This window comes from Esox lucius, chromosome 13 (assembly GCF_011004845.1).
Source record: "Esox lucius isolate fEsoLuc1 chromosome 13, fEsoLuc1.pri, whole genome shotgun sequence".
NCBI lineage: Eukaryota > Metazoa > Chordata > Actinopteri > Esociformes > Esocidae > Esox > Esox lucius.
The window spans coordinates 25,929,971-26,071,661 of record NC_047581.1 but is presented as its reverse complement, the minus strand read 5'-3'; the positions used below and the strand labels follow the sequence as shown (position 1 = coordinate 26,071,661).

Here is a 141,691-nt window from a genome sequence, read left to right as displayed (position 1 = left end):
TTAGTCACATCTTGAATTACGCTATGCCTTTGACTACTGACAGATCTTTACCAGATGTTGGGGAGACATTCAATAGAAACCACTGTAAGCTTTTCTAAGCAATGAGGAGCCAATGATGTATATACCGCAGCAGTAATGAATAATCTGGTGTCATTTTGGATGGAATGTCTAGACAAGGGGGCCATTGTGTGGGAACATAAGGCCTCTCTGCTAACGTAAGAATATCTACTATCCAACAGAGAACAGACATTCTCTCAGACATGTAGTTTTGTCAAGAAGACAGTGAGGCACGCCGGACACAGCTAAAACCCTAAAACCCAGTGGCTCTGAGATCAGTCAAGTTCATCCGTGAAATTAGCCATAATGTCTCCTAAAAGTTACATGTTCTTTCATGTTAATGCTGTAAGATATCAGATAGTTTTGGAATTCTGCATTACAGAACATCAGCTGTCAAACAACATTTTATTTCCTAGTATAGGGTGCCCCCAAGTGGAGAAACAAATGAAAACCCTTTCAATGATACCTGACCAGTCAGTACAGAAAATAATCAGAAATAAAAACAAAAATCAAAAAGTCAGTAGAAACCCGAATCTTTTTATATGACTAAGTAATAACAACATCTTATAGAAAGTAACAATAGAGGGTAGTTTTGATGGCCATACAGTACATTTGATGTATTCCCTTGGACTAATGTAAATCGTTCTAAAGAAACAGGCTAATCAATGAAACAAAATATATAGTGTTGCACACATTTCGGTATGCATAATAGTGTTGAGTGTTGTTCACATAGAATCAAACAAGGTTTCACCACTTATTTGGTTTACCAATGAAAGTCACATGGTCGGGGGCTCATGCAAGCCCATTGTGGTGATTCAGTTTTATGCTGTTTCCCTTTTACATCATGTGCAGCTCAGTATGATCATCAGATGAATGTCTATGGAGGGATGTGGAAAGAACTGAAAACATTTGCATCAAATAAGTTAACATAAAATGTTCCATTAGCAGGACATAAAAAATACACTATAATAATTGCAAAATATATATTATATATATATATATAATATATATATATATATATATAAGGATTTAACATAATTCAGGCTAGACTATTATAAGAATAATCATGTATATTATAGAAACATTTCTTTAATAATCAACACAACTACATGCAAAATGCAGTGTGAAATATGAGAATATAACAATCGTCTTGTCTACTGGCAAGATCAAATATATTATTTATGTACAAACAAGAGAAGACACATTTTCAAATGGACTACTGAAGGCGTGTTAACTGCAATTGAACAGTGTTTAATCTCATAAGATTTGAGGCAATTGAGGAAAGTTTGCACTGACACATACATTCTAGATTTGCCTACAAACAATTTAAAATGAGCCCAGACGTGCTTTTAAACCATCTCAACACACAATATAATGTTAATAAATAAAATCTCTCCATAAATAAACAGATATATTCTATTAGTATGTAACTATATTTCACTCAGGATACATCAACAGCATAACCTGAATATGTAGGTAAATGATATGGATGTCAATAAATATGCAATATAAATCATGAATATCTTTTCTCAATCATAAAAATCATATGCTTATAAGAAAACAATTAAAAATACATTATTGGTCTATAATGTAAACCCGGACTTAACATGAATCGTCATTGAAACAGCTCATGCACGGAGGTTTCAATATTTCCAGACTGGTTTGAAAGCATTCTGGGTTAATTTGCTTTGTAGATACAATGCAAATCTAATTGAAAGATATCGACGACTTCTCCATTCAACAGAGGGATCCCAAACAGACCATCTCCCAAGTATAAGGAACTTCATCTACATGGTATGTTGAGGGCTATGTCATGTAGACTTTTGACCATACCAAATATAATACAGTAATGGGTATTTGGAGTATGCAAATGCTCTTTTTCACACCACTGAAACCTATTTGGACCCATACAGTACACAGGACAGCACATCCACAGTTAAATGGCTCACTGATCATAATTAACCTGTGACGCAGGCACTTATAGTAAAATAAAAACTATCTTACAGATTTTACTGGCTTCAATAAACAGCCCAACAGTTGAAGTTTATCCTTAAATACCCTAAATTTTTGTGATTTGTAAACAGTCCTTTTATGTCATCACAATTACAGTATTCCTATCTCAAGCTATAACGCCTGAGTGATGACAAACTCTGTCACTACTACTCAGGTTTGGCTAACTACCCTGTTGCAAAATACAGTGTATCTTCCACAGATCCAACATGTCATCAAATATAGCAACTCAGCTAAGAAGGACAAAAGAAAATGTGTTAACAAACAACATTGATTAAAAACCCAAATACTGCACTTGGAATTCATGGAATTCAAGAAATGTCTACCACTACGAACACAGGACATTGATTACAGGCACACCACACCTTGACAAACGTCAAATGACTTCAAATTCCAACTCTTAAATACACTGCAAAGTATGAGCAAAGCTGACCATTTAAAACTAAGGTAATGGGTATTCATTGTTGTTGGTGCAACTCCACGTCAGTCAATGCAAAAGCTGCAGTTACACAAACGCCTGGCACTTACAGAAAGGGCTTAAGCATCTGCAATGCTTCATATATTGACCACAACTTTGTCATCATCCAACAACGCTCAAGTGCTAGAGGTCAGTGGTAAAGGTATTAGCATAGTAGAATCAATACAACAGCAAATGTCTATCCCACTAACTCACAGGAAATCTGAAACAACACTTCAATCTTCCATTGAACAAAAAAAGTACTCACAAAAAGATTATGTGATTGTTTGTTTGGTAATAAAGACATCAAGCTTAATGTTGGCCAACACAACATAGTGCTGTGAACAAGAGACTCCTCAACCAGGCTTGAAACTACATACGATCAAAATATCTAGGATACATCAGAAATGGCACCCTATCTGCGGTGTAATACACTATTTTAACATACTTTCAGGAACATGAAATCAGGAACACACAGGAAATAGGGCGCCATTTAGAACAGTCCCCTGGGCCTGGGAGTTGAACCCATACAACTTGGTTACATAAGCAGCTGGGATGGAAAGCTTGGGCAGTGAGCGCATTTCACCTAGAGGCCAGTGAGATCTACTATAGCTTTGATGAATATCGTATCATCTCGTATGTACGAGTTCTTGGAGTCCAGTTTTGGGAGTGGGCAGAAGAGAGGGCAGCCGCTAGCGATGTTCATGTCACTGACGGGCCTCTGGAAGGAGGAGGAAGAGATGTCGGGGCGGAAGGCGTCGATGATGTGCTCTCGATTATTCTGATCCAGCAGCATCAAGGTAACCTGAACACAAGGCAGATCACAACAACGTCTAGGCCTACTGTACCGTATGTCAAACCAAAAGGGAAACCATTCATTTGCAATGAGCAATGGTTTATTTGGTTTTTTTAAGGACAGTATACATGTTGCACAGAACAGAAATGCACTACACTACTCATGCATTTCACTATGGTAGACAAAAACCAGAAATAAAGATAGCAGAAGGAAACATGTCTACTCTTGAGGATGCTGCTTTCCCATGTGGCCATTTAAAATACACAAAAACCTCTGTCATCCCAGCCATTATGGTGGAGCTCAGGGCTGAGTACTAGCATTTACTCATTCATCATTTTAGATCGCAGCACTATCTGGCCATGACAAAGAAAATCTGTAACTGTAATCTTCCCTGACGTTAAAATGAACTCCTCAATTCCATTCTGACGCATTTTAGTCACAAACCATAACTGTAAAATGTGGTTACACTTGTTACTCATTTCTGATGTGTATTCAAATAAACAAATCTATACTGACAATGTAATTACAATCTTAAAACAATTAAATGTGTTAGGGTAGCAGATAAAAAAAATGCATTGTGTGTTTTAAAAACAAAAATAGATTTTTTTTTTAATAATCCAAGAGGTCCCCAGAGGAAGAAGGACATGCTTTGCCTTTCCTTGGTTCAACATTTGAGAATGGCTGCAGTAGATTCTACTTCTCACAATAGTACTTACTCTCACACACACACACACACACACACACACACAGACAGACAGACAGACGTATCAGGGGTGAGTCTTACCTTCTGGTTAAAGGGCCACTTGAGTAGTGCATCACTGTGTCCCCTCATCACCACGAAGAACAAAGACAGGTGAGTGCCACGCCCTGCACCGTCCCCATTCAGATAAATCCGTAGACACATCTTGTAGCCATATTTGCTGGTGTAAAATGCTGCAAAATGTATATATGATTAGTAAGTTAGCATTGTCTTCTGAAGGCAGGCCCATAATGTCTAAAACATTATTGAACAATTACTATGTACAGTAACAGACTTCCATTTACATGATTAGATATTAGGCCCATTGTTCCATACTGTTGACACTGATGTCTCAATTACATATAAATAGCTGATAAAAAAGGCACTACCAGGAGAGAACATAGCTGGGGCTCTGCCAGCAATGGCATCCTGTCTCTTCTTTGTGAAATCAGAGATTTTCCAAACGAAGATGCCGTCAAACGTAGCTGCAGACATCTCCTTCATCTTCCCCTCCATCTCCACGATGGACAGGTCTCTCAGGCCTACGGTTCGTTCCAGCTGACGCACCTACAGCAACAAAGACAGCTCAATCTTCATCAGTCTCCCTATGTTCAAATAATCAATGTTTGTAAAATAAGTGTTTTTTACATAAAAATAAACATATATTAGTACTGTGCTAAAGTCTCAAGTCATCCGATAACATTTTTTAAAGACAATTATTACAGAAATATTGAAAAGTTTAAATAACTATGTGGCCTCCCTTAGAATGCAAAACATAAGCAATTCGCTTTGGTAGACTTGTTGTGTAATCTTTCCAAGCTTCCTGTCCTAAATTCTTATCATTTTCTAAGGTATCCCAAAAATCTTGTTGTACAATTGCTGTACAGTTTTTCTCCCTAATTTGTATATGAAATGTTTTATCGCTTTATCGCAGCAATTCCCAATGGACTCTGGATAGCATCAGAATGGAATTTGGAAATGTATGACAACGACAGGAAAGACCAAGTAATGACTGTTTACAGGAGACCTGCATTCGGTTACAACAATCCAATATGACTCTTGTGCCTTGCAGAGGAAAAAGCCATGAAACAGGTTCCTGGCAATCGTACACTTTAAGTAAGCTAGCACCAAAACTGCATGTTTCCATAAACATCGTAATGAGTATGACTTTTTCATTAGGGATATGGCCTGCAGACCAGTAAGTGAGACAGGCTGTCCTAGAACCCACCCCTTTAGTCAAATGAACAGTCATTGGTCTACTAAATCATCCCAGTGTGGTGAAAAAGAGAGGCTGTATCTCAGGACAGTAGCCTGGATTCAGGAAGGCAAGCTCGCAGGTGTGGATACTAGTAGATAGGGACTGGAGATGTCCTCCTTCTCACCTTGTTGTTGAGAATCTCCACCTTGTCCTGGTCCAGGCGATGCTGCCGGTTGTAGGCCTCCATGGTGGTGCAGGAGCGCTCCAACTCTCGGTTGAGGACACAAACAATGTTCTCAAAGGTGCTCACCTTCAGCTCTAGTTCCTGGCACCGCCGGCTCAGCTCTGCCACCTTAGTCTTCTCACTGTGGAGCTGCAGCTCCAGAGCAGCACCCATCGCGCTGGGCAGGGGGGTGAAGGAGGTGGTCAGGGCGGGGAGGGCCGGAGTGGGAAGGGCTGGAGCACAGGCTCCCTGCACCGGGGCCCCCACACCCAGAGTCAGCTGTCCCAGCTTCAGCTCCAGCTCTCTCAAGGCTCGGTGCAGTTCGTGGATCTTGTGACCTGCGAGTTCCAGGTTCTGGGGCTGCAAGCTCTCCAGGCTCACCTTGATGCCCATGATGAAATGTAAGAGCAGATTTAAGTGTTCGTAGGAACATGCACGCTCATGGTCATGGATCTTCTCCTTCTCCACCTTGGGCAAAGTTGTTGCATACAAACACACAAACACAGTTTGGTTAAAGCCAACACATTCATAAGCAGCTCATTTGAAGTAATCCACTCTAAATCCCACTTTAATTTCACCCAGTAAAAAGGAAGGTGGTGTCAATGAAGTCCACTTACAGACGTGTCACAGCCAACAACATGAAATCTGCAAGGTGCTCTGAATTTACTGCAGAACTTGATGTGATCCACATACTGAAGGGAGAGAACCAAACTGTGTGAATCCACCTACAACCACTTTTACTGGAACAATAAAACATTATTCATTAATAAATCAAACAATGAATCAATGAAGTCAACAACATGTGTGCGTCCTTGCCTTTTCTCTGGGAATCTTTTTCTTTGCACAGCCTTCACAAATCAAAGGGTACTTTGGACAGATCTCATCATGCGCCTAGAAAACCAAATGTATTTGTCATGCAAGCTACACTGCAAAACAGTACCTTGCAAATGTTCATAATGCAACCAAATTACTTTCCAGTAAGAACAGGGATTTACCTTGATGTTTTTGAAATGGAAAGGTTCTTTGCAGTATTTGCAGTTAAGTGTCCTCTCAGGACATTCTCGTTCGCTGTGGCGTTCAAGCTCATTGGACCTCATGAGTTCTTTACAGGAGGGACAGAGAATTATAGTGAAATCACATTTTCCCTCATGGTTCACCTGAAAATCACAAGAAAGCATACTTCAAAAAACAAACACTGACATAATCAGAGTACTTCATGACATAACAAAATGTGACATTAAATTGTGTAGCAGCATACACTACACTATGTACACAAAATGAATACATTATTTGGTATAAAAAAAAAGGTTAAAAACAAATGATTCTTCCATACTTCATATTCTTTGATATTGCCTGTCCAAGTGCACCCTTCATTTGGACATACAGCTGCCAAGGCTTCCACCTCTCTCCTTGCTGCATTGTCAGGAAAAGCCTTGAAGGTAAAGGAAGGTTGTGTTAGACTATTTCGTTTTATTAAAGGACAGACTCATGACATACTTTTTCTCTATAGATTGGAACAGCAAACCAGAGTGCCTTAAATATATATATTATTTTTTTTATACTTATTTTGTGGTATTCAATTCCCAATTAAAGCCCCGCTTTATTTGCAGTGACTCCCTGTGAACCAGGGACTGTCAATGTTGAGAAACGTGTCCTCCAAAAGCGGATTTGAACCCTGGTCTCGCAAAGATGCCACACTGCAAGGCAGTGATTTACCACTGTGTATGCCTTACAGATTTTAAACAATTCAACTCGTCAGTAAGATGCATACACTGGTTGTTCAGGAAATGAGACTGCATAATCAAAGGACAATATTCTTTCAGTCTAAGATGACTATTTAAATTATATTCAGTACTGAGTTAGACGATGCAGACATCAATCGATTACCTAGTCATTTTACTTGTCCCTTCAATATCTAGTACCCCTGTTATGTTCTTTAAATTTGTTCCAAACTGTTTTTTACTAAACATTTGATGTAACAGTTCACTTTTGATTTAGCTAGGAACTACTTACACCGCCTTCTCTGAGAATAGATGTGGGGTCCTCAAACAAGTCTTCTTTAATGCAAGCACTGCATTTCTGTGGTCCAGAACTTAAAAGACAGAAAATATGTAACCCAGCCATTTATCTTTTCCACTATTCCACCATCAAAGATTAAAAAAAAAATTAAAAAGCATTTAAATACAGATGTGAAAAAGTAAGTTCACCCCTGGATTTATTTTTTATTGTTACATATTAAGACATGTGGATATATATTCTTCAATTCAAAACGATTGACACATAAAAGTATCCAAATTTAAAAGCTGTGTTACATTTTTCAGTGTGGAAGAAGGTAAGTACACTCCTAGAAAGTCGGTGCTGCTCCCGTTAGCTGAAATAACTTCATGTAGCTGTTTCTTGTAACTGTCAGTCAGTCTGTTAATTGACTCAACCTTTCCAAACCCTCTTTCTTCTTTTTGAAACATTCTGTTGTAGCTTTGTGTGTTTTAGATTGTCTTGTTGGAAGATCCAGCCACGGTTCAGATTCAGTTTTTTTGACAAATGTACTGCATTCACCTCAAAACATTTCTGGTACAATATGTAATTCATGGTTGACTCAATGGTGGCAAGTTTGTCAGGCCCTGAGGCAGCACAGCAGCCCCAAACAAAAATGCCACCGGCTCCATGTTTAATGGTTGGTATGAGCTTTTTCTATTTTAAGGCAGTTTTTCATTTTATTTTTTGGCATTGCAGCCAAACAACTTCAACTTTGATTCATCTGACCAGAGCATATTCTACCAGTAGGTTTGGTTTTTACCCATGTTAAATTGAACCCACCCATTTTACCATCTAATGACTTTCTAAGAACGTCTACCTGTTCCAGTGCACCTGATTCAAATTTTTGCCATGTTATTAGATTAGATTCAACTTTGTCATTGAACAGTACAGGTACAGTACAACAAAATGCAGTTTGCATCTAACTAGAGCTGCAAACTGCATTTTGTTGTATTGCACTTGTATTTACAGTATGTCAGGGTACACAGAAGTGTACTAACCTTTTCCACATAAAGAAAACTGCATTTCTGTTCATTTTAATTGCACAAATGTTTAAAATTTTTGTTAGTCGCTTGTTTTGTTAAATTGGGTTACCTTTCTCAATTAATGTTGAAATGTACAGGTGCATCTCAAAAAATCTGAATATCGTAAAAAGGTTTTTGTTTCAATCTTGATTAAGGCTTCAATCAAAAATCCAGCTTCAATCAAAAATAAAGTCTCTCAAAATATTAGAATAAACAATTTACAATACAGATATGTCAACCTGAGAAGAGCTCTAATCAGCTAATTAACTCCCTGAGCCTTCAATCTCTCAGTCTGGTTCAGTACACACAACAACAATCATGGGAAAGATAGCTGACTTGACAGTTGGCCAGAAGACACTCATTTATACCCTCCACGAGAAGGGTAAGCCACAGAAGGTCATTGCTGAAAGGGCTGGTTGTTCACAGAGTGCTGTATCCAAGCATATTCATGGAAAGTTGACTGAAAGGAAAGGGTGCACAAGCAACAGGGGTGACCACAGCCTTGAGAGGATTGTCAAGCAAAGCCAATTCAAGAACTTGGGGGAGCTTCACAAGGACTGGACTGAGGCTGGAGTCAGTGCATCAAGAGCCACCACACACACACATGTCCATGAAATGGGCAACAAAGTGTCGCACTCCTAGTGTCAAGCCACTCCTGAACCAGAGAAAAAGAACTGGACCAGTGGTCCTAAGTCTTTTCTTCAGAAGAAAGTACATTTTGCATTTCATTTGGAAATCAAGATCCTAGAGTCTGGAGGAAGAGTGGAGAGGCACATAATCCAAGTAGCTTGAACTCCAGTGTGAAGTTCCCACAGTGATGATAAGGGGTGCCTTGTCATCCGCTGGTGTTGGTCCACTGTGTTATATCAAGTTCAAAGTCAACGCAGCTGTCTACCAGGAGATTTTAGAGCACTTCATGCTTCCATCTGCTGACAAGCTTTATGGAGATGCCGATTTCCTTTTCCAGCAGGACTTGGCACCTGCCCACAGTGCCAAAACAACTGGTAACTGCTGCCCATGTTATTACTGTGGTTGATTGGCCAGCCAAACTCACCTGACCTGAACTATGGGGTACTGTCAAGAGGAAAATGAGATACACCAGACCCAACAACACAGATGAGATGAAGGCCGCTATCAAAGCACCCTGGGCATCCATAACACCTCAGCAGTGCCACAGGCTGATTACCTCCATGCCACGTCACATTGATGCAGTAATTTGTGCAAAAGGAGCCCTGATCAAGAATTTAGTGCATAAATTAACACAGGAAACCATTGCAGGTATTTTAAGTTAATTAGCTGATTAGAGCTCTTCTCAGGTCAACATTTCTGTATTATAGTTTTTTTCTAATATTTTGAGAAACTGGATTTTCGATGTCCATGAGCTATAAGCGGTATTCATCAAGATTGAAATAAAAAAGACTTGCCATTTTTCACTTTGTGTAATGAATCTAGAATATATGGTGTCACTTTTTGATTTGAATTACAGAAAGAAATGTACTTTTCCACAATATTCCACAAACAAAATAGATACACCTTTAGCTCAAATATCCATGTGTCCAAATAATAAAAACAATTACTGTAACTGTTGTCACACCAAAATAATCTCAATTAGCCAGTTGCAAGATGAAAGTAGAAATACAAATTATTTAGTTTATGCTAAATAAATGTAATTGAATAATATTAACACAAATGATTCTGCACTGTCTGACATATTCATAGATTTAGTGAGCTTCCAACGGAAGATCATCGATTGTGTTTGGAAAAAAAAAAACAGACATTGTTGCAGAGCTACAACTAGGTGACAGTACTAAAATCTGGGCATAACTATTTAATTACTGACTTAAACGTCTGGCATGCCTTGCAACATGTTGACATGCAGTAGGGCTGAGCGATATTGCCCAAAATAACTTTTTTACTTAAAAGACTAAACATTTTAAACACACAAGTAAAATAAGTTTTTTCTTTATTAATATACAAAAGAATAAAACATATAGTTTATTCTTGCCTCAAGTGCCCAAATTATACTGTTTTGGAAGGTTTTACCAATATAGCTGATATTTATTGTGATCTATAATGTAAAGGATTTCAATACAACAATAATGCTCAAACATATCTGTAGTGGTGAAAAATAATGAGATTTAAAAACGTATTGGCGTTACTTTAACGTATAGCAACTTCGTTGACACTGCTTTCTTAGCAAAATGCTTGCAGTGATATTGCCATCAAATACAGGTTTTAAACCGGGATTTTCCAATGTATAGACGGAAACCATATACTTGGCAAAAAAGCATGTCACTGCACATGTTCTCTTTAATTATAAATCAGGTGGATTGATTGTTGTGTGTGTAATTTTTATAAACCTGTTTCCGGTTCTGTTTCTTAATAAATTATTGCTTTGGATTTTACCTGAGACTTTTTTTTGTATACCTAACACTACATTGTGGGCAATGAGTAAAAGGTGAGACACCTAATTGATGAAAATACTTCTTTACTGGTACACACAATGTACAAACAAATCAATGGAATAGGTTCGTCGTGCCATTACCTGCCTCTTGACAGTTATGTACAGGGCAATTGTTTGGTCAAATGTTGACCTCTTAAAACGAACCCACCACCATATAATGGAGCAAATATTGGTGCTTTTTCTGGAGATAATTTAGTCTACGTTTCACCACTGAAGCATTTGAGATAATCTACCGCGTTAGGCTCCTTCATGGTAACTTAGACTGTTTAGGATTGTGATCTGTATACATTTTACATGCGCTCACGCTGTGACCGAAGAGCTCTGTGCTAGGAAATGAACTGAAAGACACTGAGATGCAGTGCTGTTGTCAGTTAAGTAAACCGCACGCAAAACAAATTAAAATAATATTTATGGATTACAAAGGCCTACACATTTAACATATCGAGCTAAAAAAATACATTCGAATCACCCAGCCCTACTGTCAACTCGTTCATGCGTGCATGCTTGTTATAAGCAAGTGTGGCTAGCTAGACTAGCTACAGTAGGTACAGCTAACGTAGCGTTTGTAAAACACTGAGCCTGAGCACTAGCATGACACTCACCTAACAATTTTGTTGAAACAAAACGAACAAAAACGATGGCCACATTGGGCTTGTAGAGGCCTTCTCAATATTTTCAAACAAGAATTACACAAGTGTTTGTCTTCGAGGTTGTTGGCTAAAATTTTCTTAGGTAACCCTGGTTTGTTGCCTTCCAGTGAAGATGGTGAAGATGACTCTTGAGCAGCCATTTCTCGCTGAACATGTAAGAAAATAACTCAACCGCTGGTGGCGCATGGAGCACAGCAAGCGTAGTAACTCTAGATGGGGTCCAACATACCCACAGATGGATATTAAGAGAACGCATTCCTGTGAACGCACGGGCTTGCTACCGAGCAGGAGAGAGAATGCATTCTACATATTCCCGATTATAGCAACCGTAAGTACTTGGACACCACAAGGAGTTGGGACTTCACTCTGGGAGGCAGATCAGCCCTAAGGTAGAAATTAATGTGATTGGTTGACGTTGGAGATCGCGGAGTTTACGTTCCAACTCTAATATCGCTGTCCCTGTCTCTTTTGTTTCCATCAGGTGTGGAGAGTTGCTGCATATGACGTGTAGCACCCGCCAATCCTGAGCAGCTCACCAATGAAGTCTTTCAGTTTGTGTGTGGTTAGTTTAGCTTACCATTAGTTGAAAGAGAAAAACAAGAAACCAGGCAAGCCTAGTTCAGCCGGACCTAAATAGAGAGTGTTGATCATGGCTGCCCTCTCAAGATTCTAACCTAGGTCGTCCACGTGGAAGTCTGTGTCTTTAACCACAACACCATAGAGCTGACCATTTGCCGGGTGTTAGTATAGCATATTGACATTAAATAATGTTGTCATACATTAACATCACGTCAAGTTTAAATATTTCGTTAGATACCATTAACCATAGTGTCATTGTGGGCAATGAGTAAATGGTCAGACACTTAATTGATGTAAATACTTATTTACTGGTACACACAACAGACATCCCAAGGCTCCCGGGAGTCTCCCGCATATTGTTAGCGGCTCCCTGATGCCCGCAAATGAGTTAAAATATCTCGGAATTTAGAACGAGTAATCAAGGGCGTGCATGCGAGACAGAGACTGTGCTGTCTCCCTGAAATGACTTTTTGCAGGTTGGGATGTCTGACACAATGTAAAAACAAATCAATGGTAGCAATTAATTTATCCAATTCATCAGTTGAAATACATTTTAATTGTCCTGCCTTGGGCAGTCATGTGGGTGTTCCTGATATATCTCTGAAGCACAAATACACATGCTTTGCAGAAAACAGGCTGCCATCACGATCATCACAGCATCAATCTACATGTTCGAAGACACCTCCACTTGCATAGCATCCTTCCGAAGGCTTGTTTCAACAACCACACTTCCACAGCTGATGTTGGAGTTCTGCAGCTGGTCTACTTCAGTAAGAGCTCCCTTGTCAAACTTAGATGGGAAGGCCTGTCCAATGTAGGCAGTGTCTCCCAACAATCTACTTACCCATCTTCTCCTGCCATGTTGTGAAGAAGTTGGAGACTGAGCTGGGAGCATAAAATCCAGATAGTCAAACACAAGTTGGAGGCCCTCAACATCCTGGCATCATGAACCCTGCCTGGTGGTCCAGCAAAAATGTCAATGAATCGCCCCCTCTCTTGTCTACAATCCCCTGAAGGAGGACAGAGTAGGACTTTCTATTCATGTAGTTCCCTCTTATGGGGGGCCTCTGCATCCTGATGTGGCATCCATCAATTGCACCACTGAGGCCACAGACGCGGTGGAACTCCATGGCAGACACTGCTTTCTCACAATAATTTGGCCAGGAGATGAAGGTTGGTCCCACTGTGCAAATTATGTTAAGCAGTTCTAGTATGATCCTGTGTGCCGATGACTGCGACAAGTCAAACTTGTCTGACATCTCCCTAAAGCTGTTCTGGTTGGCCATGTACCACAGGAACATCAAAACCTTTGTCACAGGGACTGGTGGTGGGCCTTGACTGTGTTCCTTCTGTAGTCCATTCTCCTGCAACGTCATCAGAAGATATTAAAACTGTGGCTTGGTGACAGCCGACTCTTAAAAATACTCGCTCAAAATTTCCTAAAAATTGTGTGCATGGCTATCATTTACGTTTGAGCACTCTGAAAACGTGTCTTGCTCAGTCGGTTGAAATTTTAGTATTTTGAGATACATTAATGAATTAAACATTACTGAACATGCTATGTAATAAGAAAATGTTTCAGTGTTTATAGATCTGATCCAGACATCTGTTGAAAAAATATATGAAGGTCCTATTGGGGATTCTATTACATTCGTTTTATTTTATGCTAAACTACAGACACATGTTTAACTATTAGTGAATAATTTCACTTTGTGTTCAGCCAGATCTTCTCTATACACAACACGTAACACAACACGTATAGACGTATTTCACTCAATGACATTGGAGAAATGAACATTTAAATATATAATGAATCTCTATGGAGATATTAATGCTGCTACACTTAAAGCTACATTACAGGCTCAATTCCATGCTGAGCGTGGATGACTACACTTTCGCACACCATTTCCGACTGACCGCAGTGTATGACTGTGATGGTGCTAAAGTGCAGCATATACAACATTAAATATATTTAATGTGTATTGGTAAGTTAAGTTTATAGCCTACATTATACTGAGTTCTAAATGAAGTGGCGTGAAAATATTTCTGGGAGTGAGATATGGTTGAAGATTAGATTCAAATGTATTGTACAACGAATTGCTGTTAGCATCTAATCAGAAGTGCAAATGGAAGAGGGCAGACAATTTACAAGTATTAAGTATATGTATATTACAAGTGGAATGTATAGATGTGCAATGAAGGCAAATACAGTACAAATGGAATACTATATTGCAATTATTTAAGGCAAACCGATGGCACAAAATGTACAAGTATTAAGTATAGTGTTCTCTATGGTTACAATTGGGATACAAAGTTGTGCGGGTACACATTTTATTTATAGATTGCATTCTAAATGTGCAGATCTAAATGTAAAGACCAAGTAATTAAATCTTGTCAGAGTGCTCGGTACTAAAGATGGCAGACAACAATTTTTTTGTTTAGACAGAACGAAAATAGGACCAAATCAAACGCAATCATTGCGTAGGTGGTCCCCGGGAATTGAAATCAAATAAAAAGACCGTTTTCCATTGTGCCCTCTATCCTTCTTCATGGGAAACACGGTATCACCAGGAAGCAAGCTGTCCAGAGATATACACCACTGGAATGTGTAGTTAGCATGTTTCACGTGAATCCGTATTGGGATTTAGTAATAACCATGTCACTTTTGCTACATTGAAGAATAATTTGACTGACGGTGGGTATTTTTATTTTGGCACTGATCAGTGTTAGCCAATGTTACCGCTGACAAGGAAGAAAACGTTATTCAGCTACTTGTGGTGATGCTAATGGTCCTTTTTTATGCGATGTTCAAAACAACTCGGAAAATAGCAAAACGTGATGTTCCGGTCTGAATGTCGGAGCTGAGGAATATAGCCACATTTTCCAATCGGAAATTTAGTTGTTTGACCCTTCCTAACGACGTTTTTCATGTGCACTTTTCCCTTTCCCCCCATAAGTTCGGAGAATTGGTATTTCGACTTCCGAGTTATGAACGCAGCTTTACTGACGTTAGCTAGCCAGCCTCAGTAAAATAAACTGTATTTACCCGGCGTTCTAAGCAATAACGCTGTCGTAAGTAACTAAAACAAAACTAAAACGTGTCCAGGTAGCTAACTAATTACATTAGTGTTGCCACGAAAGCAACAGTAAAATGAGCTTGTGACCCTGTTCAGATTCATCATACAATCGCAAAACATCGATGACATTGTTAGCTAGCTGGCCAACTAGTTGACGTTAGCTAGGTATCTAGCTAACAAACTAAAATAGTTCATCAAAACAGAAATCAGACTGTAAACTAGACAAGCAATGCGCTAGCCCTTCCAATGTCTTGTCTGCCTGCGGTGCTGCTACTGGATGTTTAGATACAACATTTTTGCATTTCCTACAGCTGATGATGCCCAATACATATCTAGAAGTAGTACACTACTACTGTTACAGTCTGTTAATACTGAACTGACAATCTTTGAGAAATCTATACTCTTGCTTGACTAGCCAGTTACGCTATGCACGCTATTGCTTGATTTGGCAATTGAAAATGCAATAATGACACACAGTTTGATGTAGGTTAATCTAGTCACATTCAAGGATATAAACAGAAGTCCATACTTATTTAAAATGTGGTCCTCATGCTTTGCTGTAACATCGGAATTGTGAAGAATCACTCAACTGCAGTACATGGCTAACGTAGAAAATTATTAAGTGTTTTGGTTTTTATTTTGCAGTTGATGATGGCAACCCAAGACAATATGAGAGAAGACACTACTGAAAAAGCTTATTTTGGCCCCTGAGAGAATATCTGGAATTTCTTTGAAAGTCCAGTCATACGCAGAAAATAAACGTTTAAAGTATATTCCTGAAAGGCCGTTGCGCTGCTTCTGTGTAACATAATTTTGGAGTTAGAGTTTAGGCCTAGTTGTGTTGATCAGACTACAGATTATTACATTTAAATTGGCGTATCAGAAACTGACCCAATTTTGGGGGGAAATCTTTTAAGGACAGGTTCATTAGATCAGCTTCCTGTTAAGATGTTTTCAGCTTTGAAGAAGTTAGTTGGTTCTGAACCAATCCAGCCAAGGGACAAGAACATCCCTGCTGGCATGCAGTCCATGAACCAAAGTTTACAGAGACGCTTTGCAAAAGGAGTCCAATACAACAGTAAGTAATGCATATTGTGATAACGACATGCTGTGTAGTAAAACGTAGGCCATGCAGATATTGGGATAGGCTAGTCATTTTAATTTTTAAAATAATTCTCCCAAGTGAAAATAGTCATCCGCGGAGACAGAAATACTGGCAAGAGCACTCTGTGGCACCGACTGCAAGGAAAGAAATTCACAGATGAGTACATACCCACTCAGGAGATCCAGGCAACCAGCATCCATTGGAACTATAAAAGTAAGACATTTGGACTCCTATGATTTACGAAACTATGACTGTAGATTTAGTCCTATGATGTATTTATTTTTCATTTGGGCTAAATCATCAGTGGAAATAAAAGGCCTACACCCCCTTATTACAAATGCAGCTTTTCTTCACATAACGGCTGAAGTCAAATCATGTCATTAAAAAAATGAAACGCTGTCGATTCCTTGGTTGCATGCGTGTGCCCGCCATTTATAATGGTAGTTGTAACTGTTCAGCACTAACCAATACGATTTAAAATCGTGTAACCCAATATTAATTGAAGTGTTCCTTATTTCCCCTAAATAAGATCCACTTTTACTTTAGGATGTTCTTCAAAGGTTTCCTGTTTGCATACTTAAAAGGTTCAGATCAGGGGTGGGATAGGATGTTTTTTTTGAAGGCATTGCATTCTATAATGAAACACTGTAGACCAGTAACAAGTGGGTCCAAAGTTGTACCTCCCAGACATTGAAAGATCAGAATATCTCTGAAATGGATGTCAGGCCAAGGTGAAAACGAATTAGGGAGGTTACCAAGAGCCAACGGAAACATTAAAGAAGCTGCAGACATTTCTGGCAATTTCATATTGTACATTTCTCCTTTAGAATTCTGAGGGTTAGGATGACAAAGCCAAAGCCATTTCTTACAAAAAGGGTCTCCAAGCTTGTATACATTTTTGCTATAAGATACATTTCCATCTTCCAATAACATGTGGGTGAAATGTGTTGTCTGTGACCTTTTTGGCCATAATTCCTAAATATATATTTTTGCCAAGCCGACAGTGCTCACTGTCCCAGGTGAACAGTCCTTATAGCATTGGAGCTGTAGCGTTATTCTGTGGGGCTGCTTCTCTTCAGCATGTGCCGGGGTTCTGGTCAGGATGGGGGACAACGTCGATCTCTAAATATCAATACACCTTTGTTCAAATCCTGAATTTCCCCTTAAACTCAACTAATCCCAAGCGCACGGTCAAAATCAACACAGAATGGCTTGTGATAATGAAGATCAATGTTCTGGAATAGCCCAGTCAGAGGCTGAACCCCATCCTAATGAAAATTGGAGAGCAGAGCGAAGGAGGGTTGAGCGAAGGAGATCCCATTTGACAGCGCTTGAACTGTTCTGCAAAGTGTGATAAAATTTGCAAAATCTAGGTGTGTTAGATGGATCGAAACTGAACATTGAAACTTACAGTAGTAAGTAAAGCAAAATGTGCTGCCATAAATTATTAGTTGTGGGTTAAGGCATTGGCCATGTATACACAACATATGCATTTTCAATAAGGATGTGTAGACCTTTTATATCCATTCTATCTCATTCTGCAAACGTGTTTTCAGTGTATGCTTATTACATTTTCCTTTTCTGCTTCTGCAACTGTAATTTTCTTCAGTTGAACATGGCACATATAAAGGTAAATAATATCCAGGTAGGTAAGAAATATTATTGTGTAGTTAGCTGAATCAATAGCTTTGCCTACAGGTGTCCTGTGTCAATACTGGGTTGCTGAAAACACTTCATCCAAGATAGTCTCTCTTATTTTCTCCAACAGTTTCCCTCCTCAGACCATGTGATTAATAAATATGCCTGGGGTGATTGAATTCCCTCTAGTTCCTCATGTGCTAAGAGCCTTGGAACACACACTAATGGTTGTAGTTTAAGTATGCATGTGTCTAAAATCTCTATCTTTCAGCCACTGATGACGTGGTCAAGGTGGAGGTGTGGGACGTGGTGGATAAAGGTGAGTGTGATTACTTTAGATCTGTGTGTGAAACTCGAATGAGTCATTCAGTTGATATCTACTGCTGTGTTAGGCCTGCTCACGCATTTTGTATGATCCCATTGTCCATCTGGTCTGTTACAATTTAAGTTTTCCTCTAAGTATATTAATGTTGTTGTTCTTGCTTTTCTCCTGCACTCGCCTCAGGCCAAAAATACCCTCTCCCAGAGGGTGTAGGTGAGAGTTGCTTCATGTAGTTGGCCAGTCACCTGTGTGCAGTGGTTTTGTCCCTCTTGTGCTTCTGTATTATTTGAATGCACACACAGTGAATGTGGGTCTTGGCTTGGTTTGCAGTGTGGCTGATATAAACCCATTGCTGATTGCATGTTATTTATTAAAAAAAAAATAATAACTGTGAGCTTTAACCTGAAGCAGCTGGTATAAAGGTTTAACATTTATTAACATTTACGTTTAATTTTGAAAGAAGAGTGTTGAGGATTAATTTGCCAATAAGAACAGAACAAGAGCAATAACAACCCCGTTGACAATTCGCTACCCATAGATTTGAACAGGGCTGTTGTCCAGGTGACTTTATTTATATGGCATGGCTTTCTCATTGACAGCAGTAGTTTACATTCTGTCCAGTTTTATGTTCACAGTTTCAGATTCTTGTCATTCTGCTTTTCTACAGGCAGAAGTAGAAAGAGAGGAGAAACTTTGAAGGTGGAAAATGAACCTCAGGAGGTGATTATCGTCATGTGATGAAAATGTCTAAGAGTGCTATGGTTCTCTCCTCCTTTATTAGGGTCATCTGAGGAGTCTCCATATGGAAGCTATTTTGTATATCGTCCCATCATTTGTGAATAAAGGTTGGATTTTTATCAGACTCATTAATGTTGTAATAAACAGTGTTTAATTTTGCAGTCTGATGAGGTGGCCTTGGATGCAGAGTTCCTTGACGTCTACAAGAATTGCAATGGTGTGATCATGATGTTTGACATCACCAAGCAATGGTAAGAGGCCACATCTCGGTGTTTTGATTGCAAAGTTGTTTTGGTTTGTTTTTATGTTAAAGAGAACTAAAAGCTGTTGGCAGCAACTTTCAGTAAGCCCTAGGTTGGCTAGAAATCAATTAGCCTGCAGTGGTCTGTTGGCTTCTGAGCTTAGCTTCAAAGGCCGAACGATGTGAACAGATAACCATTGTATTCACTTTCAACTCAGCCAAGTATGGGGGGGGGAGACATATTTGTAATTCCTCAGACATGGGAACAGTATGTTCATGGTTTAATCTCATGTCACTGCAGGACATTCAACTACATCCTGAGAGAGCTGCCCAAGGTACCCACCCACGTTCCAGTGTGTGTCCTGGGTAACCACAGGGACATGGGCGACCACCGTGTTATTCTACCCGACGACATCCGCCAGGTCATAGCTAATCTCGAAAGGTAGGTAGCTGAACTCTGTAGGATTGCAAAGTTTTGTTAACTTTTCCAAAATGCTGTTGTTTTCATGAAGTCCCATTTGCGGAAAAAGCACAAAACCTGGAATCCGCTACCCAAGATGTTTGTCAGAAGTAGTCAGAAGCTGATTTATTTGTTCATGTACTTGACTGATGGTTTCTTGCAGGCCAATGGGTTCCTCTTATATTCACTACGCTGAAGCATCAATGAAGAATGGATTTGGCTTGAAATATTTACACAGATTTTTCAACATTCCTTTCCTGCAACTTCAGGTGAGTTCTAACTTAGACTACAGTGTAAAGCTTTGCTATGGTCATAGCCATTTTAAGAACTTAATGGAGGTAGGAAAATCAATTGTGAAGTACCACAGGCTGAGCAATGCACACATCCTGGCAGTGTTTTTCATAAGAACGTCAGTGATTTTAGTGCAGTGGATCATGGTCGGTCATTCCCAGCCGCCCCTTTTCATCTCCGCAGAGGGAGACACTGTTGCGGCAGCTGGAGACCAACCAGTTGGACATGGACGCCACTCTGGAGGAACTCAACGTGCAGCAGGAGACTGAGGATCAAAACTACGAAATGTGAAGTTCATTTTCTGTGGTATCCGTTTGTGTTGCGTGTGCAGTGATTAGATTTTTCTCTCCAGTTTTAGTATACCGGTGTGTTTTGATCATTACTAACAACGAGAAGCTCCTTTGTGCAGATTCTTGGAGAACATGGAGGCGCGCAGTAAAGGCTACGGATCTCCAGGTCCAGCCAACGGCCAGAGCCCCTCCTCCGGCTCCCAGTCCCCTGTTGTACCTCCAAGTGGTGCCTCTACTGGCAGCTCTAGCCCCGGCACCCCTCAGCAGCCAGTCGTCTCTACCCAGGCCCCTGGCGTTGATTCGCCCTCCCCGTCTCCGCCTCCTGCCCTGCCCGCTGCGACGGTTCCCCCGGCGGCCGAGCCTCAGTCCCCCACTCTGACCCGCACCCAGAGTCCTGAGCGTCGCGGGTCGTCACCTCCCCCGGCACCTGCCCAGGCCCCTCCGCCCCAGAAACGTGGCCTGTTCTCTCGCCTGTTCGTCTCTTCCCCTGTCCCAGAGGTCCCTGCCGCCATTCTAGGTGAGTGGGTTAGGTGCTTCCGGGTTCTGCCACTCTGTGGAAGACAGGAGACACAGTGCTTTGTAGTGGTTCATACTAGCGGGGCGGTCGTTCTGTTGTCTCTGACTGTAAGGCTGTTGATTTCCTGATGATATGTGGTGAACCAACATTGTTAATCAACTCCGGCAGGTCGTGGTGTGTCTCCACTGCTGCTTGTTGGCCGAGGGTTTCCTCTTGCTGTATTTAAGGAGCACGACAGGGCTTGGTACTGGAACCTCATGTGAATAAATAGTGCTAGAATCTTCCACGTGGGAGCCTTGATACTCGCCATAACCACCCATTGTTTTGTGTGTGTGCGTACCCATAGATAACAAATGCATACTTCTATACATAAACTTGACCCAGCCAAATAAAAGCAGTAAAGCACACGTCTTTGATGCTGTGTCGAACAAGAACAGTTGATCTACTGTTGCATCCGTCCTGTAATTCCACATGGTGTCACTACGTAAATCACTGTGTCTTGCTTGCTGCGTGAACAGTATGTAGCGGACTCGAGGAGAATATGCTGAAAGTGCAGGTACACTACAAGAGTTGTGTTGCCTCACCATCAACACCTTGACAATGTGTCCTTCTAGATACTTCTCCAGAAACCCCCAAAAAATGAGTTTTAACTTGCACGTGTCAGTTTGATGTGACGCAATACGAGTTGTAGAACAGCTGTCCTTTATTATAGTAGTGTAAGAGCTGTCCTTTATTTTGACGGCGCCACTCAACTGATCAATGGCATCACTGGAGGCTGGGTGGCTCTTGTGTAGCTTTTGCCTTTAGTTATGCTGGGTGGTTTTCATGTGTTCCTCATCAAAACCTTCATGCTGAAATTAGTTAGGCTTTTATACTGTACAATATCAGTCCTGTTATGTTAAGGACTAAGGATGCTTCCTAAAATGCACTCTATTCCCTATGTAGCACACTACTTCTGACCAGGATCAAACACACAGGCATTTAGTTTGCCATTTGGCCGCATCAAAGTCTCTTCTGATCACTGTCCCTGTCTGCAGAGCCAGAGCCTGTCCCCGTGTGTCCTGGCCATGTGCAGACTGTTGATGACTTTGTGCCAGATGAGGGCCTGGATAAAAGCTTTCTGGAGGAGAGCCTCCCCTCTAAAGTCAAGGACCCTCAACCCATACCTGCATCTGCTATGGATAGTGACAGGTAAGAAGTGCTAGGATGTGGGTTCTTACTTCCGTAGATGAGAATGTGTAAGAGCTGCCTTTTGGGACATATTTCGAAGTAAGTTTATTTCCTTTATAGTTGGAAACCCTGTTGTAATAGCAGAGTACACAGTGCCACCTGGAGCTGGCCATCTATGTGGAGACTATCAGATGGCTCTCTGCACAATACTTCCATTGCAAAGGAGAGGATTTTAGACTTCCAGAAAACCTGTCGATGGTAGAATTAGATTTATTCAGCATTTTCTAGAATATCATCTGAAGTTTTCGAAGTTTCTTCTATGCGCGGTGATCTGATTACCATACATTATGTTCAGAGTATACTATTGTGTTGTCCATCTTTACCAATGATGTGTTCATGTAACACAATGATGTGTTCATGTAACACAATGATGTGTTCATGTAACACAATGATGTGTTCATGTAACACAATGATGTGTTCATGTAACACAATGATGTGTTCATGTAACACAATGATGTGTTCATGTAACACAATGATGTGTTCATGTAACACAATGATGTGTTCATGTAACACAATGATGTGTTCATGTAACACAATGATGTGTTCATGTAACACAATGATGTGTTCATGTAACACAATGATGTGTTCATGTAACACAATGATGTGTTCATGTAACACAATGATGTGTTCATGTAACACAATGATGTGTTCATGTAACACAATGATGTGTGGATCGGTGCAAGACCATCTTCCAGCCCATTAACTTTCAGAAAACAAACCTTTTTTGTTTACTCGTAATTAAAAGTGCCAAAATAAATCCGCTATAGCATTATAATGATTATTAATAATAATAATTATAATCGTATCTTTTACAGTGATGGAGAGGATGGAGGGAACCCTATGGTGGCCAGTTATCAGGATGAACTGGACCCAGGTGACAAAGAGGCCCCGCTGCCCCAGCCCAGCGCCCAAGACCTCCTTGCCAGTAAAGACCACACCCTGTCCAGCGACGAGGAGGATGCACGGCCCCCAGCAGCACCACCTGCTTTCACTCAGGACGACCAACTCAACTGTGACGGCGAATCATCGCTGAAAAGGTAAGCCTTTTATACGTACACATATCTGTTCATGTACTGGGAGCCCTGAGAGAGGAAACCCTCAGAGTTTTTCTGGCCCCAGACTATAAAACTGTGTTTCAGCTATATTTTAAGTGACATTTTTTTGTTCATGTATTTTAGATTGGACACTGAGTCCATATTGCCTTTAGCCCCTGCTGCCCAGCTCCCCCAGGAGGCAGAGCCCATCTCCCTCACCTTGACCCCAGCACCTACAGTCACTATGGAGCGACCAAGCCCCCAGCCAGACCTGCCCCGGAATCAAAGGGGGATCCCTGGGGTGGAGGACTCTGACTCTGACCCGGACGCCCCCGTGGCTAAACAGATGCTCTCCTTTGTCATGGATGACCCTGACTTTGAGTCTGAGGAAGAGGCAGTCATCCAGAAAATAACCAAGGTAAGTGAATCAGTACAGATTGTTTCATGTTGTATTATTAGGCTAAGTAGTTGCTGTCCTGTTTACATTACTTTTCTGGTAAAAAGAATCCTGGTGAATGTGATTCGCTGTGTATGCACTGTTTATTGGACTCATTTTTGCTCTGCATCCACCAACAGGAGGTTTTCCCAGTCAGGAATGAGGTACTGTCAGATCTGGAGCTGTCAGATAATGACATCACTCCAAACGTGTTGATCCCTGTGTCTCTAAAGGCCATGCCGGTCCAGAAGTCCTCTTTTAAGAGCAACAATGAGACTGACTTGTTTGGCCTGGGCTTCATGGAGGAGGCTACCCGAGTTAAGGACAGCACTGAACACCTAGAAGGCAAATCCACTACCACAAATCTATAAAGAGCAGGCTCTCATTTATTATTGCATATTATATTAAAAAAATTTGAAATGGAAATGTTGATAAACATTGTTAATGGACAAGTGATTATGGGGTTTGTCTTTCTGTCAGTTTTCTTCCATTTGAGGTCTAGTAAATATGACCAAGTAACAGGGCAGTACCAAAGGGTATTATACATTTTAAGCATTAAATTGCATTGTACATATTGCTCATATAATATGACCTGCTTTTCAGAAAAAGAAAGTAAGCACTCCTCAAAAGAAAAGAAGAAAAAGAAGAAGAAAAGCAAAGAGGTAAGCGACAAAGTATTTTTCACTGCAGTTTTATCAAATGAATATTATTCAGCATGATAGACAAATGTTTGGGGGGCATTAGAACATTCTGCTTTTAATAAACAAATTCTGATTTTCTAAGGAAGAGGATAAAAGCAGTAAAAAGAAGCATAAAAGGGACAAGAAAAAGGAGAAAGATGAGACCGGAACAGGCGATGACAAAGAAAAGAAAAAGAAAAAATCTCGGAGCAAGAAAAGCGAGGACGTGGATGAATTGGAGGACTTCCTGGCGGGCGGGGCGGGTTCAGCAACTAGAGAGGGCGGAGACTATGAAGAACTGTAAAACCACGGGCAACTGCGGAATCAAAGCTGCTGTTATTGTTGAAATGACATGGCGCCTCGAACACACGTGCACCACCCGCAAGCCATAGCCACTGTCCATGTCCACACAAAACCAGGCCAAAACCTAGACTCCGCAGTGGATGGCTGGCTGTTGCATTGATATTGAAGTCACACATGACCTTCGAGAAAGGTGACAACCTAGAATCAGAAAGGATAAAGATGCCAACTGGAGTGTGACGCAAACTATGGGACCACTGCCGGGTAGGATTATGCTTAGTTGAGTCACCAAGGAGGAATTTTACCTTTTTAATTTACAGACTTAACTTAAAATGTTCGCTTAGAATTTTCTTTGAAGTTTTAAAGCTTGCCCTCATGTGAACCACTCCAAATGGGTCAGTCAGGGTGAATGTGATGGAATGTCCTCTACCTGGTGTAATTGTTTGAGAGCATGTTCCTGTAAAGTGATGATTGACAGTATAGTTATGTAGTGGTGAGTATACATTGTAGGTGGTCATATTTCATGTAGTGAAGATTGTCCAGTTTGATCCACTGATTTTTGTTTCTCTGACACAGCTGTGGGATGGCTTTTGTCTCAATCTGAAGACTAAAGTGCTATATATCAGTCCGTTGGATAATACACTCTCCACAGTGGAACGCCCCCCCCCATTTTGCAGCTACACTGACCGTAGTTTTAGTTTGTCTATTTCAAATGCCACCGTAGACCATATTCTCTTTGTTGGGCAGTACTTTGGGCATGAACTTTGGGCATGAACAAAAATTATGCCTCTTTCTCAATTTGAAAACAGTCAACGGGTGTGCCTCTGTTGGTCCATTGATGACTTTGATAAGTGACTCCCTTTTGTCAGATTATGCTATATGCTAGCTCTAGGAAATATTGAAAAGAATTTACCCAAAGTCTATGTTTTTTAAAGGAAGTTGTACACCAAATATCTAAGTTTGGAATCAGTTATTCTTGCTTTAAGTGTTCTTTACTGTAAGTCAAGACTACAGTGCATCAGAACTGACAGGATGATTTTTAGAAATGTCTGGTGCCTTCTATAGGTGAAATGTAATGTTATGTTACTCCACAACATATCATTTACTGAGTACTTTATGCTCCGTCCGTACCACAACATCACATACTATGGAAATGTTTGCTTTAATAGAGAGCTGCTCCTTGGAGATAAGAATCTCGCATTAAAATAATTAGCCACTTAAACAAGTAATAAGGTAACATCAGTAATAAGTTACTACATCATTTGTCAAGTTATTTATAATTGCAAATTTTTTTTTTTGTTTGTTTTAACCAGACGTCTTAAAATGTCTGTCTGTGCTTCAGATTACCACTTAAAATGAACTTCTCTGCAATAGCTGTTTTCTTTAAGATATTTTAATGGTATCCTACTGACATTGAATGATGCTGTTTGTCAACAGTAGTGCTTGTTTAATGCTATTTATGTTTTCTTATTGTCATGTTCATGATGAGGAAATACAGTTGGTTTTGATTCATATGTAATGCCTAGTTGTTAGACTGAAACTGCCTGCTCCACATTTTGTGACATATTCAATGTTTTTGTGTTATTCAGCAGGTCGAGTGGTTTCATCACAAAACATTTAGATGCATTGCTGCAGATCAAACTAGAGCAATTCCAATATGTTTACATTGAAAAAACTACCATTCTATTCTGTGATAATGACAGTCAGCCATTATGTTTTATCAAGAGCAGCAGGAATTCATATCGGACAAGGAAATAAATACCAGTGATATTCATGAATAAGGTACACAAAGTGTGTTTATTTCTGCACTGTTACAAGGTATGTTTATTACCTCACGTGACGAGATACATTCAGGTATGCTACTTTTGCTTGTCCCTTTAGACTGAACGGGCTGATATCAAATTGAAACGTAAAACTATGCATTAATCGTAAATGCTGTACGACTAGCTGCATTGTGTGTCCTGTCATTCAGTGGGTGGTTTACTGAGCAAACAATGCTAAGAGCACAGTTCCGTCTGGAGCAATGAGTCCTACGAAGTACAATAAAATGATGTATAGAAAGTTACAATTATACTTATTTTCATCCCACGAAATGTTTCTGTATCTTCACTGTGAACCTGTGTTTGGTTTCTCTAATAAATGCAAACTTATTTCTTCGTAGGTGGCATCTACTTTTTACAGAAAATAATTAAGACAATCACTAAACGGTGTAACACTTTACCGCCAGGGAGCAGAATCACCTTCTGAAGAATATAACACTACTTTGGGTGGTGATGTCAAAGCATGTGTGAGGGATATGTGGATTTGTAAGATGGCTGCATTAGCGGCTAATTAGTATTTTAATACATTAAGTACAGGAGCAGATATTGATGAGTCACTGTGTGAGAGAGGTTCCCATAATGCTGATTCAGATTAAGCCTACACGAAGCCCTGACTAGTTTAAAGGGGGTTTAAAATCCAATGTAAATAATGACTGGTGGATAAACATTTTCTGTGTTTGAATGTTTCATTAGTGTTATGACATACTGTGATTGTTATTTAGAATATGGTTAACATAGAAATGTTCTACATTGCTTTAGAATAACTGTAAAAGCACGTTATGGCAGTTTAGCAGGTAATGGATCTGATCCGTAATGTGGTGTAAGCAATGTCCTAAAACCTTGGCGTTAATCTCTGCGAGTTGACTTAAACGCAAACTGCTTTTGCTGTAAGTCTGCTGACTTCCACAAGGTGGGAGCAAATAAGATATGTCTCCTTCAATTTTGTGCATTATTTTAAAGAATTAAAATTATAAACAACTCAAAGTAAAATAGGGAACTCACACTCCAGACACAAAACATACTCCAGAACCCTCTTTTCCAGCCTTTAAAGAAAAAGGTTTAATTAAATTGACAGTAGTGTAGCGTACAGATCAGTGCAGATGTTTTGCCTAAGGTCTTTCTGGTAGAGCGTGTCAAAGCAATAACTCTTGGGTTCATGTTCTTGTTGAATTTACATAAAGTATGAGAAACAATGTTCTTGCTTTCTCTTTATATTTTAATATTACCATATGTGATTTACCAAGCAAGTTATCATTGCGAGTGTTTTGTTCAACGATCAATGGTCTTTGAACATCAGTCTTCATGTGTCATTAATTTCCCCCTTAAATGTCCGGTATTGATGTATTTCTCTGGAAACCACACTTTTCTGAGCCATTGGCTCATTGTTGTTACTGTTAATAGTAACATTTCAGGTAATTTTGCTGTCGATTTCCTGAATGCTATCTGACATTGGCTGCTAAAGTGTGACGCAGTGTACCTAAAACCCCTTTCCGAGCAGGCCTTCTTGCAGTAGGTTCTATTCTTAACCCTTCTGCAATGTACATTTGTGTTTTCTAGCTTGTAGGTAAAAGTGAGACGGTCTCTAAAATTGGAGTCGCCTCCTCTGCAGCATTTAACCCTAACAACTTGTATTAGCCCATCTGTATAAACTGTAGGGAGAACAAGTATCCAGAAAATCACATTGTATGATTTTTAAATAATTAATTTGCATTTTATTGCATGACATAAGTATCTGATACATCAGAAAAGCAGAACTTCTCTCTCTCGCTCTCTCTCTCTCTCTATATATAGAGAGAGAGAGAGCGAGAGAGAAAATAACTTTCTGACATTCTGTAAAATGTCCTCGATTCTTGCAATTCTTGTTTTTTCTTGGGTTGAGGTTGCAACATGGCTCTCACATTCTCATTATCTGGTTTCAGGCCATTCGCCGTTTGCCTTTGACCCATGTACCTTATCTCTGTCATTGTGATTTTTTAATGTTCAGTTTCATACTGTACTCAGTAGTAGCTAGATATGTGCCCCAGACCTTTCTGGGATATTTTGGGGTTTGACTCCATTGACAATGCTATTAACTCAGTTCAATTATTTCTGCTAAACTTAAAAATTATAATTCTTGCTTTTTCTGTAGTTCTTGGCTTTGAGGGCAATTGCCCGGTGCAGCTGTAGGGTCTAACTTTTGAATGATGTCGTCCTGGCATATATCCTAGACTAGAAACGGATCCTCAAAGTCTTTGTCTTTAACTATAACATCAATATGTTCTCTCCGGTATGCCTACTATAAAAAAAAATTGACCTGCCTAAGAATTATTTTGAATGTCTTCAAATTTTTTTCTCAGTCTGAGTGAGTTAGGTCTAGGGTTGCTCTGAGGATGTAACAATGGATTCAGCACCAGTATCACGCGTGAATCCTACATCTTCATTGTTATTTTTAGATCCATTTCTATTTATTATTGTCCATATCTCAACGGTTTAAATGTTTACATTTATCTGTATTTCAACTGTTTGCTACTGTCCTCATCCTCACTCTGCTCAACTGCATGCATTTTCCTTGCAGTGCTGGCTCAGTTATCGGCACATCTTGGCAAATTCAAATGTTACATAACTTAATTTGCTTCTCTCTATCACTGCATGCATGATTGTAGCACATTGCTCTTTTCAATGATTCCAAAATAGATTTACCATCTAAAAAAAGTCCAGGTTAGCTTAATAGAAATTCACTTCAATGAAGAACCCAATATTAAATATCTACTGTACTGCAAATATGTTTCGGTCAAAGGCTTTCTCCTCATCAATAGATAAAACCGTAATCCTCATATTAGATAGCCTTGTGAAAATCGTATATGAAAAAGACATGTAAGAAACCAGAACATGTTTAATTCAGTGATGAAGCCAGTCTGATCCAAAGGACACTTATTTGCCAACTAACAAGCTCAGCCTGTTTTATTATTTGTGTTGAGGAGAGAAATCAGTCTGTATGAAACTAATTATTCCTGATCTCTGCCGATCTCATCTATAATTGTGATGATAACACTGTCATCCAGAGTAGATGGCAGTGCAACATATTTTCTGGCATTAACATTGCTTAATGGTTTGTAGAATTCACAGGGGAATAAATGGGAATTAGGGTTTTTAGTATTTCTCAGAAAAAATCTCCACATTCAAAAAGTCAGTCTTTATTCAGGAAAGGAATATTAACATCCTCCAGAAATGAATGCATGTGTAAATGCTTGGTATCTGCTTTCGATTTCAACTTTTATGTGATATGGTGATTAAAGTTTTTTTACTTTAAACTATTTACCCATTGCCATTACCCATTACACATTTTTCTGATTAAAAAGTTTATTACTTGTCCCAAATTGTTTAATAAATTAAAAGTATGAATTGTGCTGCAAATGGAATCTATCATTTAAATTTTCACTTCTCTATTTTGAAAATGGCTGACAGCTTCAGCTTCAAGATTGAAACAAACCATTTCAAAAATAAATCTGCTGTATTTTTTGACTTGACTCGTTCAATTAATGAATATCAGTTCAGTAGAAACTACTATCACTTTGTAAACTATATTTATGTTGGCATTAATGCATTTGCTTTGGTCACTGAAGTCCGTCCTTAGTCACATCAAAACAGCAAATAAATAGAAAAAAGGCTGTGGTCAGAATAATTTCAGTATAATGTTCAAAACATAAAGTGTGCTTACAGAGATGGGGTTTTCAGTGTATGCTGTAGATGTATACTACATAGTAAGATTGTGAAAGTCAGGAAATGGCTAACCACAGATCTAACAGAGATACCTAATAGAGATAAATACCTGTGGTTAGCCATTTAAGTTCAGTTGCTTTAATAGAAGTAAAGATGCCTTTGCACTGTAATTATTTTGAAATAGCAAATATAAGGTATAGAAATTTAGAAAAGTTATGGAAGTATAGAAAGCTGTTTTAATCATTTATTTAATCAACTTGTATCAAACAAGAAAATAAATAAATGCATGTGATATACATTAAGCATTGATTTCTGCAATATTATAAGGGATGGTATGTTCATAAAGGTATGTGACAATAGACTTCTGGATTATATTACTTGTACTTTTACACTGAATACATTGATATCAAACTGAAACCAAAAACTATGCATTAATCATAAATACTCCATGATCAGCTACATTGAATGTCTTTTGTTAAAAAGGTGGTTCATTAAGCACAAATAATTCTAAAACCGCAGTTCAAATTGTAGTATGAGAGTTATGATGTATAATAAAATTATGTATAATAGAAAGGTACATTGAAGATCTTAAACTGTATAGGATTAGGGTGCAATTGAAAGACACTTTGGCAGTTTGCATATGCAAACAATAATTATCATTATCATTCCAGCTCAGTTATCTGTTGCATGTCTTCATTCTGTGAATAATTTTGTGTCAGACCTGAGGTCACTGCATCGTTCATGTACAGGATGTCATGCTTCTGAGGTAGAAATATAAGGCATATGTTAGTTAGACCTACTGGAAAACAAAAATTGCTATTCTGATTTAAGAATTCAATTTTTTATTGGCATATAGATACTTTACCTTGTCTTGTTGTTTTCCTGTTGTTTAGAGAGAACGCGTTTGTTACTAAAAGTATTACAGAGCAGTGTTTGTCAATAATAGATCAGCCATTTTGGATACGTTGCAGCTCATTGCATGCACAGAGATCATAAACACTCACTGTAAAAGTAACAGAAGATGGTGGCCATGGGGAGCAAAGGCATCAGAATCCAACGAAGAATGTCCCAAACGAAACTGTCTAAGGTTGAGTACAGAAAATGAAGAATATTAATTAAGTCGAAAGTTCTCTATGCAGAGAAATCTGAGGACCATTACATCAAAGCACATGCCCTGGTAAAGCAGACCTTGTGATGTCGGATTGAAACATGACTGTCTACATTTCAGGATTGTGTCTTCTTTACTCATTGTTACATTGACATCTGGTAATATCGGCTCACAATCTAGGACAAGCATCACATACTGCTGTAGAAGTACTCCTCAGACAGTTTGATGATGGTATCGTTGACAGCCAGCACACCGCACCAGTATATTCCATCTCCCTGGGCCAGGCTCAGAACATTCACAGTGAAGGAGTCAGCATCCTGGGTCACCTCTAGCCTGCCTGCATCCAGAAACTGGCTCTGTTTGCTGAAGCTGAAGCCTGTACAGCACAGTGTGGAGGTTTGCTTACACCACACCCTGGGGAGGCCCTCATGCTTTTGACCATACGGACACGTCAGTTTCTGCACGCCATCACATGTACCTGGAGATTTTAATTATTTATTGAAAATCAGAGAATAATTGTAAAAAAAACTGCACTGTACTATTACCTTCTTTTTTTTTTTTTTTTACATCTTATCTGAAATAACACCCCCTGCTCAAAACACCTTCCCACAGCGATGTATCAAATGCAAAGCTTGCATCTGTGGCTCTGCTCATATAGTTTAATAAAGTACAGTATAAAATGTGTTCCTTATAGGGTGATGTAGCGGAGGATAACATTGTTCATTCAGTAATCTGAAACGAATTATGCTGAAAACGTATAACTTTCTCTTCTGTTTTGAAAGTAGCTTTAACATTGTTACAAAACCTTTCAAAGATAAAATGTATAAATATCAATTTAGTCAAATAAGTAATCACTTTGTAAACCATATTCATACTGATATCTCATTTAGCTTTCGTAACTGAAATTGGTCACATCAGAAATATTTAAGTGCTAAATAAATGCATAAAAATCTCAGAAGACCCGTTTGAATGCATATTTGGATCTTACCTGAAATCAAAAACAAGACAATGGTCAATATAATCATTTTTGATGTTCAACGTTAAGAACACGAAGTAGACTACCACAGAGAAGAAAATATATTTTCCCTACAGTATATATCCGTGTCTGAAATGTGGTGTCAGGAAATGGCTAACCACATATTCAAAAGTGTCACTTTAGTTTAATTTTTGTGAATTGTTGATTTGATCACAGCAAATCATGTAATTACAAAATAATAAATACATAGCATATTTTACTATATGACATTTTTTGTTATTTAACATTATTTGTTATGAAGGTTTGATGAGAAATGTAACCAGGAAAAAGGGTAAACACACCTGCTCTTACGAGAAGTGCCACGACATCTTTGATGACCACGGAGCTTTAGCACACCTGCCAAACGTCTAATTCAAAAGACAACTCGCTACATAGGGCAATGCCTACTTACCTACCTTGGGGCATTGGGATAGTTAAACCAGAGAATAGAGTGCCAAGTTATTGCCCTTCCACACCACTTCCAGTATCTAGTTTCCCATTCAGGGATATAAAAAGTATTCATGAGTCATGTTAAATAATAAATTAAATAAGAATACATATAATTATCTAATACAGGTAATTAACGTTAAAAAAAAGAATGAAATGTAGAATGCAAAAAATATGACAGCCCGCTATAGTTGAAAGTACCAAGACTGACAGGCACTATCATTCAAAAAGATGCTGTCCAATCCACCAGTTTATTAATTATATTCAGTGTTTTTCTCAAGGCATGCTCTTCGTACTTTTATTTTGATAGCTCCGGCGTTAATTTTGGAACGTCTTGCCAGTTTCCCTAACTTCTATTGGTTGTGTGCTTATCCAATGAAAAATAGTGTTGGTTTCCCCTCACTGCAGTAACCCATGTGTGACTACCGGTGAGTACTAGCAAAGCAGCAACATGGTAAGTTATTTAAATGTCTATGCATTTAGCTTCTGTTTCTGTAAATACGTTTAAGAATTAAACAAAAATTTACTGACTAACTGTCTAGTTAAACGTGGGTGATTTTTCCAGGTTATTGTAATATCGTTCTAGCTGGTTAGTGTCGTTAGCTAACTCAGGTGCTATCTATTTAGCTAGCTAGTTAAACGCCACCTATGAGTATTGATCTTGGTTAAGGCTACTGATGTTTAATGAGTCTCACTGAGAACTTTAGCTTTGATCCCCACTAAGGAATTGTCGCCTAATGTCGACAAGTACATTTCTAATCTATAAAATTCTTTACTTATTTGGGAACAAATCTAGGAGAGCCGCTGTGTTGATTTTATGTTCTAATTTTCTTTGCGCTAACTTAGCTGATATCTACAGTACTCAGTGTAGTTATTGGGTGTTGTGGTTGTCCCACTTATCTCTTTTGAATGCACTGACTGTAAATGACTGAAATTTAAATGTAAACATGTGATTTGTTCTTAGACCCATGCAATCTTCCTAGGAAAGCAATTTATAGGCTATATGTACATGTATTCTGATATTTTGCTAGCCAGCCTGTAATTCTTCATGGTGTTTTTGTGTCTAATGATTGTAGCTTCGTCGAGAGATGAGACTGCGACGGGAGTACCTGTACAGGAAGGCCCAAGAAGACAGAGTGAGGACGATTGAGGAGAAGAAACAGAAGCTGAAATCTGCTCTTGATGGTGAGGGAAGGAATACATGAAAAATATTGACTGCATGTTGGGTGAACAATTAGAACTACTAGTTGGTTCCGTGTTTGTTTTTCTACATTTTCACTGTTGTTTTTGTCCTCGCCACAGACAATCGTCTCATTCCTACTGAGGTGCGCAGAGAAGCTGTGCAGTTACAGAAATTACTGGAGTATGACGATGAGGGAGCAGAAGGTTTGTTCTGCATATTCCTAATAATTTATATTAGCCATTTCAAGGTTCAGCACTACTGAAATGACATAAGCATCTTTTTACCAACTGCCAATGGCAAAGTTGGCCTACCCATTGTTGTCAATTAATATTAGCAAACAGTGACTTATTCTGTATATGCAGGTGTCAGCTCTCACATGGATGATGAGTATAAATGGGCTGGAGTGGAGGATCCAAAAGTAATGGTTACAACTTCAAGAGACCCCAGCTCTCGACTCAAGATGTTTGTCAAGGTATGTCCATATATATTGCAATTCCTGTTCAATGTCTATACTCTGCCCCACCTGTAACAAAGAGCCAATTATTACTGGGAAGATTGTACCAAACTATTAAGTAATCCAAACAAAGTACAATAAATCTAGTGTTGTACACAATTTGGATGATTTGTGCTTAGTAGTTGTGGCTTACTTTTAGACTGAGGCTTTTACCATTTATTTGATTGGTTAATTGTTTAGTTGGTCATTCAAACAATACTTTGAACCTTGTTTGAGGTATGCCTGTTTTTTATGGCCATATTGTCTGACAATACCAAAGCATTTGGTCAAGATAGAAGAGAATATCAGTGCAACATTGTAGAGGGAAGTCCCTCATGGAAAATTTGCTGGCCCCTGAAAAAGGAAACTAGGACTGAAGTTAACCATTCAATGACCTGAAACACACAGTGAAAGTAGTGGAGTGGTTAAGGAATTAACAGGTTAAGTTCTCTTAGTGGCCTAGTCAGAGCCTAGACAATAGCCATGTGCCATGACATGAAGATTGCTGTCCCAAAATATTTTGACAGAGCTTGAATGGTAAAATATTGCTGTGTGCAAAGATGGTAGAGACCTACTGCTGTAATTCCTGACAACAGTTCTACTACCTGATATTATTTCAGGAGAGTGGAGACATCTATACAATTATATTTCACAAATAATATAAATATTTTAATAATCACCTACTTCCCTTTAAGAGTGGATAGTATGCTGTGTAATGTGGAATTTGTATGTATGATCTGAGCCACTGACAAAATGTGAAAGTTCAAGAAGGTGTATAATATCTCTTCACACTGTAAATACTTATTACTAGATTTCTTTGAAAGTTACTGAAATTCCCTAAAAGATGCCTATTTAGAACCTAAATAGTATTTGAATGCAGGTCTGGTTATTTTTGACAGGAAGTGAAGTTGATCATCCCAGGATCTCAGCGTATGAACAGGGGAGGTTATGAAATCAATGCTCTGGTGCAGGCCTGTAAAGCCAACAATGTTACAGACCTTGTCATCATTCATGAAACCAGAGGACAGCCAGGTGAGGTCATCTAGGCCTATAAACTATATTTGCATGCTTGCCATTATTGACCTTTTGTCCTCAACTATCAGATCTGGCTGTGTGATTCATATTACAAATGTGAGATCTCATTGCACGATACCTACCCTTTACTTATGGAAATGCAGTTTACTTAGAATATAGTTGAATCTGTCTTTTTTTCTTGCTAATAAAAATGGAGTAAAACGTTTAATTGAGGGACTAATCCACTGCTTGTGTGAACTGTATAGATGGGTTGGTGGTGTGTCACCTTCCTTTTGGACCTACTGCCTACTTCACCCTCTACAATGTGGTAATGAGACATGACGTGCCGGACATTGGCACCATGTCTGAGGCCTTTCCACACCTCATCTTTCACAACTTCTCCTCACGACTGGGCCAGAGGGTGAGAGACCTGGTTGTTTTCATTTCAAGATATTTATTCAGAATTCTTGTAAATTCTAAACTTTCTGACACTAAGCAAATTTCTCTAAATTAGGTTTCCAATATCCTCAAGTATTTGTTCCCAGTACCTAAAGAGGACAGTAAACGAGTTATCACATTTGGCAACCAGGAGGATTTTATATCTTTCAGGTAAGCAGAGAGCTGTATTGAACAAGCGATGTTACCTAGGGCAGATTTGTTGACTAGACTGTCCAGTGGTGGAATGTAGTAAAACATTTTGTTTATTACCTATTTTCATTGCAGACATCACACTTACAAGAAAACTGACCACAAAAACATTGAGTTGTCTGAAGTTGGACCTAGATTTGAAATGAAATGTAAGTATGAAGTTTTACTTTTATCATTTTTTTCAATATTCTTTTTTTATTATTATTTATCATTTAGTTATACAATTAATTGAAGCTTTATCGTTTCCTGTCGCACACCCAATCCTATATATTTTGGCATCTGTATATGTCTGTATATATCTATATTTAGTTTAACAACTGGTTTTCTCTCTGTAGTATACATGATCAAGCTTGGTACCCTGGAGAATGAAGCTACAGCGGACATTGAATGGCGCCACCACGCCTACACAAACACTGCCAAAAAGAGGAAATTTCTCAGTCTAGAGTAGCCACATCTCTGTGCAACTCTCATCGACCGGTCATGTTAAAAGCAGCCTGACCACATAGCCTAATGCTGTGTTTTCAGGTTTGCACACAATTTTTTAGACTTGTATTTCTTGGAAATATGGTGTAAGACATGGGTAATTGTATGGAAGAGGACTCTAAGAGAGAATTTGTATATAAAACAAAGATTATTCTCTGACATTTTCACTGGGCTGAATATAATTTGTCTTCAAAACAATGCTGTTGTAATCTTTGTATGTCACATTGTTCAATCATTGTTTCATTTTCCTGGGAGCCACATAATTGAAATGTTCTTTTCTTCAGTTTGTTAGACTGACAATTTTGCATCAGCATCAGAATATTATAGTCATGTATGGGTTTGTACCTTATCTGTGGTTGTGACCATCCCAGAAATGAACACTGTTTAATAAATCCAGTTCCTGTTTTTACTTGCTATGTTACTATCATTCTAGTTATACTCAATTGCATCCACGTCATGCAACCACGGTCTGTCTAACACCAGCTAAATTAACTTTGTACGGTGTAACTTGAATGAAAAAAATGTTTACTTGTAACACCCGCCCCCTACATGTATCGATTTTGTTGTCCAATGAGCTAGTGTAAGTGTGATAATTGACCAATAGGGACCGTGCCTCACGGAGGTGTTCCGCTTTCCCAGAAATTCTTTGACAGATCCTACTTCAGATTGAGAGAATTCAAGATGGCTGCTTCAGGTAAGACTATTCCAAAACCAAATTTGCCATTAGTTGTTTATGAATGAATCGTTCTGCAGTTATATTTTGTTCTCCATTAAGAATAAAAAAAGTTGTTTGGTTATTATATAAGTTAAAGTGAAACAAGATTTTTGTTACTTGATAAGACAGTACAATATACAAGCTAAATGCGCTAGCTGGCTTCTACTAGTTTTAGCATGCTAAAGCTAGCTAACTAATCCCTTTCCGCCTCATGAAAGCACTCCCTCGAACATAAAAACCACATGTCAATTAATTAAGAAACTATTTTTAACTTGGCCTCGTCGATGCGACATTGTCATTTTCATCTTAATAAAATGGCTAACTAGGTAAATGAACAGTAAGCTTCAGTTGAATTGCTACTTAGACAAACATGGCTCCCAAAATTTCGAAATGTCATATTGCTAAGCAGTAGTCAAATCCCACTATGCTAAGCTAGCATACGTAGCTAGCAAGCAATCTTATTTGGCAGCGACTCTAGTCTTTGTAGTTGACTACAAAGCTGACCACTTTGCGCTATGAAGAGTCATAAAAGCCTTGCAAAGGTCTAGCTATTTTGCGTACACAAAGTATGTCCAAGTCAAAGTAGACGTGCAGCGAAATGGTACAATATGGCAGTGTAGCTGTTACCTAGCTATTTGTAAGCTATTTAAAGTTGCTTATAATATAGACGTTGGTATGATACATTTCGTTTCTCGTGTCCATAGTCATTTTTTCGACGAGAAATACCATTTGGTCCAGTCATTGAGAAGCTAGCAACATCAGCTCAACTGTGTTCAAGCCGTTGTGATTGGTAAAATTGGAGTAACACCATTTTGTTTAATTTAAAAGTATAATTTACCCAAATACTTCTCTCTGATCATAATTATTGACAAATTTGTCTCATAGGAGTCAGATGGATTGTAGTTAGCAAATTAGTAACTAGTAGCACTGTTTGTTTTCAGGTTCCAGGTAAGGGCTCACTCCCCAGATCCCCAGTGAATGAAGTTTTCCTGTGGTTGAAGCATCTCGGTTTCTGCCACCCCTACTCCTCCTGCCTCTCACAATGTCCTCAAACTCCTCCTCCTGCTCCTCCTCGGGAGAGACCAGTCCAGAGGACGTGCCCCGAGGTGGGGGCACCATCCGCGTCTTCCTTCCAAATAAACAGAGGACCGTGGTAAGACATTGCAACTTATCTTTCAGGCTCTCACCAGTAAAATTATATTACTTTTATCTGTTATATTTCACGACTTTGTATTGAATAGACCTAACCCCTACGCAGCAGACAGTTAGTGTTATGTGCCCAGCTGGTGCCAAAGGCTCTATTCCAATATATTTCTCATCATATCTGTGAAACAGGAGGACCCATTATTTGTCACAGTGATCCTGTTTCCCTGTGAATTATTTCTATGTGACTTACATATTTTAGTGTAAATGGTTTTGGTGCCGTATTTTACCTAGTGAAACTAGTTCTTTCTCTGACACAAGAAGCCTAAGTTTCTTTGCTAAACTACCTAAAACCCATATACCGCTTGTCTGCAGGTAAATGTTCGCCCTGGGCAGACGGTTTATGACAGTTTGGACAAAGCCCTTAAAGTAAGGGGCCTGAGCCAGGACTGTTGTGCTGTGTTTCGACTTTTAGAGGGGTAAGTGTCTTCCCCCACCGCGTTATAGTAAACATTTATTTTCCATGTAGGGAACAGGGTGCCCTTTGAGATGTATTGTGAGTGTCTGTGTCATGTTTTCTGAATGGTGAACTCTAAACGGTGGCAGACTGCTTTTAATCCTTTGGGGTCACCCTACCTTAACAGATTTAAACCTCACATTTTTTAAGCCTCTTTCTTTTCTGATCTAGTTCTAAAAGCAGTGCAATTTTACAATTACAGAATGTTGTGAATTGAACATATATTTTATTTTTTACTTACCCAAGATATATTGCTAGAAAAATGTATTTCACAACAATACCGGTTTCTGATTAGGGCTGCATGATTTATCAAATTATAATCGTAATTGCAAAATTGACGTGCAGTATCCAAATCGCCAACTTACTTGATTTTCAGCACACACAAAAAGGTGAATGAGATGCAACGGGTACAAATTGTACGTCCGTAATTTGTTTTTCTTGCGGGTGCTGTAGGTATTTTTGTAGAGTCCTTAAATACATGGACTCATTTTGTTTTAATTGCTTTTTCAATGTTAGTTTGAGTTAACACTGCAACTTCTAGCGAAGAAATCTGCCTTCAAGCTTGCGAGTGGCACCAAGATAGGGTCCCACGTACACAACAGCATGGTTATTAAAAGTTTGGCTTCAGTGTCTGTGTCTACAAACATACTTAATATGGGGGAAAGTATACCTCAAGGGTTGAGAAATGTTGCCTAACCACCTGTGGCAACGGCGCAAACGCCGTAGCATTACATTAGCAGTTAAACGAATAGTTCGATATCGGCTGCACTTTCAAATTTGTAGTAAGTGTAATATAGAAAACACTGAACTTTAACAGTTTAATTGCACATTATGTAGGCTATGATCTCTATTTTTAAAGTGAGATTATCTTTGCTGTTTACACCTGTGTTTGAAAATCGCAAATCATAACCGTAATTGCAGGATTTGTCCAAGAAATCACGATTACATTTTATGAGTCGTGCAGCCCTATTTCTGATTGAAGTTTGTTTCGTCGGTCCCTGCTCCTGTAGTCGCAAGAGACTAACTGACTGGAACACTGACATCACCCCCCTGGTGGGAGAAGAACTGCTGGTAGAGGTGTTGGATGATGTCCCTCTCACTATGCATAACTTTGTAAGTAACTTTTGTAAATGTTTTGCTGCATTTCATCTTGTATTCTTTCTCTGGTAGTTAACACCACAAACTGCAACGTGTGCTTGTGACTGTTTGGGTTAGAATTCCAGACCTACCTGCTCAACGTCACGTATTGCAGTTTTCATTGTTCAGTCTAATTATTGCTCTTCAAAAAAAATTGCTCGTTATATTCTTACATTTACAGCTCTGGAAAAAATTAAGAGACCACTGCACCTTTTTCTTTCCTTTCCAAAAAAAAATGTCGAAAAGGAAGGTTTTGAGTGAGGAAGAGAAGGGTTAAAATTAAGAGACACTTAAGGTCTCTTAATTTTTCACGGAGCTGTATTTGTCATGGGTGAGACTGCTGAAAAGAAATCGATTCTCTACTTAAAAAGCTTTTAAGGAAAACGCTTTGGTTCCGAAAATATAGCAAAGGTGATATTGTGCATCTCCAAATGAAAATATGTAATCAGACTCATTTCAACATGTAACCAGGTCAATATTTTATCCCCACTGGTCCAGTGCTCTGACGGTTAGGCTACCCACTCCCCATTATGTCAGTGTCCTGTGGATGCCTATGCACCCCCCCCACCCCCTGAACTCTGCTGAGCACGTTCAGGTAGAACTACGGTGTTCAGTGGCACAAGCAGTCTTTTAAAAATCTGCATATGCATGCAGCCATGTTGGTGTATATTATATACTAGTTAGTAAGTTGCGTATTTCGTGGTTACTGTTAGTGTGGTCATTACGCGTCCTCAGCTCTCTGGGACTGAGCCTATAAAATACATAATAACCAGCCAATTCAACACATCATGTAGTCTGTCTGGCTTGTTATCTCTGCAGTTAATAATTTAGCATGTATTAATGTTATTGTCATGTTCTGTGTCTACGCTGGCACTGTTTTGCTGCCAGCTGTCCTCCCTCTCGCCACCAAGCAGAGTGAAGATGCATTTTCATAGCCCAAGTGTACAATTTTACAGTTAAACCAAATGTGACTGTAAAAACAACAACATTAAAACCACTTCTTTTATGCTTGTTAAAGAGGGAGTTGTCTCAGGTTTTTAGTATTATTTCTCAACACAATTGAGGAAATGCCACCATAGAAAGGAACGTAGCTGAGGTCATCAATTGTGGTAAATACATTAAGTTGGCTAATAGTAGATCATTATGTTTGGATGTGTCAGATCAATTACTTTGCTATCTAACAGCAATACCAGATCTTGCATTCTAGCTAAGCTGTTTTATGTTTAGTCTTTTGAAACGTAATTGTATATGCACAGAAAGTATGCCTTGCGGGCAAATTCATATTAACCATAAAATATGTCATCATTCTGGATCCTGTTTTGACAGTTTGCAGCTCACTACCATTTATACCCTTAATACATTGGATGAAATGTCTTACCTTTGCTTGCTATGAGTTACCTGGCACAGAGTTGAATGGGTTAATTTAGTGATATCGCTTTTTGTCTGTATCTGCCAGCTTTAGGCAGGAGGTAGTCTAAATTTGTCCATCACTATGCCGATGGTAATTACATTTAAATGTTTCATTGCGTCATATAATGGTTTTCAGATCTTTTATGTTTTCAACGTTTTATAGCTAAACTATGAGTCATGGTATAATTAAGCCCTGAACTACTCTTGTCACAAAGCCCTCAATGCACTTTCCCTCTTAAACATAAATCAACTCAAATATTCTATTCCAGGTACGGAAAACCTTCTTCAAGTTGGCCTACTGTGACTTCTGCCACAAGTTTCTGTTCAACGGCTTCAGATGTCAAACATGTGGCTACAAGTTTCACCAGCACTGCAGCAGCAAAGTCCCCACTGTGTGCGTGGACATGGACACTATGACGAAACGGTGAGTCTGTCTTAGCACCTGGACGCTGTGACGAAGCTGTGAGTCTGTCTTAGGACCTGGACACTATGACGAAACGGTGAGTCTGTCTTAGGACCTGGACACTATGACGAAACGGTGAGTCTGTCTTAGGACCTGGACACTATGACGAAACGGTGAGTCTGTCTTAGGACCTGGACACTATGACGAAACGGTGAGTCTGTCTTAGGACCTGGACGCTGTGACGAAGCTGTGAGTCTGTCTTAGGACCTGGACGCTGTGACGAAGCTGTGAGTCTGTCTTAGGACCTGGACGCTGTGACGAAGCTGTGAATTCTGTCTGAGAACGTGGACACGCAACAGGGAGACTGTATTTTGGTTGAGTTAATATAGTTGTGGACAGCTGTCCTCAACCTCCGTGTGTACTGTCTTGTTTCCAGGTTCACGCCGAATCCCTGCACAGATGAGTACCCTCAGATATCCATACTGCCAGACAACTCTATATCCGAGAGTGACTTAGCCTTAACCCCAGATCCTTCTGGGTAAGTAGGTCTGGATTCTGTAACACCGTCATCCATGTCACAATGTCTGGAGTCTGGCAGCACCGTTGTACAGCGCGGTTAGGGACTAGCAGGGCAAAATCAACCTAGTCTCAATATGTCATAACTAACTTCAACACATGTGGCACTTGAACTATTAACGTGTTGCACGACACCACTAGAATTAAGCAGATAGTAACTAAAGCAGCATGTCAGATCAGATGTACATTTACTATAGTTTCCTTTTCCTCTCCCACTGCAGGTGTCTCTTGCAGTGAATACTGCTTTGTCTTATTGATTAAAATGGCAATTTCTAATTTAAATTTATATTCCTAATCCGCATACTCTTTCTTAATCAACCATTGAGTAAATATACAGGCCCTATAAAATATTTAGTTCTGTAGGAGAAAGATGTTTTTGAATTGCCTAAATAAAAAAAAAAAAACATGGGCTGTAGTTAACGAGAGAACGTGAGGAGACAGGTTTTTTTGTTCCACCTTAAAATATTTTGTTGTTAACCAAAAAGCCAACAGGCTGTCAGCTGTCAACAGTATGAAATAATACGTGTAATGTTGTCCAAATGTTTATTAATGTCCTTGAATTGCAGAACAGGTAGAATCACCTAAAAGCAACTCCCATTGAGATGGTCATTAAACAGGGCAAAATGTTTTATCTATTTGTTTCAACTTTTTATTTTATTTCCTAGTTAGGCTGTGTAGTCATGGACTCCAGTTACTCTAGTTTTTGTAACCTTGTGTTAACCGTTGTATGTATGTAACCAGCTGTCATTTACATTGTGCTCTTCCTGCAATCTGCTGCGCCGCGCTCAAATGTGGTGCCCAAAAAAGCGAATAGGGGGTTATATGGGATGTAGTCAGTGTCCAGAAACCATATAATATATGATAATCTTGTGGCTGTGATCCGGACAGCGGTACGACTTAATACAAAGGAATGTAACCTGTGCTGCGGTGCTCCTGTGTGTCGTGTAGGCATGGACTACTGTCCCCGACCTCGGCCTTCCGCTTCCCACTTCCAGGTGGTGATGGTCAGTCTCTACAGAGGCACCGGTCAACCTCCACCCCCAACGTCCACATGGTCAGCACCGTGGGCCCTGCCGGCGTCAGCATCATCGAGGTGAGAGACCGCCGGCGCTCATTTGTTACAGTCGCTATTGTGCTCACATTTCAACAGCTGCTGTGATAGACAGCACGGAAGGTTGGTGTCACCAACACCGACATGAGTCTGAATGTTTTTCTCTTTTTAGGAGGCGTTAAAAATACAAAACAACACAATGGGTGAGATTTTGTAAATGATCTTTTCCTTACTCGTTATTCCTTTGATATTAGCCTTCCCCTAGCTTATTTGGAGTCTGTTGTATTCTGTGTAGGTCCCGAACCATCACCCAAACCCTCTACCAGCCCGCCCTCCCTGGGCTCCCCTGGCCGGAGACCTCCGAAATCCCCCTCAGAGCACAAGGAGCGCAAGCCCTCGTCGTCTGACGACAAGAAGAAAGTGGTGAGTCTAATGCCAGTGTTGCTTGAAGAACTGTTTAGTGAGGTTCTCACCGGCCCTAAAAAGGGCTACGTCATGGAGATTTATCAGTGTCATGGCCTGTTTCATTTCTGTGTCAGACAATAGGACTTTTGGTTTTGAGTTAGTGATGACAAGGTTTGTGTTTCAGCACCGTGGCGGTTATAGAGATTCAAGTTACTACTGGGAAGTCCACTCACGAGAGGTCACCATCCAGAAGAGAATAGGCGCAGGCTCCTTCGGGACTGTCTTCAAGGGCAAGTGGCACGGAGATGTGGCCATTAAGATCCTTAAAGTGACCGAGCCGACGCCTGAGCAGTTACAAGCCTTTAAAAATGAAATGCAGGTCTTACGGTCAGTGCTGCTCTAATTTTTTACACTAACATCCACCAGTGAGACATTGGCTTGTTTCTGGCACTCTTGGAGTACCATAATCTACATTACCCATGGTTGTGATGTATCGCAAATTTGCATCGCCACTGTTACTGGACCCTTCAGGCAACGGGTTTCCGTGAACGGTTGAGTTGCACGGCGACTAACATTGCTCCCTGATTGGTTCTCTTTCCCTCATCCTTTGCAGAAAGACACGCCACGTCAACATCCTGCTGTTCATGGGCTTCATGACTAAGCCCAACTTTGCCATCATCACACAGTGGTGTGAAGGTAGCAGCCTGTACCGCCATCTGCATGTCTCTGAGACCAAGTTTGACACCATGCGACGCATTGACGTGGCCAGGCAGACGGCACAGGGCATGGAGTAAGGCTGCAGCTATTTATCTTTGCGCGTAGATCTTAAATGGGCTGTGTGGGATTTGTGCAGTTTAGCAGTTCATTCTTTAATACCACGTGAGCTTGGTTGAGCTTTCCTTTTTCATTACATTTGCGCTTTAGAGCCTGAGTCCCAAAAATTGTTGGGTAATTAAAGCTTGAATGCGCTTGTTTAATTTTTGAACTGACATTGATTTATTTTTGTTTTTCCAGTTATCTTCATGCCAAAAATATAATTCATCGAGACCTGAAATCAAACAGTATCCTTTCCCGAGCCGGGCTTTTAGATCTGATGTAGAATAAGATAAACAGGATTGTATATACGTGGCTAGGGACTGCATGAAACAAGATTAGTAGACACAGCCTTTATACAGGTCTTGTGTTTAGTCTTTGCTTAACTTTGTCAGTGGAGAGGACCTGTCAGAGCTTTGTCAGTGGTGACGATCTGTCAGAGCTTTGTCAGTGGAGAGGACCTGTCAGAGCTTTGTCAGTGGTGACGATCTGTCAGAGCTTTGTCAGTGGTGACGATCTGTCAGAGCTTTGTCAGTGGTGACGATCTGTCAGAGCTTTGTCAGTGGTGACGATCTGTCAGAGCTTTGTCAGTGGTGACGATCTGTCAGAGCTTTGTCAGTGGTGACGATCTGTCAGAGCTTTGTCAGTGGTGACGATCTGTCAGAGCTTTGTCAGTGGTGACGATCTGTCAGAGCTTTGTCAGTGGTGACGATCTGTCAGAGCTTTGTCAGTGGTGACGATCTGTCAGAGCTTTGTCAGTGGTGACGATCTGTCAGAGCTTTGTCAGTGGTGACGATCTGTCAGAGCTTTGTCAGTGGAGAGGACCTGTCAGAGCTTTGTCAGTGGAGAGGACCTGTCCGAGCTTTGTCAGTGGTGACGATCTGTCCGAGCTTTGTCAGTGGTGACGACCTGTCCGAGCTTTGTCAGTGGTGACGACCTGTCCGAGCTTTGTCAGTGGTGATGACCTGTCCGAGCTTTGTCAGTGGTGACGACCTGTCCGAGCTTTGTCAGTGGTGATGACCTGTCCGAGCTTTGTCAGTGGTGACGACCTGTCCGAGCTTTGTCAGTGGAGAGGACCTGTCCGAGCTTTGTCAGTGGAGAGGACCTGTCCGAGCTTTGTCAGTGGTGACGATCTGTCCGAGCTTTGTCAGTGGTGACGATCTGTCAGAGCTTTGTCAGTGGTGACGATCTGTCAGAGCTTTGTCAGTGGTGACGATCTGTCAGAGCTTTGTCAGTGGTGACGATCTGTCAGAGCTTTGTCAGTGGTGACGATCTGTCAGAGCTTTGTCAGTGGTGACGATCTGTCAGAGCTTTGTCAGTGGTGACGATCTGTCAGAGCTTTGTCAGTGGTGACGATCTGTCAGAGCTTTGTCAGTGGTGACGATCTGTCAGAGCTTTGTCAGTGGTGACGATCTGTCAGAGCTTTGTCAGTGGAGAGGACCTGTCAGAGCTTTGTCAGTGGAGAGGACCTGTCAGTGGTGACGATCTGTCAGAGCTTTGTCAGTGGTGACGATCTGTCAGAGCTTTGTCAGTGGTGACGACCTGTCCGAGCTTTGTCAGTGGTGACGACCTGTCCGAGCTTTGTCAGTGGTGACGACCTGTCAGAGCTTTGTCAGTGGAGAGGACCTGTCCGAGCTTTGTCAGTGGTGACGACCTGTCCGAGCTTTGTCTATCCAGTGCGGGTCAATGTGGTGGGTCGGAATGCTAGTAAACAGCTAGTGAGAAATAACTGCAGAAGCATTTTTAAACATCATGTTTATTTTCAGTGAAGTGCTCACCGCTAATATGGGAACTGTTACACTTCAGTTGTGAAATCTTTTCCCCATGATTACTGCTGGGGAGAATAGTGAAGTAGAACTGACTGTATCAGGCTTCCTAGCAAATTATTCATGCACAGACTTGAATTGGGAAAATAACGGATCAAACGTTGTCTTCGTCACAGTTCAGCCCCTTCAGGGATGAACATTTGGCTGAACCACCAGTGTCCATTGAGGCCCCTGTTTAGTGGAATGCTATCGATTTAACCTCCACTTGGATGTGTTGTGGATTAATGTGTGTCGAGTTCACCTACCCGTGTCCATGTTCCTGAGCCCTGTCGTCAGATATCTTCCTCCATGAAGGCTGGACTGTGAAGATAGGGGATTTCGGGCTGGCCACTGTGAAGTCTCGCTGGAGTGGCTCTCAGCAGGTTGAACAGCCCAGCGGCTCCATTCTCTGGATGGTGAGTTACTGGCAATCCTGAGACACGTTTCCTGCCACATACTGAAGATGTTTTGTAACAGTTATTGGACGAGTTGAGCTAGTTCTTTGTTTTGATAATATTTCTTCCATTTGGATTATGACTTAGATATCGCTGTGTGGCAGTCTGGTTAGCATTCTTTCACATCAGCCATGTGATCTGTAATGTCTGCTTGCTTCTCCTGGAGAGTTTTCATTAATGCGGATATGCTTTTGAGTATAAAGACTACGGGTGTGACACTCCTTCCACTAGGAAGTGTGGGACTGTGTCAGTTGCCCAAACTGGGTGTGTGTTTCTCTTCTAGGCTCCAGAGGTGATCCGTATGCAGGACGCCAACCCATATACGTTCCAGTCAGATGTTTATGGTTACGGGGTGGTGCTGTTTGAGCTCATGTCAGGGACTCTGCCTTATTCCCAAATCAACAACCGAGACCAGGTGAGATGGCTATTACGGCAGCAAATGGCAACCACGAGCTGATGACGCATCACCACTAGTAACGGTGAAATGATTCCATGACCCCATAACTTTAATCAGGTGGCTGAAAAGAGGAGCGGAGCCTTCTTAGTTAACTGATCTGAAGGGTGGCAGCTAACGTGCGTGCATTCAAACCTGTCGTGTCACTGATACTGCTCTTTTGTTGTGTTCCCAGCCAGAGACTTATGTTTCCCAACCTCTTTCCAATCAGATACTCTTTATGGTTGGGCGTGGCTACTTGTCTCCAGACCTCAGTTTGCTGTCCAGTAGCTCCCCCAAGTCAATGAAGAGGCTTATCATTGACTGCCTGAAGTTCAAGCGTGACGAGAGGCCCCTTTTTCCACAGGTGAGTGAGTGCTGGCAAAGCATGTGCTTTTTAAGTTTTGCATAACAAGAGTGTATTTTTTGGGGTCTAAAAACCTGTCCCGACATTCTGCGTCTCCCCCAGATCATGTTAGGCATTGAGCAGGTCCAGGACCTGTTGCCAAAAATAGAGCGGAGTGCCTCCGAGCCCTCCCTCCACCGGGCTGTCCACGCAGAGGAACTGAACCCACTGTTGTTCCACACCACTCGGCTGATGCCCCTGTGAGCCAGTCCGTCTGAGAGGAGACCGTCACCACTGCGTTTTTCCCCTGAGAGGGAGGCAGGGAAGGAGAGAGGGAGCGTGCTGACGCCTGCCCGTCCCAACACTCTGGGCCAGGACTATTCAACTGAAGTCATGAAGGGCTGACGCACTGTGGTTTTAATGTTTTCATCCTCTCCTATTGATAAGTGACGGAAGCAGACCTGGGACGGCCTTCTGGTAATTAACGAGGTAGAAAACAAAAATCAGAAGTGTTTGGGCCCCCCCTGGACCGGAGTTGAATAGCCCTGGCCTGGGGGTGCAGTCCAAATGGCAGACTATTCCCTGCTCAGTGCACTTCTTTTGACCTGAGCCCAGTGGGCTCTGTTCAGAAGTGCTCTTTGAGGTGTATAGGTTGCCGTTTGGGACATGCCTAGCATTCCACCTCCTCTGGCCTTGGTTGGGCCTCCTCCAACAGACAAGACCACATGTAGTCCCTCCTTACGCGGACACTCCATATCACATCACGACTTACTTACACATAAGACCCACACTGGAACTACAGAACACACGGTGGACTGGCCATGTCAGTCCTCCTACATTCCTATACTGTAACATGCCTGGCTATGGGTTTCTAAAGGCTGCTTTTAGGGGTGTGACGTCTGACTTGGTGGTTGTATCACAGCGTCAGCATTTCAAGCTTTTTAAGTGCAAGCAACGAAAGACTATTTCTAAAGTCACAACAAGAGCATGCAAGAGAAGAGGACTTTCACTTGGTTTCTGGGACCAAATTTGAACTCACTGGTCTTTTTGGCCCCCTGATGGTTTTGGTAAATCACTGTGGTCATGCAGTCTTAAAATATGAAAACAAATAAGTTGTATTGCTGCTATACAACATGGATTGATATGCCAGTCTGAGACCAGAAGTTTGGGACTTGGGTTAATGGCAACATAAAGTATGCTGCCATTTTAAAAGGCACAGCAGGGTCATATTTATTAGTGCACACCACATCAAAACATTTGGCTTGGGAAACAAGTGTCCCCTTTTCTGTCTTCTTTCATTTGGTGCCTAGTGAATACGATCCAGACGTGCTAAAACTTGTGCATTATTTCCATTGACTTTATGTAGGTTACTTGAGCCCAGAGAGATTCTGTACGGCCTGAAACCTCTAGTCCTGATTTCTGTCAGAGTAAGGGGTGGGGGGTGTAACAGATTGTAATTTTGAAAATAAATGTTCACTGCAGATTGGCCACAACTAAATTATTTCCCAACTAAAATGTATTTCGATATGATTACTAAATCTCTCTTTTCATGGGAATACTTTGGAACAGATTTGCTCAATGGAACTAATTTCTAGCCAAATTCCTGGTGATGTTAGTCTTATGACCCCCAAAAAACAACATTATTTTTATTTTGTGGGGCCAAAAACATTGGCTTTGGCCTGTGGGCCCCTGTTGCCGACCCCAGCTTTAGTCTTAACAATTAAGTTAACAATGCTTACCGTCAGCTTGATTTTGCATTGCACCATGGACCAGCACTTGTGCTAGCTTTGGCAAATCTGATTCAAACAAGCTGCCTTATTTACACCTAGTTGCTTTTTGCTCGTGACAAGTAAAGCAGTGGTGAAGGTAAAAAGTATTCTCACTAGTTTTTTTTTCTCAGTAGATGTTTTTGGTTACGTTTAAAATGGCCTGTTCATTATCAGTCATGTGACGTCCAGTTTGTTTGTATCCTGCTTTCAGTATACCTTTAAAGGGGGTTTATTAACTTCATAATGGTTCAAAACAAATAAGCCATAGTCTTGCTTTCTTATTTCCTGATTGTTGTAGTTTTGACTTGTCTTTAGGAAATATTTGCCACTAACTTCATGACCTCTGCTGTTACTGCTTCTTATTCCTGTTGATAGGCTGCTACTTCAATTAAGTGTTGTACCTAGTGAACGGGAGTAGGTTTGTCGATATAAGCAGGGATTAGACTATTAGTGTCTTGGTTCTTTCAGTGAAGGTGCATAGATTATTTCTATTCTAAATGGCTCCATGGTGCAATGTGGATTGGATAACAGTCATTTGGCTGCATACTGGTTACAACAGGAGGCAACTACTTCTATTGTTGTCACTTAATTTGAACTAATGGAGAATGTGATCTTAACCCACAACGGGTTTGGTTTTTGGTGTCACGTATGCTGGCAATTGCTTGGACAGTAGAGGGCGTGATTTCTTTATACTGTATTTGACGTAATCCATTTAAACAATTGCAGATTCTATGGTGGGGTGACGGTTACTGAATAAACTGACAGCTTTTCTAAAAAGCAGATGATATGCAGGTTTTTAACCTAGATATTTTAAAGAGGGGCTGGGTACCCGATTTTTATTTTATTTACTTTTCAGTGATGTTGGTGGTTATGGGTGGGTTGTAGGACTAAGTTTGACTTGGGGATTTTGATAGATATTGGCTGGGACTGAGTACCTTTGTCATCTTATTTATTGATGTTATTGTCATTACAGACAGCTGTTTTCTGAATATTGTCATGGATCTTTTGGTGGATTACATGTTTACAGAGTAATAAGAGATCTCTCTTGCAGCATTTTAAATCATGGATACTTTGGCTTCTCAGAATGTCCTTTCAGAACCTGGTACTGTATTCATTTAGCTTAAGATTCTGTGTCATGCAAGTCAATGTAATTGGATTTTGACTTCAACGTGACATTTTTCCTCTACAACTGTAACTTGATACATGGCCCGAGTAAGTACTTGTGATTTACTCAAGTGAAATTATTTAGCAATAAGGCTTTAGGATTGTGATTTATGGCCAGTATACAGTGGCTAAGAACTGTTCTTATGGATGACATAAGAGTGCCTGGAGAATATCCTTAGTTGTGTACTGTATACTGGCCCTATACCAAAATCCCCTGAGCTGCCTTATTGCTATTATGACGTTTACAGTTGAGCAATAACGCCCAATGCTGTGTTCTATATGGCCGATATACCACATCTATACCCTATACTGCCCTCTGGTGAGGTAAATTGGTCATGTACTACAAACCGTAGAGGGGCTTTATTGTTTGATTATAAACTGGTTACCAACATAATTAGAACAGTAAAAAGTACACTTTTTGGTGTACCTGTAGTTTATGGTCTCATAACATGTCTTTCAGCTAATCAGCGTTCAAACAACCCACTAGATAATGTAGTGTAGACCCTTAGCTGTTTTATGCACCTAACGGTCCACCCATCCGACTGCAGATGCAGACTGGTTTTGTGCTACATTATTCCACCATGTCATTACTATCTGCAGTTCCAAAATACAAGCACCATTTGTCTCAAAGTTTTTTTCTAGAGAACCTGGTTGGCCTATTCCTAGAATCAAGAAGAAATGTGCAGGGATGCCGGAATACTCCAACCAGGAGTTCTGTAATGCTTTGGGGGGAACATTTTAGTCGTGCAATCCTGCCCTCTTCTGGTCAGACCAGGAAACATTGAATGTGTCATTGAAATGGCATTTATACTATTATTTATGGAAAAAGAAAAAGGTGTGGAACATGTTTTTGAAGATGTTGCACATGAAACATTTGTCTGCCCCATGATGTAAAGGTGTGGGTCATGCATATTTTGAATAGCCGAAAGGCTTCTGAATAAAACATACCTTTCCAAATAACATCCCCTTCATAGACTAGATACTTTTAAGAAAAAACGATCTGGTGCGTTTAGATGTATCCATGTCACAGGAATAGTCTAGCATCTTATATTTGGTGGCATTGCTTTACCAATAATGTCAGTCAGTTTCTGTTGACTGAATAGTTCATTTGTTTGCCACTTTGTTTTTTTGTGTTGAGAGTTTTTTAAAATTTAAATAAAGATGTCACTTCATAAAAATATGATCTAGTCAGTTTAGTCAAATGCATCTCCTCTCTTCAAAAGGGTACACAGTGTTTTTCTGTTCTCTGTTTTGAAGAGAGAAGGACAAAAGTGCCACATTTTACTGGAATTAAACAGACAATAATCGACGTCCACTGAAAAGGATTGCAGTAGTCACGCAGCATGGGAAACAACCCTGACTCATTAAAGAGCTGTCATCACAGAGCAGAAAGGAGAATGAATGACCTGTGTTGGAGTAGTTTTGCATATCTCTAGGTGAATTGCAATAATTGTGTGTGTGTGTGTATAGTTTGAGGTATCAGGGGTGTTCAGTTTGCAATAAAATGTGTATTCTGTTGTGTACAGTTACATTTTTTTTTTTTAATTACAAAATTGTACTTGTTTCTATTTTTTGTGTGATGGTTTCAAAAAAAGAACAATTATTTTAAAATGTAAAGGAAATCTTAGTATTTTTTTAGTTTTATTTGTCTTAAAATATTGAGGATGCAGGATTTTATTCTTTAAATAAAACTGTGGAATAATAATGAAATATTTAAATGTAATTATTTTCTTAAGTCTTCAGGCACTAAATGTCTCTGAACTGAAATATACAACATCACATCCCTTGATTGAGAAACAGTTGATACAATGTTGTGAACAATGGCAAACATACAAAGTAGCTTGAAGGGGGGTGATAAAGTTGCAAAACAAAAAGCTTACTTCATTTCCTGGACATAAACACAACAACCCACCCATTCTAAATGAAGTGGTTGGCTTCACATTGTCAGACAGAAAGCAGGCTCCATAACAGTGTCTATCAACTTGTTATATTTGTACAACCAGCAAAGTTAAATGAACAAGTGCTAAAGGTCAAGATTTAGTGACAGGAAACTATTTCATGACAAGCAGCTATCACAAGGCATTGAGTCAGTCACTGCAAAGTTACAAAGATGGTTATGGGAAAAGTACTAACAGTTTGGAGGTTTGAAATGAATTAACACTTTTATTGAAAGATTTGGGTAATTACAAACTGTCAGTATAGTATCACTTGTATAACGTCATAGAGAGCAATTAACTGATTGAGCATTATATTACAGAAAAACACAAGTCAAATAAATTAACTATCCATTCTTATATGTGGAAGTCCTCAGTAAAATAAGTGAGGATAGGATATGTTTTTGTTAGGAACAGAAAAGTCCAGCCTGCAGAGGCAGTATTTTCATAATTTGTAGCCGAGTCCAGAACGGCTTATGTGGCAGAACAGTGTCATGGAGAAACACATGCCCAGGACCTACCAACATAGTGAAAACAACATGGGTGTGTTAGTGTACATCGTGTTCCCGTGTGGTTTTACAAAACTCGCAATCTGGTCAAATTAGTGCACTATTTAGGAAATCGGGGTGCCATTTGGGACACGGTGACCACATTTGTGGTCAAGTACAATAACATCACAGTAAACAATTTATATCCCCCTTTGTCTCTACCAATTTCAACTGACGTTATTAGTGCTGTATTGCATGGGAAGTTGAGCGTACCTCGACAATGCAGAGGACAATCACACCAACCCCGACGGTCAGGAGGTTCTCGTCAAACCATTTCTTCAGCTTTGTGTAACATCCCTGAGATGAACAAGACAACGTACCTGTAAGTGACATCAGCTGTGTTCTTAGGGTTCCTAACACACATTTCAGTTTATTGGTACTTACATCACATGGCTGCTTGCAGCAGGATGCAGGTTGCACCTTCCAGTCACTGGCGTTAAAGACCCCGCAGCACATAAACTAAATGTGTGTGATAGAATTGGGCATGAGGAAATCGGCTGTCAGCACATGGAATCACGTTATCCAATCGATTTTGTTGCCATGTGTTGCAGGGCGAAAGAGGGAGCATCCATATCTTGTAGCATTTTTTTTGTGAACCCTCTGAAATTCACTCACCGTCTTCTGAACGATGTCCCAGTCAGTCATCGATGTATTTTTAGTTTCCGTAGTCTTCAAACTTGTTTTGAGATCAGTCTCTAGGAAATTGTTAATCTAAGTACAAAAAAAATGATTTAGCAGAATGTATGTCTTATAAATGCTATCTGATTATTTATTATTGGAGAGAAGAAATGTAAGCAAGTTTTTCTTACATGTGTAGGTAAATGAGATACAGATATTCTCCAGTTATTCTAATGACCTGTACATGAGTTCAAGTGGTGACAGGAGATTTACACTGATGAGCCAAAACAGTATGACCTCCTGCCTGATATGCTATTGGTCCTCAGTGAGCCACAGAAACAGCGCCGACCCATGGGAATGGACGCTGAAGGTGTCCTGTGGTAACAGGCACCAAGACATTAGCAGATCCTTTAAGTCCTGTATGTTGCGAGGTGGAGCGGACTTGTTGGTCCAGCACATCCCACAGATTCTCAATCGAATTAAGATCTGGGCCAGGGCAACACCTTGAACTCTTCTTTACATTCCTCAAACCATTCCCGAACACTGTGTGCCTTCGTCGCCCTCACGCATTGATATGCGGCCAACACCCTGTCACCGGTTTGGGATTTGTCCGCCCTTTAACCCCTGTCGGTAGGTGCTCTCCACTGCTGACTGGGAGCATCCCACAAGCCACGTCGTTTTAGAAATGCTCTGACCCAGTCGTCTGGCCATAACAATTTGGGCCTTGTCAAAGTCGCTCCGGTCTTTACTCCTGACAACTTCTCCTGCATCCAACATGTTGACTACTAGAACTGATTGTCCCTTACCATCTAATCTACGCAGTCCTTGACATGTGCTCTTGTTAGGAGTTGATCAGTGTTGTTCACTTCACCTGTGAGTGGTCATAATGTTTTGGCTCATCAGTGTATACATCCTATGCAAAGAGTATTCCATGTCCTTTTGTTGAAATGATTTACCTTTTTAGGGAAAGATCTTTTGTCATGTTGTCATGTTTGTCTAGATCAACTACCCAGTCCAAGTTTTGAATACAAGCTCAATTTGAGCCTATTTTAACAAACAAATGGGCTGTCAGGGATAAGGTGTTATCAGGCTGTCAAAATGATTTTCCACCAAAGGACAGCACAGGGCAGATTGTTCTGAAGCATATTGCTTTACCATCCTTTTGATGATGGCACTCTTTGTGTTCACATGTTTTACCAAATAAAATTATATAAAATAAAGTTTGAAAGTGCTGTGGTAAATGTGGCCTTGCCATACATTTTCCTGGTGGCTCTGGCCCCTAGGTGAGATCTGGCTGCGTGTCCTCCAGCATTTTAATTTCCATAGGCAGACATATATTTGCAGGTTGAAAATGTTGTAATGTTATAACACATTTAATGCAATTCTTGTATGACTATGCTTTTTATGACCTATGCCCATGCAGAAGTCCATGCAACAGCTGGCAAGACTATCAATATAAAAAAAGCACACAGAAACAAATCCAAAATTCATTTTAACTAATCTCATCTTAGCTATTAATGGTCTACCTACTATAGCTTACCTTTTCTTCATTCACTAGCAGTAGACAAGCTCCAGCGAGCTCTGCCAACATCAGCATGAATAGCAGGACAAAAAACTGCAAGACAAAAAAATCTGAGTAAGGTACCATCTGTCTGGAAAGTGATGGTTATCATTAAATGTAGTTTTAGAGAGGGATTCTACTTGAGAATTAAAAAGCAGAAATGAATAATAAGACCAGTGTCTCTTATACAGAATGAGGTGAAAGACAAGTTGTGTTAGAACTACAGCAATGAGGAGGCAGCGGTTCTCTTTCAGAGCTCCCAGGAATCCCAGGAAGGACACACAGGTGATGATGATGCCGATGATGAAGAGCAAGTTGGCAACATTCAGGGAGGCCAGGGTGGGGATGAGGGACGACACCTTCGATATTGTCATCATGTACACTCCAAAACCAAACACCGCCATTCCACACATCTGACCCAAACACGACACAGAGGAAACATTTATCAAACACAACTGTCATATTCAATTCTTATGGTGTCCATGTTAGGATAACCTCATCTGGATATGTCAATCTCATTAGGAGGAGGCTGTCCTAAAATCAACACCATGCATGAATACAAATTGTAATTATGAACATATTTTTCAGTCTAATAGAGGAATGTAAGTAGAAGACTAATAACTGTGTTGAAAGTACGTACAAAGCACAGTAAATTAACCACACACATGGTGTATTTCAAACACTTGAGGCAATTCTGAGCCATTTTCCAGAAGAGCTTTCAGACCTGCAAAATATACAAGAGAAAGATAGACCGATTACAACACACTTTTCCAAAACATGTCTTAACACAGAGCTTGTCAGTGAAAACATACAATACCACAGAGCATACTGATCAGCTATTTCTGAGTGAAGACAACAAACATCACATCATGAGGAAATGAGACCATTTTGACTGGTTTCCTGTGTGTAATACTTCCTTAAAATGCCCACAGAAGAGTAGGCTGAAACATATTCATTTGTTTTCTTAGTTTTTAACATGATGTTCAAACCAGTAGTTTTAGTCTGAGGTTATATCAGTGAACCTATCCAAAATGATAAGCTGTGTTTCATCCCACAGATCAACATGTGGGTAGAATTGGGCATGTACTTGGTATGACTTATCTTTTGACACAATGCTGCAATAATCTGTAATTACTCAACATATTGAAGTAGAACTCTCAGAATAACATTTTAAATTGACATTTATCCTCTGATATTAAATCAATTTTAAAAACTGCCAAATGTCCTCAATGTCCTGCTTTCTCTTTCTTTTTATGTCACTTTGAGCTGTCCCGGTCATCATAAATACATTAATTCACCGGTGATGTATTTTACACCACAAAAAGTCATAAAAAAACAATGAAAATACCCCAAAATCTCCTCTACTTTACAAACAAGAGGTACATTTCTGTAAACATAACTCAATGATATCATAAAATGATACTACATAAGCCTACTTTTAGTTAAGGGAGAATGGTAAGGCTTGAAATATAATTAAAGAAAAGTAAGTAAACACTGTGCTTACCTTGTCTGTTAAAATAGTGATAAAAGTGTAAAAAGTGTACGTCCAAGACCATCAACCATTCGTTGTTTAGAGGATGTACTTAATCTTTGACTTGAATATACTGGTACTTTCCGTTTTTACACTACGAAGGCAAGGGGTTTGTCAGTTCATTCCATTTCCTTATTTCAGGGCATGCAAGACTATATAAATTCTGTGCTTTAAAATAGCACTGTGGGAAATACCAAATACATTTTTGTTTGACTCATCATTTCAATTTTGCATAAAATCAGTGAGGCATTTTAAGGAGGACATAGAAATGTAACAAGACACAGAGAAACAGTAAAAATTAAGTTGAATATTTTTTTAATAACATCTATATTTATGTATTTCACAGTAACATGCATAGATATTAAGATGCAATTCTCCAGAATTAAATGAAGATTTTTATGCATTTTTTATATGCCAAGTACTCAAACTATTTCCTCTCTCTCTCTATCTCTCTCCCCATCTCCGTCACTCTCAGAAAATGTTCCTTATTGATTAGTGTTCTTCAAACTTAAAATCAAACAAACAGATCTAAAATTGTATCCTCATGACATCAGAGCATCTTTGACAGTGTACATCTAATGAAGAATGCTGTATAAATGATACCTATAATTATTATGAATGTTTCCAGTTAAAATCATGGTTTCTCCTTCACTTGTATCCATATCCTTTAAGACTGAAGTGGCAGAAGATAGGGACAGTGAAACACATGCATATGAACTGCAATCCAGAACAGAAATGCGTGTTAGATGATTAGTTAACACAGATTAACTTAGAATGACAGCATACACAGACTAACGGCAAACGACAGTGGAAATCGTAGGAAAAGAATATTCCTTTGTGTGGTAATTATTTTCTAAGAAAATACTATGATGGTGATGTGTAGCCTACAGTACCTGTAGAATGAACAGGGACACGACACCTGCTCCAGTGCTCAGAAGGTTCCTACCAAACCAGTTCCTGAGCTTCATATGACAGCCCTGAAAGAGAAATATTGCGGAGGCTTTTACGCTAGCTATACTTCTTATTTTGAAAATACGCATAAAGATCTTAGAAAGCATTTGCATTCAAAATGACCCCCTTTCCTCTCATATAGTGCACTACGGACGTCCAGGCTGTACCCAGGGTCTGGTGAATTAGGCCACAATATAAGGAATCGGGTGACATCAGGGATGCTCACATAGTAAATGAGCAAACCTCCTGCCAGTTAGGTTGGGGGATGATGTTACAGGGGTCTTGGGAACAGCAAGAGAGGGGCACACTGCCCTCCCAGTCGGACAGGCTGCGAACCCCACAGCACCTGAACTGAACACAGCACAGCCACTGGGTTAATATGCTGTAACAACACTGTCTGAACAAGAAGAATGGTGTATTTACAGGAAAGTTATTGAGATTTCAGTTAACATATCCCTTGATGTATATAAGAGCCTACTAATTATTTACTTACAGTACGCTGGACCGCATCAAAGTCCTCTTTAATTGCTAGGTTCCCCTCTGATGTAGAATTCTTGTACATATCCAGGCTACGTATCAGGTCTTTCTCAAAGAAAGTGTCAATCTGTATGGGAAACAGGTCACAAGATTTCTCTTAGCACTATCACATCTCACATTGTACAGTGTCAATAGAAGAAGCAGATTTATCTTTATATTCTTTGGGGTATTTTATACTGTATATTTCCATTTGGTTCTTCTAATTAGGCAAACAGGTGGTAGATTAATAAAAAGGGATTAGAAAGGTAAGGTAATTAGATCTAACATAATTTACCTAAAAATTGGAAAATGTATGCAGAATAATCAAAGAAAAGACAAATAATATGACCTCAGAGAACCTTTTGATGTCTCTTACCTCCCTCTCATACAAAAAAAACAAACATGCCATGGCCAGCTCCACCAGCATCAGGATAAACAGCAGAAGGAAAAACTGTAATCACAAAATATCACAAATCCCTCCCAGGTCATGTCACACATTTTTTATTCAAGTCCCTGAGAAAACGACCAATTACAATAGATTACAAAACAATACATGACAAATGTCTATGCACTCACAGTGATGAGCATACAACGGTTCTCCTTCAGGGCACCCATGACCCCCAGGTAACACACACATGTTACGATGGAGCCCGTGACTACCAGTGTGTTGGCAGGGTAGATGAGACAGAAGGATGTGATGAGGGAAACAAATCTGGAGTGCATTATTTGGAACTCTCCAAAACCCACAACGAAAATGGCACACAACTGGAAAACAATGATAGGCTAAGACCAGGGTCAAACAGATCTTGTACATGCAACAAACTATTGATGTGGGTTCATGTAGATGTTCAAGGTATATAACTATTGACATAGTATTTAAGAAAATGAAAATGTTAGTGTGTTTAGCCCCTCTACAGGCTGCAAAAGATATTACACATGTATGTCACCAGTCATTTCATGCTTTAGATATAACAAAGTCCATAAAAATTGGAATGTATCAATGTCCAAAGTGTTGAATAAAAAGAATGTACCCAACAGATGAAGTTGAGGAATGTGACGAAACCTTTCAAACAGTTTACACAGGACCAATTCATATTTCTGTATGATGATGATCACTTAAACCTGAAAACACAAATATTATATTAACTTTATGATGGATAGAAGGAACCAAAATGGCTTATACAGCATTAGAACAGTGAAGGCATTGATTCTGGTCATTATAGCTTCTCCGTAAATCTGATGGTAGAAGTGTTGACAAGACAGAACTGTTTGGTATGAAAACACTCTGCATGTGGCCTGGCCATCCAATCAGATTATAACTCCACTCACTTGCAAATGACTGTCCCAAACTATTTCATTGAACATTTAAATTGCAACCAATGCATTACTTGGTTTACCAACCAGGATAATTATTAACTATAAGCCACCAATTATCTTGTATTTGTCTTTCGAAGTCTAGATTAACTTTGCACAATAAGATATTTTTCAAATCTAAACAAATGTGATTCTAAATAACTTAACATTATGCTCAACATATTTAAATCCCAGATTGACAGAACCTTGGAAAGGAAATATTTTTCTAAATATTAAGTATTCCACAATGTTAAAAAGCTGGTACAATACCTGGTAACACTGGTGTCCCACTAAACTGTCTGTGCTGCTGGTTGGGCTGGAGGTGCCATAAGAGGGAGAACAGAATCTCAGCGAACACCTACATGAAATTCTTACCTGACTACAATGCCCGCCCCATTATACAGTGTCAAAATGTTTGAAGTTACAACAAGTAAATGACAGAGTAATAAATAACGAATAGGGCACAAAGCCAATCTGTATGCAAATAGATTGCAAAGAACAGCCTTTTGTCTACATTTCCAGAGTGGGCTGGACTGGGATAGCCTTCATCAGATTTACTCACACCCACAAATCCACTTCCATCCTTTGCTAAATAGGGAATTACTTTATGTAAATCATTAATTTAAATTTAAAACGTTTAAACCATGAATAATCAGCGTATGCCACCCCTCACACCCACTCCAGCAGTAATACTTTGTGTTCTCATAACATCTCCATATAGGAACACAAAGAAGTATAGAAACATGAGGAAAACCAGGATTTTTCTACATGAAAAATATCCTCATTGATATTTTTATTGAAAAACTGCACATTCTCTTCATGTAGACAAAAAAGAATATTTAACAGCCGTAGATTTACAAGATTTCTAATCTTTGACGGAAGCCAAGCACATTCCCACCCAGACTATTATTACAAGTTGGGTATGATTGTGTTGCTTCAAGATGGCTTATGATGACAAAATAAATTACTCTCATGCACAGCCTTAAACATAACTAACTATTGACATCAACATGTTAGTAAACAGGATAGGTGAAAACAGGACCTGTTGCACCCCATCCATTTAGGCTTCATCAGGAACTGACAGAAATACAGCATGGGGGGGTCCCACATATGACCTTTACCCTTAAAGATGGGCATTTAGTGTAAACCTAGCAAAATGTTTATCAATGTTAACGCTTTATACAAACCCTCTAAACGGTTTTCTGTTATAAAACATTTTGCGACGGTCAACACTACTGAATATGACCAGGGTAAGGTACAAGGCAGGGTTGGTTCGTAATGTAACCAATTACAAACCAACTCTTACATTAAATTATCTGTTACGGGTTACTGTTCAGCCACACCCCACAGAACCACTTCAGCTAACTCAATTCACATTTGAGGTTCACTGACATAATGGATGGATGACGGCCTGTTTTGTATAACTATAATAGTGAAAGAACATAAAAGACATTTGATCAATAATAAAGCTTGACATGTGTTTGGTTTAGACAGTGACATCCACTGGATTAACAACTGAACATTATGAATTCATTAGAATGTATTAGCCACAGGTTGAGGATCTGTTTTGATTAAGTCCTTGACGAAGTTATTGAATCTCTTGTCTATACAAAACTGAGAAAATGTATCACACAAAAGGAAGAATAGCATCCGATGACTCGCACAGTAGCAGTTACAGCCCAGCAATATGTAACTGTAAAGAGCCTTAACGCAGCTCATGGACAAAAACAGAACTAGAACGGGGGTATTCAACTCTTAACCTGCAAGGTCCAGAGCCTGCTGGTTTTATCATCATTATAATTGCACCCACCTGGTGTCCCAGGTCTAAACCAGTCCCTGATTAAAGGGTTGAAATGAGAACTGGCTGCGAGGTACAGAGTTAAGTTCGAGGGAATTAGAGAATTATACATTACGCCCGAATATAAAAAAGCATATCAGTACGACTGCTGATCTAGAAACAATCCCCATCAATCCCCCAGAAACATATACATTACTATCAAGGTGGCCAAACCTATTCTATATCTGCTCCCTTACGCAAAGATGCTTTGTGATTATGGGCCGCAGTCTTTAGCTGGCCCTAGCTAAGCATTTTAGTTCAGAACTTGTATACCTCTCAGTTAGTTCCTATAAGCCTTCTCTTGGGCATTTTATGACAGTGAAAATATTTTCTGATAATTCTGATGTCTCGATGACAGCAAGACAGCAGTACAGCCCCAACCACAGGACACCTTTGTGACAACATTGGTGCACACATAATCCTGTCAGTGACTGCAGTGGACCGATGACTTCCAGCTATTCACAAGTCATTGACGTCCCTACATTAGCTAGCTTCTGGGTTTATGTTCAACACTGAGGTAAAACAAAAGGGCAAAATGGATGACTCTCACAGTATTAAAAAAGGGTCACATTTGATTTATTTTGGCTGAAATGGTCTGAGAAAATGTTTGTCAGTTGAGGTATTTTTGACGTAGATTGTTATGTAGTAAAACTATTCATGACAGACGACATGTTTGTTGTTTAAAAATGGATATCCTCATTGTCACTCTTGTGCTCTTTCCCTGGAGGTTTCCACTCTGACTGCATCCTGAATCACACCCTGTTCCCTACAGTGGCTCAGGTCTAAAGAGGTGCGCTGCATATGTTAGAGTGCTACTTGGGACGCCGCCACGGACTACACCGCTCAGTAGAAACGTTTGCGGCTATTCTCCTTCCAGCGGCCGTACATGACCACGGCCACCACCACCAGGACAAAGACACCGATGACAGAGAAGACTATGGTGAAGAAGAGCTGGACTCCACTCATGCCCTCGTCCTGCACCTCCACTGTAATGGAAAAAATACATCATCAAACTACATTCTACAGGGCAGTGGAAACGGCAATCTTTAAACCAGACTGCATATTAAAAGACAAAAAACTAAATCACCAATGACATTTTAAGAAACATGCAGTTTCTATAAAAACAACTATAACGATTGGCGTAAGACAAACACGTTGCCAGTAAATCGCCTTACCTTTGTTCAACTGCTCGAAGTTATCAACACTGGGGATAGTAAGCTCTTCTTCCTCATCCTCTGGGGAATGCTCCACAGCCAGCTGGTACAGCTTCATAGAGACAAGATCATGGTTGTCTGGGACATGACGGGAAGGGAAAAATAAACAACCAAAACGTGTTTTCAAATGGGTTTAAAATGTAACAATATATCCAGACCGTTAGAAACAGGGTGATAATGAGGGAAAAGGTAGGAGCACAGGAAGTACAGTCTCCAGCCTTACAACTAGACCACTGACTCTCAACCATACTCCATCGAGATTTGATACGTTTTCTTTCAATGTATCAGCTTCCCAGAGGGAACAATGCAGATGGTAAACCTCAGCGTTGTACTGGGCTGTTAAGGGAAGGGCCCGTTACCTGACAGGTCTCCAGTAGCAGAAGAGGCTCCAAAGAAGTAGCCCTGAGGCAGGCGCACCCCTGGGAGGTCCAGGCAGTCCTGCCACTCCTGTTTACCTTCAACATCTATCTGGATCTGTAGGACAGGAAGGAGGTCAAACCTCGGTCAGTAAACATGTAACATATTAGTGAATATGGAACGCTCCCTTTAAAAGGTATTAACTGTGGCGCTGGGTGTGTTCCTCTTACCGTAAGTCTGTTTTTACTGTATCTGACTAGCAGGAAGGTGTCATGGGGAATGTTGCGCACCAAAGCATTGCATCCGCCGAGTTCCGTGGACTGGCCATCGCGATCATGCTCATAAGCCAGCGTGCCATTCCCCACCATCGCAGACACATATGGAAAGACCCTCTGCAGAGAAAGACAAGCGCGGCTGTGAAATCCAGGTATTCATATCATTCAGTGGTTGAATTTAAAATGAGACTGCACTCCCTATGTGGTCTCGTTCACAACTTTGAACAGAACCCGTACAGGTAATACGGTGCCATTTAGGACAAAACCACTGACTAAACGTGCGAAACCCTGCCGGAGAGACACCTCGTACACACACAGGAACAACAGCTGAAACCAGTCCACACACTCACGGTGCATGCCACACCTGGAAGGAAAGATGAGACGTGTCTGACTAGGAAGGAACAGATGGTTTGGAAGGGACAGAGGGTGTGTTCAGAAGGTCAATAATGCATGAGCATGCAGCGTTGGACTCAGGGAATGGTGACTGGGCTTGGGCTGGGTGGTTACTGTAGCTACCTGAGTTGAAGGATTGTACTTCTTCTGTGTCCAGGAGGAAGCAGGGAAACAGGACGCAGTGTAAACACTCAACACTGCACTTACCAACCAACTACACAACATCAAATGGTGGGGAGTAGATAGAACACCCCATCTTTAATATTTTGGGGCTGTCCACACAGTGCGCGTGTGCGCGTGTGTCTGTGTGTAGGCTATTTGATGTACCTCATTGTTCTTATTTTCATTGGGGTAGGTGTCCACAAACACCCCAAGGCCGGTGAAGTGGTTCATGTTTCCAAAAACGGGACCTGCGAGTGACAGACATGTTAGTTTGTCAGGGGACAGAGTGTGCTTCTAGACCTTGTTATGGATGAACTGTTAGATTGCAAGCTCAGTACCGATCTGCATGCGTTCTTTGGTATACCACAGAGCCATTCCATCTCCATTCAGGTTCTTCTTCCCGTGACCGTGAATCCTGAAGTGCACCTGTAACTCCCAGTCACGCAAGTAACACGGCTGCAGTAGGACACAGGCAGACACACAAAGGGCAGACAGTCAGGGAAATCGGTTTTTTGAATGGCAGGAAAAGCAGGGTGAAGCATGGATAAGTCCATGTAGTCGGGAAGCATAGGCCCAATGAATGTAACTCTCCCTACTGACGAGGAGGGGTATTGGCAATGCTTTCTGGTTTGTCTGGTGGGCCTATAGGTTTCACCAACTTAATACTATATACAAATTATGTCATTGTTCCTGAGAGGTGTAGATTTTTCAGGTTGTTTAAGGATAGTCAGAAGTGTGTTCTTGGATGGAGAGAGCTAAACTCACGACACGGCTCCACACTGCTCCTTGTCGGCTCTGTAGGTCAGGGGTCAGTCTCACATGCTCTGTAGTGATCATGGCATTGCCCATCAGATCCCAATAGGAGGAACTGGAGGATCCCAAACCTAGAGGGCAAACAAACGATCACTAGGCAAGGAATGACTTTCACAATTCTTTTAACAACTTGATTCTAGTCAGCATGAAATTAGTCTATGGGCTAAGACTGAACCTTGGATGGGAGTGTGAATGTTTAAATTTCAATAGCCACATTTTAACATTAAACCAAACATGGAGCTGATATCAGGTGACACAGATTTTAAGTGACACCATTACTTCCATTAAACTAATAGAGGGTGGGAGACTAAGCAGAGGAAGGTTCTGGTCTAGGAACGACCCAGCTAGTTGAGGTTACACTAGTATGCTGCAAACACCCATCTTGTATAGACAAGAATCATGCCATATTTGCTAAATAACTTAATAATAAATTTTACAGCATATGAATATCAGTACTGGTGAACATTTTCTGAAAATCCAGATTATTATCCTGAAACCAAAGCCAGGCAAAGCGTTGGTATAACCTACCCTGGTACGGTTTGGTAAGAGAGTACTCCCTTTTTAAAAAGTCATCCATGTCGTAACCATCGTCTGCCTGACACTGGGACGTAAAAATAACTATAACAGCAAACAAACATGTTAATTCATGAATCTTTCGCTGACTTAACATGAAATCAAATATTTGAAAACGGTTCAACCGAAACCGATCAGACTTATTCATGGTAGCGGCCATCTTGCTCCACCTACTTCGAAATAAGCCCGCCCACATATCCCATTGGATTGTTTGGTTTAAGGTCTTTAACCATTGGCTAAATCAACTACCTAGTAAATCATTTCTTTTAATCTGCATAAATCCCGAATCCCTACTGTTGAGGGCGCTATTCAAACATTCGATCGAATTGTTCATGTCTTTACCACGACGATAGTTCACGCAGACATTTCAGTAATGCATATAAAAAAATAAAAACGTTTATTTGTGGCTTTGTTTTGTCAGAGCTCTAATATCTACCTACCTTTCTGTCACATGCTGTGAGAAGGTTTAGAGTGCATCTTCATTTTGTACATTTTTTGTAAATTTTTCATCCTTACAAAATGAATAATAGATTTATTTGACTTTATAAATACATTATATTGGTCAAATGCTCAGTTAAAAGAGCCTTATGTGGATTATTTTCCATTGTAATGTATGAAAAAAAAAATACAGTATATCTCCAGAAATAGTGTAATGATTGTGTTTCACAGCACTTCCCTCACCAGAAGTTATTTTAGGGGTATAGAAAAATGTATCTTAAAATATATAATTTATTTTAGTTAACAGAATTTGCTCCTGCTTCTGTTTTCACCAGAGTCACTAATACGTGATTATCTCTTTTCATAAGAACAATTGCAAACGGCAATATATTCTCCTTAGTAAAAATTCAAAAATGTATTTCTGTTCATTTCAGCAATTTGATAATCATCTTCCATTCATTAACAGTCTTATGGCTTAAGGGTTTTTGGAACAACTGAAAGAGTAGAAAATTATATATAATGCAATAAAAGATAAGTCATTAAACTTGATGAGCCCTTTTTATAGAATTTCAAAGTGCTTTGGAAGTGAAATACAATCAAGCAATATATCATGACAGGTCAAGGCATAGAGGCTATAGTTATAAGTAAAGTGCCCCGAAAGCAGGTCAAGCCCTTTGAGTCAGCACTTCCTGTCTGATGCATGTTTATGTCTACTCATCCTTACTGTGTCTCATCTCACAAAGGGTGATAGTGGATGCGATTAATGATGTACACTATTGACAGCTAATTGGAGCCAGACATCTTTGGCATCCTCTTAGGAGGAATCACACTAATGCAGTTCACTGTGGGTGATGTTATTGCTCCCCAGAGGGAGGCCAGTTGTTGAGAAACAAACATAGGCTGAGAGTCGGGAGAGCTGGAAATGAAAGGTGTTAAGACTTTCACAGATCATATGTTTAGGCCCCATCAAGTTACTTTAAGTCATCAGTATGCCCCCTGTATGTCCCAAGGAAGGGTATTGCTTACATTGGAAAAGCTGCAGAATGTCAGCTTACAGCTGAAACCTGAAACACCCTAGTCAACTAGTCAGTCAGGCTGTCACATCTGTTGAACACCCACACATTGCCATTTATGTTTTCCATAAACCTAGTTCTACAGAAATGCCTTCTGTATAGGTCTGAGTGTCATAAACCACTAGTATACTGTATCGTGTATGTTCTATACTAGCTTTGTGAGCATGGAGGGATTTCAGAGCTCCAGACTATGTTATTTACAGTCTGCTCATGCTGTGTATTGTAACGTTAGTAGATATTATAATGCATTGCGGTTCCAGTCCCACTAATTCCCAGTCATACTCCACTTATATTGATCTATATGAACCAGGTTGCACCTGTTCTCATTGCCATGTAGGGAGTTGGTGGTTTATATTAACAAACCCTTGGCTATGAGAAATGATGGTATTACTTTAAAAGCTCTTTTAATTGGTAATATGTTTCCCCAGTAACTACTTTATTCCAGTCACCACTCTATATCCCAGCATACTCTATTTCACATTGTTTTTCATATCTTTGTTTTAATAAAAGTCATATAACATTTGTTTTTCTACCAAGCACCAAAAAGTGTTCTAATAACCCTTTCAGACCTGAATTATGTTCCACTTCTGAAACATTTTGAAAAATGTTTTCCCTTTGTCATAAGGCATCCATAAAGGAGACCAAATAATAATAATACAAATTTCAACACTCTTTAATTGTATTTTTTTTGTCCATTTCACTGAATGTCAGGTCGAAACAGTTGTACACAAACAGCATACCAACATCAAATAAAATAAAGTTTCATCTCTTTTTAGGCCACAAATGTTGCAAAAATATCAATAAATATGAAAAACAGTTGAAACTGTTGTAAATGTTAATTAGTACTGTGTTTGGAGCAAAGTGCTGCCATGCCTTTCTTCAATGTAGTGGATTTTTTTCAAATGATGACATCTTCGCTGGTTTACAAGCGTTCAATCTCATGGACGTCAGGCTTTCAATGAGGTGAAATGCTTCCAAAGCAAAAATTGGGCTGTTATGTGATTTCCATTGTAATGGACACAGGGTCTGAATGGGACATGGAGACAACTTAGACAAATTCTTTATGGTCCACTGTACGGTTGAACTATGACTTGCTTTGGAAAAAATAGTATTTTCTGTTTTCTAATCTATTAGCAGTTGGATTTATTTCACCTATAGTGTCAGTATCCTATTTTCTCTACACTTACAGTCATTCTGAATACATGCTGGGAGAAATTAATCCTTCTGCTTGTTGGATTTCTTAACTCTGGCCAGTTCCTATAGGAATTACCCAACGCATTACCAGTCAGCAGAATTATTGGCAACACTGAAATGTAAACTAGGGTTTCCTAGGCCCTCAAAAAAGTCTGTGATATACAATGTATTGTTATGAATAATTTATTTCTGAAGGCTAAAAGGCCATTGAAAACATTCACAGAAGGTTTTAGGAAGAACTTTCCAAAGGTAAAATATAATTGTAAATAAACCTACATCCAGGATTCCAGGTAGAATTTGGGTCTACTTTTTGTTTAAGAGTGGTTTGTGAGTCCTCTCAAATTCCGTCTCGAGAACCCATCCTAGATGTACCAGTTGTTCACATATTCTACAATTGTAAGTCATGACTAAACATTTCATTTGGTTTTTTACTTTACGGCAGTAACTTTCACAGAAACAAGTTCTACAATGCATAGGGAAGTATCTTTCATGTAAAGACGACACATTTGTTTGCACAGGAATCTGAATTGTATAATACTGATAACAATAATCACAAACCCACCATATGCTCTCACCAAACACAGCGGCCATCTTGCTTGTATTGTGATTCACCAGGCCTCCATACTTCATCAGACCCAGCCGGCAGCCTCAAACACCAAAACAAGTAGTTTTAAATTGAATGGTTTTCAGACAGATGTTTTAACTAACTAATGAAATATGAAGAAAGAAGATGAAATGAAATCTTTAAAAAGGAATTGAGTTATATTAACGTATGCTGGAATAGTGGAGATCTGTGCCTTAACTGAAAAACATACCATACGTGTTATTTGTTTACTTGGTTAAAGCATCACCATTTCAATTTTATATTATAGTGTATTTTTTTATTATGTTGGATTTCTGAGTGGATTACATGGATTATTTATGAATAATTTGTTCCCCATGTTGAAAGACAGGCTAATTAACAAGAACATAATTCTCCTTTCAAAACAACATCCCCTTCTCAATGCATGCAGACATTTTCTTAAAACTTAATTTGTAAAAATAAAAAACATGAATTATTTTGCAGATAATTTATGTGAACATTAATTTATGTTATAGAAAATATATTTCAGTGATCTCGTGGTAACATGATCCCCTCTTCTTCACATACATTAATACCTGAGAATGATTACATAATGAAGAGCCCTTAATGCTTCCTCTGGCAGGACAAGCTTCCTATAATCCATAGCCACTTATCCTGGCGATAACTGTCCTCTTTATCTTCTTACAGACAGCCCACAGTAAGAAAAGCCAAACACCTTGAGACATAAATATTCACACAATTCAAATCAAAGTCTTTCAGATTTTTGCCAGCCCTCTCAAGAGGACGTACAGCATGCATCTCAAATGGCAACTCTTCCCTATATAGTACATTAATTTAGTGTGCTATTTAGGGAATAGAGAGCCATTTTAAATTAAATCATAGTGTGGATGGCCTTTCATAAGCTTTTTTTCATTTCAGCTGTTTGTGCTGACAAAAAGGAAAGCAAGCTTCTTAATTGAAGAGCTCCTTTCCTTACTCTCCTCTATTAGGGATGCGTTATCTAGGCACTTAAGTCAATATTTCACAGCCACAGTGACCTCGTAAACATTATTGGTAAACAGTAAATCGTTGTAGTGTATAAACTGGTCTGCATGGTGTTTAATGGTAACAACTTAAATATGATACAGTATATTGAAACCATCTGAGAATAGAGACCGAGCTGGGAGAGGATTTCTTTGTAATTTACCAAACATTTCCTAAATCAATTTAAATAAATGTCTGAATCTACTCCACACCCACAATCAATTAGTGAAATGCTATGTTCTTTTAACATCACCTGAGCTTTCAGTTAGTTGACCTTCATTAGAGAGATTTGTATCATCTGAACTGGTGATAGAAGGGAAATAATCCATTAGGCTCAGGGTGTGATATTATTCAAATGCAGTCAAGCCTGTTGGCATCCTTAATAAAGATGAGCAAAAATACTTTATAAAATAAATCATACAATAATTTGCATACTCTACACTTACATTCTTTTGAAGTATATTATTTTATAATAACAATCTGCTCTGAGAATAATCAGCTCCTCTGTTTCCAATACCTCACCATTCAAGTACAATGGCATGTGGCCATTTTCACAAAAAATAATGATTTGTTAAACACAATTAACATTCTAAGATTTTTGACATTTTCCTCATGTGCTTAAGGACTGCCCTCTTTAATGAAAACCATGCATTTTCAATGGGAAAAGTATTTTTTCAAATTTTTGGGGCATACCGTACATTCTTGCTATAATAACAATAAAACACACTGATACATTAATAGACCAAAACAGTCCCACCAGTATGAAATACAACAAATTACAAGTAAAAACAATGTGTTTAAATTGTGTCTATGTGTTAGAGTATGCGTGTGTTTTTGTCTGTGTCTACATGTTAGTTATTAAAGGTATTTTTAGAGCCTATTTAGACTATGATAATATACAGTGGATATAAAAAGACTACACACCCATGTTAAAATGCCAGGTTATTGTGATGTAAAAGAATGTAAATCATGTCAGAACCTTTTCCACTTTTAATGTGACTTATAACATGAACAATTCAGTTGAAAAACAGAAGAAAAAAAAACACTCACAATAACCTGGTTGCTTAAGTGAGCACACCCTTAAATTAATACTTTGTTGAAGCACCTTTTGATTTTATTACAGCACTCAGTCTTTTTGGGTAGGAGTCTATTAGAATGGCACATCTTGACGTGACAATATTTGCCCATTCTTCTTTGCAAAAGCACTCCAAATCTGTCAGATTGAGAGGACATCTTATGTGCACAGCCCTCTTTAGATCACCCCACAGATGTTCAATTGGATTCAGGTCTGGGCTCTGGCTGTGCCATTCCAAAACGTTAATCTTCTTCTGGTGAAGCCATGCTTTTGTGGATTTGGATGTGTGCTTTGGGTCGTTGTCATGCTGAAAGGTAAACGTCATCTTCAGCTTTCTAACGGACGCCTGAAGGTTTTGTGCCAAAATTGCCTGGTATTTGGAACTGTTCATAATTCTCTCCACCCTGAATGCAGAAAAACATTTGTTTTTGGGTGATGTGCAGTGTTGTTTTTGCACCAAACATACCTTTTGGAATTTTGGCCAAAAAGTTCAACCTTGGTTTCATCAGACCATAACACATTTTCCTACATGCTTTTGGGGGACTTGATGTTTGTTTTTGCAAACTTCAGCCAGGCTTGGATGTATTTCTTTGTAAGAAAAGGCTTCCATCTTGCCACCCTACCCCATAGCCCATTCATATGAAAAATACGGGAGATTGTTGTCACATGTAGCACACAGCCAGTACTTGCCAGAAATTCCTGCAGTTCCATTAATGTTGCTGTAGGCCTCTTGGAAGCCTCCCTGACCAGTTTTCTTCTCGTCTTTACATACATTTTTAGGGACGTCCAGTTCTTGGTAATGTCTCTGTTGTGCCATATTTTCTCCACTTGATGATGACTGTCTTGGAAGGTAGCTTTCGATATCCGCAAGTTTACTTGACTAAATAATCTAGCGTCCTGAGTCTTCTTTAACATAACTCGGAAAAAGTGTCCGGTAGAAGTGCATAGTTGGTGATATATGACCCAGCTCACAGCCGGTGATGTATGACCCTGTCAGAGGGGAGAGAGGCTGATTAACCAAGTGGTTTGGCTGGCTGAGCGTTTGATATTTTATTTTTAATAATGTACTGACATTATGACATTCTAAAAATATATTATTAAAATCCTGCTCATGGGGCCACCAGCTTGTTCTACAGTCGAAGGAGCTCTATAGACAGATTTGTTAGGATGTCGACAGGATCTTATGCAATTACTTGATGGGAATATGTACCCACTGATCATCTCTGAATAGTCATCTCATGGAACAGCCTAATAAACAAACCAACAAAACAATTTCTGTTTTCTGTGATAAATAAAGTGTAATAAAAATTGTATTAACATTTCAGAGACTGTATGGAACTGTATGGTACATACAGTATGTCTTCCTTGTTGTAGGCATATACTCATATGTGTGAGCTTCCAACTAGATTTCTGGCACCAATTTTGCTCACAGCATTTTGAGATAAAATGTGAAAAGGGAGTCAATCCCTCACTACATCATACAGCTCCGGAAAAAATTAAGAGACCACTGCACCTTTCTCTTTCATTTCCAAAAAATGTGAAAAGAAAGGATTTGATTGAAGAACAGAAGGGTTTAATTAAGAGACCACTGCAAATTGAATGCTTCTGTTCTTCATTCAAAACTTTACTTTTAATTTTTTTGGGAAAGGAAAGTGGTCTCTTACTTTTTTCTGGAGCTGTATGAAATGTGTATGTAAAATATTTACATTTGAAATACATTTTAGTTCAGAATGACTTACAGTTGGTACATTAATCTCAAGATAGCTAGGTGAGAAAACCACATGTCCAATTGACATGATGCACACTTACATTCCAGCAAAACAACAGACATTATATAGTTTTTGACCACCAAACGAATGTTAATATACAAAAAAGCTATGCATAAAAAAATCACTTCTAATGAACTGATCAATACTGTCTGATGAATTTCTGACGTAGCAAAACTCTTCTGTTGTGAGTCATGGTTTAAAAACAGCACAGCATCTTGTGTTGGCACTTTTAGCTTGCATTTTAGCTTACGACTATCTAAATGAACAAACTGTGCACACACTCCAAAACACAAGCCATCAATTGAGGCTCAAGGTTCAGCCACGGCTTGAAAATGCAGTATGAGTGCAGCAATTTTATGTGTACTTGTATGAAGTGCACACAGCAAAGTATTTCTTTGGGATTGTTTAAACACTGGTATAAATACATCTAGTATAAGGGAAAGGCGAAAAACTTCAATCCCCTGGTCTAAGATGTGTTGTATGGAGGCCAGTGGAATGGTTCAGGTCATTCACAAAGAGATGCTAAAAATTCCTGGCATTTTTTTTGTCAAAGCTTTAGATCTCGATTTGAAGGTGGGAAAGAATCCAGCCTTATTGCAAATGTGGCAAATTTTCACTTAGCAATTAGTGAAAATGTCTATTGTCACATGTCACCTTGGTAGGTAACTTAGGACACTTTTCTGAAAAAAAAATCATGTAGCTACTGAGGTCAAAAGACAAAATCACGCTCAATGTGTATCGATTAATGGAATACCGTTGGAAATCCGGTTCTCCCAGAAGCAATATCAACACAAGAACTTTGCGTTGAAAACTTCACAAAATGGGTTTCCATGGCCGAGCATCTATATGCAAGACTCAAATCAACATGCACAATGCCAAGCTTCGGCTGAAATGGTGTTAAGCACGCTGTCACTGGACTGGAGCAGTGAAATCATATTCTCTGGAGTGATGAATCATGTTTCACTACCTGGCCGTCTGATAGACAAATCTAGGTGTGGTGTATGCCATGAGAATTCTACCTACCGGAATGCATAGTGCCTACTGTAAAGTTTGGTGGAGGAGGGAAAATGGTCTGGGGCTGTGTTTCAGTGTTTGGGCTAGGCCCCTTAGTTCTAGGGAAGGGTCATCTTAATGCTACAGGATATAAAGACATTTTATATATGGCCATCTCCATATTAATGCCCATGGTTTTGGAATGGGATGTCCAACAAGCTCATTCAGGTGTGATTGTCAGGTGTCCACATACATTTGTAGCTCCACATAGCATAGCTCCACACTACTTGTGTTGGAATAATCTTTTGCCACAGATAAACCGCTTCTTTGGGAGGGAGCCCTTGTTTGAGCCACAAACAATGCAGAAAGTAATGTAACGCCAGTAGACTCCTATATGAGTTGCTGTTCAAATGAAGCATTGCAGAGACACAATGATAACAGTCAATATTCACTTTGGGGCAGCATGTCTACAATAATGATTAATGAAACAACCTACATAAGATTTCATGTGATGTAGAGTTAGCTAGCTAAAGAAAAACAAAGCAAAAAAAAACCCAAACACACCCAATATGTTGTATTAGTTCTTGTTTTGTTCTGAATGATGATCGTTAAATAAAAATAGAGGATTAGTGGAATCTATGTTGCAGAACTCTAACCCAGCTTGGAAGCCTTTATGTTGACTCATTCTTGCCATCAGCTAACAAGTCAAAAGGCACCAACAGTGTTTTTTTCCAAGGAATTTAAGCAACAATGCCTGGCAGTGTAAGTACAAGACATAAAAAAATATGAGAATGATTGCTGAGCCATAAACATATCCCTTGGAAGGGTTTCTTGATGGATTAGAGACAGCTCTGGCCCTCATTATAGAGGTCCTTCTTGGCCTACCAGGCAGTTTTTAGGAAGTTCAAGATCCAAACGGCTGTTTTTTGTATGCCTCATAATGCTTGGTTTTAATAGACAATGCATTGGTCCTCATGTTCAGAGACAAGAAATTGCAGACTCCAAAAGCAAAATCAAAGCCAGAAACACCGGTCAAGACACATTTCTCAGTACTTTTGGTGCTTTGAAATAGAAGCATAGGGTTTGAAAAGTTTTCTTGTGAAAGTATATCCACAAATACTCTGAAATAATAGCTGAGTAACAAATATTTTATGTCAATAATTCTGATTGGGGTCATAAATAATTAAATTGTCCTTTAACCTCATAGTATTGGATTGATTGATTTTAGATTTAAAAAAATTGGAGTAAAGAGGGTACTTACAGAGGGAACTGTATAGTATTTAAGAATCAATATCTAATATTAATTTTAGAAGTCCTAAAATTAACATACCAGTAACAGATTTCAGTTTCACTCAAGTTATATACTGTTTGGGTATAAGACACATTATAAGAGAAAGAAGTATATCTGTAAGATTATCTGTTACTCACACATACATTGTTGAGGTACAATGTTGTTCATTTTTGGTGTGAGGTATCTGACAAGCTAGTTTACATCTTGAATTACTTTTTTAGTCCATCCCCTGGACCTCATAAGTTTTTTTTAGCAACCTATAGACTAGTATGATTTTTGTCTATTTATTTGTGGGCTATTAAATTTTTCTACAGAGGATGAGTCTGAGAGTCTGACAAGCAGACTTTTGGCCTCTGTTTGTCTTAATGACTGTTTAGGACAGTGGCTTGATATGGTCACAGCACATCGGTAGGGATTTATTTATTTATAAGGCTAATGACGGCAAACTTAATATTGGAAAAGCTGCATGGTGCAATGATCATCCACCAATTAGCACAGTCTGTTGACTGGCATAAAAGAGCACTTGACCTGTTTAGTGGACTAGTTTTCTAATGCAGGCGACGATAGCACCCTGAAATGCAACAGTCCTTAGTGCCAAATCTATGTTTTCCAAGGTGCTACTTGAGAACAAGCAGTCATTGCCAGGAAAGGGTTATGATTGTAGAGTACAGGGCACAGAAAGAGCACAGAGAGGGTTACTAGACTTTGTGTCCCGTACTCAATAAGGAAAAAATGCTGAAGGTAGCCTTTGAGGAATGTATGAGCACTATATTAAAAAATGGTTGCTTCTATGACAAATTGGTATTTGCCCATGTAGCGTATCTAGAGGAAGGAAGAGGGACATCAATAAACCAACTGTCCTTTGGAGCTCAAGACTAAGCCAACAAATTAACAGCTGACTTTTGGGTCAAATCCCCAGGGGTTGTCAACAGCAACCACTTACATCTTACCACAGCTGCTAGTTTTTCATACTGTTAAGAACTCTTAAGACATCAGATTGGCTGTGTATCCAACATTTCTCTGATCTTTATTTCTCCAGACTAAATATCTCAAAACCTCTGTACTGTAGGACATTACACATTATGATGTGATGTGTACAATACAAACCGGTCATGCCATATTAATATGCCTAACGTCAAATCCTGGTTATGGGATATGGAGTGGCTACCCAGAGGTGGAAAACCGGCACATTTCAAGTATGTGCTGCTCATCAAATTATCATCTTGTACTTGTACGATAACAGTTGTTTAGACAGATCGTTTTTATTGTGATTTACACCGATCAGCCATAACATTATGACCACCTGCCTAATATTGTGTAGGTCCCTCTTTTGCTGCCAAAACAGCCCTGACCCATCGAGGCATGGACTCCACTAGACCTCTGAAGGTGTGCTGTGGTATCTGGCACCAAGATGTTAGCAGCAGATCCTTTAAGTCCTGTAAGTTGAGAGATGGGGCCTCTATGGATTGGGCCTGTTTGCCCAGCACATCCCACAGATGCTCAATTGGATTGAGATCAGGGAAATCTGGAGGGCAAGTTAACACCTTGATCTCATTGTTGTGTTCCTCAAACAATTCCTGAACAATTTTTAATTTGTGGAAAGGCACATTATCCTGCTGAAAGAGGCCAATGCCATCAGGGAATACCGTTGCTATGACAGGGTGCACATGGTCTGGAACAATGCTTAGGTAGGTGGTACGTGTCAAAGTAACATGAATGGCAGGACCCAAGGTTTCCCAGAAGAACATTGCCCAAGGCATCACACTGCCTCTGCCGGCTTGCCTCCTTCCCATAGTGCAAAAGTGTAAAAGAAAACCAGATTCATCAGACCAGGCCACCTTCTTCAATTGCTCTGTGGTCCAGTTCTGTGCCCATTCAGCAGTGGTACAGGGGTCAGCAGTGGTACAGGGGTCAGCATGGTCACCCTGACTGGTCTACGGCTACGCAGCCCCATATGCAACAAACTGCAATGCACTGCGTGTTCTGAAACCTTATCAGCATTATATGTTTTAGCTATTTGAGCTACAGTAGCTCGTCTGTTGGATCGGACCACATGGGCCGATCCCACATGCATCAGTAAGCTCCCCGCGTGCATCAGTAAGCCTTGGACGCCCATGACCCTATCACTGGTTCACCGCTTTTCCTTCCTTGAACCCCTTTTGATAGGTACTGACCACTGCAGACCGGGAACAGCCCACAAGGGCTGCAGTCATTTAGCCATCACAATTTGGCCCTTGTCAAAGTTGCTCAGATCCTTATGCTTGCCAATTTTTCCTGCTTCTAACACATGTTACAGAATGTTCACTTTCTTCCTAATATATCCCACCCACTGACAGGTGCCATGATAACGAGATTATCAGTGTTATTCATTTCACCTGTCAGTGGTCATAATGTTATTGCAGATTGGTGTATATGCTCTTGTCTCAGCAGCATTTGAGAAGCGTTGTAGCCTGTGTTGCAGTCACACATATGCCAGTTTACGCCTTCATAGGAATTTCCATACATTCTTGTTGCTGCCTGAACAATGAACTAAATGTATCCACTCTCACATTATTTCCTTTTGTTTATAGCATAGCATTTAATTTGGTGCTGAGAGGGCTTAATTTATGCATAGCAGTTGGGCTGTCTGATACATTATCCTAATGTATACATCAAAGTAAATGCCAATAGAAAATCTAAAACAAACAAAAATGCAGTTAGTCAATGTAATTTAATTTTATTTTATTGACCTGACTGAGTTGGCAAGCTATCAAGTAACATGAACCTTCGCCAGCCTGCATGACAAACACTTTGATAGAATGAACAACCAGCATCGCACCAAGGGAACAAGCATTTTCCCAAACGGAAAAGAAATTCAGGTTCTGGAACATTCCAGAGGCATCTAGCCTGAAAAAGTAAAGAAGTGTCTATCCTTGTTACACCAGCCCATATAAATAACAACTAAGCAAAGAACTAACAACTGGACAATATGAAAAAAAGAACATTAAAAAAGGTCATTCATTTTTTTTTGCCCGGACTAGACAGTGGAATAATTTAATTTAATGCATTTGCTTACTAAAAATGTTTTCATTAACAAATAGAACTGTTATTTTAATATGTTGGTGACATTTTATTAAAGTAATAAGACACGCAGGTCAGTGCTGTACTGTATTTAGTCACAGGTAAATGGGTTGACTGGCCCTCCTTTCTCAGTATCTGAACCCAAACATAGAATTCTGGTCATTGTTGACTTGATCAATTTGTTTTGCATCTTCTGTGGATATAGAATGAATTGGAATATGAGTGTGCTAATGCCAATACTGGTACAAATCCACTTTTGGTCTGATATTTTCACATTTAAAATCTTTACTGACAAATCTACTGGGAATTGAAGTTACAAATAAATATTTCTCCCCACTCTGATGGTCAAAATCATTGCTAAAATGTTTCCATTATTGTTTATTCTGTTGTTTTTCATTTTGGTCATGAACATTTCATCTTATCTGTTCTGTTAACATATGCATGTACATACAGCTCTGGAAAAAATTTTGAGACCACTGCACCTTTTTCTTTCCTTTCCAAAAAGTCAAAAGGAAAGTTTTGAGTGAGGAACAGAAGCGTTCAATTTGCAGTGGTCTCTTTATTTTAAGCCTTCTGTTCATCATTCAAAACCTTCCTTTTCGACATGTTTGGAAAGGAAAGAAAAAGGTGCCGTGGTCTCTTAATTTTCTCTGGAGCTGTATGTATAATATATCTCAATAACAACAATGGGCTTATCAATAACAAGTCTATAAATCCTTTTATTAAGCTGAGCGGAAGAGAAAAGTGAATGAAAAAGGGTTGAGTAAGGACAAGGCAGGAGGTTGCTACAATCAATTTTCACACATTAGGACTATTAGCTTATTGAGAGGTGACTGACAGATTGAAGTCTTGCAGTTAAAGGGAGCTGTGTTGTGTCTGTGAAATGGTCCCTTAATTTCACATCCTCTAGGATCTGTGACTGGTATGTGTATTTCTTTGTTTTACCTTCCAGCCTCTATCTATGAAGGCTTTAAGACCTGTCACGGCACACTGATGCAGAGTAATGATACACACACACACACACAATACACACGCATGTACATACTCTCTATGTGTTTTTTTATATTTGTGTTTGTGTGTGTGATGAGGACAGGACACCATATACTCTCAGTAGAATGAGCTTTAGTAAAACACAACTCCATATTGACTTGGCAAATATGAGTAAACCATGATGAAGGTTTTTCAAATAGTTAATAACTTAGCTAGTGCTGTAATTTCAGAGAAAAGCTTAAGTCTCTATTTTACTTCCCTAATTTACTTTTTTCCCTTTAAATGTCTCAATCATGTTCAATTCTATAAGGCAGTTGAAACTCGGCTACAGAATTTGAAAGACAGGTCAAATTTTCCAGCAACAGCAAGCTATTGCAATGTCTAAGAATGTTTCTTTCTTTATTGTTAGTTAACATATGATTTTGGTGTTTAGACTGTGTTTCATAGTTGCATCTGGGTACAGACAAAAATTCAATCAATCAATCAATCACATTTATTTATAAAGCCCTTTTTACAACAGCAGTTGTCACAAAGTGCTTTACAGAGACACCCGGCCTTAAACCCCAAGGAGCAAACAACAGTAGTGTTGAATTTCAGTGGCTAGGAAAAACTCCCTAAGAAGGCCGAATTTTAGGAAGAAACCTAGAGAGGACCCAGGCTCAGAGGGGTGACCAGTCCTCTTCTGGCTGTGCCGAGTACCTTGTGTACAATGGAGCCAGTGGATGCACACATATGGTTAGTTTAGTGAGGATGTTAATCTGATTTCCCCAGTAAGTACAGTGAATGCTGCTGTTGGCAGCAAAGATAGCTGGTTAGCTTGTCCAAAGTATTTTCAATATCCAAAGTAAGTAAAGTCAGTAATCCCTGAGAAAGCAGAGAGTACAGAATGTGGCGAACACAAAAACAGCACCATTAACGACTAGTGGCTAACACTAGCTAGTCTCACTATGCTTAGTAGGTCTTCTTTTTGACATTGACAATAGTGCATTGAGTAAATTAGAAAATAAATTTCATTCAACATTCTATTTTTGGGCTAATATGGAACCTGATTTTGACTACTAATACTACTACATTACTTTATCTTTGAACATAATGGATAGTTGGTTTGGTGAGTAAAAACCCACACTACCTACTCATTTGAAAATGTTCTTTTAGTGTATTAACACCTTTATTAGCTGTCTCTTCAGAACCATTAAAGGCACTCATAGAGTAAAATACTGTAAAAAACAAACCCATTCTTTCCATCTATTTGACATTATTTAAATAACATTTGTCTTGTCTTGTGTGACAAAACCCTTACTACCATATGTATATTACAGCAGGTGTACAGCAATATAAAATACAGAATTACACTTGCCAACAGCTGGTTGTAAAGAAACTTTCTGTAGATTATTGCACTACTTTGGACCAGGACCCATAGGAATGTGGTCAAAAGTAATGTGGCACACAAGGAGTAGGGTGCCATGTATAGCTCTGAGGTTGTTCCCTTAACACCTCCGCTCCTCTGTTTAACTACATTCCTTTCACCTCCGAAGTCCAAATATGTTCGGTCGCACTGACTCGCAACCATTATGCCATTCATCAACGTTCAACTGTTTAAACATCAGAGGTTTCAGAGAGAAGGCATGGCCACAGCAGTCTGGAGAGAATCCAGTGTCGACCTCATTGTGAGCTGAGAATCCATGGCTAGCCTAGAGGAAATGACTCAATCTGTTCTCAGTGGGAATACAAAACGTAGCATACGTAAATCTATTTAGCAGACTCATGACTAAAATATCAGCGGAATTTGGTCATTTTGATGCATACTGGAGACGGACAATGCCATCATTGTTTGGGTTAACTCAGAACCTAAGTCTTTAATGATTACTCAGTTTGTTGTGTAGGGACTTGTATGAAGAATGGAACTGGAACAAGGAGTTGCACCCTGTCTCTATGGAAGAAAAATATCCTGTCGCCTTCCTAAATCCAAAAGAAATGAACTCCCGCCAAAACGTGATGTATCCGAGAAATCATAGACAAACTACTGCTGTGTTATCCCAGTTGTTGTCAGTTTTGCTCACTCCCTGAGACTGCACAACATCTGTACATTGTTTCCACTATAGTGTACATCAGCGCTTTCTTTGTGGATGACATCAGTGGGTGACAACATGAAACACATTTCCTTTTACAACTAGACTCTTAGAACGATCTCCTCGACCTCAACCAGTCAGGATTGACTACCCAACCAAGACCACTTCTCTGTGGCACAGAGCCTCTTTGCACAGCATACGCTGAATCTTTCTCCATGTTCTCATTGTTCAAGATCTACCTTCTACCTTCGACACTAAGAACCATCATATCCTCCTTTCCACTCACTCAGAGATGGGTGTCTTGGCACATTCTTGGGTGGCATCCTCCATGACAGGCTGCTCCTACCTCCCCAAATACATAAAAAGCATCTGAGACTCCCCCCAGGCTCCCACGACTGGCAACCCCCAGGGCTTAATTCTCAACTCATCAAGTCACTTGGCTCTGTCATATCCTCTTGTGGTCTTTCCTATCATGGCTACATGGACTATTTTTCTCCTTCCTCCCTTCTAAAACCGAAGTGGAGACAAGTATATCTGCATGCCTGGCCGACATTTCTGTTGACCAGAAGAGGAGTGGACAACAGCCGCTCTGTTGCCACTCCCACACGCTCACACAACCACAACTTCTGAAATAATGCTCGCAATTTCTATTATTATTTGTTTTTCTCTTCTCGCTCCGACTTCATTGAGTAAAGCCCTTCATGTCTCTGATGTCCAAACAAGGTCATAAGGAAGATGGTTTGCCGGGAGAGGTCATCGTTGGGCAGTGACCCAATAGAAATCTGTGGTTTATCCCTTGTGAAAGGTTTCACACTCAGCTTGTGGCCAAGCCCGCAGTAACAGCCAGGCGTGTTGTTTGCTCTCATTCTCTGTCCTGTTTCAGATTACTTACTGGGCCTTTGAAGTTGGCTGATAGACCGGCAGGGTTTTCCCCTTCCTCATCTGCCAAAAAAAAGATTGGGTCATCATCAGTCCCACCCCGTTGCTCTTTATGTAGGGTAACCCCAAAAGAAGAGAATACTTAGCTCAGGATTTGATAAGAGGCATGTTGGGGAAACTACAAAAAAATAAATAATCCATGTCAAGTAGTCTCCTGATTTCACTGCCAGGCTCTACGTGTCACAATCAGTTAGGTTGTTATACTGATTCACTGGGTCAGGTCTCCAGCACTGCACTGTATATAGGGACTTCCTGCATTGCATTAGATGATTAACTTGAAGCAACCTGGAGAGTACCAGTGATGCCTTGTGTCAATAGACAAAGATCCAGTTCTAAACCTCTGCAGAAAAGAAAATTTACATCACTGGTCTTTGTCAAAGCAAACCAATGACACAGGAACACCTGTCTGAGACGTTGTGTCCCGAACCTGCCGCTCTCACTCAGTAAGGGGTTTCACTAGAACGTTCCTAGCCTGCCATGGACCACTGAGCAATAAAAACCCTGTAACCAAATCCAGAGACTAATCCAGCCAGGACAATTGCTGGCTGCTAGCTGTGCAGAGCAGAGGCCATGTAGACTGTCCCATGCAGCACTGTTCTCATGTCACAAAGCTGTCACAGTATGGGTCCAGGAAACCACAGGCATAGAAATGGTGAGGAAAGACTGATGCACAAGTCAATACTTTTTAAAAAGCATACCAGCATTGCGGGTGGTATTGCGAGACTTATTTGTTGAAAGTTTTTATTTGGATGATTAAATAACTATTTGATGTTGAGATTGGATTTTATTTGTAGATGGTATAGAACCATGTACATCATTTGCATATTATACTGAAAAAATCTAAACAAAGGGCCCACTAGTGGATTGTCACATTATTCAAAACGGAAGTCTTGTTTATAGAGTTTATGTATTAACCAAAATACTTTTAATAATCACAAATGTTGCAAATTTGTGTAGACTTGTGTATAAACAGTTGATTCATGATAAATCTTTAAGCAAATATGAAGGTTAATGTCTGCAACTTTTGCAGACCACACTGACCTTCTCCGGTATGGTTTGTTAGATCTGAGCAAGACGATGTGGATAGGAGAATATCAAACCTTCACAGTAAAATGATTGATGAGATGTGAATTTCAGCACTACGTGCATGTGGACAGCTCCATATTGCAATGACGGGTATAAATCCTTGATTTAGGACTAAATATATGGCTCTCGGGAAATTTTGATGATAGAAAACAAAACTTTTGATGATGATGGCATTGAAACAGAATTGCATATCAAATCCACACTACTTGTTACCATAATGCCTACTGAATTCCTTTCCCACCTGACCTGTGAAACCACACCCATTATGTAATATAAAACTGCTCCAAAGTGGAAACATCACCTCTGGCTTCGTCTGAGTCACAACATATCTGGACAATTCGCGAGCAAGGCGCACGTATAGGTATTTGATGGGATATTGCTATTATCCAGGTTTCATTTTTCTCTCCTGGTAGTTCAATGCGTGAAAAATAAAACAAGAAAATTACTTGGAATGAGAGATGGAGATGGACATTTATCGAATGCAACCGTTTGCGTTTGTTTGGATTCATTTAAACACAAACTAATGCAATTGACCCACCGAAAATTCTGTACATAGTTACCATATTGATGTGCCTTACTTATTCAGAAATGTTTACTTATACATTTCAGCACGATAAAATGACGACACACTAAAAAGCTTGAGAAATCGCACAGACAGTCTAGCACAAACATTACAAATGAAAGAAGACACCGCTTGTCCTACCTTGAGAAAATTCACTTTCGAATGCGAGAAATACTTACATCATGAGATGGCATTTCATCCGTTTTTACCAAACACTGCTTCGGTTTTCAGCTTCGACACAATGATGTCCCATCAACCGTCGTTTTACCCTGCCACTGGGGTAACTTCCCAACAGTCTCTTACTTTGCCTGTAGCGCAAAGACAGCCAACGTTGGATCCGAGCAACACCGAAACGATCCTGTGCATATCCTCGTTGGAACAGCATGCTGCAAACCCGTCTGCCACGCTCAGGCCTCCTAAAACGCTGAAGAACGAGGACGTCATCGAGGATGATCCAAAAGTTCACTTGGAGGCAAAGGACCTTTGGAAACAGTTCCACAAATTCGGCACTGAAATGGTCATAACCAAATCAGGAAGGTACATGGTTTGAAAGATTATCCATAACCATATTATAACGGTTTTCGTTAATGTTTGAAAGTTAATGGGACTTCGGTTTCAGATCAGTTTTTTTTTCTTTTCTCCAGGCGCATGTTTCCACCGTTCAAAGCTAGATGTACTGGTTTGAACAAAAGGGCGAAATATATTTTGCTTATGGACATGGTGGCGGCCGACGACAGCAGGTACAAGTTTCACAACTCCAGTTGGATGGTTGCAGGAAAAGCAGATCCTGAAATGCCAAAGCGGATGTATATACACCCAGACAGCCCTGCTTCTGGGGAAGAATGGATGTCAAAAGTTGTCAATTTTCACAAACTAAAATTGACAAACAATATCTCGGACAAGCATGGGTTTGTAAGTTACAAATGCATGAGTATGGTTTTAGCCTAATAGTTATTATTGCCAACCATTTTGACTAACGTATTTTGCTTTTCATAAACTGAATTGTTAGATTTTCTTATGGTCAATGATAAGAATAAGTTATTTTAAATATGTGCTGTCTTCATTTACAGACGATTCTTAACTCAATGCACAAATACCAGCCGAGATTTCACATTGTGAGGGCCAACGACATCCTCAAACTGCCTTTTAGCACGTTCAGGACATTTGTCTTTCCTGAGACGGAATTTATTGCTGTAACTGCATATCAGAACGATAAGGTATGCCCTTCATCATTTCACTAAGCAACAATGGACAATATCTGTTATATTGGTAACTCCGGGATATGGGAATAGCTCATTACATGAATCACACATATTTGTACATTTGTAAAGAGGTTATAGGCCTACACTCTCAGAAAACAAGATCCAGAAAGGGTTGTCTGGCTGTCATCTTACGGGAACCCTTTAAGAACATGTTAAGGTTTCAGGTAGAACCCTCTAAAGGCCTAGCTATAACTATAATTAATTTGCATATGTTTTGGTACCGCTTACAAAAATATTTCATTTGAAACATTTAATGGATACTGGGCTGCTTTATGAGTCTGATTAAGATAATAATGTTAAAAGCAATCGATGGCCTAATGTTTATAAACAATACAGTCATTGTTTCTATTTTCAGATTACACAATTGAAAATCGATAACAATCCTTTCGCTAAGGGTTTCCGTGACACTGGCAATGGTAGAAGAGAAAAAAGGTGAAATAAAAAACTAAATCAGTATAACCTATAAAAAAACTTTTAGAAACGCTGTCAATGGGTTTCTAAAAAAAAACTTTTTCTGAGCAGGAAACAACTAGTGATAAATATACCTATATTGAAGTACAGTGGGACGAAAATGCAAGAAGACGAAGACACGTCGGGTGATTGTTTTGACGAGGCTTCACTGAAAACCGCTGGGAACTCAAAATCAACTGGTGAGTTCATGTGATGAGGTTTTATAAATATGTATCCTCGTCTTGTTTTCCTTTATAAACAACATGCATTTAATCATTTTCTAATCATGTTAGAATTCTACGAAAGTGACAACGAACGTTTTCAAGAATTTGGAGATGGCCATAGCTTTGGACAAGACGTGCGAAAAATCTCAACCACTGAAGAACTAACCCCTGACCCAAATGTTACCACAACCCAAGACGGACTAGCAGACAGGCCAGCAACCGACTCATTTTATACCAGAGCTGACTCAGATGATCCAAAACAGGATAATGTGACTATCAAAGCTGACGGCATGACACGTTGCTTTGGAGCAAAGGCGCTCTTCCATCATCCCAGCGGGTTTTCCCGTTATTATTCATATCCTTTGGACACTTTGGGTGTCGCTCACCGTCTCCTACACCCTACCCTATACAACTTCCACAGAACAACTTTCTCAAATGTGGCAGCGGCAGCCATGGGGCACATGCTGGCAGCTGTATCGTCTAGCGGATTGTCCGAAATGAGCACGACTGGTACCCCAGTATCTTCTTTGGAAACAGGATCAGGAACATCAGGATTATCCTCGAACGTTCAGCAGCATTTTATGCCATCTCAGGTATGCCAAACAATTGCCCAACAATTGCCCATTCTTTTTAATTCAGAAGAAGTACTCAATATGTTGCAGTTATGAGCCCATAACGCACACACATGAAGAGGCTCATTTAAGTCCTTATTAATTGAAAATGACTGCCAAATAAAGTCTGCCTGCCATAATTGCTTTTTGTTTTTTCTATAACAGGGCCTCAGGGTTTCTCCATTTGGTGGTATATTCCCATACCCCTACTCCTATGAGGCTGCGGCGCCTGCTCTCTCCACCACGGCATCCACAGTAAATCGCCCAGGGCGCCCTCGTATCCAGTTCAGACCCTACTCAATTCCTAGTAGCGTACAAGACCACGGTTCCACGCACCCAACATCTATTCATCTTATGGTTGATAGAGACATTTATTTTCACAGCACTGGAAATAGCACCACTGCATCCCCGTTGGACTGTAGACATAGGCCTACGCCAGAAGTCAATAGCGATTTTGTGCCAATGGGTTCTGGTGCGTCAGCAGCGAAACGAATAACCAGCAAGGATCGTATGGATCAACTTCAATGTATTCACCAGTTGGTCAGCGGAATAAATTCATACAGAGACTTATCTTCCTAGGGTCATATATTTGACGATTAAAATAAGTGTCTTTACAGACCAATGAATGAAAATAGAAATGTTTGAAATCACACCAAAAAGCGTTTTAAAATGTGTTATAGTGCACTGTGTATGCATAATAGATAGACCTTTTTAAAGCTAATGTAATAGGCAAATGGTTGCGGTTGTGTGTTGATGATTCTGGAGGCTAAGTTGTTCACTGATTGCAGATATGTTCGATTACAATAAATCCACAATGTTTTTACTCAGCCAATTACTTCAACGTTTTGAACCTATGTTATCAAACCGAAGCATGTTGGAAAATATTATGTAAGTCTTGACGAAATCGTTAACCAGATTGAAGAAATTTGTTTTCTATTCAGATTTTTTAATACTTGTTTGAAAAGCAAGTATTGTCAGGCTAATGATTAAAATTTTGTTATTTCATTTTCTGTAGGCTAGATCTCACTATGTGCGTTATAAATTGAAAATAATGGTCAATATATATATTTATATATTTTTTTGGGGGGGGGCACAAAACCTTGTATATTTATATTTATTCAAATGTGTAGGCTAATTGATGTGACGGGTATAGGCCTGTTGCTTTTGGTTATAAAATGTTTCTATATATTTTTAGGAATTCACTTGAACTAAATAACGAAATGATCATGTTTCAACTTTCAATTCTCATGGTATATTTTATTTTAAACGAAAGAGGTTACAAGTGTTGTGTTTTGAACGCGTTATATTACACAAGTTATATCAATACATTAATACTGTTACTTATTTTATTGCATCTTATTTTTGTGATGCAATAAAATAGATATAGATATATTTACGTCACTATAAATTGTAGTTTATATCTTTCCTAGCTCAATCTAGAGGTTATTCTTATAGGTTAAGTAAACCACGCAAAAAGCAACTCAGTTAGATTATACTAATCACGCTTGAAGGCGATTTCATTCGACATTACTTAACATTAATCTTCGTCATCCGTTGTGTTAGATCGAACTGAGAATGTGCAGAAATCAAACCAGGCACTCAGTTGGAGTAAGACAGTTTCATCTAGTTCCAACATTTAGTTTATTTCTACCATAAACATGCAAAAACCCAAACCCCTAGTCTCGGGTCTGCTTATAAGTGTGTTCAGTTCCTTTGGAGTTTTCTTTACTTGGAGTATCGTTCACTATTAAACTATGGGGGAAACCCTAAGCCCTTCACGGAATTTTTTTTGTTGGTATTTTTATACATACATGTTCCTAAAAAAACAACAACATATAAACAACCTACGCGCTCACCTACACCAAAACGAAACCATTAAAAAGAAAACTACAAAACATACAAACATTACCGGCATTTAAGATCCAAATTCATATATTACATAACCTGGGATCCATATAAAGCAAAAAATTAAGGGAAAACACATTTTGTAAACCTACACAGAGATTTTAAATACAGTGGCCGTAGGGGTTGTTTGAACCTTCCTGCGGCTGTATTTATAGACTCTGTGATGGTTTACAAAACGTAAAAGCTTTAATAATAATAGCCTCGGATGGTTCATTAAGTGCTGCGAAGTCTCAGAAAATTCTGCAAAGTTTCATGAAGTGCTGCAAAGTTTCAATAAATAACTCAATGTTTCATTAAAACGCCACAACATTTCCTAAAGTGCTGAAAAGTTAAAGAATCTGTTGCAAGGTTTCATAAAGTGTTGCAAATGACTGAAGATACTGCACATTTTCATAAAGTACTAAGGAGATTCATAAAGTGCTGTGAAGTTTCATACAATGCAGCAACATTTCAGAAAATGCTACTAAGTTTCATAAAGTGCTGTACAGTTTCATCAAGTTGCAAATTTCAAAACATTCTGTGATGAATGGTACATCATCAAAGAAATGCAAATAGATAAGAAATCCATCCATTTCACACCTCAGAAGTAGACCAAGACATCACAACCCATGTCATGTTATAATGGTTGTTGATTTAGCTGGATGTGAATTTGATCATGTGACACTCGCAGAATACCATTGTGAAGAAACAAATACTAGCTTCCTAAATCTTATTGTAGTTCTTTAACTACTCAGAATGGTCAAATTATTGCAATTAAGTATTGAATGACCTAAAAGAGAAAAAAGAGAAAAGATAAGACATTTGTACATTTCAGTAAATTAACTCATAATCCACATCACGGGAGCACCATCTTTATCTTAAGCTGTTTAATCCAATATACTGTATGCCCAATCCTAGTATATTAATATGTTATCAACACAATTATAGTAGAATTGTAAGTGTAAATCAACAATTCAACATTGCCTAGCGTGTAATTGTGATTTACAGCGTTTCCATTTAAAATAAATCAGTTTTCATTACTAGAATTGTATTTGAATTGTATTTAAAAGCTATTAGAAGATAGAAGCTAATAATGCACTATTGTGGTCATGCAAGCACCATTAGAAAATTCGGCTGCAACAATTCCTCTGGGGGTCGTATTTTGCCTTAGAATATGGTGTAAAATCATGGGGTGTTCTAATTGTATAATTGCTGGCTTTTTTCCTACGCCCGTACCATTGGCTACAATACTGCAATTCATTGCCGACATCGGCTGCATTCATTGAATATGGATTTTATTTTATGGAAATGTTACATAATGATGTACAAATAGGAATCCTTCTCACTGTTTAGACAGTTAATTTTCATAAATTGTAAGTAAAAACTTTTTAAAGTAACTTTTCTTTTGAAAAATTCCAAAACTCTGTGTCCCGGAAGTGCTATTTAACGCTCACAAAACAGGATTAGCGTAATTGTAGTAGCGTCATGCTGGCAACATAAGAGATTCCGTAGCAACAATGTGGCATATAGTATATTTTTTCTGTATGAGTCAATATGTATTTCATATGCATTGAGTTACATTGTGGCCAATGGTATGGACGGAGTAAAATGCCAGCAACAATTACAAATACACGGTGTCCCTTGATTTTGTGTGTGCATATAATCACTCTATAGAGTCTCCTGAACATTTCCTACAATACATTCACGTTCGCGTATAGAATTGTTTTTCATGTATAGAGCAATATATATAGTGTCTGTTATAGTGTTTTGCATTGGGGGCTAAAGAGTGTGTAGGCAATACTGTGTTGCTAGATGTAGCACACCATTCACCATGATTAAACAGGTTTGACTCACTCTACATACTCTCCTGAACATTTCCTACATTGCTTTCTCTGTGGAACATTGAATCGTTTTTGATCTATGAGGCAATATGTATTCCATTTTCAGTAGTAAATCGTCAGCCTCCTTTATTTTGAAATGTTTCTAATTTTCGTGACCCGGAAGTGTTTTTTAATGTTGCTTACAAGACGCAGATGTTGGTGGTCCTGTTTCAATCGTTACTCCACTAATTATTTGAACGACACATTAATTCCTGTAAATGTCATTTTCCCACATCTACGGCGGCGCTGTCGATAGGAAACTGCTTATAAGCAATAAGGTATTATCGTAGATGTGAATCATTTTAGCTTGTTAGCTAGCTAGCAATTCAACGATAAACCAGCATTGCTTTCATGGACGGCTTCTCAAATCCAACGTAGTCAAACATCTTACAGAGTAGGTCGCTACCACAACATAGATGCAGTTCAACCAGTATTGAGAACATGGCTAGGATTTCAATTAACTACATTTTGCTATGCGGGCAAGTTCTCTTGCTACTTTCAGTGTTGCTTTTACAATGTTTGGACGGAATACACTCCCAAAATTCTTCGGACTCTCCTAGACAGAGAGCAACAACAAAAGCTGCTTTTAGAGAACAATCGCCACAAGATAACGTTACGACGTATATACTACCAGTTGATCACACGAACAGTTCTATAGACCAATATGAATACAGTCCTCCGTCACCAGTAGTCCTCTGCAGATATCTGTAAGTATTGTTTTTGATTTATATAACAGAGCCACATTTCGGTATCACCTCTGCTCTTTTCAATGCATTTCTGTCAACAGCGGTCGAGAATGTTTTGGCCCTGATCGCTTCTACGCAAGCGCCACCCATAAAATACACTAATCAACATGTACCATTCTCTGTCTACATATGAAGACCAGATGAGTTTGTACACTGTCAAGATCCAGTGGACCATGCACAGAACCACACTGCCATTCAGGAGATGGGACATGGTTGTTGGAAGGTATGTCAAACCCCCCCCCCCCCCTTTCAGGTTGAACAGTCAGGTTAAATGTTGGAATTTCATTCTTCAATAACAAAGTTGTCATGCTTTTAAATGTGATGTAGTATGGCATCCCAGTGGTGCCTTATTGCTATTATAAACCCTCAATTAGAACAATAACACATTTGTCATATCCATGGCAATACTGTCTCTTGTAAAACGTGTGGTTTGTATACTGATTGGCTTATAGCTTTGGCATATGTAAGCAATAAAAGTCACCATAGCTTTCAGCCAGTCAAGCATTCATAATTCCAACAACCACATTTGTTTTCTATGGACCCCATGCAGTGTATTTGCTGCTTGTGGTAGTTGCTCAAGGGTTCCTAAGAAAATCTTAATTTGTAAGATGTCCTGTACTGTGTATTATCTCATCTGTCATTCAACTATATCGCCACCTTGATTTAGTTTGGAGGGCAGGTACACAAAGACGTGAATCACACACAAGTCATCTGCACCGCACTGGATGACATTGAGTGTGCTGGACCCAGGGAGTTCCAGAGAGGGAATGTGCCATGCATCAAGTAAGGGAGAATCTAGCTACTGTACTCGACCTTCATTTCTGACAACCACATTTTTCATTGGTTGTTTTTGCAGGATGATAATAGTAATAAACGGTTTATGGTACCGACACCCTGCAGAGTTTCCCACTTACAAAGCATGTAGAAGTCTGTAGTTTTTATCATAGGTGCTCTTCAACTGTGAGTGACGGAATCCAAAACAAAAATCCAGAAAATCACATTATGATGTTGAAGTAATTAAGTAGCATTTTATTGCATGACCAGTATTTGATAAATCAGAAAAGCAGAACTTAATATTTGGTACAGAAACCTTTGTTTGTAATTACAGAGATCATACATTTCCTGTAGTTCTTGACCAGGTTTGCACACACTGCAGCAGGGATTTTGGCCCTCTCCTCCATACAGACCTTATCCAGATCCTTCAGGTTTTGGGGCTGTCGCTGGGCAATACGAACTTTCAGCTCCCTCCAAAGATTTTTTATTGGGTTCAGGTCTGGAGACTGGCTAGGCCACTGCAGGACCTTGAGATGCTTCTTATGGAGCCACTCCTTAGTTGCCCTGGCTGTGTGTTTCGGGTCGTTGTCATGCTGGAAGACCCAGCCTCGACCCATCTTCAATACTCTTACTATTTTTGTGGTTGTACTCATCCTTCTTCTTCCTCCAAATACAGCGAGTGGAGTTTAGACCAAAAAGCTCAATTTTTGTCTCATCAGACCACATGACCTTCTCCCATTCCTCCTCTGGATCATCCAGATGTTCATTGGCAAACATCAGACGGGCCTGGACATGCGCTGGCTTGAGCAGGGGGACCTTGCGTGCACTGCAGGATTTTAATCCATGACAGCGTAGTGTGTTAATAATGTTTTTCTTTGAGACTGTGGTCCCAGCTCTCTTCAGGTCATTGACCAGGTCCTGCTGTGTAGTTCTGGGCTGATCCCTCACCTTCCTCATGATCATTGATGCCCCACAAGGTGAGATCTTGCATGGAGCCCCAGACCGAGGGAGATTGACCGTCATCTTGAACTTCTTCCATTTTCTAATAATTGTGCCAACAGTTGTTGCCTTCTCACAAAGCTGCTTGACTATTGTCCTGTAGCTCATCCCAGCCTTGTGCAGGTCTACAATTTTATCCCTGATGTCCTTACACAGCTCTCTGGTCTTGGCCATTGTGGAAAGGTTGGAGTCTCTTTGATTGTGTGGACAGGTGTCTTTTATACAGGTAACGAGTTCAAACAGGTGCAGTTAATACAGGTAATGAGTGGAGAACAGGAGGGCTTCTTAAAGAAAAACTAACAGGTCTGTGAGAGCCGGAATTCTTATTGGTTGGTAGGTGATCAAATACTTATGTCATGCAATAAAATGCTAAATAATTAAAAATAATACAATGTGATTTTCTGGATTTTTGTTTTATATTCCGTCTCTCGCAGTTGAAGAGTACCTATGATAAAAATTACAGATCTCGACATGCTTTGTAAGTAGGAAAACCTGCAAAATCGGCAGTGTATCAAATACTTTTTCACCCCACTGTATCTTTTCAACACTGAAGAAAGGACATTTTGCTACAATGTAAAGTAGTGAGTGTACAGCTTGTATAACAGTGTAAGTTTGCTGTCCCCTCAAAATAACTCAACACAGCCATTCATGTCCTCAGAGTTCTTTGCCATGTGGAACTTCCAGTGACCAGAATGAGGGAGTGTGAGAGCGATGACACCAAATGTAACACACCTGCTCCCCATTCACATCTGAGACCTTGTAACACTAACGAGTCACATGACACTGGGGAGGGAAAATGGCTAATTGGGACCAATTTGGACATTTTTACTTAAGGTTGTACCTACTTTAGTTGTCAGCGGTTCAGACATTATTGGCTGTGTGTTGTGTTAATTTGAGGGGACAGCTAATTTATACTGTTATACAAGCTGTACACTCGCTACTATTTTAGCAAAGTGTCATTTCTTTTGTGTTGACACATGAATCAAATATTTAGAAAAATGTGAGGTGTGTGTGTGTGTGTGTGTGTCAACCAACTGGTCTGTTGAATCTACCAATTGGTCTGTCATCTATCCAGCTTGTTTGTGATTTCTTTAGAACAAGAAAGCCCACTTATCACAGTAATGCTCATTCCTTATAAGAAATAATATAAATGTTTTATAAATGAAGAGAAAAAGAAACCTTCTGAATCCTGTCACTGTTGACTGATTATAGCTTAAATGTGCAAAGAATAAAAGTTAGGCAACATTTTTCTCTCTTGAAATATGTTGTATTTCTTCTCTCCCCAAACTTTTTCAATCGGAACCGGGATTCGATAAGAACCGGATTTGATAAGCAGAATCGGGAATCAATGAAATTGAAATGATGCCCAATCCTGGCTGAGACTGGGTTGTTTCTAACCAGTTTATGGTGCTAACACCCTGCCGACGTTTGCTGCTCTATCCCGCTCCTGTGACTGTTGTTGCAGAAGACAAGAGTGCAAAAAAATCATGGTTGTTTGGCGAAAGTCTGCATTTTCACAAAATAAGCCCCCCAAAATTGCTGTGCAATACAAACATTTACTTTTCTTTATCTTGTGCTAGTATGAAGTTAAGTGAGTTATTTTGGTTTGAATTACTCTGTGGTTTCCAATGTTTAAATTTTATGGTGTGAATAACTTCAATTTCACAATTCACTCATCAGTTCACTTCACAGACCACTTCACCCCTTTAACTGTGCATTGATGTCAGATTGGAGTGTCGATTTAAGGAGTGGTGCTGGTTGTGCAAACTAATGCCACACAAACACACACTTACCTTGCACTGCTAAAGACCGGAAGAGAGGGCTATGGTTTGGAGGATCCATGAAACATTTCTAGTAATAGCGGGTAGTCTATTCAAATATAACAATTGGAATTTCAAATTTAATCTTATGGTCAAGAGATGTAGATAAACCATCTGGTTATCCGTGGACTTGAATTCGATCAGTATCTTGTGGACCATGAATCAAATAGATTAAATAATCCCTATCAGTGTTTGGGTTGTTTCTTACCAATTGTAATATCATAACCAATAACAAATTCTACCCACCTGTGTTCTGGCTCTGGCCCAACCTGTTATTTTTGAAACCAGAATTTTTAGGTTCACAATTTCTGTGCGATAGAAAGTGTTCTGGAGGTACCCCAATAGACTCTGGGGTACACACTAATGTTTGCGTGTGTGGCTTAGTGTTTTGCTGGACCAAGGAGTTTGTATATCCATGACTGACTTCGACGTTGACTTTTTACTCTGTCTCGCCTTAGAAAAGGAAGCTAACCTCACATTACCACTAGAGGGCAGCATTTACAAACTAATAACCGTAGGGTTTCATAATGTGCCCAGAGAGGATGTTCACCTTTATTTTCCGTTGCTTTTAATGAGCTCCCCTGGTCTTTGCTTCCTGTTATTGACACAGCCTTTTGGTGATTTCAGATACACCGGCCACTATTTCATCACCACTCTGCTCTACTCATTCTTCCTGGGGTGCTTTGGAGTGGACAGGTTCTGCCTCGGGCACACCGGCACGGCCGTGGGCAAGCTGCTGACCCTGGGTGGTCTGGGCATCTGGTGGTTCGTGGACCTCATCCTCCTCATCACCGGAGGCCTGATGCCCAGTGACAACAGCAACTGGTGCACCTTTTACTGAGGCCAGCGAGGATGGGCTTGTTGACTTTAAGGTGGGTTAACTTGGCTATGATCGCTTATCAGTCAATTACAGTTCAGGGCAGCACGACCGTGTCAGATGCCTCTCTGTCCCGTTTCCCAGAGCGTCTTGTCATCTGATGGGCTGTTGCTTTATGTTTGGCGCGCGGCACAGGTTACTGTTAATCGCACTATAATAAATTGCATGTCAGCCGGTTCTGCTATTGAAACCAAGCTTTAGTGGATTGTTTCTCACTGGCTGAAAACTATGGGTCGGAGGGAAAGATGTGGACCATGGTTGAGTGGTTGCCATTTTTGATATTTATGTATATCTATTGTATGTTTCTTTTGGGTGTAAATATTCTAAAGCCCTGAGCTGTTAAAGGAAGAATCGGTTACTAAGTTGTCCATATGAAAGAGCATGGGTTTCTTTGTTTGTATGACAAAATCATCTGGGCTGTCTGACCATATAATGTGAACCATATAAAAAGTTTTTGCTTTGTCCAATCACTGAAGCTTTGCAAGTATGTCATTAATGACCCATTTGAGCAGTTCAGAATGTATCTCAATACATATTGATGATCATAGTGTAGTCTCCAAGTTTCTTGTTAAACCTATTGTAAGCCATGCTCGTTATTTGAGTAATAGGATTTAATTCCAATTCCAATTTCTAATAATTCCCACCACTGAACTGAAGCAAAAGTTCCACAACAATTCCCTTGGGACTCCCATCACCACAATGTTGCATATTGTAATGAACAGGTAACTGCAGAACAAGTCCCATTGCCCATTATTTTATATAAGTGATTTTCAAGGAGGGATGATTGGGCACATTTGGCTGGAGGTTTGACTGACTACTCCACTCCCTGAGCTTTCATGTTATGCCATCACCGTCTCAGTCCCCCAGTTGAGCCCTAACTAGACTGGTGGATGAGACTGTGTTTTTCATGAACATCAAGAAAATACCAAATTAAATGGTTTCTCATGGAAGAATGGTGTGGTGATGCATTGTTGCAATAAAGAACCAGATTCTTATAGAATGTCAAGGCACAGGATAGCTGTTGTTTTGACTTGTGGCCGTAAGATGCTGTATTGTGTGATCTTTATTTTGGCAGTGAAATTTGTTATTTTCCTGTTGGCTACAGGTGGAAGGGTTTAACGCATATTTAGCTTTCGAAGTAAAAAGTGATTAACTGGTTAATTTAGTTAAGAGATTAAGATGTTAGGAATGGTTTATGTAAACATAATTCACACTTTTTTCGTGTACTGAACTATCACTATTGGAGAGTAAAAATACAGACTTCTGTAAATCTCGACAGAATATGGATTAAATGTATTTATGCTGTATTCATGTATCTGGTAAATGTTTGTAGAATGAAGTGCTGGGAAAGTATTTCTACCTAGTAGCCATTTGCCTTTCTCACTATATGCTTTCTATCCCTGTACATCAAGTGTTTGCTGTTCAATAAAACGTTTCTTGTTAAGGTTTGGTACATTTATTTCTACCACAATCCTATGCTGAATCTGTAAGTTATTGCATCTCACTTGCGAAAAGATGGTTCCTTTTTTCTGTGCTTACTTCGATGTGCTTCCTTATTGATTGTGTTCCTGTGTTCTTGTTAAGTTACTTTGTTTAAAGCACATAGGAGTCAAGATTCTGCTGCCGCTAAGCATTCCAATACACAGGGGAAAGTAAATCAAAGGTTTCCAAGCCAAGCTCTTCAAGATTTTATTTTAAAATGCGTAATACGTTTTCAGAGATGTCATTCACCACTTTCAGAGGTACAAACAGTAAAATGAATAAAACCGGTTGACTAGAACTGCCTGTACTGACTCTACAGAACATTTCCTTAGTATATTGCATTCAATTGCTCTGGTAGAGACACACTGCAGCACAGTTCATAAGGGACTGCTGTCATCACAATGTAATTGTTTTAAGTGCTAAATGATAAGAAATGAAATTTGTGTATGAGAAATACAAAGTATATTAAATGCTGGTGCTTCAACACGGGTATATAATTAACATTCCGTCTTTAGGGTCCATTGTGGAAATGCTACACATAGCAATATTGCCATTATTTTGTCTAGCATGGCAAAAACAGATCTCGTTAACTGAAAGAAGGATGACTGTTTATCAGGTGCTTTAGTGATGAAGACTTCCCAAAATAATGTAACGCTTCATGCCGAGGTGTCTTGAAGCTGTGTCACATGTGTGTATGATGTGAAACCCACATTGCAATGTTTTCACCAGTGATCGCCCGTCTGCTTGTGCTCTCATGTCAGCTCCTTGTCACTCATTGTCATAACAGACAATAAGCAGTGGAGCCTGCAAGAGTACCAGTGAGAGGGGAGAGAGAACCAGCCGCTCAGTCGATATCATCAGGGACGACCTCTAACAGGACGTCTTCTTTAGCCCTCCGCACCCCGACCAACAGCCGATTCCCTGACTGGACAGCGTCACTCACTTCCTCTGTGGTCTGGACGGGCTGCCCGTTTATACTGATAATCACATCATGGTTGATCATGCCAGCGCTGCACGGGGGGAACATTACATTTACATCTTAGTCTCTGTCCAGTGAGATAAAACACTGACACCGTTTACTATTGCTTTGTTGTGCAAGCCAGGTTGGCTTATTATTAGACCACACTGCAACATCAAACGATTCAGGAAGACTGTCTGGGAGGACTGGTGCTCGCGGCTTTTGTGTTCAGATGTGAGCCTGGAGCTGTATTAACCATTATGCAAGGTGTGAAAGTGGTTGGCTGCCCCTTTGGGCTCTGGTTGAAAGTAACAGGGCTCTTGGCAAACATAGTGTATTATAAAGGAGTGCCTTTTTGGGTATGCCTCGGACGAGGAAGTACCTGACAGGGCCGCAGCTGGCTGGAGTGTAGTACAGATTTAAATTAAAGGTGCTTCTGATACTATGTCCCTAATCGGGTACTTTCTGTAGCTTCTGAGAAATAACTGATGGTGCAAACGACATGGATAAAGGCAAATATTGGAAACGAGTTTAGTCTATAGGCTTGAGTACTCGGATGGTGACGCAGGTTTGTTTTGGCTCTGTACTCCAGCACACTAGACCTGACTGAATTAATGACAGAGGTTAAAGTGAAGACAGTCTGCTGTGATTTGAGGGTATTTACATCCATAAATCATGAACTGTATAGGAATTACAGAGGTTTTTAATACCCCATTTTAGGGGAGAAAAGGTAATTGGACTAATTAAATATAATCTTAACATTGTCATATTTAGTACATGGTTGCAAATCCTTTGCATTTGATGACTGCCTAAAGTTTGCAATACAGACACAAAGTGGTGGAGACAGTAAAAACAAAACTTGTTTTACTTATGGACAGTAACTCATCGACACAAAACAAGTTGTGTTTCATTATTATTTTTTCTTTACTGCTTAATATTGAGTAGTACTACTGTATGTGTATTATGCTTTTTAGTCTGTATTTTTGAATTACATTGTCTGAATTTAATAACTTGATACTTGATACAAAATATGGAACGTAACTGGTAATTTTAAGATTAATTTCAGTTGTCTGGGAATAACAGTTATGACAATGTTATCCCTTGATTAGGCCTACTATGGGTACATATTTTACCATTGTATTAGCCATTTAAGAAGTCTGAACTTGACTGAGCTTTGATCCTAAACAGTGCCATATTCCCCCAATGTTTAAGTAGAACACCATAAGAGGGTGCTATCTGGAATGCCATTTTACCTGGATGCAGCTGTTCCTGGGAGAACTTCATAAATGTACACTCCTGAGGTCACATCTGGGAAGTCACTCTCCCGCTCCCTCAGTTCTCGGACCAAACTGGCAGGGCGACAGAGGATATTACATCAACACAGTATGACGAGACTTGGAAATCATCATTTAGCCAGTACATTCCAAAGAAAGGCTGTCTGTTTGACTGTAAATGTAACATAGATTGCAGTTTAATCAGGATAGACATTTACAGAGAATAGTAAACATGCCAGCCTAAAGCCTTCTATTTTCTAGTTAGTAACACTTTAAATGAACTTGCCCTAATTACTTTGTGAATAATGCTAACTGACTAACACAATAATATGTATGTAACTATAAATATATCTCTGATATTGTCTCTAACAACTCTAATAATAATAATATGATGATTTAAATAAAAAAATAATAATAATAATAAAGTATTGTTTAGTGTGATAAACAAGGCTTTACATCCTGTTGCTACTGCTTTTCCTGAAGCGACTTCTGAGACTTCTTTCTTCACTGGCAAGACAGATCTTACCTCCAGACCACGACCACTCTGATTTTGCCACATTCTGCTGTTTTTAACCAGTTTGAACCTGTATCTCTTTCACATGTGATAAGACAGTCTCACACATGAAGCCTACTACCTCCAGGACACAGTTCCCTCATGCCTTTTTAAAGAAGTGCTGGACACTATTGGAGTGGTCCAACTCCTTATTAAAAAACCTAATCTTGATTTAACTTTCCTCAATAATTTCCATCCCATTTCAAAATTGGCATTCCTATCAAAAGTTCTAGAGTAAGTAATTGTTTCCCAGCTTTCCTCCTTTTTAAATGAAAATCATATTCTGGATAAATTCCAGACAGGTTTTGGGGCACACCATAGCACTGAATCAGCTATTCTTAAGGTGTTAAATTATGTATTGTTGTTTAGGGACAATGGAAACTGTGCTACTTTAATTATTCTGCTTTTGACATGATTGATAATGCCATCCTTCTAAACAGTCTTAAACTAGAAGTTGGCATTCAGGGTACTGCTCTAAAACTATTTACTTCATATTTGAGAGACAGGACATTTTCTGTTAATATTGGGAACTTCTGCATCAATCACCTGTGGGGTACCTCAAGGCTTTGTCCTAGGCCCTATCTTATTCTCGTTATATATGCTTCCCTTGGGCTCCATCTTTCCGAAATCTAATATCTCTTACCATTGCTATGCTGATGACACTCAGTGGTACCTTCCCCTGAAAATGTATGAAATGAAATCCCTAAAATCACTCTCTGATTGTCTTAGAGATGTTAAATACTGGCAAGCTAAAAACTTTATTCAATTAAATAATACAAAAAGAGAAGTTATAGTATTTGGCTCCACAGATTCCACCAAGGTTATTGTTAATAATGTAGGGCCCCTATCCAACAATGTCCATAGCTATGCAATGGTCTTAATTTTGATAAACAAGTAAATGCTGTTGTCAGAGGCAGCTTTTTCCAGCTCTGGGCCATTGCCATATTGAAACCCATTCTTTCCTTTAAGGATGTAAAGACAGTTATTAATGCGTTAATTTCCTTCCATCTGGACTATTATAACTCTTTGAATATGGGAATCTGTCAGTCTACCTTGTCCCGCCTTCAGCTTGTTCAAAATGAAGCTGCTAGGTTTTTAACTGGTACAAAAAAGAGAGAGAGCATCACTCCTGTACTGGCCTCTCTCCACTGGCTACCTGTTAAATATAGGATTGATTTTAAGGTTATTTTAGTTGTTTTTAATGCCCTACATGGATCAGCACCCTCCTATATGTCAGACCTCCTTAGCCAGCACTCTTCCTCAAGGACCCTTAGGTCGTCCCACAAACTGCTTTTGTGCGTACCACGGTCACGTCTGAAGTATAAAGGAGATCGTGTCTTTTCTGTTGCTGCTCCAATGTTGTGGAACAGCCTACCTTTATACTGTATATAAGGTCCTCTACTAGTAGCAACATTTTTAAATCCCACCTTAAGACCTATCTTTTTTCTTTAGCATTTGAGTCTGCAAATGGTTAGGAAGTTCTGTTTATGTTTGTCACGTCCTATAAATATGTTTAGTTGGCTATATGTTTTGACTGTACAGCACTTAGGTCGACATAAGTTGTTTTTAAATGTGCTTTATAGATACATTGGTCTTTGACTTAACTAACAGAGTAATAACTAGTAAAAATATAGTATATCTGGTAATATGGTTGCCGCAGAATCAGTCATTACATTCATTTTCATTTGATGCATTGTATGGTCCACAGAAAGGTCATGACCACACGGTCATCCATTGTTCTATAAATAATCTTCTGGCCGGTGGAGAGCAGGTGGGCAATATGGGCCTATAATGACCATCTGAACAGTTTCAGTGGCGTCGGTCCCACAGAGACTAACAAGACAATGCTCACCACGTGAAGACACCTCCAAATTGTTAACTAAATAACAGCACTCATTTGCTATATGGGATATTCTATCCCAACTCTGATACTGAAAAGGTACTGTCCTTAAATAGGCACTTTCTGTAGCTTCAGAGAAATAGCTGAGGGCATGGAGGACAAGGATAAAGAAAACAGTTGAGAGATAAGAGCTGGCTCCCTGTCCATCTTTGATTACATCTTTTGGTAAGAATTGAATGTCCTTCCTTAAAAAGGAATCCCACAATGTTTTTCAATAAATATCTTTGATTAAAACATAAATAATTAAATAACCTACATTATGTTACTTTTGTTGTTGCTTTCACACCATGTTTCTCTCCAATTTCATGATATCCAATTAGTGATTAAGTCCCTGCTTCACCGCAGTGACTCCTGGCGGACAGGGGACAGTGGATGTGTCTTCTGAACATTACCAACTGCCAGATATGGTAGATCATCTAAATAAGTGTATAATGTAATTTTGGGAAGTCTCACTCTCAGGCCTCTAGCTTTCAAGATAACACATGCTACGTTAGAGAGATAGGCCCCCCAACCAATCTTTTTTGGTGCTTCGTCTAAATAAAAATTCCAGCAAAATTTCTAGGCGAATATGTTCCCATTTTGTATGTGCCCTTTTATAGTAAAATGTTGAGACCTGCCTGGTATTATATTTGGTCACATTTGGTATAAGTTTTTAACAGGTGACTTTCGCATCAATACAAACATACATGGCACCACAGTAGGGCTCATATATCTGCAGTGACGTTAATGAAGTGATCACATTTACTCACTGAGGCGAGAGCTGAAGCATCCGGACACCCATGTATTTCTTTTTTGCCAGTGTCTTTCCTTAAAAAATTCAGAAATCTTATAAAATGACCGTTTCATATATGCCAGCAATTAAAACCAAAAAAATAAGTCGCCAAATCTGAATCAGATGGTATAATTAGTGAAACTGGTAAGGAATGAAGCTATGCAAACCCTTGATCTGTCTGTCATAGGAATCAGCGAGGAACTGGCGTATTCTGTCAGCCGGAATGGCAAAGGATATTCCTGCTGTGACCTTCAGAGTATTTATGCCGATGACTTCTCCATCCTTGAAACACAAAACCACATTTAACGTTTCAGATTGTGAATATAAAACTGTATTTCGCACTAAGGAAATATGCATCTGCTACATCCATATGTATTTTTGTGAAAGTTGCCTTGAAAATGGCAGTGAACATTTATTTTATAATGTTCCGAACATTTTCTGCTGTGTCCTTTCCTGTTCGGTTGTCTTTATGATGCTAAGCACGGTAATTCTTATTGAGTGAAGGAACACATCCCACTTTCTGTGGCACCCTGGGAGAGTGGGGTCAAGCCAGGGGATCACCGGTGTTTTATGGCGACCCTGGAACAATTAGCGTTAACTGTCATGACTAAATTCAGCCAGCAGAGTTTTCACCTTGATGGTTCAGGATTCAGTCAAACAAACTTTTGATTACCAAGCAGATGCTCTGATTAAAAATAAGGACTGCTTTATGTATTTACGTGTATTAACAAAGGTAAATGTGCATGTTTTCTTATTTCTTTCCATATATGCATTGTACAAAGTACGTAGTCATTTTTATATTCTACCAGGACTGAAAAAAGTATAATATTAGAGCCAAACAAGGCTTTGTTTCGGCTTAGACATCAGTAAGCAGACATAAGTTATCACTATTACAGGGGTCTGCCAATAATCAAATAATGTTTCCCATGACGGACTTTAAAACAACAGATGCTGTAGTAAAACACAGAATGGGGACCTTGAGCCTGAAGCCCATATACAGAAAAAAAGATTATGACCTTGCAGATCTCTTTCCTAAATGAAAAATCGAAAGATACACAGCCTGCCTGCATTACAAATGTGCTGATTACATATTATAATCCTGTCACATTCAATATGAAACAGTAAATCCCCTTACCAAGTTAACAAGTGGTCCCCCTGAGTTGCCATACTGTCAAAGCAAAGACAATAAACAAACGTTATTGGCAATTGGATTGCATTGCATTGTTTAATCCCAAAGGCACACAAACAGAAAATATACACTACACGTAAAGAGATGCAAAATAATGCTCCAAACACCGAAGCTTGGTGGCATTCTAAACGGTTCCCTATGCAATGTGCCGTTCAAAAGCAGTGAACCAATTCGGTGCTATTTGACTACAACTCACGTTGATAATAGCGTCCGTCTGGATGTACTCCATGTCAGGATCCCTGAGTCCCAGCTCCAGGCCATTCCTATGGGCTGTGCTGATAATGCCTGTGGTCACAGTGTTCTGCAGGGGTCGGAAAATGAACAAAATGGCTCAATTCCGTCTTATATCCAAATGAGTTCTAGCTTTTCTCGTGTTTTCACGGGATCTGTTCGTGGTTCCAATTATCATTTGGCTTGTTTATGAGCATAAAATCTGTGCGTGTTCTCTGCCTTTACCTGTAGGGAGAAGGGGCTACCAACTGCCACCACAAACTCCCCTGGACGCAGGTCAGACGAGTGGCCCAGCAGAAGCACTGGCAGTAGACTCTGCCAGACAAAATCATAAAAATCACAACATGTACACTGTTTTATGCTTTTTCTAGGGGGGGGGGATTAGTCATACATATGGAAATATCCTAGTGTTATGGATGTCCTAGCAACATGACAAGTGCCCAGCATGTTTGTAGATTTCCTGTGTTCTAGCCATGTTACTGGAATATCAATATCCGTTCTGGTTATCCATTAATTATGTGATGATATCGTAGCGTGGGTTACCTTCAATATTACCCTCCTAAAACCTTAAGTACTGATTTCTTGCACCTCAGAAATGCTTTGGATTTTCTGTAAGCCTTGTCTCTGCCAAAACTGCCCATAACGACAATGGTCTAGGCTTCTGTTCTGCAAAATCACCATAGACTGCATAGATAAGTCAAATAAGAAAACACTAAAAAGAAATTTTCGCTGTCACATTTGTTCCAAAAATGAATTGTGTTTTCCCATCACTCAGCGGAAGATATTGGGCCAATGTTAGCCATGTTTTTGGATGATGAAAACAACAGTCTGCCATTTTAAAAGCTGTTACCAGTTCTGTTACAGGTCAATGGTGGAGCAAAGGCTTATCTCCTGTTTCTGTATTGGGAGGAAGTTGTATGTAAAAGTGCGGTACACACCGTGGACAGGACGCGGGTATGTTTTTCTGGGTCAGTGGTGTTGAGGGTGCCTCCGGAAGATGTCCCAATAGGTCGTGGGTTGAATACCATATTTGCCATGTCGGAGATTAACCGTGTTTACAATAAAGAGGTTAGTGACTGACGCATTGCTAGATCTGTGTATTATCAGGACCTCCTATTGTACATAGTGAGGACCTATGCACCTAATGGGTCAGAACATTGAAAAATATTTTCAACCGCTCTTTTAATATATTGCCCCTATGAACAAAAGAGACCCTCTAGCACTAAATCATCAGTAAATCCAACAAGGCGCTCTGACTTTAATCTTCACATCCTGTCTTAGACTGTCTTTGCTTGCCTTCACTTGTTCTGGGCTGAAGTATTTTTATTGCTGGAATCTTGACATTTACAGTTTATTGCCCTTCGAGCCCTCCCATCCCAGCCTCACTTTGCCGGCAACTTATGGGATCTGCTGCAGCACATTAAGGCTTACCATGTACACTCACAAACCCGTTCAATCAAATCTCGTTCTGCATTCCTCTCGGTTTCTACACTGCATTATGCAGTGATGAGCTGGATAGAAATTATCAGTGGTCTTGCGTGCTTGATATGGCCTGGGCCTGGATGCGGTATAAGTGGACTGTGTTTTGCCCACGGATCCATAATTCCACACGAAAGGAGCTGTTTACGCCAACGCCTGCCGTTGTGGTGACAGATGTTTTACAACTTGTGAAAAAGGAAGTCAGAGAGGTCTGATGCTGGAAAGCTCAGGACCATCAGCCTCTAGAGGAAAAACCTGATGACAAATTGACCATGTCAACGAGTGGAATCTAATTTTAGTCAGTCGAAAGGCCCCCGCTTGACTTACATGACCTAGAAAATCTGGCAGATTGTCTCTGTGGGATTAATATCATTCCCGGACTCTTCTGGTGGAACTTGGACTGGTGCAGTAGGCATTGGCTTAATCGGCTTAGTCGAACGAACCAATTATCTCCTACGCCACCTTCCCCCGTCTGTCTTGTGCATCCAAGAACCTACAGCATAGCTGAGCTGTCTTAATACTACTAGCTCATCTTATCTTTTGTAATGTAGAGGCTGGCCCTGGCTAGACGGGCTGTAATGGACAAGTGTTTTTTTTCATTATCAAACACAAACACTGCTCCATTTGGAGTCACACCATGCAGTATTTTCCTCAGCTAAAATCTGGGGGAAAATACTTTACTATGGTCAGTGTGAATGATTTGTTCACTTCCACCGAGGCCAATGTTAGATGGTTGTTGTGCCCAGAATCTACGCACTTTGTGCAATAGCCTGAGGATGATATACCCCCTACCCTTTTTATGTTAGTCACTGATGAAGCCATCAGGCGAGTGGAGAAGGACAGAATATGGTATAAATATGATTACTCTGTCTGGGATGAGACAGTGGATCTTTGGAAAAACCTTATTTTAAGGTAGAGAAGGAAAAAGACGAGGACTCACATCCGACTCAATTTTGATCAGTGCAATGTCCAGCTTTGTGTCCACATCCTTGATGGAGGCATCATATTTAATGCCACTTTTCAACTCCACTTTGATTCTCTGCTTGTTGGTGAGGACGTGGGCATTCGTGACAATCCAGCCATCCTCTGACACGATGAACCCTGAACCACTAGACACGGGAACCTCCTGGTTTGAAAATGGCAACCTGGATAAAAAGACACCACCAAATGAAGTTCCTATCATCATAGGGGAATTCAAAGTGAATCAGTTGGTTAAAAACATCCATTCAACAAAATACAGATTGAGATGAAAAAGTATCTATTACGGTTGTTCTAGGGGCCAACTTCAATGTAGAACGACTGTATTTTACTTACTGACAGAAAGAGTAAAAGGTTTTAATTTTGTACTTGGTTTTTCTACCTCTTGAAAAGCTCTAGGTGCACAACCGCTGGGGCTATCTTTTCCACCACATCAGCAATGAAGTTGAATTTGTAGCGGACACTTCCTGGTTTCTGGGAACCTGGGGAAACCAAATAAAGAGGGAGTGAAAGGAAGATTTAGTAATGTACAAGCATCCATTGAAATTCATTTGTACATAGAAAAAACATGACTATGTTGAAGTTGTACATATTTACACATTTCCTGGGATATTGTATGTGGATATATATACAGTGTATGTGTTCATTCACACTTCATCATGTGATTCATCTCCCTTTATTAACTCAAAAAAGTATTAACTATGCGTCATGAAACTATTGCACTCAAAAGGGCCAAAATGTATTTTCATCTGCCCACGTCTAAAATGCAAGTGCAAAAACCTTTCAGTCCTATAACCTTTCAGGGGCCCCAGTCACAATTTGATTAGGGGTAAGGATGTGACAAATGGACAGGCCTGGAAGGCCTGGCTTGCAACGCCGTTCCAATTCATCTCAAAGGTGTTCAATGGGGTTGAGATCAGAACTCTGTTCAGGCCACTCAAGTTCCACATTATCCTTCCTCCACCAAACTTTACAGTATTCTGGTAGGTAGCATCCTCCTGGCATCCGCCACACAGATTCGTCCATTAGACTGCCAGAGAGTGAAGCATGATTCATCACTTCAGAGAACACGATTCCACTGCTCCACAGTCCAGTGGCGGCGTGCTTTACACCACTCCAGCCGACACTTGGCACTGAGCAAGTTGATGTGAGGCTTGCGTTACAGCTGCTCGGCCATGGAAACCAATTTTGTGAAGCTCCCGACGCGCAGTTCTAGTGCTGATGTTGCTTCCAGAGGCAGTTTGGAACTCTGTGGTGAGTGATGCAACCGAGTGCAGAAGCGACACACTTCAGCACTTGGCGGCCCCACTCTGTGAGGTTGCTTGGTCCAACACTTCATAGCTTGGTTTACCACTTCGTGGTCTACCACTTAACAATTATAGCACTTACAGTTGACTGGGGCAGAAATCTCATGAACTGTCTTGTGACAGGTGCATATTGCTGACAGTTTAATAAAATCTAGCCCACAGCCAGGCGATGTCCATAGACCAACACTGGCAGAATGGCCCATACTGAAGAGCTCAGTGACTTTCAATGCGGAACCATCATAGGATTCCACCCACAAGTCAGTTCATAAAACATCTGTCATGCTAGTCGAGCTGCCCTGGTAAGCGCTGTTATTTTAAAGATGAAATATGCCATCATGCTTAAAGGAAGATCCATACAGGAATGTCTAGGTCATTGTGCAAGACCTTGACAGGCCTGAACATAGATGTCAAGCTAATTGACACCTTTGGAATGAATTGAAATGGCGAATGTGAGCCAGACTTCATCACCCAACAGTGCCCAACATCACACATTTTCCTGTTGCTGAATGCAACGCTCCAACATCGACTGCTTTGGTTCACACACTTCAAACATTGCAATTCCCAGCAATGCAAAGGAATGGAATTGTGCCAATATCCCCCGTGGCTAAAATCATGCTATTCCCAGACTTCAACAAGATCAGCAGACTTCGCAATCTCCTCTCATCTTCTGATCACAACTGAAGTCGTGTTATTGTTAACAGGCAGGATTATACACTGTGCCCCTTTAATGGCCATCTAATGTGAAGACTCACAGTATGTTATGTAAAAATGACACAGTCAGGTGGTGCAACACAGATTTGTCATATAATGTAAAAATGACAGTCATGTGGTGCAACACAGATTTGTCTTGTTATATTATGTAAAAATGATACAGTCAGGTGGTGCAACACAGATTTGTCTTGTCATATTATGTAAAAATGACGCAGTCAGGTGGTGCAACACAGATTTGTCTTGTCATATTATGTAAAAATGACGCAGTCAGGTGGTGCAACACAGATTTGTCTTGTCATATTATGTAAAAATGACGCAGTCAGGTGGTGCAACACAGATTTGTCTTGTCATATAATGTAAAAATGACACAGTCAGGTGGTGCACAGATTTGTTGTGTCATGTTACAGTGGGACCCCCAGACATTTCAAAATGTTGTCGTAGCCCTGAACTAGCTCAGTCAAGGATTCATCTATCTAGTCAAGGGTGTGATGAATAGTTGGCAAGTTGATTCAGGTGTGCTCGCTCTGGAATAGTTCATATACATGGAATGGCTTGTTTGTCATATTATAGAATTTAGTTCTGTAACGTTGAGGATTTTAAAATAATCTCATTAAAATATCAGGAAAGAGTTTCTAGCTGTTTTCACTGTTTGCTGTGAATGCCTTCTGGGATAAATATCAACAAATGAGTTCATGTTAGTAAAATAAAAAGTTGTTATTAAATCTGCAACAAATCATTTCAGAACAGAATCTGCATATTCTAATACAACGACTTAATATTTTCAAGATCAAATTACTTCATTTGTGTCATTCTATCATGCATTGGGGAAATATGTTTTGTGTGTCAGTGTGCACGATTTACTTTCATAGCACAGTGACTGGCAGCATGTTTCCTACACAGGCTTTAGCCACGAGGGAGAAGGCCTGCCCAGGCAAGTTCAGAGGGCTTCATCCCCAAAGAATGATCTAACAAAATGACTACATAATTCTCTAATCATTCAACGTGTTGCAGTACGTATTACATACAGTATGTAGTAGAAATGTGGGTATAATAACTTACACCACCATTTATTTTCATGCAGTTCTGACGTCTTGTGCAATGTTTGCTGAAATCAAATTAGAAAATATTGATAAAGAACTGGTTACTAATAATCGTAGATAATGAAATAACTTAAACATAAAAAAAATTCAATCCATTGCTGTTACACCAAATAACTTTTTTCATAAAAGCTTTCTGGTGTGCAGTTAAATGCCTGAATTACATTCTTGAACACAACACTAGTGAAAGCATAACGTTTTTTATTTGGTAAATTTAAAGAATCTCATCAATATAGGTCTAGGCCCTATCTGAACCAGCCATATAGGTATGAGAATTCAGAGCTTTGGGGTTAGAGGTCTTCAACCCTATCAGGGATTTCCAGCCATTCTATGTATTTAATCTATTTCAGAGCTAGATCACCTTATTAGACTTGTCAGCTAATCATCAAACCCTTTATTAGTGAATCAGGTGAGCCTGTTCCGCACTAAAACAAAAGTGTCTGAGTAGAGGGTTAACTCCCTAGGGTACAGTATATCCTTATGAACACAATCACACGGCTGTGCATGTACGTGCAATTCGAGGACACATTTAAGGCAGGTAATGTCAAGATTTTCATTTAATTTAACGTCAGTGCTGCAGACCTGAAATGCTTGAATGTTCACTACCAAAGCACATAGTTCAGACTTGCATGTCTGGGCTGCAGACCCCTTTGGCCCCCATTCTGCTACCTGTCGGCTGGGATGGCTTGTCAGATTGGCTTTCATGGCCCCAAGGCAAGTCATAGCCTAAATGCCCGTCTGATTGTATGACAGCAGGCGGATCCACGTTTATAGGATACTTAGCTCTCATTTTCTACTTTAAGGTTATTTATGACCCTCTGTTCAGGCAAACCTTTTGCACAGCAGAACTATTCCCCTACGGTATGTTTTCCCGATAGAGGGCTGGGCATGTGTTCTCACATGTACTGTAGGCACGTAGCTTTCACATATACAGCTCCGGAAGAAATGAAGAGACCACTGCACCTTTTTATTTCATTTCCAAAAAAGTCAAAAAGGAAGGTTTTGAGTGAGGAACAGAAGGGTTAAAATTTCTATAGCTCCTTTGCACTACACGTTTTCTTTAATGCATTCAGATACAGGTTTTTGACGTGTTCTTTGAATTGCAGCACAACTCTGCCAAAACATCCTTAAACATACTGCACATTTGAGCAGGTAAAAGTACTCCTATTCGCAATGATATATTATTTTCTTTGCTTTTGCCTGATATAGGGTTGCTTCACACCTACAAAATTTTTGCCTTGTGGCAGGGCACATTATCCTGCTGAAAGTGGCCAATGCCATCAGGGAGAACCGTTGTCATGAAAGGGTGTACATGGTCTGCAACAATGCTCAGGTAGGGTGGTGAAGAAACATCCACATAAATGGCAGAACCCAAGGTTTCCCAGCAGAACATTGCCCAAAGCATCACACTGCCCCCGCCTTCTTGCCTTCTTTCCATAGTGCATCCAGGTGCCATGTGTTCTCCAGTTAAGCGACCCACACACACCCGGCCATCCATGTGATGTAAAATAAAACATCAGACCAGGCCACCTTCTTCCATTGATCCGTGGTCCAGTTCTGATCCTCACCTGCCCGTGGTAGGTGCTTTCGGCAGTGGACAGGGCTCAGCATGGGCACCCTGACTGGTCTGCATCTACGCAGCCCAATACATAACAAACTGCAATGCACTGTGGTTCCTGACACCATTCTATCAGTACCAGCATTAACTTTTTAAGCAATTTGAGGTACAGTAGCTCCTCTGTTGGATCGGATCACATGGGCCAGCCTTCGCTCCCCATGTGCATCATTGAGCCTTGGCCATCCATGACCCTGTCGCCGGTTCACTGCTTTTCCTTCCTTGGACCACTTTTGATAGGTACTGACCACTGCAGACTGGGAACACCCCACAAGGGCTGCAGTTTTGGAGATGCTCCGACCAAGTCGTCTAGCCATCACAATTTGGCCCTTGTCAAAGTCTCTCAGATCCTTACGCTTGCCCATTTATCCTGTTTCTAACACATACACTTTGAGGACATAAAGTTCACTTGCTGCCTAATATATCCCACCCACTGACAGGTGCCATGATAATGAGATGATCAGTGTTATTCACCTATCAGTGGTCATGGGTGATTGGTGTATGTAGATACACGCATAAAAGTAAAACAATAAAAAAACACTGGATATACTGTATGAGACAAATGCGTGTACAAACCCTGCAAAATACTGGGTGCGATGTGCACATCTTACAAATAAAGAGTTTCAGATAACATGCACTTTGGATGGATTCCTTTAGGTATTATTTTGGAAAAGTATACCAACAATGCCTTGCGGCCTGGTATGTGATGAGGCAGATTGGTTTAGCACAGTCTGGGGTTAGTGGGGTTGGTGTCGGATGGAGTTTGCTTGCCTGATTGCTACTAGAGGCTTCTTGTGGTTGGTCGCCTACCAGCTAAATACTGGTTGATGGCTGGTGAATGAGAAGCGCGTAGGTGCTGCATAATACGTGCTAGTTTCAACTCTCCTGAGCATGCTGAGAGTTGCTACGATCAGGCAAGGCCATAAACGCAAATAGGATTTTATAAAATTGGGAGGAAAGGAATTAAAGGCCAATCCTAGAATTGCATTGCTGAATGTGCCATCCAGCCCTGACCTATGCCAGCCTATATTTATCAGGCACAAAGAGTGTTGTATATGACTAATATACCGCGGCTAAGAGCTGTTTTATGTACAATGCGTCGCCGAGTGCCTGGAAACAATGCTTGGCCATGGTGAATCACAAACCCCTGAGATGCCTTATTGCTATTATAAAGCAGTTACAATTTGAGGTCTCACATACCACAGCTTTCAATCAATCAACATTCAGGTTTAAAAAAAAAAAAAACGGTTTCAAATAACTTACACTCCTATATGTTAGGCTCCTAATAAACATGAACCCACAGACGTAAAGCGTTTCAGCACATTCGGCACAGCTACTTTTATCAAGCTGTCTGTATTACTAAGAAACCCTAAGAAGACGTGGTGAAGTAATGTGTCAACACCTCCCTTGTCTGCAGTGCACACCTACATCTGAGAATGTCTCTGACATCTGAGATCAGGAACGTTGGTCTGGGATCAGGTCCCCGCTAGCCATGTAATCACTATTGCTGAAAGGCAAAACTTAACCTAGGTCAGCACTACACAGACACTTTAGGAACACAGGACCTGTTATTTAACGGTGTCAAATGTTGAATGTTACAGCACAAAGTTGCACCGGTCTTAAACATCGCTCTGTCTCCCATGTGTGTCATGCAGTGTAATCTCTAATATTGTCCTCCCTTGGACTGCTCTCATAACCCCTCAACATGCTCCAAGCCTCTGATAGGCTACTTGCTCATTCAGGTGATTACTCAGCATAATCACCTCAATCTTGTGCCAGTCCGTTAAACATTATGTGACACCCTTTGAAGCGCACAGTAATTGGAAGCCATGTGGTTTACACGCCTGCTTTTTCTCCAAAACCAGGAGGGGATCTAATGCATGATGGATTTCTTATTCACATTCTACTGTGCTATAGCAACAATATTTAACCACTTGTTATGAGTAATGGGCTTTTACTGATGGATGGACACAGATTTCTGTACAGGCACAACAACTTTAGAAAATAATAATAATAATGACACCATCATTTCTACCACCAACTGGGTTGAGCAGTTAAAAGACATATGCTGTGGAAGTCCTGCCAAGAAAAGGCCTAGCACCCCCAAGAAACAAAATAATTTCCTACATTTTCAATATATTTTAATAGTTTGCATTTCAATATAACTCACAAAAACAACCTCAACAAGCCACTTGTAAACTGTAAACTAAATTACTGCATTACGCAATCCTCGTAATGGGAATAAAATACACTAAATGTAATTCTTATTTTCATACTAGTTACTCATAAAACGTAGTAGAATACATGAAAACAACATATGTTTATCCCATAACTGAATTTAGAAATATTGCAAATGGCCCAATTGGCAGCAGGCTATTTTTTTTTTGTAAAAGATAAAAGTATAAAAGATATCACATATTTGTAGGTAAACACTATTCCATACTGGTCGTCTCCTTTCAAACAGCATTTCTAGCTTACAAGTCGTCAAATAAAATTCTCAAATACACTTTAGTGGGGACACAAACAGACACAACATATGCCTACACTCACCCAGTGAGTCCACTATTACCAGTGCTGTGACTGTGTAAAATTGACACAACGAATGTTTGATCCCACCATTACACGGTCTATGAAGTGGGACACCGAGACCCGTAACCTGGTCTCGGTGTCCCATGCACACATGACAGGCACTATCCCACAGCACAGCAAGGGAGGTACTGTGGTTAGTTAATGTTAGCCATGATAACGCTAATGTGGACAACAATGTGTTTCCTGTCATCAGTGGAGGAATGGACAGTGTTTTCTAGCTAGAATCCCTACCAGTGCCTGAATGGATAGGGATGTTTTTAACAGATATTCTTCTCAGTTCCTAAAATTCCTACATTTCTACCAAATAAACCTACTGGGCCTGCATGATATTTTTCCAACAGGCAAGTCAAGCTATTGGGATATATGCTAGGGACATATCATATTCATATTAACCATCTAATGTTTTAATAGTAATATGCATAAAGGACAAAAGCAAACTACTCAATGTATGTTTTACTTGCTCGTTCCTACACAAGCATGCAAAAAAGATAGTTCAATATAAAACTAGAGCAGGAATAATGTGGACACTAGTTGAACCAAGCAATAGGTGGAGTCATCTAGCATGTGTTGGTTTATGGGAATCAGTAGGATCGAAGATTAGGGTCAAAGTGCAGAGTCTGGTATGCTAAACAAAGATGGGTGTTTTGATTGCAGTTCTACATTGTAATACATTTCAATGCATATAGCCTAGCATTGTTCAGGAAAAATACACATTAAATACTCATACAACCCAAAGTCAACTACTATTCTGAGGACAAGAATGTTGGGGTAGTAATGTTTAAATAATTTATATGCAAAATTTATATTTAATTAAACAAGTATAATAAAATGTATGAGAAAGATTTGTACATATCCTATCCTCTGATCAAAAGAGATCATTGGAAACCATAATGTTATGGCATGTTTTGTTAGGCCTACAGCATAATAACAAAGCCACGCAAATGACCTATAACAATTAGGAAAACATCATCAAATATCTTGATAACAATAGCCTACTTTGAATGAATGAACAGTAGCCTACTTTGAATGAATGACTAGGAGTAGGCTATGGAATGTGTGTGTCTTTAACCAACTGGATACTCACCCGAATCACAGTGGCCTTTCTGAATCAAGAGGACCGAGGGATTTTTACTGAGTTCAGCTCTTTTGTTTTCGGCTCTCAAGCGGCATATACTGGGGTATGTCCTTCCATCACTCCCGCACACAGGCTCTGCAAGAGTGCAAACGCAGGAACCGCGAACTCCTCGCTTTCCCGCTGGATATGCGCATGACATTCCATCGCCACAAACACCGAGTCCACGCTCCCCACAAAGGTCACCTTCTCCAGAAGCACACACCGCGCAGCATCCGCAGCTGTCCTTCACAACACCATAGTAACATCGCGATTCAGGATCTGGAGGACAGCGAGAGGCATCACAGATCTCCGGACACGTAGTTTGTCTCTTTCTAAGTAACCGCGCATGAACAGCTGAGGCGATTAGAACGCAAACCACAAACTTTATCATGGTTAAAAAACGTTGATCACCTATTGTAAAATGTACACAAAAGTTGTAATCAGTCTTAATGCCCTTGCTGTGTATAGGCCTGTCAATCACGTTACCTATCGAATTTAGTTTGAAAGAAATTTTACTAAGAACATTCAGAATACACAGCTTCCAGTTGGTCTATCTTGCAGTTCAGTCTGAATGTCATTGTAACTGGGTTTCCAGTAACAGCCTGCTGGTAGATTTTTTAAGACACCTGTGCAAGCTATAAGAAATCACCTACAACTGCCTGACTTAAAGTACAGAACCGCTTGGAAAAAGCACCCTTTTCCAGAACAGCTGTATCCTTCGTTAATGATGGTGTGTGACTGCCTTCTATTACTTTTTTATTCAGTTGATTTTTGTGGATCATTGGGTTGAATGTACAAAAATAATAAGGTTATTTATTAACTTTTCAAAGATGGCAGCAAACTAGTTAAACCAGGTCAAACTTAAGTAGCCAAAAGATGCGCAAAGAAATGTCATAAACAGAGCTAAAGTAATTCGTATGCCAGATAGGTATGTTTGTTCTACAACCACGTTTCCAAAAAAGTTGGGACGCTGCGTAAAATGTAAAAAAAACAAAAACAGAATGCAGTGATGTGCCAATCATTTAAACCTTATATTCAATAGAAAATTGTACAAAGACAACACATCAAATTTTCAAACTGAGAAATGTTATGTTTTACTTTTCCGTTAAGAATAGGATAACAACTCTTTAGTTCTTCACTTGAAGTTGAAACACTACTCTTCCTCGTCCCCCATTGAGTTAAAGATTCAGTCTGGAACTTTTGAGTGTTTTGAGTCTTTTTTCCACCAGCTTTGCAGATCCGGACACAACTCTTTTAGAACCCTCTCATTTTTGGTTGGATGTGAAATAATCTATATAAGTAGAATCTATATAATAACAAAACTATGAAAAGTCAAGTTTAAAAGCAACTGACATATAGCACACAAGCACTTTGAGAGCACACAATTCTTAGGGAACCGTTTTGTCTGGACAGTGTCTTTTTAACAATCAATGGCCAAAAATCAAGGAAAACATCTTTCAATAGAGATATTTTTTATTTATGAAAACCTTTGGAATATTTAAACCAATATTGTCTCAGGTGTAGACGTCAAATTTTATATGTCAATCTGAGACAGCTGAATATCTATATGTTACGTTACATTGGGGTACATACTATTACTAGTAAAACCTATTAAATGTTACAACTTGGCAAAAATGTATTGTTCTTAGAAATGCTACTAAAACAAATCATATCATATGAGTTTACAACAACATATGATATGTTACAAATTGGATTTAGGGCAAGGTTTAATGTTAGGCCACACTGGTAAGGTTAAGATTGGGGTAAGATTACAAAACAATGACACAATGTTCACCTCTCCATGGATTCAAACTTGCAACCACTGTAGTCTGGGTCTCTGGCATTTCTGTTCACCCAAAACACCCTAGCAAACAACTATTTCCCTGTAAATGCACTGAACATGCACCAAGTGGCTGGCCTAAATGTATCATACAAATGGAGAGTTACAGATTTACTAAAACCACTTCGTGGTCTCTGAGACCAACCTGTAATAATCCCCGCTGGTTATGTTAGTGTTCTCTGGGCGAATCTAGGACTAGGGGCATGCAACTGGCAAAATCTCCTTCAAAGAGGGACTGAGAATTAATAAGGTACTAGCTCAAATACAATTTCTTAAGTGGTCCCTGGTTAACATTACTCCGTTCCTCTACAAGGAGTGCTTGTGGCCCCTGCGGCAGGTCTACAAGCACACACACCTTTTTCAGTGTTCTGTCATTTTGTTACTAATTTATCTTTTCATTCATGCAACACTATTATGATAGACATGCTCTACCTGTCTGTGGAGCTTTTAAGTTGGTTTCAACTAATGAATATCTTGTTGAGGCAGTGGTTTTGCCTGGGGGGCATTTAAGACATTTCTACCAGAGATGTTCAGCAGGACGCACCTTTTTTGAAACATTCAAACATTCAGCATGCTACTCAGAACAAACACCTCTGCTCCATTTATGGCATTTCTATCTGTTCCACTGCCCCCTGGGTTTACTGTTTTTTCACTGCAGCCAACAATGTCTGCTAAATGTCCTATAAAGTTGTGCTCAATAGTTTGCATACCTTTGGAGAATTGGTAATATATGTATAATTTGTAAAGAAAACATGAGTTAGCAGGCAAAACATGTATTTTATTTCTTATGGGATTCAAATTCGACTCTGTAGGCCATAACAGAATGGCACAATCATAAAACAAAACATGGCGACAAAGAAAAAAATGAACTGACCCCTGTTCAAAAGTCTGCATACCCTTATTTATTAATACTGTGTATTGCCCCCTTTTGCATCAATGACAGCAATAATTGTCTATGAGGCCCAGGATTCTTGCAGGAGGTATAGCTGCCCATTCGTCTTGGCAATATGCCTCCAGGTCATGCAAAATCTTTGGTCGTCTTGCATGAACTGCACGTTTGCATGAATCCCCAGAGTGGCTCAATGATATTAAGTTCAGGAGACTGTGATGGCCACTCCAGAACCTTCACCTTTTTCTACTGTAACCACTGGAGGGTTTACTTGGCCTTGTGCTTAGGATCATTGTCATACTGGAAAGTCCAAGAGTGTCCCATGCGCAGCTTTCATGCAGAACAATGCAAAATGATAACATGCTGAATTCCTCTTGCCATAAATGTTCTCAAGATTCCCTGTGCCTTTAGAGCTCACAGACATGTCTTTAGGCCTCACACACCCCAAAACATCAGAGGGCCACCACCATGCTGGGGATGGTATTCTGTTCACTATAGGCCTTGTTGAACCCTCTCCAAACATAGCGGAATGGTTGTGACCATAAAGCTTTATTTTGGTCTTGTCACTCCATATTACAGTGTGCCAGAAGCTGTGAGGCGTGTCAAGGTGTTGTCGGCATATTGTAACCAGGCTTTTTTGTGGCATTGGCGCAGCAAAGGCTTCTTTCTGGCAACTCGACCATGCAGCTCATTTTTGTTCAAGTATCGTCATATTTTGCTCCTTAAAACAACCACACCGTCTTTTTCCAGAGCAGCCCGTATTTCTCCAGAGGTTACCTGTGGGTTTTTCTTTGTATCCTTAACAAATGTTCTGGCAGTTATGGCTAAAATCTTTTTTTGGTTTACCTAACCTTGGCTTGGTATCAAGAGATCCTTGAATCTTTCACTTCTTAATGAGTGATTGAACAGTACTGACTGGCATTTGCACAGCTTTGGATATTTCTTTTATAACCTTTTCCATATTTATAAAGTATAATTTGGAAGTTAAAATGGTTTTAAGCTATGTTACCAGCATCTAGTAGGAACATTAAATAAAAGACAAAAATGATGAAGATGAACATTAGCTTTAAATTTCAAACACAATTGAAAACGAAAATCAACTACTTCAAAATGGAGTTTGCCTCATTAGCGCTGCTCGAGTTCTCACAGAACTCAAGCAGCATTATGTTATTGTCAAAGGTGTGTCAAGGTGCGTGAATAAGGGAGCCAAACGCAGGGAGGTAGTTACTCTTCTTTCTTATTAGAGAAATATGGCATGCGTAAAACAAACAAGAGCGCAAAAAGCGTGCAACTGCTACGCAATACAAACACCAAACATAGAACAATACCACACAAAGACAGCCAGAAACACAGGAACTTATATAAGCGATCTAATGAGGGAATGGACACCAGGTGTGTGCAATAACAAGACAGCACAGTGCCGTGGGAGGAGGAGCGGCGTGGCTAGAAGGCCGGCGATGACGTGCGCCGAACACCACGTCGGGAGGGGTGGCGCGCATCCTCCATTACGTGTCCTCGTTACAGTTATAGCCTTAACTAAAATTGGGCTAGGAATGTATAGGACTACAAAAATCTGTGACAAGATGTTCCACTCATACTCAGCGGGGAAAAAAAGATTGTGTTCTAAAATTCTTTGATTTTTACTGGAAATGCTCCTCACCGAAATGCCACTGTAAAAAAAAAAGCCAAATTTATCCTGGACATTTACAATACATATTGTGTTTTTTTAACATACATCCAAAAGACAGATTTAGGATTTGGATGAGTCAGAAGTGGCCTGCTGGTTTCATGAACCTCAGTTACACATATCTTTCTGTACATAAACAGTGTGAATATTTTAATTGTTTTTTTTTAAGAGATAGATCAACTTTACCACTGCAATTATATATAATCATACTGTTTTATTTGGATAATTGTTAATCAACTTTTTATTTAATCTTGCCACATTTTCTTCTCCTCATAAAAAGTCTCCACCTGCATACAAATCTCCCCCTTTTTCCTTCTTTATTTTCTTCTCCCTTCAATGATTTTCATCCTCCAATCCAACTGTAGAAAAACTGAAAAAACAACCTCTCTAGCCATCCATTGTTTACTGGTCCAGTATCAGTAGTTGAACCAATCGATCTTAACTCAAACCCTCCACTTTCCAAAGATCAAGCCTTTTTTTATGTTATAGTTTTTTGTTGTTGTTGCATTACCCCCCTCCATTGTAGTCCTTTGTCACTTACAAGAGACTAAACCCTCCCAATCTGTTACATATCTGTTAAATATCTGTGACCCCCGAAAAATAAATATATTTCTCAAAAGCTGGTCAATGTTTTCTATTGCTAGGCCTTGGTCCAACAGGACTCCCAAAAGGACAGTCTGCAGGTCCAATCACACCCTGATATTATGATTTGATGGCCATTGCAGGATTCATTTTAAAAGAGTTTTCACAGAGTTTAAAATCTAATGATTCTGTTTCTTCTTTTAGAAAATGAGATTGATCAAGATATGGGTGGATTGACTTCCTGCCTGTTGGGCCCTGTCTGGGGCCTCCCATGGAAAGGGCCACAGTGTCACTGGACCCCCCTGTCTACGCCACAAGGTTTTGCGCTGCTATATTATTGTGCCGGGGGAGTAGGGTCCGTTCTCCTTCTCCACTGTAAATCCTTGTAAATCTATGGAATGCACTCTCTAAATTTTCCTTGTCTCCTGCGCCGTTTCAACTTAGGAGGACATGAGGTCTTGGCCTACACCCCCTGAGTACCAGGCTCAAAAGACTCCTTGCTGCACTTGTCCAAAGTTCTCCTGGTTGTGTTGCAGATGAAGACAATACCTTAGAATTCCAGTTGCCACTCTGCCATTCCAGTTGCCACACTATGCCGTCATGGATTAAAATCCTGCAGCGCACGCAAGGTCCCCCTGCTCAAGCCAGTGCATGTCCAGGCCCGTCTGAAGTTTGCCAATGACCATCTGGATGATCCAGAGGAGGAATGGGAGAAGGTCATGTGGTCTGATGAGACAAAAATAGAGCTCTTTGGTCTAAACTCCAGTCGCCGTGTTTGGAAGAAGAAGAAGGATGAGTATAACCCCAAGAACACCATCCCAACCGTGAAGTATGGAGGTGGAAACATCATTCTTTGGGGATGCTTTTCTGCAAAGGGGACAGGACGACTGCACTGTATTGAGGTTAGGATGGATGGGGCCATGTATCGCGAGATCTTGGCCAACAACCTCCTTCCCTCAGTGAGAGCATTGAAGATGGGTCGTGGCTAGGTCTTCCAGCATGACAACGACCCTAAACACACAGCCAGGGCAACTAAGGAGTGGCTCCGTAAGAAGCATCTCAAGGTCCTGGAGTGGCCTAGCCAGTCTCCAGACCTGATTCCAATAGAACATGTTTGGAGGGAGCTGAAAGTCTGTATTGCCCAGCGACAGCCCCGAAACCTGAAGGATCTGGATAAGGTCTGTATGGAGGAGTGGGCCAAAATCCCTGCTGCAGTGTGTGCCTGGTCAAGAACTACAGGAAACGTATGATCTCTGTAATTGCAAACAAAGGTTTCTGTACCAAATATTAAGTTCTGCTTTTCTGATATATCTAATACTTATGTCATGCAATAGAATGCAAATTAATTGCTTAAAAATCATGCAATGAGATTTTCTTGATTTCTTTTTAGATTCCGTCACTCACAGTTGAAGAGTACCTATGATAAAAATTACAGACTTCTACATGTTTTGTAAGTGGGAAAACCTGCAAAATCGGCAGTGTATCAAATACTTGTTCTCTCCACTGTATATACAGGTGCTGGTCATAAAATTTGAATATCATCAAAAAGTTGATTTATTTCAGTAATTCCATTCAAAAAGTGAAACTTGTATAATGTATACATTAGTTCCACACAGACTGATATATTTTTTTCTTTTAATTTTGATGATTATAACTGACAACTAATGAAAACCCCAAATTCAGTATCTCAGAAAAATTTTATATTGTGAAAATGTTCTGTAGTGTATTGAATAGAATAGAATACACTGAGTAAACTCAGGAATAAATACTGCTTGGCCATGCTAGAATAACTCGGGGGTTAGATTTTGGTTGGCCAGTTAATTGTCTAAAAGAAGAGAGACATGTGTTCAGAAATTGTTTATTCTGATATTGCACAGTAAAAGAAAGAAGAATTGCCATCTGTGTTGTTTAAACTAGACAAACACAACAGGTTCAATATTAAAGAGACCTGGTGCCACATTCTAATCAGCTAATTAACTCAAAACATCTGCAAAGGCCTTTAAATGGTCTCTCAGTCTAGTTCTGCAGGCAACACAATCAGGGGAAGACTGCTGACTTGACAGCTGTCCAAAAGACGACCATTGACACCTTGCATAAGGAGGGCAAGACACAAAAGGTCATTGCTAAAGAGGCTGGCTGTTCACAGAGCTCTGTGTCCAAGCACATTAACAGAGAGGCGAAGGGAAGGAAAACATATGGTAGAAAAAAGTGTACAAGCAATAGAGATAACCGCACCCTGGAGAGGATTGTGAAACAAAACCCATTCAAAAATGTGGGGGAGACTCACAAAGAGTGGACTGCAGCTGGAGTGAGTGCTTCAAGAACCACCATGCACAGACGTATGCAAGACAGGAGTTTCAGCTGTTGCATTCCATGTGTCAAGCCACTCTTGAACAAGATACAGCGTCAGAAGCGTCTCGCCTGGGCTAAAGACAAAAAGGACTGGACTGCTGCTGAGTGGTCCAAAGTTATGTTCTCTGATGAAAGTACATTTTGCATTTCCCAAATCAAGGTCCCAGAGTCTGGGGGAAGAGAGGAGAGGCACAGAATCCACGTTGCTTGAATTCCAGTGTAAAGTTTCCACAGTCAGTGATGGTTTGGGGTGCCATGTCATCTGCTGGTGTTGGTCCACTGTGTCTTCTGAGGTCCAAGGTCAACGCAGCCGTCTACCAGGAAGTTTTAGAGCACTTCATGCTTCCTGCTGCTGACCACCTTTATGGAGATGCAGATTTCATTTTCCAACAGGACTTGGCACCTCCACACAGTGCCAAAGCTACCAATACCTGGTTTAAGGACCATGGTATCCCTGTTCTTAATTGGCTAGCAAACTCGCCTGACCTTAAACCTATAGAAAATCTATGGGGTATTGTGAAGAGGAAGATGCGATACGCCAGACCCAACAATTCAGAAGAGCTGAAGGCCACTATCAGAGCAACCTGGGCTCTCATAACACCTGAGCAGTGCCACAGACTGATCGACTCCATGCCACGCCACATTGCTGCAGTAATTCAGGCAAAAGGATGGAATTACTGAAATAAATCAACATTTTGATGACATTCAAATTTTATGACCAGCACCTGTATATATATATATATATATATATATATATATATATATATATACACACTCACCTAAAGGATTATTAGGAAAACCTGTTCAATTTCTCATTAATGCAATTATCTAATCAACCGATCACATGGCAGTTGCTTCAATGCATTTAGGGGTGTGGTCCTGGTCAAGACAATCTCCTGAACTCCAAACTGAATGTCAGAATGGGAAAGAAAGGTGATTTAAGCAATTTTGAGCGTGGCCTGGTTGTTGGTGCCAGACGGGCCGGTCTGAGTATTTCACAATCTGTTCAGTTACTGGGATTTTCACGCACAACCATTTCTAGGGTTTACAAAGAATGGTGTGAAAAGGGAAGAACATCCAGTATGCGGCAGTCCTGTGGGCGAAAATGCCTTGTTGATGCTAGAGGTCAGAGGAGAATGGGCCGACTGATTCAAGCTGATAGAAGAGCAACTTTGACTGAAATAACCACTCGTTACAACCGAGGTATGCAGCAAAGCATTTGTGAAGCCACAACACGCACAACCTTGAGGCGGATGAGCTACAACAACAGCAGACCCCACCGGGTACCACTCATCTCCACTACAAATAGGAAAAAGAGGCTACAATTTGCACGAGCTCACCAAAATTGGACAGTTGAAGACTGGAAGAATGTTGCCTTGTCTGATGAGTCTCGATTTCTGTTGAGACATTCAGATGGTAGAGTCAGAATTTGGCGTAAACAGAATGAGAACATGGATCCATCATGCCTTGTTACCACTGTGCAGGCTGGTGGTGGTGGAGTAATGGTGTGGGGGATGTTTTCTTGGCACACTTTAGGCCCCTTAGTGCCAATTGGGCATCGTTTAAATGCCACGGCCTACCTGAGCATTGTTTCTGACCATGTCCATCCCTTTATGACCACCATGTACCCATCCTCTGATGGCTACTTCCAGCAGGATAATGCACCATGTCACAAAGCTCGAATCATTTCAAATTGGTTTCTTGAACATGACAATGAGTTCACTGTACTGAAATGGCCCCCACAGTCACCAGATCTCAACCCAATAGAGCATCTTTGGGATGTGGTGGAACGGGAGCTTCGTGCCCTGGATGTGCATCCCACAAATCTCCATCAACTGCAAGATGCTATCCTATCAATATGGGCCAACATTTTAAAGAATGCTTTCAGCACCTTGTTGAATCAATGCCACGTAGAATTAAGGTGGTTCTGAAGGCGAAAGGGGGTCAAACACAGTATTAGTATGGTGTTCCTAATAATACTTTAGGTGAGTGTATATCTACACACAGCTCCGGAAAGAATTAAGAGACCACTGCACCTTTTTCTTTCTTTTAACCACTACCTTCAGAAACCACTATTTCCGTTTTCTAATGCAGAACCATTTCAGTTGGGGTGGTGATTCTTGTGACTGTGGGTGCAACAGCCCCTCTGGGTTTTGCCAAAACCCCCTGATGAGATTATGTAAAGATTTCTGCCTTTGTATTATCTATGGCTCTTGCTACTAATGCTGTCTCTGTGAGGCATGCTGCCTTCATTGGAGCTTTGTCTGGCCAAAACAAGTGTGTTGCCCTACCATGACAGCTGTTCAGAATCCCACCCCATCTAAATGTAAAATATTTAATGACTGATGTTTTCATTCTTACTTAGCAATATTTGGCCACCACAAGAGATTACAAGGCAGACAAAGCATCCCCCACTTTTTCCGATCCAGATAACCGCAGCTGCACACATATATTCACCCTAGATTCATAAACAGTTTTTTATCAGTTATATTACGAAACGTGAGCCCAGCTTACTACCATCCCAAGGGGTTTGCTGTCCTAACTAATCAAGGAGATTGTTTTTTTCTTTTGATTGGTCAATATTTCAATATTGACCAATCAATATATTCAGTCCTGGCAGATGGCGGTCAGAAAACCTGATTCCTCCCAATACATTTATACCAGCTCCTGTAGATTCCTTCCTTCCTGGCACTTTTTACAGAAAGATCAATACAGTGTGCTGGATTAGTCACCACCAGCTTTGCACATCTGGACCAAAATGTTTTGCCCAAAACTGCACAAGCTCTGTGATGTTGGATGGGGACTGCTGGTGAATGGTAATTTTCAGCTCTTTCCACATTATTCTCAACTAGATTGATTACTGGGCTTTGACTGGGCTACTCCAGGACACTAAACTTTCTTTTGAAACCACTCCAGTGTGGCTTTGGGGTATGTTTGGAGTAATTTTAATCAGAAAAGCCTCTTTGAGATTAGATTTTTTTTTTCAAGAGAATTGTGACAAACGTAGGCAGCAGCAAGGCATTGATAGGAAAAAACTACACAAAAGTACTCTCAGTATACTTAAAAAAAAAAAATCACAATCATAATTCACAATCATAAAAACAGCATATTAAAAATATGAAGGAATCAGCCTCAAAGTTAACAAGTCAAGGGATCAGCCTCAATTTTCTTCATCAATTATAAAAAAATTCCAAGGGGGACTTCTTCCAATTTAAAACCATTTTGTAGGGTGTTTCAAGCAGATGGGGCAGAGCACATAATTCTTTCTTTCCCAGTTCAGTTTGGGCATTGGGGATAGTTAGCAGAATAAATCCCTGTGAACAAAGAGAGTACCCACCACATTTTTGAAAAATATAAATGCATAATTAATGGATGTAAATAAAGGTATACCAGTGAATGAGCCTATAAGTGACTAGGGAAGGCCAAACAACACCAGCATATAAATTGCAATGATGTGTAAGTGCTGTGCAGTTTAAAAACATTTGCATTGCTCCACGATAAAGGGAGTCAATTGATCTAAAACACTGAGTGGAGTGCATTCATACATACCGATCAACCATAACATTATGACCACTGACAGGTGAAGTGAATAACACTGATAATCCCATTATCATGGCACCTGTCAGGGGGTGGGATAATATAAGGCAGCAAGTGAAAATTCTGTCCTCAAAGTTGATGTGTTAGAAGCAGGGAAATTGGGCAAGCGTAAGGATCTGAGCAACTTTGACAAGGGCCAAATTGTGATGGCTAAAAGACTGGGTCTGAGCATCTCCAAAACTGCAGCCCTTGTGGGGTGTTCCTGGTCTGCAGTGGTCAGTACCTATCAAAAGTGGTCCAAGGAAGGAAAAGCGGTTAACCAGCAACAGGGTCATGGGCGGCCAAGGCTTGTGGGGAGCAAATGCTGGCCTGTGTGGTCCGATCCAACAGACGAGGTACTGTAGCTCAAAATGCTGAAAAAGTTAATGCTGGTACTGATGGTCAGAACACACAGTGCATTGCAGTTTGTTATATATGGGGCTGCGGACCAGTGAGGGTCCCCATGCTGACCCCTGTCCTGCCGAAAGCGCCTACAATGGGCACATGAGCATCAGAACTGGACCACAGCGCAATGGAAGAAGGTGGCCGGGTCTGGTGAATCACGTTTCCTTTTACATCACATGGATGGCCGGGTGCGTGTGCATCGCTTACCTGGAGAATACCTGGCACCAGGATGCATTATGGGAAGAAAGCAAGCCGGCGGAAGCAATGTGATGCTTTGGTCAATGTTCTGCTGGGAAACCTTGGGTCCTGCCATTCATGTGGATGTTACTTTGACACGTATCACCTACCTGAGCATTGTTGCGGACCATGTGCACCCTTTCATTGCAACGGTATTCCCTGATGGCATTGGCCTCTTTCAGCAGTAAATGTGCTCTGCCACAAAGCAAAAATGTTTCAGGAATGGTTTGAGGAACACAACAACGAGTTCAAGGTGTTGACTTGGCCTCCAAATTCCCCAGATCTCTATCCAATCAAGCATCTGTGGGATGTGCTGGATAAACCGGTCCGATGCATGGAGGCCCCACCTCACAACTTACAGGACTTAAAGGATCTGTTGCTCAGGTCTTGGAGCCAGATACCACAGCACACCTTCAGAGGTCTAGTGGAGTCCATGCCTCGATGGGTCAGGGCTGTTTTGGCAGCAAAATGGGAACCGACACAACATTAGGCATGTGGTCATAATGTTATGGCTGATCGGTGTATAGTCCAGAATAGACATCAAAGTAGCTGATACAGCCCTCTTTTTAGCTTAAAAAGCAAAGCAAGCCTTATTCCTTAAGTTTCACTTTGACATTATGGACATTATTATCTTTTGTGTTGGCAAAAACCCTCATTGTTTTTCTAAATCTATTTCTAATTCCCATTTTGTATGATTTATTTGGTTGAAATATAGGTCCTGGCTTTGAAAAATACCTTGTTCTCAATTGATTTCCCTGTATAAGAAAATGAAAATAAATTACTTCCTTTATAAAGTAAAGTGCAAGGAGGATGAACACCTTTGAGACCCACTGTATGTACAACTGTGCCAAAGAGTGATGCTCTCTTCAGAATAAAACACACCCAATCTTTTCTAACTTCCAATGCGTCTTTTGTTTTATAAATTTACAGGGGGCCATAATGAATAATGTAGGTATTATTAGCTTAATATAGTAAGTCTGTGGTCCGGTGTGTATATCTGTGTGTGTGTGTGTGTGTGTGTCTGAGGAAGATGAAAGGGTCCAGGCAGAGCTAAGGTGAGGTGAATTTGTCCCATATTATGGTTGAAAGTGACTGCTGTGAGCAGGTGATAAATGGTATAGTCATGGCACTGGAACAGTGGGTCATGGATAAGGCTGAATGCCCAGATTGAGATAATAAAAAATAAATCAGTTTTTATGTATTGTATGAAGGTCTGCTTTGTACAACAAAGTTAAATGTTAAATGTGTAGGATCTTGATGGTGAAGAATTAGATTATAATGCCGGAGAAGCTTTATGAAAGATTTATTGGCACAGGCGTTGTTAGGCCTGAGAAAACATGATGTAGTACACCCCTGCTTCCAAAAAAGTTGTGTAAAATGTAAAGAAAAACAGAATTCATTTCTAAGAAAATAATTTAAGCCCAATATTCAATAGAAAATAGTACAAAGACAATATATCAGTTGTTGAAACTGAAAAGTATAAACCCACTTGAAACACGTTTAAAAAAAAAGCTGGGACAGGGGCAACAAAACACTGGAAAAGTTATATAATACTAACACCAGAAAAGGAACCAGTTTTTGTCTATCCTGAACAAATCCTCTTTTGCCACTGGCCATTTTAACAGCTTATTAGCCATTCGCAAATGACATTGATACAGTAACTATAAATATACTGTATGTGCCTATAACTGACTTTTTCGTCAAGTGAAAAGACAAGAAAATCTTGTAGCCAACATATTTTTTAATCTATCCTGAACAAATCCTAATGTATAGTTTGTTTTGCCTGTGATGGGAGTCAAACTCACTAGGCTGTGTCTCTTACCATTATCAATCAATCAATCAAATGTATTTATAAAGCCCTTTTTACAACAGCAGTTGTCACAAAGTGCTTTACAGAGACACCCGGCCTTAAACCCCAAGGAGCAAACAACAGTAGTGTTGAATTTCAGTGGCTAGGAAAAACTCCCTACGCTATTTAACAAGGGGACGTCAGTCACTCACTCACTCACTCACTCAGTCAATCAGTAACAGACATTCGCTCTCCTAGGCCGGCTCTGCATACACGGTCCGGCAAAAACCTGGTGGAACATCTCACAACTAATTAGGTTAAATAGGGCATCAATTTAAGAATAATTGTGGGAGCCATTTCATTGGCAACCAGCGTGTGGCGCTGGGAGTGGGAAAAGTTTATTTAAATGTGGCCTAATTGGGTCAGCTGTGTTGCACACAGCAAGGTCACATTTTTTTTTTTACTGTGGTTACGTGTCTGATAACATGATAGGATTAAGAGGAACTATTTATTTTGTTTGATTGTGTTGCTGTTTACTTAAAATAAACAGATTGTCATATCCAACTTTAATTTTGAACTCTTGGACAACAAGTTATTCCTTGGCAATTGTTTGTACAATACATGTATCTACAGCTATGCCACACGTTAATTGACGATCAAATAATAATGTTTCTCAACATAAAATTCCAAAGAGTTTGGGGATCTCATCATCTACGGTACACAATATCATTAAAAGGTTCAGAGAATCTGGAGAGATCTATGTATGCAAGGGACAAGGCTGAAAACAAATACAGGATGACTGGGATCTTCCGGCCCTCAGACTGCACTGCATTAAAACAGACATGATTCTGTAGTGGACATCTCTGCATGGGCTCTGGAACCCATCTGAAAACCATTGTCTGTGAACACAGTATGTTGCTGCATCCACAAATGCAAGTTAAAACTCTACCATGCAAAGAAGCCTGAAAATGTTGAGCAGCTGAAATCCTATATCAAGCAAGATTGGGATTACATTTCACTTTTACGCAGCGTCCCAACTTTTTGGAAAATTGGGTTCCACATAATGTAGGCTTCCTTAGTTATTTAAAGTGTTAAACATACCACATGTTTTATATACAGTGTGCACACAGACATTGGAAAAAGTATGGCAGTGAATGAGAGAAAGACAGGCTGTTAGTTTCAATTCTGTCAACATTGGTCATTCTCTTGCTGCAATATCATGTGGTCAAAGACCGCATCTTCCACAAAGCTGTCTCATTGTGTATGAATCAGGAGGATAACCCAATGAAGGATAAGGGTTGGCTCTTTCCTCACACAGTCAGAAGACATTTTATTAATGCTCGGCACTCGTTTGATGAAATGTCTAATCTTTTTTTGAAGTAAACAGTAATATGGATAGACAAATCCCCATGATCTGTGAGGAGCGCCACTATAAAGGCCCAAACTTAATCTAAGGACTTTGATCAGGACCCGATGGTGGCTGAAACGGGGAATGAGGAAACATAAAAAGCTAACAACTTGAAAAGGTTCTATTGAGACATGCAGCAACCCGTGCCCTTCAAAGTCACATGCCCTTCAAATTCACTTTACAACAACCAAGTTCCTCTAATGAGTGTGTACAAGCGAGGGATGCATTATCTAAGAAACACTTTACAAAAATAGGTTCACACAGTTCAGTCATTCTTTGTCTTTTATATGAGTGGATTTCTCAATTCCCATACATCTTATGAGTCATACGGTTCTGAAGCGCACTTAGCTGCCACAGCACAGTCACTAATTGGACTTAATTTGAACTCAAGATGTCAACATAATGAACCTTTAAGCCTCTGATTCATCTGTTACAGCTATGATCAAACAAATCTTTTTAACATGACAGATTCTGAGTAAGTTCAGAAACATCTTCGATAATATGGACAATCGTTATTACATTCTCTTCTTCAGCTTTAGAAACACACCTTTGAAGTGTATAGTCTGAAGTACAATTTGGACATCCCACTGGTAATACAATAGGTTGCAACAGAAGGAGTAAATGGTTTTTGAATGGCTTAAACCCCCCCCCCAAATAATTACAAGGTTCCTAAATGTGATATCTCTCATTGTTTCTATGTAAAGTTATTTGATTAAGAAACTTTCAGAATTTAAAATCCCTAATGGTGGATTAACATAAAGAATGATCTATTATTCACTTTAAGTTAATTGTGAAGAATTACTGTTTTAAAAAGAAATACATTGTCTTTTCTTGTAAATTGCATCTTTTGATGTAAAACTTCCAAACCCACTGACTTGTGTTCAGTGTCCCCAAATGGCTTGTCTATTTTAAATAATATCTATAATGCCTCAGATTACCTTAACATTGAAGTCCATCTTTTTCTGTGCACACTCCCACCAAAAGGTATTGTAAACACAGGTATGCAGCATTTTCTTTATATGTTGTTTGTGCTTACAGAGACATCAACGTTGTTATACTGCAATGCAAATCCCTTACCGTTAGGTTCGCATTGTAGTCCTCTACCCAAGTTCTGACCTCCACATCTCTTGAAAAGCACTGAATGATAACACAACCTTCAATATTTTGCTCTTAGCCTTTAGGCAGCCTACATTTGGCATCATGGACCATGACATGGCACAGCGTTAAAGACATTTCCGTGAGCTTTATCCATTTCTCCCAAATGAGAAGTGTTCAAATCACAAATGTATATTTATCTTGTAAAAAGCTCATTGCTAGCATATCATTGTTCTTGAATGTATTACATGTTGATTTAGTTCATTTGAAATGTGAACATTATTCAAATGTTAACAAGCCAAGTAATTGAGAGCACAAAGGTGTCTTGCAATAACCAGAGACAATGTGTGGTGAAATATATTAGCAGAGTGATTCTGGCTGGGGGAGTGTAGACTCCTTCAGCTCACCATTATTGCACAACAATATTCTGGACTAGTTTTTAATTACATTGATGTGTTTAAAGTCTACATCCATCATTGGGAACCTTGATATCGTCTTAAATAATCTGCATACCAGATGGATTGAATAGAACAGTCTTATCTGCCTTTGTTTCTATTACATCTAACAGCTGAGTCCTTTGACTGTGATCTTGTTGTGGGTGCTCACACTTACAACAAGTCGTGGCGTGTCAAATATTGATGCTTGGGAATAACACGGAGATAGGCCTAGATTGGCTAAACAAGAGAATATTATGGAAGATCAAATGCAACAGACACTGTCTCTGTTCTAAAAGTCTGAAGGACCACTATTGCCAAAATGGAATTGACCTTAAGAGGAAAAATATTTTAATTAAACTGAATTGAATGATCTTTCTGTATTTCTGAAAGTCAATGTGGCGTTGCTATATGATTTTCTAGTCATTTAAATGTGGCCATGCAAGTCATCAGGTGCATTATAGCCTATTAATTTCACTGTTCTACATTTGCAGTTTATAAACCCAAACACGACACTTTATCAATGTTGGAAAATGAGTAGCCATGAAAACATATTGTGATAGAATTACATTTTAAGTGTATTTTCTTATTATTATAATTACTGTATGTCCATGCCAGAAATGGGTTGCATTTAAAATCTTACAGTTGAGAACATTAACGTCTGAGAGGAAAGAAATTACATGACATTTCCACTTTGGGTGAGTGTGACTGCGTAAGTAATTATTTCATTTATAGCCGCTGTCATTCCGCCTGCTTGTTCTGCATACAAATCCATTATTTCCTCTGGAAAACTCATAATTCATAAGCTCATTATGGAGGTTGTGAATTAAAAGCTGTAAGAAGGCTTTGTAATGCGATTTCCTGATCAGAAGTGGCCTAGTTTTAAAAGTCAAGAAGAATTTGAAATAAGTTTTTGTCTTTCTTCTGCTAAAGTACTTTAACTTTGTAGCTTAGGTTGTCAGTAAATGGACAGTCCGGATCATAGCTTCATGAAAAATGTACTAATGCAAATGGCATGTTACACAGCTCTGCTGTGCGGTTATCATGCAAGCCTTTTTTCAGAAAAGATAGATTATCATTTTCTAAATAGCTTAATACCATTTTTCTCCCCTCCAATTTCCAATTATGGTATTGCCTCATTGCAGCAACTCCTTTCAAAGTTCAGGGTAGTTGAAGATCAAGATGTAGCTTCCAATGCACATCTCTACATGCTTTGTATTACACTGCTCACTCAACCAGAAAGAACTTGCTGGTAGCCTTGTACATATACACAAGGAGTAACTAGTGTGCAACGAGATAAAGCAGTTCCATCTGTAATCTGACCCTTGACCAAGATTTGAACTCCTGGCTGTAATGACACACATTTTCTGTGAGTCAGAGACCATTGAGCCACTGGGAAGCCCTCAGAATGTCCTTACAGTATAGAGAGAATGCTCTTCATCCAACTATAGAGAAGCACATTGCAGGCAATGACTGCTTGATGTCTGGAATGCATGGACATCACCAAACGCTGGGTTTCCTCCTTTGTGATGCTTTGCAGGGACTTTACTGCAGATGTCTTCAGTTGTTGTTTGTTTGTAGGTCTTTCTGCCTTAAGTTTTGTCTTCAGCAAGTGAGATGCATGCTTGATTGGGTTGAGATCAGGTGATTGACTGAGAATATACCAAACAGGCACATTTTGATTTGGCCACTCCCAATGTTCCTGCTATCGCTCAGATGGATTATTTTTTTTGCAGCCTAAGGATGGCCTATTTTACTTGCATTGAGAGCTCCTTTGGCCGCATGTTGTGGGTTCACAGCAACAGCTTCCAAATGTGAATGTCGCACCTGGAATCAACTCCAGACCTTTCACTTGCTTAATTGATGAAGCTTTTGAGTCAATTGTCCAATTACTTTTGGTCCTTTGAAAAAGAGGGGGCTACATATTAAAGAGCTGTAATTCCTAAACCCTTCCAATTTAAATGTGAATACCCTCAAATTAAAGCTGAGAGACTGCACTTTAAGCCTATATTCATAATTTAATGATTATATTATGATAAACAGCCAGAATACCAAAACTTGTGTCTGTGTCCAATTATTTCCAGACCTAAGTGTATATTATCTTTACACATTTACTTCAAGTATCATGACAAACCAAACATATTAGTGGCCTGACAATTGTATGAGATTGAGAGAGATTGTGCGATCCATGAAGTCAAGTGAATAACTGGGAAAGTACTTTCATCTCCCACTGATATTAATAACAGTTTCTGTCAAGTTTTATGAAACCCTATATACATCTAAAGCAGATTCTAATCCTTTAAACAAGTACACATTTCTGGAGGAGTGTAATCTCCCCTTCCAGAATCAAGAGGATACTGACATCCTTAATATAGAAGTCTCTATGAAAAATAACAGAAAATGCTCTACCAGGCCAGTAATGATGGTCTGCCAAATATTCTGGTGATTGCAGTTATACATGAGAAAGGAAGGAATCTGGAAGAAATAAGGCAACATAAATACCAATTTAGGAAAGATTCTGGCAAGCAGGCTCATCTTGATGATAGTCAAACCAGTCCATTAAGATGAGACAAAACAGATATTCTTTCTTCAGGCTTTGATTATTATTATTATACATGTGATAAAATGTGGAGCAAAACGTTACATCCCATAATATGGTGAAGGACTTTCACCAAGTCCAGTGGTCCCATATGCAGTCCTACAGAAATAATACAGTACTATCGAAGATGGGTTAAATTATTATTATTTTTTTAATAATAAATAAATACTCCCCAACCTGTTACTTTCACTTGCCACAAGACAGTGCTGCTTAATGTCTACTTTAATTATTTTTGCCTTGCAATCAAGTCTTTTGCCCTGTTTAAAATACCATAAATAAAATGCCTCTGTACACAGATAACATTCTCATCTTTGTAACTTACCCTCAATCTAGTATCCCAGCTAAAGGGTATACTAAACTCATTAAATGTGTTTTGTAACTTCTGTTTGAAATGAATTAAGTGAAATAGAGAACTAATACTTGTGCAGTTCCAGGAACACAATTGGTTGGAATATTTCATATTTCCTCAGAGGAATGTAGCTGGGTAATATTTAAAAAATGTTCCCATTTTGCAGTTCCAGTAACCAATTCCAAAACCAATCAGATGCTAGCAATTAGGCTCATATGCCTTGCTCGGGGACCGAAAAACCGATTTGACTACTGCTCTTGCAACCCTGTTTCCAAAAAAGTTGGGTAAATTTTACGCTGGGTAAAATGTAAACACAAACAGAATGCAATGATGTGCAAATCATTTAAACCCAATATTCAATAGGAAATAGTACAAAGACAACATATCGAATGCTGAAACTGAGACATTTTATTGTTTCTTGAAAAATACATGCCCACCGAATTTGATGCCAGCAGTACGTTTCAAAAAGGTTGGGTAAGAGGCAACAAAAGACTGGAAAAGTTGTGTAATGCCTAAAACCTAAACCTGAAGGAATATCACACAACTACTTAGGTCAATTGGCCACAGGTCAGCAACATGATTGGGTTATAAAAGATCATTCCAGAGAGGATGAGTCTGTCAGAAGTGAGGATGGGGAGGGGTTCACCACTCTGTGAAAGACTGTGCAGGCAAATAGTGCATCAATTTAATCTTTCTCAACATGGGATTTGGGATTTCATCATCTACGGTACAATAAAATCATTACAAGATTCAGTGAATCCGGAGAAGTCTCTGTATGCAAGGGACAAAAAACAATATTGGGGAAAATCTCAGGCCCTCTGAAAAATTGTGTAAAAATATGTATTTAAACATTAACTTAAAGCATTCATTGCAGATGTCGACTGGTCATTTTACCTTTTATTTATGCTACATATTGTATGATCACTTTAAACAAATCCCATCATACAAACTATGTGAATGTTTTGGAAAAACCATTAGTAGGGAGAGATATAGCGTTTCTGAAATGCTGAAAAACTCAAAAGCAGTGATCAACAATAGCTTTGATCCCAATGTGCAGACTGTCCATACAGATGCACTTTCAACATATTTCTTTGTAAGACCTTAACACTGGATTTTCATAGTGGGCCAGTCTGAGAAAGTGTGTAAATACATGCGTTAACTAATGTCCCTTTGGATGAGCGTGTCTGCTAAAATACTTAAAATGAATGTCATTATTTTGTTGAACAGAGAGAGCGGAGAGTGTGTACAGAAATTACAGTAGGCCAGATTCAAACCCTTGTTGCAATGGTATTAGTAGCTAAGACCACTAGTTTACCATAAGACAAAGGAAGGTGAATACCTTTGGATGCTACTCAACCAAAACGGTTCAAATAATGACAATCTTCTGTTCTTCAAAAATATGTATGTATAATCGATATTCACATGCAAGAAAATATAGTATTATCATGGTGGGAGATTATAACATGGCTTTAAGTACAATGGAACGTAAAGGAAATTAAACAAGAAACTCATCATGAGGCATTTAAGGAGATTATGAATGTCATGGACACATTAGCACTTGTAGATATATGGAGGCTTTAAAACCCAGAAATAATGAGATATAATGTACATGGAGGTTGCTTAATCAAGCTAGTCGTCTTGATGACTTTCTGGTCTACTTTTCACTGGCACCAAAAATGCAACCAGGTTTTAATATGAATGTGAATTGGACAAAATATCCACTTAAACCCTGGTAAAAGAAATCAACAAGATAACAATATTTTCTTAGTGTATCACAGTAACGTGTATATAGACTATTATATTCAGTACTCAACATAAAAAAAAAAACGACAGACTAAAGACCATAAAATAAATGTGGATGACAATATTTCTCAGTCCTAATTTTTTACGTTGCGTAAACTAATGCAACGTAAACAATTAGGACTAAGACAGGACAAACTTTCCCTAGTTCCCCTGTACCACCCTGAGAAAGGGCTGAGAATAGCCCAAAGAGACATCACATAAGCATTTGGGATGGCAAGTAAAACATGGTTGCCCACTCACCCATACCCATTGGCTTACATTTTCTAAGCCTGAAGGTCAAATATGTGGCGCAGTGAAGCAACAGAGGATCTGTGTGCCTGTCTGGAATGACCTGATTGGGACATTTTTAGGTCTGCCACAAATTGTCTGGATGAGTACACTGATGATGTGACATCATGCATCAGCTTCTGCGAGGCCAGCTGCGTACTAACACGGACCAGGGTTAGCTACAACAACGAAAAGTCCTGGATCACAGAAAAAGGAGGAGGTGTTCAGGAGCGGGGACAGGAACAGGTACAGAGACTATTCAAGAGGAAGAATCCCCAGAAAGCAGCAGGGCCTGACGATGTCTCCCCCCTCGGGCATGGGAGTGCCCGAATCCACATGCAGGTGGATCACTGCCTTCCTGTCCAACAGGAGGCAACACGTGAGGCTGGGGAAGTACCTGTCAGACCCCCTGACCATCAGCACCAGCTCCCCCCAAGGCTGTGTCCTGTCCCCCTACTCTTCTTCCTGTACACCAACAGTTGCACTTCAGTCACCACTCTGTCAAGCTCCTGAAGTTTGCAGATGACACCCCCTTCATCTGACTTAGTTCCGATTGAGACGAGTTCGCATACAGGTGGGAAATTGATCACCTGGTGTCCTGGTGCAGTCAGAACAACTTGGGGCTCAATGTCCTTAAGACTGTGTAGATGATAGTGGACTTCAGGAGAAGCTCAGCTGCCCTCCCCCCATCGCCGTGGGTGGCTCCCCAGTCAACTCCTTTCACTTTCTGGGCACCACCACTGCCCAGGACCTCAAGTGGGAGCTGAACCTCTCTTACAAAGAAAGCACAGCAGAGGATGTACTTCCTGCAGCAGCTTGAAAAATGTAAACCTGCCAACGACTATGATGCATTTCTACACTGCCATCATAGAGTCCATCCTGAGCTCCTCCATCACCGTCTGGTAACCTGCAGCCACTGCCAAAGACAAGGGCAGGCTGCAGCGCATCATCCCTCTGCAGAGAAGGTGATTGGCTGCAATCTGCCATCTCTACACAACCTAGAGACCTCCAGGATGTGGCGACGAGCAGCAAGGATCGGGACTGATCCCTCTCACCCCGGAAATGAACTATTCAGTGCTCTCTCCTCCGGCAGAAGGCTGAGGTCTATCAGGACCAAAGCCTCCCGCCACAATAACAGTTTCTTTCCTACAACAGTAGGCCTCATGAACATGCCCCAGGAACCAAATTGACTATAGCCTACTCCCACCACACACAACCCTACAACCCCCCCCCCCCCCCACACACACACACACACACACAACCCTCCACTGGACAACATCTTGCACCTTACATATACTTTTTAGATATTTGTAATAATTTATTAATGCACAGTCTACAATTTTTATGCTCAGTCCACTTGTCACGAATTAGGTTGTGGTAGGACACGGGCGCAGAGTCGTAATGACAGGAATAATCCATGTTTTACAGTTTTTTACAGTCGCTAGGACACATTTCCCAATACTTAGGTCACTTTTTCAAAACTCTTCACACAGTTAGCACAACAGAAGCATAAGTGGGCTAAACTGAGGATCAATTATCATTGCTTTGGCACAAAATGCATTCAATGACTAAATCTTTCAAATTAGATTAATTATTTTCTTCAGAACAATAACATAATACAAAACTGAATAAGACAGCAATTTGTTACAATTCTACAGTAATATTTTAATGAAATATATTTTAAATCTTAAAATTAGATGCTATAAAAACAATTGGACAATTGGACCAACCACAGCTGATTCTCATTGTAGAGTTGCACATTACAGAAGTAAATGGACTGCGTAATTGCTTTTGCATATCTGCTTAGGACTCAATGGTTACCTCACACAGGTGGGAGAGGAAGGATGTTCACTGATGTTCACCGTGTAAGCATAACTATTTCTAGAATTCTGAAAAAACATCAGGTAAGGATGAAACAGTTGTACACTGTGCCTTTTGAGAGGAACTCTGAACATGTCAAGCAACTCAGGAACCAATATGTCCAGGTACGATCACAATAAAATACAGAACTGTTATTGAACAAAACCAAACACACACAAAGACAACTCTTTAGGCAATATTTACTACTGTAACAGCTTATGTTGCCTTGTGGTTTTATTTTAGAGAGTCATGGAGATTGAAGGCTGGCAAACACCCCACATTTTCATCTTTGTGGATGAGGCGTGTTTCAACTTGGCCAAAACAGGGCGACGAGGAAGGAATGTGATTGGGAAGAGAGCCACAGTGAATGTCCCAGACCAGAGGGGTGCCAACATCACAATGTGCGCAGCAATATCCACTGATGGACTGCTGTTACACAAACCACTAATTGGGCCATACAACACTGAATGTCTCCTTGCGTTCCTGCATGACCTCTATGGAAGGGTTGTGCTAGGTGAGGAAAGGGATGGAGAGAAGAAATCAGCCAACATTTATAATTGTATGGGACAATGTGGCATTTCACCACTCCTGTGCAGTCACCGAGTGGTTTGCTGCCCATCCCATAATGGTGTCACTTTTCCTCCCACCTTACTCTCCATTCCTCAACCCCATAGAGGAATTATTTTCCTCATGGAGGTGGAAGGTTTATGACCACCATCCACATGATCAAATATCCCTCCTGGACGCAATGAATGCAGGATGCCTGGACATATCAGCAGAAGATTGCCAGGGATGGATCAGGCATGCCAGAAGATTCTTTCCTAGGTGTATTGCCCTAGATGACATAAGATGTGATGTGGATGAGTACCTGTGGACAAATGGAGAAGACCGAGTAGATTAGCATTACTATTGTATCTGTATCAGTGGATGGTGTGTATACAAATTATTGTATTTTGGAATTGCTCAGTGCAAAAACATTTTTAATTCATAATAGACATAAAATATATTGAAGCATTCTGCATAATTTCTGATTCATTCCAGTAACATATATTGCAGTGAATTATGAACAGAGGTGTCCTTGTTTTACACAAGAAAACATTGTTCAATGCTACCTGTTAGTGTTTTTTAGGTAATTTTTTTGTGGGTGACAAAGTGTGTTTGTTGTCTGTCAACCTTTGCTAGTGTTCTGGAAGAATGAGTTGATTTGAGACATGTATGAAGTGATTTGGTAGTTTTAGTGCATTTTGAAAGTGAAATGAACTGCTGTGCGGAGCTGAAAGTTGGTTTGGAGAACTGTGTGAAGAGTTTTGAAAAAGTGACTTAAGTATGGGGAAATGTGTCCTAGCAACTGTAAAAAACTGTAACTCTAAAAGGAAGCCAAAAGAAACCAAAAGCAGCAGCCAGTGAGAACACAAACCCAAAATGAACCACACAGGCATGGCCAAAAAGGGAACTTAAATAGGGTCCCCAAATGGAGGCAACAATCTACACCTGCCTCCAGTTGGGTAGACCAAAAGGATTGGAGGTGGCTAGAGGTGCCGCCTCCTGTCCTGTCCTGACTATGCCCCCAGCCCAGCGCAGAGATGGCTAGGGGCATAGCCAGGACGTGACACCACTGTTCTTATTTATTTTTACTTCCCTTATTCCTTTGTATTGTTGCACTAATGGCCAGAACAAATTCCTTGTTTGTTGTGATACTCACTTGGCAATAAAGCTCTTTCTGATTCAGATTTCTGATTCTGACTGAACTTTAAGCATGTCATCTGATCTAACAATGATTTTAAGAAACAAAATGCTACAACATTTGCAGTGACATAAAAGTTGCTTTCACAATATATTTTATACTTTTTGCACAATATATTTTTTGTAACATTGTTCTCCATCAGCTAACTTTTTAGTAAAGTTGAAATGCTTGAAACCTTCAAGGCCCTTGCTACAACTGGCCGACCTGCCAAACCACTACATTTGGCTTAACAAGGTACCGTTCATCACCTGGCTAAGACCATCTGGAAGATGAAGCATGGTGGAGGGTGCATAAAACTATGAAGATGCTTCTATGAGGATGCTTCTCAGCGGCTGGTACTGGGAGATTGATCAGGATTGATAGAAGTCCTTGAAGCGAAATACAGCAACATACATAGAAATCTTTGAAGAGCTCTCATCTTTCAGCATGAGAGCAGCCCGAAGCCCACAGCCTAGACAACGCTGGAGTGGCTTCTTGAAAGCACAGTATAATGTTTGGTGAGATGGAAGAACACATAACAAGAGAGAACTTTCAGACATGCAGAATCTTCCCTTATCTGCCATTCTTTTGGAGAAATTCCAGAGGGGACTATAGTTTTTTAGCATTGTAAATTGAATTATTATATAACAGTCCATGGCCCCAAAAGACCATAACCCAACAGTCATTGGAAAGAGAGAGGGAGGAGTACCAGGGTGGGGGCAAAACAAAAGAGGAAGAATAATGTAATCTTTTAAGCTTAACTCTAAAGTTAGTTTCCAATCAGATTTACAGAATATCATCCAAACAACACTTCTCCCTGACAGAGGTGTGAAATAACAGAGATAGGAATTCCAGAAACAGCTTTGACAGTCACTCAGGGTGACTTAGGGTTGTGCACTGGCCTAAGACGCTGCCTCTAGTGCATATGTACTGCTGCAGCATGGGTTTGAATCCGGGACACTGCTCTTTCAGCAGAAATTACCTCCACAATGTCTTAAATAAATCATAAAAAGAAGAAAAAATTATATGTGTTTTTGGCATTAAAAAGGAATCACTTAGGAGGTTTGGTCCACACCTACTACTACATATTTGATGTATTTAAAAAAAAAAAATAGAAATTGGTTGTAATTTTGCTTGATTATCAAAGTTAGCTGGCTTCATTTCTGGTACAGATTTCTGGCAACTTGGGTTAATTGTTCATCTTGAGCCTCCTGACCCCAGCAGGGGGCAGAAGTAGTCCATGTTGAGATGTTTGTCCTCTGATCGCTCTCCTGGTGTTTCATTTCAGAATTTGGCGACAACGTGCATCAGGGATGAAGTGAATGCCTTTGACCTATACTGGCTACGCCTCTGAAGGGGCAGATGCATAAGGGAAAGGCTACTGCTTCCTACTGCTCCACTGGTCAGCCATCTGGGTTCTCTAACCTCTCTCTCTGTTTGTTTTGCTCCCTCTCCCTCTCTCTCTCAGTCTTAATCTTTTCATCTTGCTATGTCTCACTATTTCTTGCCACTAATTTATATGTGTTGCTGTGACAGCTTGTTTGAATCTGAACTGAGAATAATCAACCTTTTATTTCATCTGAGGAAAAAGGTCCAGAGAATATAGTACAACATTTGTACACTAATCCCAATGTTCATTAAAACAATCTGGTTTTTGTGTGAATAGCTTTTAGTATAATATTCCATTAAGCACATAATACAGGCTACCTCGTGTTGTGGTTTGGATTTGTAGAGAAAATTTTATCGCCTGTAAAAACACCAAAACAAGCCTATACATGAAAATGGAGTTCATGTTCACTTATCTGAGTGAAGGTGCACAGTCTGCGCACAAGGTTTAAGCGTTCAACATCTTTTTTGTGATCAGGAAGACACAGGAATTATATACACTAGCGTTCAAAATTTGGGGTCACTCACAAATGTCCTTGTTTTAGAAAGACAAGTAATTTATTTTTTCATTACAATAACATAAAATTGATCAGAAATACAGCTTAGAGATTGTGTAATGTTGTAAAGGACTATTGTAGCTGGAAACAGCTGATATTCAATGGAATATCTACGTAAGTCTACAGAGGCCCAGCATTGGCAACAATCTGTCCTGTGTTCCAATGGCATGTTATGTTTGCTAATCCAAGTTTATCCTTGGCTAATTGAAACCCCTTTTGCAGTTATGTTAGCACAGCTGAAGTTGTGCTGATGTGCTGATTGAAAAAGCAATAAAACTGAACTTCTTTAGACTAGTTGTTTTCTGGAGCATCAGCATTTGTGGATTCGATTACAGTCTCAAAATGGGACAATGTGATGGTCTGGGGATGCTTTGCTGGTGGTGAAGTGGGAGATTTGTACAGGGTGAAAGGGATTTTGAAGAAGGAAGTCTATCACTTCATCATGCATTGCCATACCATACCCTGTAGACGGTGCTTGACTGGAGCCAATTTCCTCCTACAATAGGACAATGACCCACAGCTCCAAACTACGCATTAACTATTTGGGGAAGAAGCAGTCAGCTGGTATTCTGTCTATAATGGAGTGGCCAGCACAGTCCCTGGATCTCAACCCTACTGAGCTGTTGTGGGTGCAGCTTGATACGATACGATAT

General features: G+C 39.9%; 11 protein-coding genes across 22 annotated transcripts; 5 read left to right on the top strand and 6 right to left on the bottom strand.

Annotated features, from left to right (window-relative positions):
• Positions 1–1,287: 1,287 nt before the first annotated feature.
• Positions 1,288–14,393, bottom strand: LOC105014393 (TNF receptor-associated factor 2). 3 transcript variants are annotated; one of them, XM_010876676.4, is made up of 10 exons: positions 11,606–14,393; positions 7,494–7,572; positions 6,814–6,912; positions 6,476–6,637; positions 6,297–6,371; positions 6,098–6,172; positions 5,442–5,948; positions 4,449–4,626; positions 4,105–4,253; positions 1,288–3,329 (listed from the first exon to the last, which is right to left on the bottom strand). In XM_010876676.4, exons 1-10 carry the CDS (start codon positions 11,791–11,793, stop codon positions 3,111–3,113), a joined length of 1,731 nt encoding a protein of 576 aa, XP_010874978.1. In that variant the 5' UTR covers positions 11,794–14,393; the 3' UTR covers positions 1,288–3,110. The 3 variants fall into 3 exon arrangements, with proteins under 3 accessions (XP_010874978.1, XP_019908245.1, XP_010874979.1); XM_020052686.3 differs by having other exon boundaries at positions 5,568–5,948; XM_010876677.4 differs by having other exon boundaries at positions 5,442–5,861.
• Positions 14,394–14,518: 125 nt separating this feature from the next.
• rabl6b (RAB, member RAS oncogene family-like 6b) lies at positions 14,519–26,747 on the top strand. 4 transcript variants are annotated; one of them, XM_034296367.1, is made up of 18 exons: positions 14,519–14,927; positions 15,955–16,387; positions 16,493–16,627; positions 18,024–18,044; positions 18,324–18,371; positions 18,558–18,587; positions 19,042–19,094; positions 19,275–19,363; positions 19,655–19,795; positions 19,977–20,082; positions 20,288–20,391; positions 20,514–20,911; positions 21,949–22,102; positions 22,957–23,178; positions 23,320–23,593; positions 23,752–23,956; positions 24,215–24,273; positions 24,395–26,747. In XM_034296367.1, the coding sequence occupies exons 2-18, from the start codon at positions 16,258–16,260 to the stop codon at positions 24,593–24,595; spliced, it is 2,370 nt and encodes a 789-aa protein (XP_034152258.1). In that variant the 5' UTR covers positions 14,519–14,927; positions 15,955–16,257; the 3' UTR covers positions 24,596–26,747. The 4 variants fall into 4 exon arrangements, with proteins under 4 accessions (XP_034152258.1, XP_034152260.1, XP_010874975.2 ...); XM_034296369.1 differs by lacking the exon at positions 18,558–18,587 and having other exon boundaries at positions 14,700–14,927; XM_010876673.5 differs by lacking the exon at positions 18,024–18,044 and having other exon boundaries at positions 14,701–14,927.
• A 3,583-nt stretch (positions 26,748–30,330) lies between these two features.
• Positions 30,331–32,471, bottom strand: si:ch211-102c2.4 (uncharacterized protein LOC568178 homolog). The gene is made up of 5 exons (XM_010876671.4): positions 32,207–32,471; positions 31,415–31,696; positions 31,115–31,192; positions 30,976–30,992; positions 30,331–30,871 (listed from the first exon to the last, which is right to left on the bottom strand). The coding sequence occupies exons 1-5, from the start codon at positions 32,241–32,243 to the stop codon at positions 30,773–30,775; spliced, it is 513 nt and encodes a 170-aa protein (XP_010874973.2). The 5' UTR covers positions 32,244–32,471; the 3' UTR covers positions 30,331–30,772.
• Positions 32,472–33,028: 557 nt separating this feature from the next.
• Positions 33,029–36,910, top strand: imp4 (IMP U3 small nucleolar ribonucleoprotein 4). Its single transcript, XM_010876670.4, has 9 exons — positions 33,029–33,134; positions 33,757–33,865; positions 33,983–34,066; positions 34,226–34,335; positions 35,256–35,388; positions 35,637–35,791; positions 35,885–35,979; positions 36,094–36,167; positions 36,354–36,910. The coding sequence occupies exons 1-9, from the start codon at positions 33,132–33,134 to the stop codon at positions 36,464–36,466; spliced, it is 876 nt and encodes a 291-aa protein (XP_010874972.2). The 5' UTR covers positions 33,029–33,131; the 3' UTR covers positions 36,467–36,910.
• Positions 36,911–37,113: 203 nt separating this feature from the next.
• On the top strand, positions 37,114–52,348 carry araf (A-Raf proto-oncogene, serine/threonine kinase). 2 transcript variants are annotated; one of them, XM_010876665.4, is made up of 16 exons: positions 37,114–37,195; positions 38,158–38,369; positions 38,735–38,838; positions 39,887–39,989; positions 41,693–41,847; positions 42,263–42,364; positions 43,351–43,495; positions 43,626–43,656; positions 43,749–43,876; positions 44,043–44,245; positions 44,472–44,648; positions 44,873–44,919; positions 46,774–46,892; positions 47,215–47,346; positions 47,597–47,731; positions 47,834–52,348. In XM_010876665.4, exons 2-16 carry the CDS (start codon positions 38,259–38,261, stop codon positions 47,972–47,974), a joined length of 1,833 nt encoding a protein of 610 aa, XP_010874967.1. In that variant the 5' UTR covers positions 37,114–37,195; positions 38,158–38,258; the 3' UTR covers positions 47,975–52,348. The 2 variants fall into 2 exon arrangements, with proteins under 2 accessions (XP_010874967.1, XP_019908223.1); XM_020052664.2 differs by lacking the exon at positions 37,114–37,195 and adding an exon at positions 37,921–38,006.
• Positions 52,349–52,792: 444 nt separating this feature from the next.
• cd53 (CD53 molecule) lies at positions 52,793–56,934 on the bottom strand. 2 transcript variants are annotated; one of them, XM_010876668.5, is made up of 8 exons: positions 56,809–56,934; positions 55,945–56,028; positions 55,529–55,717; positions 55,284–55,358; positions 53,741–53,836; positions 53,510–53,584; positions 53,339–53,422; positions 52,793–53,094 (listed from the first exon to the last, which is right to left on the bottom strand). In XM_010876668.5, the coding sequence occupies exons 2-8, from the start codon at positions 56,005–56,007 to the stop codon at positions 53,023–53,025; spliced, it is 654 nt and encodes a 217-aa protein (XP_010874970.1). In that variant the 5' UTR covers positions 56,008–56,028; positions 56,809–56,934; the 3' UTR covers positions 52,793–53,022.
• A 244-nt stretch (positions 56,935–57,178) lies between these two features.
• On the bottom strand, positions 57,179–60,329 carry LOC105014386 (leukocyte surface antigen CD53-like). Of its 3 annotated transcripts, XM_010876663.4 has the most exons (8): positions 59,926–60,329; positions 59,334–59,424; positions 58,879–59,067; positions 58,679–58,753; positions 58,280–58,390; positions 58,030–58,137; positions 57,729–57,812; positions 57,179–57,552 (listed from the first exon to the last, which is right to left on the bottom strand). In XM_010876663.4, exons 2-8 carry the CDS (start codon positions 59,394–59,396, stop codon positions 57,484–57,486), a joined length of 699 nt encoding a protein of 232 aa, XP_010874965.1. In that variant the 5' UTR covers positions 59,397–59,424; positions 59,926–60,329; the 3' UTR covers positions 57,179–57,483. The 3 variants fall into 3 exon arrangements, with proteins under 3 accessions (XP_010874965.1, XP_034152602.1, XP_010874966.1); XM_034296711.1 differs by having other exon boundaries at positions 59,334–60,329; XM_010876664.4 differs by lacking the exon at positions 57,179–57,552 and having other exon boundaries at positions 58,013–58,137.
• Positions 60,330–62,046: 1,717 nt separating this feature from the next.
• On the bottom strand, positions 62,047–65,462 carry lman2lb (lectin, mannose-binding 2-like b). 3 transcript variants are annotated; one of them, XM_020052132.2, is made up of 9 exons: positions 65,235–65,462; positions 64,659–64,777; positions 64,232–64,349; positions 64,059–64,141; positions 63,855–63,878; positions 63,294–63,455; positions 63,066–63,180; positions 62,668–62,784; positions 62,047–62,478 (listed from the first exon to the last, which is right to left on the bottom strand). In XM_020052132.2, exons 1-9 carry the CDS (start codon positions 65,437–65,439, stop codon positions 62,336–62,338), a joined length of 1,086 nt encoding a protein of 361 aa, XP_019907691.1. In that variant the 5' UTR covers positions 65,440–65,462; the 3' UTR covers positions 62,047–62,335.
• An 18,029-nt stretch (positions 65,463–83,491) lies between these two features.
• Positions 83,492–86,835, top strand: tbx3b (T-box transcription factor 3b). The gene is made up of 7 exons (XM_020052454.2): positions 83,492–83,961; positions 84,069–84,336; positions 84,495–84,641; positions 85,042–85,118; positions 85,209–85,336; positions 85,430–85,953; positions 86,137–86,835. The coding sequence occupies exons 1-7, from the start codon at positions 83,540–83,542 to the stop codon at positions 86,548–86,550; spliced, it is 1,980 nt and encodes a 659-aa protein (XP_019908013.2). The 5' UTR covers positions 83,492–83,539; the 3' UTR covers positions 86,551–86,835.
• Positions 86,836–89,862: 3,027 nt separating this feature from the next.
• On the top strand, positions 89,863–96,395 carry tm2d2 (TM2 domain containing 2). The gene is made up of 4 exons (XM_010876660.3): positions 89,863–90,442; positions 90,617–90,704; positions 91,149–91,264; positions 94,702–96,395. Exons 1-4 carry the CDS (start codon positions 90,177–90,179, stop codon positions 94,913–94,915), a joined length of 684 nt encoding a protein of 227 aa, XP_010874962.2. The 5' UTR covers positions 89,863–90,176; the 3' UTR covers positions 94,916–96,395.
• A 667-nt stretch (positions 96,396–97,062) lies between these two features.
• Positions 97,063–114,760, bottom strand: htra4 (HtrA serine peptidase 4). Its single transcript, XM_010876901.5, has 10 exons — positions 114,171–114,760; positions 106,150–106,249; positions 105,730–105,934; positions 103,536–103,625; positions 103,276–103,380; positions 103,026–103,058; positions 102,058–102,172; positions 101,868–101,925; positions 98,645–98,740; positions 97,063–97,443 (listed from the first exon to the last, which is right to left on the bottom strand). The coding sequence occupies exons 1-10, from the start codon at positions 114,589–114,591 to the stop codon at positions 97,278–97,280; spliced, it is 1,389 nt and encodes a 462-aa protein (XP_010875203.2). The 5' UTR covers positions 114,592–114,760; the 3' UTR covers positions 97,063–97,277.
• Between the last annotated feature and the right edge of the window lie 26,931 nt (positions 114,761–141,691).

Bases quoted from the DNA above. Each gene is read 5' to 3' on its own strand.
- LOC105014393 (XM_010876676.4), bottom strand. From the start codon at position 11,793: ATGGCTGCTCAAGAGTCATCTTCACCATCTTCACTGGAAGGCAACAAA. The intron at 5,949-6,097 runs GTAAGTGGACTT...ACTTTGCCCAAG, and splicing joins TTGTTGGCTGTGACACGTCT to GTGGAGAAGGAGAAGATCCA. The intron at 3,330-4,104 runs GTAAGACTCACC...CCTTGTGTTCAG, and splicing joins AGTGGCCCTTTAACCAGAAG to GTTACCTTGATGCTGCTGGA.
- rabl6b (XM_034296367.1), top strand. From the start codon at position 16,258: ATGTTTTCAGCTTTGAAGAAGTTAGTTGGTTCTGAACCAATCCAGCCA. The intron at 19,095-19,274 runs GTGATTATCGTC...TTAATTTTGCAG, and splicing joins TGGAAAATGAACCTCAGGAG to TCTGATGAGGTGGCCTTGGA. The intron at 24,274-24,394 runs GTAAGCGACAAA...TGATTTTCTAAG, and splicing joins AGAAGAAGAAAAGCAAAGAG to GAAGAGGATAAAAGCAGTAA.
- si:ch211-102c2.4 (XM_010876671.4), bottom strand. From the start codon at position 32,243: ATGATTATATTGACCATTGTCTTGTTTTTGATTTCAG. The intron at 31,697-32,206 runs GTAAGATCCAAA...TAAAATCTCCAG, and splicing joins TGTCTTGTTTTTGATTTCAG to GTACATGTGATGGCGTGCAG. The intron at 31,193-31,414 runs GTATGTGATGCT...ACTCAACCTTAG, and splicing joins TGAGGAGTACTTCTACAGCA to ACAGTTTCGTTTGGGACATT.
- imp4 (XM_010876670.4), top strand. The intron at 35,792-35,884 runs GTGAGAGACCTG...TCTCTAAATTAG, and splicing joins CCTCACGACTGGGCCAGAGG to GTTTCCAATATCCTCAAGTA. The intron at 36,168-36,353 runs GTAAGTATGAAG...TTCTCTCTGTAG, and splicing joins ACCTAGATTTGAAATGAAAT to TATACATGATCAAGCTTGGT.
- araf (XM_010876665.4), top strand. From the start codon at position 38,259: ATGTCCTCAAACTCCTCCTCCTGCTCCTCCTCGGGAGAGACCAGTCCA. The intron at 41,848-42,262 runs GTGAGTCTGTCT...TCTTGTTTCCAG, and splicing joins ATGGACACTATGACGAAACG to GTTCACGCCGAATCCCTGCA. The intron at 43,496-43,625 runs GTGAGAGACCGC...TTCTCTTTTTAG, and splicing joins CCGGCGTCAGCATCATCGAG to GAGGCGTTAAAAATACAAAA.
- cd53 (XM_010876668.5), bottom strand. From the start codon at position 56,007: ATGGCTCAGAATTGCCTCAAGTGTTTGAAATACACCATGTGTGTGGTT. The intron at 53,837-55,283 runs GTAAGCTATAGT...TTTTGTACTTAG, and splicing joins TGCTAGTGAATGAAGAAAAG to ATTAACAATTTCCTAGAGAC. The intron at 53,095-53,338 runs GTACGCTCAACT...CTATGTTGGTAG, and splicing joins TTGTCCTCTGCATTGTCGAG to GTCCTGGGCATGTGTTTCTC.
- LOC105014386 (XM_034296711.1), bottom strand. From the start codon at position 59,396: ATGAATTGGTCCTGTGTAAACTGTTTGAAAGGTTTCGTCACATTCCTC. The intron at 58,391-58,678 runs GTAAGAGACATC...TTTCCCATACAG, and splicing joins TTTTTTTGTATGAGAGGGAG to ATTGACACTTTCTTTGAGAA. The intron at 57,813-58,029 runs GTTTGCTCATTT...TTTCTCTTTCAG, and splicing joins CCCAACCTAACTGGCAGGAG to GGCTGTCATATGAAGCTCAG.
- lman2lb (XM_020052132.2), bottom strand. From the start codon at position 65,439: ATGGCCGCTACCATGAATAAGTCTGATCGGTTTCGGTTGAACCGTTTT. The intron at 64,142-64,231 runs GTACTGAGCTTG...TGTCACTCGCAG, and splicing joins CAAAGAACGCATGCAGATCG to GTCCCGTTTTTGGAAACATG. The intron at 62,785-63,065 runs GTAACGGGCCCT...GTCATGTCCCAG, and splicing joins TGCTACTGGAGACCTGTCAG to ACAACCATGATCTTGTCTCT.
- tbx3b (XM_020052454.2), top strand. From the start codon at position 83,540: ATGAAAGAAGACACCGCTTGTCCTACCTTGAGAAAATTCACTTTCGAA. The intron at 83,962-84,068 runs GTACATGGTTTG...TCTTTTCTCCAG, and splicing joins GTCATAACCAAATCAGGAAG to GCGCATGTTTCCACCGTTCA. The intron at 84,642-85,041 runs GTATGCCCTTCA...TTCTATTTTCAG, and splicing joins CTGCATATCAGAACGATAAG to ATTACACAATTGAAAATCGA.
- tm2d2 (XM_010876660.3), top strand. From the start codon at position 90,177: ATGGCTAGGATTTCAATTAACTACATTTTGCTATGCGGGCAAGTTCTC. The intron at 90,443-90,616 runs GTAAGTATTGTT...CTACATATGAAG, and splicing joins GTAGTCCTCTGCAGATATCT to ACCAGATGAGTTTGTACACT. The intron at 90,705-91,148 runs GTATGTCAAACC...ACCTTGATTTAG, and splicing joins TGGGACATGGTTGTTGGAAG to TTTGGAGGGCAGGTACACAA.
- htra4 (XM_010876901.5), bottom strand. From the start codon at position 114,591: ATGATAAAGTTTGTGGTTTGCGTTCTAATCGCCTCAGCTGTTCATGCG. The intron at 102,173-103,025 runs GTAAGGGGATTT...TTGTGTTTCAAG, and splicing joins GGGGACCACTTGTTAACTTG to GATGGAGAAGTCATCGGCAT. The intron at 97,444-98,644 runs GTAAAATGGCAT...CCCCCCGTGCAG, and splicing joins CCAGGAACAGCTGCATCCAG to CGCTGGCATGATCAACCATG.